Source organism: Choloepus didactylus, chromosome 19, assembly GCF_015220235.1.
Source record: "Choloepus didactylus isolate mChoDid1 chromosome 19, mChoDid1.pri, whole genome shotgun sequence".
Classification (NCBI taxonomy): domain Eukaryota; kingdom Metazoa; phylum Chordata; class Mammalia; order Pilosa; family Megalonychidae; genus Choloepus; species Choloepus didactylus.
Window position 1 is genome coordinate 26,738,679 of NC_051325.1, and position 144,179 is coordinate 26,882,857.

Consider the following 144,179-nt stretch of genomic DNA (forward strand, 5'->3'; position numbering starts at 1 on the left):
GAAGCCCTGTATTTACCCATTCATTTCATAAGCTCTTTTACACGTGATAGGTACATGACCCAAATGTGGAAGGAAAATGAGTGGGCAGCCTTTTCTGGGTACCAAGCAAGGAGCAAAGGCATATAGTATGTGGAAAGAAGCAACCTTAGGCAGAACTGAGCCAAGAGCGGTTTTATGAGGCTATGTCTCTAAGTCCTTAGTTTTTAAAATGCAGCCTCCATTCCAGATGTCGAATCCCCTCCTGCTGCTTCTCCAACCCCAACTTCTTGTGGCTTAGGTGTAGCTGTTCTTTGGCAAAAAGCCTATAAATGAAATTTCAAAGTCTAAGCATATAATGTTTGCTCTCTTTGATGTAACCAGTGGAGAAAAAAATCTGAACTTTGGAAAAAAATCTATTAATGATTGACAAATAACGGAGTTGTCAGAGTGTAGCAGGCAATACAGCAAGAAAAAAACTGCAGTTTCAATAACCTGCAAAAATGTTCACCCGTCTAGTTTGTGTCAATGATTATGAACAACATGCTAAATCAGTACTTCAAAAGCCTATATATGACTATTACAGGTCTGGGGCAAATGATCAGGAAACTTTGGCTGATAACATTGCAGCATTTTCCAGGTAAGATAATTTATTTTTTAAAAAAAATCATGTTTAAAAATTACACAAAGACATTGTACCAAAATTAATTCTCCTAGTTTAATTTTGATGGTATAGAATTATTTGTCTCGATATGTGCTTAGTTGAGAAGTGAAATTTTTGGGGCTGTGAGAAAAATTGGGCTCTTAAATTGTTTTAAAATCTTCCAAGCCTGGGAATCTTGAATAATTGGCTAAAAAATCGAACCGTAAGTTTCCTCATTTGGAAATAGGTGGATATGTAATTTACCTATATATAAAAATGGTGATGAATTCTGACTTTCTTTTTCTCTAAGTTTGACAGTGCAAGCTTATATCCATGGTATAGAAAACAGCATTAAACGCAAGATAGCCATCTTATCTGGTTGACCAGATGGAACTGTTGCCTCAGATATTCCCATCCTACTGCTTGGTTTTATTCATTTTGATTACTGTTATCTAAACTTCTACTTTAGATTTCAGTTGGTCTATGAAGCATTAATCTTTCAACTTTGCTGTTTCATCTCTCCTCCCAAGTGCTTCATCTCTTTTCCCAAATTAGCTTTTCCCTTTTCTTTATGTTTCAAAGCACAAGATGGTGGGTGTCATGGTTTATGTGTTCTGTTTGTCATAAAAGAAAACATAAGGAAAATAACTTTAAAGGGTTGTTTTACTTTCAGTAGCTACAAAAATGGTCTGTATGCTGGAATGGGGGAAGAGAGCCTTGAATACACTATACTCTTTCAGACTCATCCATCCTGCATTATAGCCCTTAGTAAAATCAGTGATTATATTGTATACTTGTTGATGGTGATAGATTAAGGAAAAAATGGCAGAAGAGATCCAGTGTAGAAAATTTGCCTGCCTTCCTGATTTCATCTTTAGCCTGGAGCAAAATCATTCAAAATCACTTTTCTACAAATAAATTAGGGGAAATGAAATAATTCTAACGAAGGCGTTCCCTAGCAAGCAGCGCTGATTCACCTGCAAATCAGACTAGGAGCCTGAGAATAGAGGTGGGGGAGGGTGAGGCCTTTCCCAAGACCCCTTTGATCCTTGGCTTTGTCTCAGAATTTCCTTGGAACTCAAATGAGCTCGATGAATGATAGCAGCACCATGGGAAGGGAAAAATTGGCTGAGTGACCTTTTCCTTTTTGCATGGCCTTTCGTGTGACCTCTTCCATTTTGCATGATCTTTTCCATCACTATTTAAAATTTTGGATTCTTTGAAAGATGTCCCTTCTGTGGCCCCTTCAACTATTTTCACCAGGTAACATGTGCTGCCTGTTAGTGGCCTCCTGAAAACAACCTTTAACCCAAATAGGACATTTTAACCAAGGAAATCTCAGGTCCTGGAATGGAGTTGGTGTCTCTTAGCATTCCCCAAGTGACAATATTCAGATAACCACCTACTCCGTTTATGTACAGTCTTTCTCACCCCTCCCCCCATGCCAGTTCATTAATTAACTCGCACTTATTAGCCATCTGCATGGGCCAGATTCTGTACTACATACTGAGGATAGAGTGGTCAACCAGAAAGAGGAAGTTTTGGTCCATAAGAACTTACATTTCAGTGGATGCGCTTTGACCTTTGGCAGCCATACACCGTTTTGTTGTATTGATGCAAAATAGATTCAAATGAAGACTGAAAACAACCAAACTTCGGCCTGTTTTCACCTATCAGGTCATTTCAAAGACATTTACTTCATTTATAAACCCCACCCCCCAGATACACCTACAAGTACAACAAAAGGTCACTCAGAGTGACAGCTTTGACCTCTCTGTACTCAGCTCTGACAACCATGTTTTGGAGTTCTGAGGACATGGACCACTCATGTAGCCCAGCAGGTGCTTTGGAGACATTTCTGGGTAAGGCTTGGGACTCATATTCTTGTGATAAAAAAGAGGATGTAAAGTCAAACAGGGGAACCAACCAGAAGAACACAGTTTCCTAACACAAACGTGACAAGGCCAGGCAATATCAGCTTGCTACATTTTGCATAGCTTTACCTGATTGGAAATAATTTGAAAAAGAACGGTACTTTGTTGCTCTTACATATTAGCTGGACATGTCCTCCTCAACCATGGTCTGCATATATTTTGTGGCTTTCTCAGAAATTCTCATTGACAAGCAAAAAAAAAATCTGTAAAGTTAGAAGCCCTCATGACTTCAGAAAAGGAAGTCACCTATTGACATAGATGGATAAAAGTGATATCACTTGTTCACTTTTATATTTGAGAAGCACTATGAACTCATCCATGGCATTTTCAGTAGTCTTCTCATAGGCTTAAATGTCACAGGATAATTCTTCTCGTTTCCACAACAGGTGAGTAAGCTGCTTTTTTGCTCCTGCATTATGAAAAGCAGCTGGTTTTCTCTTGTTTTTGAAGATTCCCATGGGAAAAGATTTCATATTCCAGCTCTGTTGCAGGGGATTACAATCTTTCTTCTTCTTCTTCCTTTTCCTTTTCTACTCCTCCTTCTCTACTTCCTTCTCTTCCTCCTCGAACTCTCTCTCCTTCTCTCTCTCTCTCTTTTTGAGAACTTCAAATCTGTGGCTTCTTTATCTAGACAAGAGTTGACACACCTACACACACACACATACACATACACACTTTTCATTTCAGGGTGCCCTGGGCCTTCTGAAACATGCCTGTATACTCTTTTCTAACAATGGGCCTTTAAAAAAATAGTTTTACAGTTTAAATATGCTTACTATGCTTTATTTTTTTCAGACGTAAATTCCGCCTTTATCCTTTACCAGGTGTCTCAGAGGTTGATAATCATCTAGTTAAAATGTTTAAAGCTCTTGCAGTACTAAAAAATGAACACTGAAAACGTAAGATTGCAAAATTTGTGGTGTGTTTTATGTTTTAAATGTTTAGAATTAAAAATTAATGTGAATAAATTGGAATGCAATATAAGTGTGTTCTAGGACTTACAAAACATTAATTCACTGTGATTGGGTAGTTTGATCCAGTAATAGCACACAGCATTAGAGCTGGGTGGTGAGTAGGTGTCTTCTTTTAATAGAGTAGCGATTTCTTGGGGAGGGTGGATATCACCTGATAAACAGTTAAATTTGAGTCTCTTTTTGAATGTAAAGTGTGAGCCCTCTTAAAGGATTGCCACCTTTACCCCACTTCTTTCACTTCCATCCTTTGAAAAATGTTTATTATTCAATTAATTCAATTGTTTTGTCCATCTCCATATTCTTTTACCAAAGTGGAAGCCCCATACTAGCAGAGTCTAAAGTTATAGTAAGCTGTTAGTTTATTTATGATTGTGGGAAAGTCACTTAAATTGTGGGGCCAGATGAGGCTTGGAAAGCTTTCAGTGCTACTTGTGAGTTTAATTGTAATTGCTCTTCGGAAAATACCAAAACAGGGAGAGCTATTTAGAGAACATAGATTTTCCTACTCCATTGATTTTATCTAATGTTGCCTAGGAATTGCACTGTGTGCATTGGTTGACGAATCTCTTTAATGTCATCCTCTAAACAGAAAATGTTTTATGAGGAAGCAAGAACACAGTTATAAAGTTACTGTGCCACCAAGTGGACAAACATCAAACTGCTGCCTTGCTATAGAAGGACTGAACTGAGGCCCTGTAAATGGGTTATTGGCATTTCCAAATGTCCCTTCTGCCTCTCAGACACACACACATGCACACACACACACACACACCAGATACCACTTTGTGTGTTCTTTTCATAAAAGCTTTCATTGTTTCTCCAGCCCTAAGTAAATATTAATGCCTTCCAAGGCTGGCATGCCAATGGGTGCTATTAAAATATTTTTCTCTCATTCTAATAATACACTTGGAGATGATTGGTAATAAAAACTCTCTTAAAGCCTTCTGCCTCTCCCCCTTCAAAATGGACATCAAAGAATCATGCTGTGAGGGCCATTCGAGAAGAAAAGACTTCCAGCAACAGAGCATGTGGTGTGACATAAAATAATCACAATTATGATGTTCCAAGGAATTGCAGAGACTTCGCACAGTAAAACTTCTTTATTATGCTTTTCAGGGCTGGATGTTTTTACTTTATTATGTGAGGAAGGGTTTAGATTACAGACCCTTAGCCATTCCACAAAGCAACATTAAGACAAAATTTCTTCTTCTGCTACAGGAAGTAGGCTTCAATTAAGGACTTTGGAGGTTCAATTTATTTTGGTCACACTGTTACTAAATCACACTTAACTATATTTACTAAAATCTTGATCTCTCTAGAAACAAGTTAAATTTAGGTAGTGGGAGATGACTTCTGGTTAGGGACATATGTGTGTGTATACACACAATTGCTGTACTAATGGCCATTAGAAAAAAACCTGTATTTTCTTCAGTTTTAATTGGTTACTAATGAGGAGAAAAATAAACCCAAACAAATTTTGCTGGGAGGAAAGAGAACTAGTACTGTAAATTTTACTAGTGCATTTTTTTGGTTGTTGGTTTATTGGTAATTTTCATTCCAACACAGAAGAATCACAGCAAAAGTCATTTAAAATAATGTTCATGAGTCAAAAATTCTTTCAGCTAAAAATTTTAGTCTCTGCCAAATAAGATTTTGGAGAAAAGGCTCAACTGTATTGAAAAAGTTATCTTTGCTTATATCACACTTCAATGGACATGGCATTCAGCTTAAAGATTTTGAAGAAATCAAATTAGAATTTTAAAAGTGATAGCCTGAAGCTACTATTATTTTAAAAAACAAAAAGCAGACATAGTCAATCTTCATGAACTTTCATTTATCTTCTGTCTTTGTATGTCATCTTCAAAAAAAGAAAAACAAAACTATACTCATGAAAAAAACCTGGAAGTTAATGTTTATAATGGCTTTATTTGTAATTGCCCCACACTGGAAACATTTTGATTGTCCCACAGCTGGGGGATGGATAAATAAACTGTGGTACCTCCTTACAATGGAATACTACTCATCAACCAAAAGGAATGAACTACTGATAACATGCAAAAACATGGATGAATCTCAAATGCATTATGCTAAGTGAAAGAAGCTAGACTCCAAGGGCTACATGTGTATGACACCATTCATATGACGTTCTTGAAAAGCAAAACTATAGAGACAATAACCAGATCAGTTGTCAGGGTTTGGGGTGGGGGGTTGGGGGGGATTTCCAAAAGGAAATGGGGAAACTTTGAGGGGGGAGGTGTGATTCAGCTAATTTATATCCTGATGGTGCTGATGGTTACATGTGTGTGTGCATTTGTCAAAACTTAAAAAGCTATACACACTAAATTGAGTGAATTCTATTCTATGTAAATTATGCCTTAATAAAAACAGGTTGGGGAATTTATTATCTTATTGCTCACTTTCCATCCTAACAAACACTAAAAATAGCCTCTTTTCCTTTAGCTTTGTAAAGAAATTTGCTTGATGAATAAATACTAGAATATTTTGTCTTTTTAATTAAAATATAATATCAAAACATAAATAAAATCAAAGCACTTGTTATACTTTTGAAATTCTGATTTTTAAAAAATGTTCTAGGTGGAAGCTGTATCCTCGGATGCTCCAGAATGTTGCTGAAATAGACCTGTCAACTACTATTTTAGGACAGAGGGTCAGCATGCCCATAGGCGTTGGGGCGACCGCCATGCAGTGCATGGCTCACGTGGATGGGGAGCTTGCAACTGTGCGAGGTAGGCAGAGGGACCTCACTCAAAGGGGTGGGAGGGGCCTAGCATTTAGTGACTTCCTTCTCTGTATACATCAGGCAAGCACTTCCTGGATGTTTCTACACTTGGATTAAATTAAACTCATTGGCTCTGCAACCAAAATGCCTGTTCTGACACATCCTACTCTTCTACTTTCTAATTGTGTGACTGATACCTGTGCCTCTTCTCCTCAGCCATAAAGTGGGGATAAAAATAGTGCTTATCTCATTAGTTTGCTGTGAGGTTTAAATGAGTTTCTGCCCACAAAGTGATTAAAACAGTGCCCAGCACAGAGAATTGGCTCAATGATTGTTTGTTATTATTGTGAGTATTAATAGCAACATCTCAGAAAACTGATCCTGAGAATTTGACCTGCCTAAGGTCACGTAGCCAGGTAGGGGCATTGGTGGGATTCAACCTTGAGGTAACCTTATTTATTGCTATCCCCAAACCAAATTGATCCTCACAGTGGGAGAGCAAACACAGGGACATAGTAGATTGGGTTTTCTGCCATAGTTTTGGCCGTGATTCTGTTTTATGATAGATTATATTCCCAATCAAGCATTTCCTGTCTGCTTCATGAGGAAATGATGGAAATTCAAATACGATGTAAAGCAACTCTTTATTAGGGTTCATTTATTAACTACCTAGTCTCCTAACAACTAAGAACATTTGAAAGACTACAAATAGTGATAAATCTCTCCAAATTCTTCTTCAAAAACTCATATAAATGTTGGTAAGCAGTTTTATTTGATGTCTTTTGATGTGAAACAGGGCAGGAAATGCAGTCCAAAAGAGCTGGAACTAAATACTATTCGGTAATATATTTGTTCTAAGAATAAAGGGTCTTGTGAGTTCACCTCCCTCTTCAAAATGTCTGCCACAGAATCCTGCCAGGATATCAAAATGATGAGTATCAGCCAGGTAGGCTTAGGGCAGAAGCTGGCAGCTTCTTTTATTCTAGAACCATACATAAGTAAGTGATCCTGGGCCCCAGACAGTTGTCTATGGTAATCCAGAAATAAGGGCAGGGAAAAGAAAAGAAAATTAAAAAAAAAAAAAAAAAGAGTTGATAAATATGTATATGTCTATTTAAAGTTAGGATAAGAAAATCCACACATGATGCTACAGTAAACAACCATTAAAATAAACACAAACAAATCAACATAAAAATTAAACCTCTGTGCCCTCAAATTTCTATAAAAATCAAAAGCAAATGGCAAACAAAAAAATTCAAGACTGCAAAGAGTTACCATCTTTTCATTATAAAGAACTCTTATATTTGAATAAGAAAATATATAAACCAATTTTAAGAAGTGGACAAGAGACATAAATATGATATTCACAAATAGGGATATGAAATGGGCAATAAACATATGAAAATATTCAATTTCAGTAATGAAGAAATGTAAATTATAACTGTATGTCTTTTTCCTACTTATGAAATCATGGTTATTTTGAAATGATAGAATGTGATGAGTTAGGGGAAATGTGCATTTTCAAATACTGATGGGAAGAGTGTAAAGTGGAACAAGCTTTCTAGAGAATAATTTTCACTGTCAAAGTTTTAAAAATGTGGATTCCATGTGATGCTATAAATTTTCTTCTGAGAATTCCAAGAAAATAATTGTGATATTGAGGAAAGACATTTCTGTCAAGTTGTTCATCCCTCTGTAATGTTTCATAGGAGAAAAATTAGAAAAACCCACATGTCCCATAAAAGAAAATTGGTTACAAAGCTAGGGTGCACAAAAAGTGGGACAGAACTTTAAAAATTACATCGATTTCCATTAATGGCATGGAAAGATGTTATGATATAGTAATTTGTAAAGGAAGTTTCAAACAATACTATATTCCTACAATATTTTTTTTAGGGACCAAGAATGCACACCGCATTTTAAGGATATTTAATTACAAGTAATGAGATTACTCCTGGCTTTATATTTTTCTTATTGTCCATACTCATAAAATTTTCTATGGATTATTTTATAAGGAGAAAACATAAAAATTAGATTTAAAAGAGAAGAGAATCGTGGAGAAGAGACTGAAGAGAATGGAAGGGAAAGGAAGGGAATGAGAGAAGGCAATGGTAAAATATCACTTGGTAAAACACCCTGGAGCCTGAAAATTATTTTTACATATGTTATTTTATTTGACATTTGGCAGGTGTCACCATTTTATGGGCAAAGAGCTATAGAGTCCCAGAGAGAGAAGGTTTTCATAGCTAGTAATTGATAGGGTTTCATTTTCAGCTCAATCCCAGTGGTTGCAAAGTCAGTGCTCTTTATTCTTGGTGGGGACGGGTTAGAGGGAAAAATGAGAAGAAACCTTAGAAAACTTTGACAGTCTAGTCAGGATTACTTTATCCAAACTTATTTCCCCAGGTACTGACCATGAGGAGTCATTGAATGCCTACTGTAATTTTATCCCTTTAGATTTATTTAGCAAACACTTGTAAAAAATATTGCCATGTTCTAGGCACTATTCTAAGTACATTACAAGTATTAAAGCATTGAGTCTTTGAGCACCGCAGAGAGGTAGATACTAAGTCCATATTATACATGACAAACCGAGGCACACGGCCAATGAGTTACTTGCTCAGGATCACATAATTCATGAATAAAAGAGATGGGATTCAGACCCAGTCTCCAGAGTCTGGACTCCTAATTGCTGTGCTGCCTTTATGTTCTAGAAAACCCCATAAAGTGTCATGAAGGGAAACACATTTATGTGTCAATTACAATCCCCTAGGAGTAATTAATTTATTGCTTACTTTAGGAGAGGGCAAGGCAAGAGAGTCAAATCCATGGAAGACATCTGGATAAGGTGGAACAGGCAGAACGAGGTGGGTGTGGTGACACTGAGGAACAGAATTGGAAATGGCAACGAAAGGTTATGCACAGCACACGGCCTTGAGAATTTGAGGTCCTGGATCACGCTCCTGTAGGGCAGCCACTTCACAGCTCATATTCCAGATTTGTAGTAGAGACGCTCCTTTAAAGGATTTCAACCTTCTTAAGGTGTTCTTCTATGTTCCGATTGACATTTATGGGTTGTTGATTTATTTAACATTGGTTTAATCCTGGAGGCTGGTGGTCATCAGCTTGTAATACAGCATATTCCTTGGCTGTTATGTTTTGCTCATGAAATGAATGGTTTACTTGGAAGGAAAGGGCTGTGTGGTAGGAGCAGAGGCTGTTGTCCTTGGTATGTTCCTTCGTTACTCACCGCTTCTGTCAGAACCTGCAACTTTTTGCCTGACATATTCTCTGGCAACAGGTGTCCACAGGTGAGTGTGGTAGAGGTAGGTGAGGGAGGGGATCCCTCAGTCAATAACTTACTGCAGTTGGTAGATAAATACCCCTGTTCTCTCACTCTTTGATCAGGGTAACTCCAAAGCATTTTCTAATACTGTGGCCCAGTTTTCCCCAGTGGGATTGATCCTCTGCTGCCCACAGGAGTTACCTGCACATGAATACACCCTTCATTGACTGCCTTCACATCCCTGTCTCACCTCCCCACTCTCTCATCTCTTTGGGGATCATGTCCAAATAAACTGCTTGCACTCACATATTTGTCTCATAGTTGGCTTCTGGAGGAATGCACACCAAGACAATGGCTATCTGAAGGTAATATACAGCCACAGGCAAGGTTAAGTTAGAGTTTTAGAACATCCATATTTGGTAAAAACTGCTTTCTTTTCTGAAAACTTAGAAAACTGACATGGAATGATGCAGCTGATATTTGATTTACTCTTATCATCCCCAGAGGGAAAATGAAAATCCTCTCAAGCAAGCATGATCCTTGGGGAAGATTGTGAAATCAATGGAAGTTGTGGACTTCTTTGTCATTCTCCTAGTTATCTGGACCCTATTTAATGTTCCAGTTTCCAGGGCTTTGGGCCCTAGTTAGAAAAAAGGGTTGGGGCCAAGTTCAGAATATAGGGGTTAGTTAGCAATCGTCTCTGGAGAGTGTCTCCATCACCACAGTCCACACTAATAAGTGAGGGCCATTTGAATCCAGAGGGGAAAATCTGGCCTGAATAAATTAGAATGGGCAGTCAGAAGCTTCTGAAAGCTGCCATGACAGCACAGTCCCAATTTCCCAGCTTACTCTCCAGACTTCACAGAGCCCTAGTTCAAGGGCCCTTCAAGAGCAAGCTTTCCTCCCACTTTCTGTGGACCACAACCCCAATGTGCACTGGGTCCAAGGACAGTGCTCTACAATTTTATACTGCTGTGGGTTTGTGGAGTGACCAATGGAGCTACTCCTTCTTCATTTTCAAAATGGCAATGAATATGGGTCTACCAGATAAAATAGAGGACATCCAGTTACATTTGAATTTCAGATAAGCAACAAATGATTTTTAATGATTTGGGTGTCCTATATGTTTATTTTCTAAATCTGGCAATCCTGAATGAACAAGAACTCTTACCTCCAGGGGTTCTTCTGAGGATTACATGAGATAAAGGGTAGAACAGCCTCCAGAAATGGGGCGTGCTTTTTATTTCTTCTCAGAACCTGCTGTCCTGAAAATCGTTCTCATCAGCACACAAAAAATCACTTCCAGGAAAGTACACTCCATTTATACTTCTGTGGAAATTAAAGTCACTCTTCTTCTTTTCTCAAGATATTAAGCTTCATGCAAACTCAAATGCCTTTAAGGGTTAGGCTGGTAACTATAAATGCCAGAAGAAGGATGAAGTTCAGAAAACAACAGTGCAAGTTCAGGGGTGGGGACTGGAGCAAACCTGAGATTGCACGTTCCATCAAAAAGGGACAGCCACAGTTTAGTTCTAGCTAGCTAACTGTTGTCCCAAGGGAGGGGTTGCCAAATCTTTAAAATTTTTAAGAGAAACCAGAAATCTTGACTTTTATGTGCAGTCTCCTGTTTTTTAAATGTTGGCAAATAAATAAAAATTCTCTAAAACACCGTTTGGGGCAACAATATGAAGGCCAAAGCAAATACTTTTGTGGGCTACGACTGTCCCCTGGGCTATCTGGCTGGGGCATCTGATTTATGTGGATATTCACAACTAACTAGTTTCATTTCTTGTGGCAGGTCATTTTCACTCTCTAGAGTTACATTTCCTCAAGATCAGTGGCTTGTGTACTGTGCTGGAGCTGTGTGTACTGGAGGCTGATTGATCCAAGGGGTCTTAGGGAACTTAGGTGGGTTCCTGAGTAGCAGCCACCCTGTTTATTAGTTTTGCATGTTGGGATTCAAAAGAATGGTTCCTTAAAGAATGAGTTCTGCTGCTAAAACAAAAACAAAGTAACATCTTCCAAAATGAGAGAACCCAAAAAACAAAACTAGAAAATTCCCAACTGCACAGGATGATCTTACAATTTCTTTTATTTATATAAAGTTATAAATTCCATTTTAAATTCCATCAAATAGGAAAACAGAGACAATTCAGAGTACATTGCTGCCTTTCCTTGTATTTCTAAAGCCCCACCTCTTTCCTTCACACATTTCTTCGGCACCTGGGTATACTTGATTTCCATTTCTCACAGCTGCATTACTGAGATATAGGATAGGGAGCAGAGTTGTATGTATCTCCAGATTTTCCTGAAAACACAAATAGGTGTTTAGTAAATGCTACATAAATTCAGAAAGTGATGCTTCAAGATCTTGTGAAAAATGATATCCAACATTTATTGAGCAATTCATGTGTACCAGGCAATTAATAGTTATTATCTCATCTACCTCTTGTCATAGTTTTTCTCCAACCCCTATGGATGGGTAAACTGAGGCTTGGAGAGATTAAATACCTTGCCCAAGGTTATTAATCACTTGAACAATGCTGTCCATAATACCCTGGTCAATTACTAATATTTCCAAAGCTTCCTGAACTACAGCAAGCTCTGGGGCAACTCTGTGCTATAGTCTTGGAATATTAATTAAATGTTCTGTATTTTTTTATAATCTTATCCTTTTAGCTTTGAGGTGATAGAATAAACAACAGAAAATGAAACTCATTAGAGATATAAGCTTTGTGCTAAATTCGAGGGCATAAAAGAAGGGGCTTGAATTTTAAACAAATGAAAATTAAAATTCTAAAACTTTTAAGGTGGAAGGAAAATAAGTAGAAAACAGTGAGAGTGGGGCAGTTTACCATATGGTATGTTATAAAAAAAAGTTATTGCAGGAGATAGTTTTATTAAATGTTTCAATAATTGACATTTGTTAAAATATTTAAGTACAGTCTCATAAATGCCTCTTCTTAAAATGACTTATCCAACTGAAACTATACTAGTTTAATTTATGGTTTTTGATTTTTAAGTTTTGTCTTTCATATAAGCTTCAGGAGAGAATACAGAATCATTTCTTCAAAAATTTAACATATTGAAGAAAACCATAATAATAAACAAATTCTAGCAGCATATAAAGTAGTTGGTCACACTGGATTGAATTTCCATCTTGCAAGATAAGTAGAGCATCTCTAGTTTCTCAAAGAACTGGTTAATAAAATGCTTACTGTATCACCTGAAGCTTTAGGAATATTATCATAGAACTCTTTCGGGTTTTATGCACAGAAACTCTAAGCATTTTTTTTTTTTTCATTTTCTAAGAAGCCACATTAGCTTTTTATTTTTTTCTTCTTTTAAACATGAGAAGTAGAAAAGAAAGAGGAAAAAAAGAGATTAAATATTTGTTTATTTATCCTTCTGCTTCTGGCTTGTTATGTGGAGAAGTACCACATGAGGGAGTACTGGGACCTCAAATAGAGAAAATCAAAACCCACCTAATGCATTCCAGGAATGCTCAGCATATTAGAAAATTCTTATTCAACTGTCAAAAAAAAAAAAAAAAGTTTTAAAGAAATTCCTGTTCCTGGATGCAATTAGAGGCTACCACACAGGATTTGATGGGCCATAAAACCATTAACTCTGAACACTTACTTTTTGAGCCTAAAAGGCCAGAACATTCCAAAGTGAAGTTTTGGGACTCAGCTATGGTTTGACCACCTATTAAGGTGCAGGTGGAACAGACTGCAGAGTAACACAAAGAGCCAAACAGACCCCAAAGAATTGAAGTAGGGGCTAGATGAGCTCTTTAGCTGTTGAATTTTCCGGATTTTCCAAGATTAAGTGAGCAACCTGAACACTGAGTGAACAGCTATTGAACAGGCAAAATTTTCTTTGCTCTAAACACAAGCAATGTATTTCTGAAAGATTTGTTGATTTATATATTTATGTATTGCACTAGGTGACCAAGTAGATATACATTTCAGCATATATATAAAAACATATCCTCATAATTCTCAATTTTACCTAATCCAGGCAAGCACTGGTTTTGCTTTAAATGAAATTTTTACTCTTCTGAAGTGATTGCCCTTTTATGCACCAGGTGCAGTACATCAATTTTATATCTCTGCCATCTACTCCTCACAACAGTCCTGCAAGGTAATTAATTATTCTCTTCATTTGACAGTGGAGGAGAAGGAAGCCCTTGGTCTAGGTGTAGATCATTGGTAGAGATGGGGTTTGAATTTTCATATGTTTCACTCTTAAGTCTTTAGTCTGACCTTTGGTTAGGGGGCCCAGTTATTTGTTTTTGTTTATTCATATTTACTGAGAAAAACAAAAATAGAGGGAAATAAAGGAAATATGACAGTTCACTAAAAGTTTATCCAAACTATATCAACTAAATCTTTATTGTACAAAAAAAATCTGTTCACACCTTTTCTTACCTTTATTTAAATCTATTTCAGTTCAGTTTTGTCCTCGTTCTCTATACTCACATACAGAGACACATACCTAGATACACATACATTATACATGCATACATATTTATAATATACCTATGCATATGTATGTATATAATACGTAAAAACCTCTTTCAAGTTTTTCATAAAAATGGTAGATTCAATGTTGAGATTATTTCACAATAAGTCAAACATCATTAATAGAAAATAGCTATGAAATTATTAGAATCTAGCTATGTTAAAGACTGTCATTAAATCGTATGATTTCCAGGATTTTGCACCAAAATTTAAGCTATTGGATACCTTTCTTGAGAGCATGAGACTACTTCCCTTCTGAATTATTACTGTGCCCGATGACATTCAAATGTGACAGTGTGAAGTCAGAGGCTCGCATGTGTATCCCACCCAACACTGAGATTGTTACAAATGGTGGGAGAGCGATTGAAATGGTTGCGTGCAAACTCATTTCTCCTTGAAACCATCATTAGATGGCATCTCACTGTGGTGTGGTCTCCGTGAGATCTGCCAATTATGCCAGTATCTGACAACTTAATTAAGCAGTGGAATAAAATCCTGGGAAGTATTACAGCAGGGCTAATGTTACTCTATGGCAGGGTTCTGCCCCAGAGCTAAGTGAAAGCAAGGAAGGGAGGTCTAAGATGACATTGTTTTTTGCAAATATTTCCAAATAGTGAAAAAACAGGTCTAGAATTGTAATGGCAGTATGATCACTCGAGATTATGCTGTTCCAAATTCAGACAATGGACCATCATGAAGGCAGTAGAGAGATTAAGTCTGGTTTCCTGGACTTTTTTGGCAGTGTTTAAATTGCTTAAGTTCCCCAAATCATAAATTAAGATTTATTTGACCACTTCTGAGTAATTCAACATGATTGTACTGGAAGTTTTGTTCTTCTCTTAGACCACTGACTTCAGAACATTATTTTCTGGATAATCTCAGTTGCAATTTTAGACATTCATACATAAAAGTTAATTCTGTCTTTAACAAACCTGTATAATGATACATCCATGGTGGAAAAATGCTGACAAATTCAATGGACGTTAAGGTGTGTAAATGCTCTCAGATGTCCAACCCTGAGTTTAGAACCACACAGCTACTTGGTACTTTGTCATTGCATATTTTCCCCATTACGTAATGACTTCCTCTGCAGATGACAAAGTGTGTTTTCTCCACAAAATTATTTTCAGTGCAGCTGTTTTGGTGACTAAGTTTTGCAGGAGCTTTTAAATCAAATGCACCTTTAAAAACTCCGAACACAACAACTTTAGGCCCTTTGAACATCTTACTCTTTTTCTCTTTTCTCCTTCCCTCTTCTCCTTTAAAAATAATCTGGAAACTTAACTCTCCTTTCCCATAAAGGAGAAATCAAAGAAATCATTTAGACCTAAAGTAGTACATTGTTTAACTGTTGTACTCTAATCTGGCTATATGAATTACACCACATAAATTAGTGTTCCAAATAATAGATCTTTAATTTATAACTAATATTTTATATTTTCCTCTGTTTGTCTTTGTGATGGTGACAGTAGTGGCAGTCGCTTAGCATGATAAACTTTACTTTTACCTGATGATTCAGCATCTTGTTTGTATAAGATTATTAGACTTGACATTAAACATTTGGAAGCTATTTTATAATAGCTAAACTGTGCCATCTCAACTCTGAGTAACCTTTCTCCCTTTTTCCTCATGTTCTGCTATTTTATTTATATTTTTGATTCTAATCTGAAATCTAGAGAGTTGGGTAAGTAAGCTTATAAAACACATCTGATGATGGTAGTTTGTAGCAGCATAGTTACTATAAAGCAGTTTAATTCTTTGATTTTAAAACCAGTAAGAGATGACTGCACGAGCTAATGCAGCCATATGTCTATGCCCATCTCCAAAAGGACAATAACAGAGAAGAAAGATAGATTCATCAACAGGACTCAGTTGGCAATTGGCTAGTCATATGCCAGCCACTACCCACCCTGCCACCTATAATTAGTTTCTCCCTCCCGTTTTCCATAAGGTCCCTATCTTTGCTCAGGCTATCAGATGCACCCCATTAACTTGGATGAGTGCTTGTGAAAGAAAATGTCTACCAAGTTGTTCTCAAAGTATGGTCTATGGAACAAAAGCATCAGCATCACTTGGGAACTAAGTTAAAAATGCAGAATTTCAGTTTCAACCCCAGATACATTGGGTCTGAGATCTGAATTTTATCAGATTCCTATGTACCTCAATGTTTGAGAAGCCTTGGAGAGTTCCTGCTCTGAAAGTTGCTGGGGGTTCCCAGCCAAGACATAGTTTAAGAATTCAAAAGATTGGAGGAGAACTGTGGGAAGATGGCAGGGTAGGAAGCTCCAGGAGTAATTTCCTCCACCAGAACAACCATTACATGGGCAGGAATTGTCTGGATCAACCATTTTGAAACTTTAGAGTCCAGTAGAACAGCATCCAGGGAAGGGTGGGAGGAAGAGACTGGTGAATTATGGTAAATACCAGTAAATTGCTCTCTCCATGCAGTGGTTACTGTTGTCTATCCCCCACTCTCACAGCCAGCAGCAGTAGGGTCTGGCCCCTGGTGCAACTTGCTGTTCCCATAGAGGGACATAAAAATCTAGTTCCCCTAGACCTGGCGGGGAGCCCAGTCTGATGACTGATCTCTGCTTTGGATTAGTTACTTGAGATCACTGGGGGCCCAGCTATGAGGGTGGCCGTTGTTCCATCCTGCCCTGGACAAATGCAGCAGAGGAGACCCAAAGATGGTATACTTCCTCCGAGCTGTGGAGGACACTTGAAGGACTACATTTGATGGGCAGGTGCCAAGTCAAGAAAGCACAGGTTTGGGGAGCCATGGAAGAAACTCCTGGTACCACTCCTGGCCCCTCCTTGTTTCCCTCCCAAGGGACATTTTGTAGCCAGCTGGTGCTCCCATTGTGGATACCTGGCATTGTTCCAGCTAGGAAATACTGAATTGGGAAACTCTTCTCTGGCACACTACTCCCTACCCCTGAATGTGCCCTCCAGGCAAAAAAAAATTTTTTTTTAAGAAAAAAATTGCAGTGGGTGGCCTGGGGCAAAGGCTGACCTGCTTTAAGTCCTATGGTGGAACCCTTCCTGGAAGGTAGAGAGGACAATCAAACTCCTGAAAACAGGGAAATTCTTAAGGACAATTGCAAGCACAAGCCCAGGACAAGACACAGGGAGGACGTGGAACTTTGCATTTGCTTGGGCTGACCTTCCTGATAAGAGGACTGAACTCATGGAGAGTACCAGCCACGGCAAAGCCAATTTAGAAAGATGGAGAGAGGTAATTTTTGCTTAGGTTTACTTGGTTTTGTTAGCTCGTGACACTCAGGAAAATCTGTGTCATGTCACCAGCTGGGTACAAACTCAAGAAATAGACTTCTCAGGGAATAAATCTGAGAGTTAACATTTTAAAATAATAAAATGTACAGTGCATAACAAAAGATTATAAGACAAGCAAAGAAATAGGAAATGGTGGTCCATCAAAGGGAAGAGGACAAAAATCCAGAAAATATCAATAAAGAATATTAGACTGTGGACATATAGAACAAGGACTTAAAAACATTTCTTCAGGGCAGAGGGGCAAGATGGCGGCATAGAGAGGAGTGGAAGCTAAGTAGACCCCCTGGAACAACTACAAAAAAACAGAAACAACTAGTAAATAATCCAGAATAACTGCGGGGGGACAAACAAGACCATCCACTCATCATACACCAACCCGAATTGGGAGGAATGCCCGAGAACACAGCATAAAATCTGTAAGTAAAACCTGCGGATCCAAGTCGTGAGACCCCCTCCCCCATAGCCCAAGCTGCAAAGCCTTGTGGTGCCAGAGAGAAGCTCTCTCCCAGCAAGCGAATATAGCTCAGCTCAGCTCCAACTGGGGTTTTAAGTAGCGAGTGTGAACTGCTCACTACAGGTACGCATCCCCAAAAAACAGACAGAGGCTATGGGTGACGACTGACCTGGGAGATCTGGAGGGTCGCCTTGGACTGGGTCTGAAGGGGACTATCTGTTTCTTTTTTGGCTCAGTGGAGAAAGCCCCAGTCATTTTCAGTTTCCAGGGCTGTGAAGCAGAGAAGGGTGGAGACAGCACAAGCAGAGAGAGAGACCATTGAAATGCTAATGAGCTCCACCTGAGGGGTCTGTCTTCTCTAGGAGGAAAGGGGTGGGACCCTTCCCATTCAGAACCAGACCCCAGAGCCTGGGGGAACACGGCCATACCTCCTCACACCAGTCAAGAATTATAGGCTAACAGGCGTCACCTGCTGGGCAGAAAAGCACAGTGACCCGAGGCATCAAAGGGTGGAGCAATTTTCTAAGACACACCCTCAGGGAAACCAGATACTGAATATTTCTTCCCTCTGGGATCTGAGCCTGTTCTGGTCTGGGAAAACCTGATTTGGATAACCAAGGAAACCATGCCTAGACAACAGAAAATTACAACCTACACTCAGAAAAACAAAGTTATGGCCCAGTCAAAGGAACAAACATACACTTCAACTGAGATACAGGAATTTAAACAACTAATGCTAAATCAATTCAAAAAGTTTAGAGAAGATATTGCAAAAGAGATAGAGGCTGTAAAGGAAGCACTGGACATGTATACGGCAGAAATCAAAAGTTCAAAAAAACAACTAGTAGAATCTATGGAAATGAAAGGCACAACACAAGAGATGAAAGACACAATGGAAACATACAACAGCAGATCTCAAGAGGCAGAAGAAAACACTCAGGAACTGGAGAACAAAACACCTGAAAGCCTACACGCAAAGGAGCAGATGGAGAAAAGAATGAAAAAATATGAGCAACATCTCCGGAAACTCAAGGATGAAACAAAGTACAATAATGTACGTATCATTGGTGTCCCAGAAGGAGAAGAGAAGGGAAAGGGGGCAGAAGCAATAATAGAGGAAATAATTAATGAAAATTTCCCATCTCTTATGAAAGACATAAAATTACAGATCCAAGAAGCGCAACGTACTCCAAACAGAAGAGATATGAATAGACCTATGCCAAGACACTTAATAATCAGATTATCAAATGTCAAAGACAAAGAGAGAATCCTGAAAGCAGCAAGAGAAAAGCGATCCATTACATACAAAGGAAGCTTAATAAGACTATGTGCGGATCTTTCAGCAGAAACAATGGAGGCAAGAAGGAAGTGGTGTGATATATTTAAGATACTGAAAGAGAAAAACCACCAACCAAGAATCTTATATCCAGCAAAGCTGTCCTTCAAATATGAGGGAGAGCTCAAAATATTTTCTGACAAACAGACAATGAGAGACTTTGTGAACAAGACACCTGTCCTACAGGAAATACTAAAGGGAGCACTACAGAGTGATAGAAGACAGGAGTGTGTGGTTTGGAACACAATTTGGGGAGATGGTAGCACAACAATGTAAGTACACTGAACAAAGGTAACTATGAATACGGTTGAGAGAGGAAGGTGGGGAGCATGTGAGACACCACAGGAAAGGAGGAAAGATAAAGACTGGGACTGTGTAACTTGGTGAAATCTAGAGTATCCATCAATTGTGATAAAATGTACAAGTATGTTGTTTTACGAGGGAGAGCAAGCAAATGTCAACCTTGCAAGGTGTTAAAAATGGGGAGGCATTGGGGGAGGGATGCAATCAGCATAAACTAGAGACTGTAACTAATAGAATCATTGTATTATGCTTCCTTCAATATAACAAAGGTGATATACCAAGGTGAATGCAGATAAGAGGGGGGGGATAGGGGAGGCATGTTAGACACTTGACATTGGTGGTATTGTCTGATTCTTTATTCTACTTTGATTTAAGGTTATTTTTCCTTTTGCTGCTTCCTAGCTGTCTTTTTTTTTTTTCCTCTTTCTTTTGCCTCTCTACCTTCTTTGACTCTCCCTCCTGCCTTGTGGAAGAAATGTAGATGCTCTTATATAGATAATGGTGAAGGTGGTGAACACATAAATGTATGACCATGCAGAAAACCATCAATTATTTACTTGGGATGGAATATATGGTGAGTGAACAAAACCATATTAAAAAAAATGGGTTGATGACAAAACCTCGAGAGCAATATACTGAGTGAAATAAGCCAGACACATTAGGACAATTATTTCAGGGTCTCACTGATAGGAACTAATTATAATATGTAAACTCACAGACATGAAATATAAGGTACCAAGATATAGGACGAGGCTTAAGAATGGGGAGTGGTTGCTTAGTATGAACAGAATGTTCAATTAGGATGAACTTAAATGTTTGGAAATGAACAGGGGTGTTGGTAGCAAGATGTGAGAATAACTAACAGCGCCAAATGGTGTGTGAATGAGGAGGAAAGGGGAAGCTCAGAGTCATATATGTCACCAGAAGGAAAGTTGGAGGTCAAAAGATGGGAATGTATAAAACTGAATTCTATGGTGGGCAATGTCCATGATCAACTGTACAAATACTAGAAATCACTTCCATGAACCAGAACAAATGTATGACAATACAATTAGAAGTTAATAATAGAGGGGCATATAGGGAAGAACTATATACCTATTACAAACTATATACTACAATTAGTAGCATTTCAACATTTTTTCATAAACAGTAACAAATGTACTATATCAATACTACAAGTCAACAATTGAGGGGGGTTGGTTAGGGATAGGGGAGGATTAGAGTTTCCTTTTCTTTTTTTCTTTTTTCATCGTTCACTTTATTTCTTGTCTGGAGTAATGAAAAGTTTCTAAAAATTGAACAAAAATTAAGTGTGATGGATGCACAGCTGTATGAGGGTACCCAGGGGCAAGTGATTGTATACTTTGGATCTTTGGATAATTGTATGGTATCTGAACAATCTCAATAAAAATGAAAAAAAAAAATGTCATGCTTGTGGTCAGAAAGAAAAGCAGACCCAGTGGAGGTATGCTATTCCCCAATTTCCAAAAAAACTGACAATCCTGTTGTGGGAAATCTCCCAATTCAAATGTTGGAAACCAATTTTAAAGTAATTATTTTTAAAAATCAGCTTTATTGGGATATAATTCTCATACCATACAAGTCACTCTTTTAAAGGGTACAATTCAGTGTTTTTTTAGTATATTTACAATGTTGTACAACCATCGCCACAATCTAATTTGAAAACATTTTTATTCATTAAAGATGTATATCTGCAGTTCAAATAAAATTGTTCCATGAATAAAACAAAAAACAAAACAAAACAAAACAAAAAAACCCTGTGGAAAGAAAAAAAAAAAAAAAAAAAAGAGCTTATCTGGCATAGCAACAATCCAGAGGTTTTAAGTTTCTGGAAAATAAACCTAATAAGTAAAACTTTTATAGAGTCTTAAAAAAAAAAAAAAATTTCTTCAACATTCCAAAGGAGATGAAGGAAAATACAGAGAAAGAACCAAAGGTTATCAGATCAACAGTCAATATGCTCAGGAGATGAGGGAAAATACAGAGAAAGAACTAAATGACATCAGCAAAACAATGAATGAACAATATGAGAATCTTGATAAAGAGATAGAAACTTTAAAAAGGAACCAAACAGAACTTCTGGAGTTGCAGACCACGATAACTGAAATGGAAAACTCCCAGGAGGGCTTCAACAGCAGATTGGAGCCAGTAGATGAAAGAACAAATGAACTCAAAGACAAGTCAACGGAAATGAGTTAGGCTGAGGAACAGAAAGAAAAAGAATAATAAAAAGTAAAAATAACCTCAGAGACCTCTTAGACACCATCAAACATACCAAGATAGGCATTATTGGAGTGTCAGAAGGAGAAGAGAGGAAGGGCAGAATGAATATTCAAAGAAATAATAACAGAAAGCTTCCAAAGTTTAGCAAAAGACATAATTGTGTACATCCAAGCAGCCTAGAGAATGCCAAACAGCAAAAACTTGAAGAGAAGTATGTCCCATTACATACTGATCAAACTGTTGAATGCAAAGGACAAGGAGAGAGTTCTGAAAGCTGCAAGAGAAAAGCAGTGTAATATGTACAAGGGAATACCAATTAGATTATTGCCAATTTCTGATCAGAAACCATGGAGACAAGAAAGCAGTGGGTTGAAGTGCTTGAAGTGCTGAAAGAAAACAATTGCCAACCAAGAATTTTATATCCAGTGAGACTTTCAAAAATGAGGGAGAGATTAAGACATTCCCAGATAAATGAAAGCCGAGGTAGTTCATCACCACTATACCTGCTATAAAAGCAATGATAAAGGGAGTTCTTCAGGCTGAAAAGACAAGATACTAGACAGTGGTTCATAGTGGCATAAAAAAATAAAAACCTGGTAAAGGTACCCATTTGGGTAATTATAAATGCCAGTAAAATTATATTTTTTGATATGTAACTCCACTTTTTACTCCCTACAGGTGCTAAAATGCAAATTCATAAAACATAATGATGAATCTGTCATTTTGGACATATAATGTATCTTTATATATACATATATATCTTTATATAGTTTGTAAAATGTCCAAAAGAGGTAGGGGTTGGAGGGGTATAGGAACACTGTACGTGTATGCTATTGAAGTCAAGTTGGTAGCAAATCAGTTATGATTGCTATAGATGTAGGATGTTAAAAGTTCAAATCATGGTAACCACAAGGAAAAAATATGGAAAATATATCCAAATAGAAATGAGAAGGTACTCAATAAAGTACAATACAAAAAAAAAATCAAATAAATATGAAAATAAGTATTAATGGAAGATTTGAGGTACAAAAGAGTTATAAGACTTAGAAAACTAAATAGCAAAATGGTAGAAAGTTCTGCATTGACTTTAAATGTAAATGGATTAAACTCTTCAGTCAAAAGGCAGAGATTTAGCCTCATTCCAGATGAGAATGGGCACAGTTGATCATGGTGTCCAGAATTGCTAATGTGGCTAAACTGAGACACAGGTTATGCTTCCATCACCGTAAATTTATTGCAATGGTGACAATGAGATTGTAACATATTTTTTCTAAGATCATGAGTAAAAATTGGATGTAACAAGATTTTTCAATATTAAAAACACATTAAAGTCTAGTATATTTTAGATCATGTGCCAAAATAAAAATGTACTCCTTCTAAACAAAAAAAGGCAAGCTTGGCAGAATACATTAAAAACATGACCCAGCTCTATGCTGTTTACAAAAGACTCACTTTAAATTCAAAGATGTAAGTAGGTTGGAAGAGAAAGGATGGAAAGAAAAATATACCATGCAAGTAGTAACCAAAAGAGAGCTTGGTTACTGTTACAAGGGACAAAGACAGTCATTATATACAGATAAAAGGATAAATTCAACAAGAAGACATAACAATTATAAATATATATATGAACCTAATAGCAGAGCCCCAAAATACATCAAGTGAATACTGACAGATTTGAAGGGAGAAATCGACAATTCTGCATTAATAGCAATAGACTTTAATATGCCACTTTCAATAATGGCTAGAACTATAGACAGAAGATAAATAAGGAAGTAGAAAAGGTGTATGATACCCTAAACCAACTAGACCTAACAGACATACATAGAACACCGTACCACCAACAACAGAATCTACATTCTTTTTGAGTGTTCATGGATCATTCTCCAGGATAGATCATATCTTAGGTCACAAAATAAGTCTCAAGAAATTCAAAAATTATTGAAATTATACAATGTATCTTCTCTGACCACAATGAAATGAGGTTAGAAATCAATAACAGAGGGATAAAAGGGAAATTCACAAATATTGGGAAATTAGACAATGTACACTTAAATAACCAATGGGTTAAAGAGGAAATCACAAGGGAATTTAAGAAGTATCTTGAGGCAAATGAAAAGGAAAATACGACATAACAAAACTTATGAAATACAGCAGAGACAGTTCTGAGAGGGAAATTTATAGCTGTAAATGCTTACATTAAAAAAGAAGAAAGATTTAAAATCAGAAACCTAATCTCAAAACTGGGAGAAGTAGAAAAAGAAGAGCAAACTGAACCCAAAGGAAGCAGAACAAAGATTGGAGTGGAGATAAATGAAATAGAGAATTAAAAAAAAAAAAAAAACCAATAGAATCAACAAAAACAAAATTGGTTCTTTGAAAAGCTCAATAAGGTCGACAAAGCCTTAGCTAGACTGACAAAGGAAAAAAAAAAGAGGTTACAAATAACTAAAATCTGAAATGTAAAGGGGGACATTACTACTGACCATGCTGAAATAGATATTATCAACAACTGTATGCCAATAAATTAGATAACATAGATGAAATGGACAAATTCCTAGAAACACACAAACCACCTACACTGACTCAAGAAGAAAGAAAGATCTCAATAAACCAATAACTTGTAAAGAGATTGAATCAGTAATCAAAAACCTCCACCAAAGAAAAGCTCAGGATAAGATGGCTTCACAAGGGAATTTACCAAACATTCCAAGAAGTATTGAAATCAATCTTGCTAAAAACCTCCAAAAAATTGAAAAGGAGGTAACACTTTCTAATTCACTCTATTAGGTTGACACTACTCTCATACCAAAGTCAGATCAAGATACCACAAGAAAAAAAAATTACAGACCAATATCTCTTATGAATATAGATGCAAAAATCCTCAACAAAATTTTAGCCCACCAAATTTGACAGCACATTAGTAGAATTATACACATTGATCAAGTGGGATTCATCCCAGGTATGTAAGGGTGAGTCAACATAAGAAACTCAATTAATATATTACACTACATTAACAGAATGAAGGAAACAGCCACATGATCATCTCATTTCAAACAGAAAAATCATTTGACCAAATCCAGCACCCTTTTTTTGATAATACTCAGAAAACTAGGAATAGAAGGAAACTTCCTCAACATGATAAAGAGCACATATGGGCGGCTTCCTGCTCTCTCGCCCGGCGCCGCCATGGAGGACGAGCCTCCTCCGGTTGAGGAGCGGCGGCGGCTCCAGCAGGAGTTGAGCGACTTCGTGGAGAGTTGCTGCCGGACACTGGAGGAGGTGACGGCGTCGCTGGGCTGGAGCCTGGACCGGTTGGACCCTGGGGACGAGGAGGAGGCGCCGGAGGATGAAGTTGTGATATGCCCTTATGATTCCAGTCATCACATGCCTAAATCATCTTTAGCAAAGCACATGGTATCGTGTAGATTGAGGAAACTGGGCTACACCAAAGAAGAAGAGGATGAGATGTATAATCCTGAATTTTTCTATGAGAATGTGAAGATACCTTCAGTTACTTTGAATAAGGACTCACAATTCCAGATAATTAAACAAGCTAGAACTGCAGTTGGAAAAGATGGTGATTGTTATAATCAAAGGATTTATTCTTCTTTACCTGGTGAAGTTCCTCTGAATCACAAACGGTTTGTTTGTGATCTAACCCAAGCTGATCGTCTTGCCATCTATGATTTTGTAATTGAGGAGACAAAGAAAAAGCGTTCCAGTTCTCAAATCATTGAAAATGACAGTGATCTCTTTGTAGACTTGGCTGCGAAAGTCAATCAAGATAATAGCCGGAAAAGTCCAAAATCTTACCTTGAAATCCTGGCAGAAGTGAGAGATTATAAAAGAAGACGCCAGTCCTACAGAGCTAAAAATGTTCATATAACCAAGAAATCATACACTGAGGTGATCCGGGATGTGATCAATGTACACATGGAAGAACTCAGTAGTCAGTGGCAGGAAGAGCAGGAAAAAGCCGAGGATGATGCTGAAAAGAAAGAAGAAAGGCGATCAGCTTCAGTAGATTCACGGCAGTCTGGTGGAAGCTATTTGGATGCTGAATGTTCATGACATAGAAGGGATCGAAGTAGGAGCCCACACAAACGAAAGAAAAGTAAAGATAAGGATAAAAACTGGGACTCAAGAAGAAAGAAAGAGAGGGATGGGGAAAGACACCATAGTCACAAAAGAAGAAAGCAGAAAATATAAATGCAGTGTTTGTGTATGTATTAATTATGCCATGAAAACCAGTATGCTGATATTTTCGTTGTAATTGCTTTGAGTAGGGGAATGTATTTTTCTGGTCTGTTTGGTGCTCAGATCATTCTTTTTCAATAAATACTTAGGTCCCAAACCATGCATATACTATTATGCCCTGTAACTTTGCTTTCCTTATTGTTACAGATGATTTGCTTCCTTTTAGTGATTTTGTTTCATTCTTTTTTGGTACTAATGCATCATAACATTCTTTAATTAAAAATTCAATGCTTAATTATATAACTAATACGTGACTACATTCTCATTGTGAAAAATTGGACCTTATAAATAAGGCTGAGGTACTCTTGGGACACCACCTGCAATCCCTCTGCCCACACCACAGGTAACTGCTGTTTCCTCTCCATTGGTGAATTCTAACAGGGAAACACAACCTCAGTATTTATCAGAAGGGGTGCAACCTGGCTAAATAAAATGTGGCTTAGTTATGGAATAGATTACTATGTTGGAGTTAAAAGAAATAAATGAAATCTATATTAACATGGGCAGATCTGAGAAACATAATGCTAAGTGAAAATAGCAAGTTGCAGAAAGATACATGCAGTTTATATCTCTGTAAAAAAACAATGCTGTACATTTTCAGTGGTTAAATATGTATATAAATATCTTTTAAGCATACCGAAGAATCTATACCAAACTGATAGCAGTGGTTATTTGGAGAAAGGGTGGAGGTGGGAGAGATTAGGGGTGGAGACAGACTGGGAGGGTGTCAGAGAGAATTCTAGCTTTCCACAATGCATTAATTTTTTAAAATAAGGTATCCATATTTCATTAATGAATTAAAAATTAATTAAAACTATACTGTCTTTGGTTTTTTTAAAATCTACTTTATTGAGGTATTATTTATATGCAATGAAATGCTCCCCCTTAAAGTGTACATTTTAATGAGTGTTTACAAATATATATATATTCCCTTGAGTAACCACCACAGCAATCAAGATATGGAACATTTCCATCACCCCAAAAGATCCTTTGTACCCCTTTCTCAGTCATTTCTCCCAACCACAGCCTCAGATAACCTACAGTTCCTCTTTTTGTTAATATGGATTCGATTTACCTTTTCTAGCATTCATGTCATGAATAATATTATAAGTAGTTCTGTCTGCCTTCTTCTACTCAGCTCATTTTTGAGACTCATCCATGTTGTGTGTGTTAGTAGTTCATTCCTTCTGTGCTGCTGAGGATATTGTATTGTATCATGGGTCATTCAGGTGAAACTTTGGCATTAAATGTTAAGCATCTCAAGGCCGAGTGGCAATGTGTCATGGACTTGAATCTTGGGAACCCAGGTTAAAGATTCCTTTGTGGTTTCCAAATAGATATGAAACCTGAATTACTTCATGTTATCTGACAATGACAGAGTGATTAGATTTAGATCACAGTGGGTGTTAGGCTTCAGGTCTGGGAAACAGCTCTCAGATTTCTAAGTTGGAAATCAATAGGTCGCCTGTCAAGATATAGTCCTCCTATAGCCATTGTATTGATTTCTAAAAATCACGATGGCATGGACTCGGGAATTACTATAATATTGAGCCAAATGAAATTGCTGCTTGAGTTATTGTCAGTTTCATACCAGAGAGAATTATTTCAGTGATTTTACTAGCTGGAAGAAACTAAAGAGTAAACTAAACTAAAGAGTAAAATTGATGGGCATACTTAGATTAATACTTAGAATATTTAGAGTAATACTAGATTTTTACTACAAGAGGGAAATAAGTGGAAAGGAAACAATTTAAAGTGTAACCAGAATTTTCTGAAGCCCAAATGTTTATGTATAGCGTCAACTACTGCAGACTATCCAATGAAATGAAAAACTGGATGGAAAGAGACATTGTCTGATCTTTGAAAGTGTTATTAATTTTCCATGCTTTTTTGTGTTTCAGACTCCTTTACTGAATTATGAACTCATTGAGAGCAGGGTTTATATCTTCATCAGTGTAACTGGCACTATTGTAATAGTTATTGATATGTCATTTTAGATTTTGACAAAAGCATTTGGGAGCCCCTGTCACCTGATGTCTACTTTTGGTTTATAAAATGCTGCTGCTAATAATTAATTTTGACTACTGTGTATCCTATTCATCCATCAAGTGACACCTCCTGCTACTTGCTATGAATAATATTCCTTCCTGAACTCTCCTTACAATGCTAATAACAGTTAACATTTATTGAGCATTTGCTATGTGATGACTGTTCAAAGCTCTATTAAACTTAACTCTTATAAAAAAAAAAAAAAAAAAAAAAAAAAATAAAGAGCACATATGAAAAACTCACAGCTAACATCATACTTAATAGTGAAAGAGTGAGAACTTTCCCTCTAAGATCAGGAACAAGGAAAGTGTGCCTGCTGTCACATTGTCAGCATTGTTATTCAACATTGCTCTAACCAGAGCAATTAAGTAAGAATTAGAAGTAAAAGGCATCTGTGCTGGTTTGGATCTATTATGTCCCCTAGAAAAGCTATGTTCTTTAATCCAATCTTGTGGGGGCAGACTTATTAATCTTTTTGATTAGGTTGTTTCCATGGAGATGTGACTCACCCAACTGTAGGTGAGACTTTTTGATTAGATTATTTCCATGGAGGTGTTACCCTGTCCATTCATGGTGGGTCTAAATTAGATCACTGAAATCCTTAAGAGAGCTAAGAGCCAACGCAACACAGATGTTAGACACTTGGCAGCCAACAGAGACACTTAGGAGGCGACAGAGATGCTTAGAGATGCTTGGAAATGTTGACAGAAGGACATTTGGAGATGCTAAGCTAAGAGGTGAAGCCCAGAGTTTGCCTCGGAGAAGCTAAGAGAGGACCCCCAGACCCTTAGAGAGAGATTTCCTGGGAGAAAGAAGCAAGGAAGCACAGGAGCTAAGAGAGAGGAGCTAAGACAGTTGCCCAGAGTCATTTTGGAGAAAGCCATTTTGAAACACAACCCGGCAACAAAGGACCAGCAGATGCCAGCCACGTGCCTTCCCAGCTAACAGAGGTTTTCCAGACACCATTGGCCATCCTCCAGTGAAGGTACCCGATTGCTGATGTGTTACCTTGGACACTTTATGGCCTTAAGACTGTAACTGTGTAACCAAATAAACCCCCTTTTATAAAAGCCAATCCATCTCTGGTGTTTTGCATTCCGGCAGCATTAGCAAACTAGGACATTCCCTATCATCCAAGTGGTCACTTCTGAGTGGGCACACCCTGCACCTATGGTATGTGGCAGCCTTAACAACTGGTCTCCATGTTTCTATGCCTTCTCAGAGCTGTTGGCATGATAGTTTCCCTTAAGCATGTGGCAAACTTGTTCCCTCGCCCATCATGTCCCTGAAAGAATGGGAGAATACAGTTAGCTCCACTTAATACCAGGCGAGGCTTTTGGGCATCTGGGTGTTCAAGAAAGATCATTGCCATGGGGGAGGGTTCAGACATGCTGGATTCTAGCCCTATTTTGCTGCCCATCTCTGTGCTATCTTAGTTAAGTTACATCATCTTCATGACATAATGTCATTGTAGTAAATTGATAGGGGACTCTGACCCAGGTAGTCAGTGTCCCTTGGAACTCCCTCCAAAAACCAGTGGATGAACTGGAGCTATTTTCCACATTGGTCCAGATGTTCATGCATGTAATTATCTAATAAGATGCAGTCTGTTGGACAATATTTTGCAATCTTGTATCCATATGAGAGAATTTCTAAAAGAAACACTTGAAAGATGACCTCCACCTCTAATCTTTATCTGTCCCGCATCCCTAGAGAATAGAGATTAAAAAACAAAACAAAACAAAACAAAAAACCAGCTTCAGAGGCATAGGAAAACCTATCAAAAACAAATCCATTTTATTTCCATTTGAAGCTAGTTTTCCTTTCAAATGATAATTCTATCATTTAAATGTCAAAGTGTGACCTGTGGAATGGCAGCATAATCATCACCTGGGGGCTGGTTTGAAAGGCAAGTTCTTGGATCCCACCCAGACCAACTGCCCCAGTATCTCTGGAAGTGGAACCCAAGCAACATGTATTTTCACAAGCCTTTTAGGGGACTTGGATCTTTGGTAAAGTTTGAGGAACATGGAAGCTTTTTAACCTCACAAAGTATCTTTATGAACAGCATCTTATTTAATTCTCATCATCACCCAATGACTGTCTCTAGACTAACTACATTTACTCCTATTTGATATATGTGGACACACAGAGACGTTGAATGACCTATGTTCGTATAGTTAGCTTTCTGTATTTATTTATCTGTTGGCATATAATGAATATGGCATAAAAATATTGCATTGAGTTTTTTCTCCAATAAAACTAACTCCAATTTTACTACCTATTTTTGGTCTAAGGCCTATAACCCATGTTTGTTCAAGTCTGTTAAGAAAATTGATTAGATGAGTCTAATTTTTCGTTTATCCACTTGTTTCTTGCTACCTTGCCCAGAAGGATTTGAAGTAACTGCTGTTTACTTGGGATATCTTGGGAGGCTTATATACACCTTTAATAAAATTTTAAAACATAAATAGCAAAATGTATATTTAATAAAACTTTAAAAGATAAAATTGAAAGTTCACAAAGCAAGAAAAAATTAAAATTACCCACAATTCTCCCACCCATCATTAGCATTTAGTTTGTTTAGGTTCATATTCCAATAATTACATTTTTACATATGTGGAATCATGCTATACATGTAGTTTCCTTGAACTTCTGATTCTTTCCTTTATATATCTTGAACATCTTTCCATGTCCATAAAAATTCTTTTATGATATTATCTTTAATGGGTGTGAAAATTTTATTTTATACTTGAAGTACAGTTTAACCAATCCCCTAGGGCTAAACATTCTGGTGGTTCCCAATTTTTTCACCCTTACATTCAACACATCTTTGGGTATTTGACACATTTTTTTTCCCTTCAGGGTCAATTCTTAGAGCATGGAATGGAAAGCATATTTCTAACTTTTTAAAGTTTTTACTTCCTATGGTCAAATCGCCCTTATCGACACCTTTAGAGCTTACTTACACTGTACAAAGGCTTGGGGAGGGAAATTCCAGGCCTGCCTGATGGTGCCTTTTCTTCTCCAGCCTGCGCGTCCCTGGGAACTGGCATGATGCTGAGTTCCTGGGCCACCTCCTCTATTGAAGAAGTGGCCGAGGCTGGTCCCGATGCGCTGCGCTGGCTGCAGCTCTACATTTACAAGGACCGGGAGGTCACCAAGCAGCTCGTGCAGCGGGCTGAAAGGACGGGCTACAAGGCCGTATTCGTGACAGTGGACACACCTTACTTGGGCAACCGCTTCGACGATGTGCGTAACAGATTCAAGCTGCCGCCACATCTCAGGTAGCGGTGGGGCTTTGGTCCCTTGGGCTCCTCAGCTGGCTTCCTAACCCTTTTGTCTCTTTCTAAAAGCTTTCTCCAGATTTCCAGGGGGTATCCCTGGGGAATGAGATCTTCATAAATGTGGGTTGCAAAGTGTGGTTCAAAGACATCTTCTAGAGGAATGATAAGATCTGGAGTCTAAAGATAGCTTTATTGCTAATCAATCATATTATCTTTAGCAATTCACAACCTTTTTTTATGGGTGACAGGTACCTCAGCTATAAAACAGAACAGGAATCGCCCCTATACTTGTAAGAGTCAAATAAATGTATGTGCCCAGAGTGCATTTACGGGCTTTGGGAGATATGATTTGCCCACAGATGGAGATAATTTAGCCCAGGCAACAGCTTGTTAATTTGATTCTGATACCATATTTTTTGTCTATTGAAATCAAAGAGCCACCTTTTGACTTTACTTTTAATTGTATTTATTATAACTGGGGCTGGGAAGGTTGAAGAAACAGATAAAAGAGTAAAGCCTAAAGAAACCACATGCCTACCTCATCTCCTACTTCTTTCAGCAACATTTCTCTTTCATTAAGTTTCATCCACAGATCAAGATTCATTCATTCATTCCCTCAATACGTCTTAGCAAAAACAGTGTAGCAAATGATCTAAAATTGAGCTATGGTGGTGATCAGGTCATCTAATCTGCCCATTAGCAGAGAATTATTGTTCCTTTCCTCTCCCTGTAGTATTTTAGGATTAGAATCATCTCTAGGCAAAGCTGGTAACTTAGCTAACTTTACTGAGAAAGATCCCAACTTCCTTAAACTATAGACCTCAATTCTCCATTGTTATTTTTGTTTGTTTTTTCTTTCCTTGTTTCTCACTAAAATGCTCGTTGATTTTTCATACTGATGTGCGACTTATAGCTTTCAGGGTTATGAATATTTTAACAGGAATAAAAATCGTAGCTTAAATGGAAGACATTTTGATGATGGAATTGCAAAGCATCTAAGATAAGGGATACCTGCTTGTAACCTAGACATTCCACATGGGCCATTGCTTACTCTGTCTATCCATAAAGTTAACCCTTCAAAAAGATTCAAAATCTAAAAGACTCAAAATCAAATCAGTGTTCCATATAAGGACAAGAAGACTATTGGAAGCCTTCATATACTTTATAGCCAGAGTTGGGCATATCTCAACCACCAGGTACATTCATATACAGTGTTGTATAAATGTCACATCATTGACATATAGCTCTGTTGTGTATGTATCTATGTGTTTTAAACCTCTGTGCATTAAATCTTGCTGTTGAAACATGTGTCAATTAGCCGTGAGATATTAAGTTCCTGATACTTTCAGGCAGGTTTAGGACACTTTTTCATATGTACTACCTATGGTGACGCAGTGATAGAAAAAGAAAGCATGTCCCCTGCCAGACCAGTCAATAAACCTACTCCACATGCCCCAGACACAGGGTCACCCAAACACCCTGCCTATAAGACAGGACAAAAACAAAATCAAAAGTCCCCGACATATTCCTGATTCCAAATTCATCAGAAAGTAGATGACTTCAAGCTTCTCTAAGTATGATATCTGTATTCACATTATTTGTCTATTTTGATGATTTTATTTATTAGGTGGTCCAAAATTATTAGTTTCCCACTATGTAGACTTCTGATCAGAAACATTCTTCAATATTTCCCCTTGGCCGTTTGAAAAGGAATTTTCTATTCCTTTTCCTCCCCCTCCCTGCTTAACACTGCTATTACTACTACTACTAAATAATGCAGGTATCTATTTAGATGGGGGAGATGACACAGTTGTTAATTCTGGCTGGTAACTCTTTCTCCTTTAGTGCCTGGGCCACTGGGTGAGAAGCGGGAGGGTTGATTTGCTTTTCCCCTTTTACTTCGCTTCTGGGCTCTTGCCCAGATGACGTGAAGGACCGTGAGACAAAGGCCCTTTTCAGCTGTCGGTGTGCACAGGAGTGGCCGCAGCTCCGCAGCTTGTCACATCTCCTGCCTGAAGATGACTGAATAATGAGCAACACATCCAGGTTATGGGGAACACAGGAAACACGCCACAGCCGGGTTCACCCCGGCGCCCCAGAGTGCACACTGGTGGTGTTTGTCCTAGTGGGCCTTGGGGCGGGCCAGCACCTTCTGGTCAGCTCCTCAGCGGCCAATATCCAGCTCTCGAGGGCAGAACACACTAGTGGGAGGCCCAGGCTTCCGCCTGAGGCCCCATCCACCCCAAAAGCTCATCTGTTACAGCCTGATATGAAATCAGGTTTCTTTCCACAACTGACCTGACTCAGAGAAGGTGAAGCCTGGCTTTTCAGAAGTGAGGTTTGGCAGGCAAGGGAGGCAGGAAATCCAGAGGAGAATGAGTCTGAAAGCAGTGGCTCCTTCCAGACCTTGTTACTTCCCCTGCCTGGGTGGGGGGTGTGCGTGTGTGTGTGTGTGTACACCAGCAAGAGTTCATGAGTTTGATAGTCTCTGGTTGGTCTATGTGCAAAATACATGTACATGTGTACATTATAAATAGCACAGAGTTTCCTGAGACTGAGGGGGATTAAAGGGGACTATCATCTGCCCTTGGAAGAAGCACGGAGTGAAGCCAGTTCAACAGGCTGAATCCCGAGGCTCTGAAGCAGTGGCCTTTTTCTTCATCCATCCCTGACGGAGTAGGTTCCTTTACCCGACGTTAAGATTTGATTCTTCAGTGGAGCGCCAGGGGAGATTAAAGCGAAGATAAGTATTTTTCAATTGCTGACTAAAATCAACATAAATCATGATACCTACCCTCTCTCTGATTTTCCCAGTGACATGTTTTCCTGAGCCCTGAAATGATTTATTAATTGCAGTGGCCAGAGTAGATTGTGTTAAAACAGTCAGATCAAACAGTCATTCGTTCACTCCGGATCGCCATTGGCTTTCCATGTCTCTCACTACAAAAGGGGCCCACAAGGCTTTACCTGAGCAGGCCCCCATTGCTTCTCTGACTTCATCACCTCGCACTCCCCTCTCACTCACTCTTCCCCAGCCACTCTGGCTTCCTGGCTCTTCTTTCAGCATGGTGGGCCCACTTGCACCTTCGAGTCTTGGCAAGGGCTGTTCCCTCTGCTTGTATCATTCTTTCTCCAAATCAAGCGTGGCTAACTTCCTCCCTGGCTTTAAGTCTTGGCATTCGGATTGGCTCTACATGTCTCTAAATTGGGAAACCAAACTAGAAATAGACAGTAGAGACCAGAATAGAGACAGATCCCCTGTGAGATGGGGTGGGGGTGGGAGTAGCAGAGGATAAGAGATGTCCATGAAGGAGGACTTGGTGCATGGCCTGTTAGTCTCTAAATATCTTTGATTAGGAAAACATTCACACTGATGATTGGGGCACAATAATGGCCTCTTAAAGATGCCCATGTTCTCAGCCCTTAACCTGTGACTGTTACCTTATTTGGCAAAATAGATTTTGCAGATGTGATAAAGTTAAGGATACTGATATGGGGAGATTATCCTGGATTATCTGGGTGGGCTGAATGCAGTCACAAGGATCTTTATAAGAGGGAGGCAGGAGAGTCAGAGTCAGAGGAGATAGACGAGGGAAGCACAGGTCAGAGTGATGGGGCTAGGAGCCAAGGGATGTGGCAGCCTCTAGAAGCAGGAACAGGTTCCCTGGCACCTCCAAAAGGAACACAGCTCTGTGGACACCTTGAGTTTAGTCCAGTGAGACCCATTTTGGACTCTGCCCTACAGAACAGTAAGAAAATAAGTCCACATTGTTTTAAGCCACTAAATTTGGTAATTTGTTACATATGGCAGCAATAGAAAACTCATACAATAACACTTTCTCAGCTATCTTCCTCCTCAAGGTAGCTTCTCCCTGAGACCAACACTGATTACTATAGTTATAATTTCAAATTACTTCTAATAGGCTCCATAATTTACTTATTGATTATTGTTATTATTTAATTTCTTTGCTCCCTTGCTATGTGGGTAGAGATTTTTTACTGTTTTATTCACTGGTAGATCTCCAAACCTAAAACAGTGGCACGTAGTTGGTCCTCAAAGAGTAATTGTTTAATCAAGAAATAATAATTTACTAGAACATATGAGCTTTATCCAATGCAATGTGCCTATTAAGAAGTAGAACAAGGATTTGAACACAAACTTAAAATCCATGCCCTGAACCTTTCTTTTTTTTTTTTTTTTTGTAGGTGTTTCACCAATATTTCTTTTTTTTATCTTCATTTTATTGAGATATATTCACATACCACGCAGTCATACAAAACAAATCGTACTTTCGATTGTTCACAGTACCATTACATAGTTGTACATTCATCACCTAAATCAATCCCTGACACCTTCATTAGCACACACACAAAAATAACAAGAATAATAATTAGAGTGAAAAAGAGCAATTGAAGTAAAAAAGAACACTGGGTACCTTTGTCTGTTTGTTTCCTTCCCCTATTTTTCTACTCATCCATCCATAAACTAGACAAAGTGGAGTGTGGTCCTTGTGGCTTTCCCAATCCCATTGTCACCCCTCATAAGCTACATTTTTATACAACTGTCTTTGAGATTCATGGGTTCTGGGTTGTAGTTTGATAGTTTCAGGTATCCACCACCAGCTACCCCAATTCTTTAGAACCTAAAAAGGGTTGTCTAAAGTGTGCGTAAGAGTGCCCACCAGAGTGACCTCTCGGCTCCTTTTGGAATCTCTCTGCCACTGAAGCTTATTTCATTTCCTTTCACATCCCCCTTTTGGTCAAGAAGATGTTCTCCGTCCCATGATGCCGGGTCTACATTCCTCCCCGGGAGTCATATTCCACGTTGCCAGGGAGATTCACTCCCCTGGGTGTCTGATCCCATGTAGGGGGGAGGGCAGTGATTTCACCTTTCAAGTTGGCTTAGCCAGAGAGAGAGGGCCACATCTAAGCAACAAAGAGGCATTCGGGAGGAGGCTCTTAGGCACAACCATAGGGAGGCCTAGCCTCTCCTTTGCAGCAACCATCTTCCCAAGGGTAAAACTTATGGTAGAGGGCTCAACCCATCAAACCACCAGTCCCCTATGTCTGTGGTCATGTTAGCAACCATGGAGGTGGGGTAGGCCAATACCCCTGCATTCTCCACAGGCTCCTCAAGGGGGCACTACATCTTTTTTTTTTCCTTGTTTTTCTTTTTTTTTTTTTAACTTTCCCTTCTTTTTTAAATCAACTGTATGAAAAAAAAGTTAAAAAGAAAACAAACATACAATAAAAGAACATTTCAAAGAGACCATAACAAGGGAGTAAGAAAAAGACAACTAACCTAAGATAACTGCTTAACTTCCAACATGTTCCTACTTTACCCCAAGAAAGTTACCTAATATAGCAACATTTCTGTGAACTTGTTCCTACTATATCCATCAGAAATTAACAGACCATAGTCATTCCTGGGCATCCCCAGAACGTTAAATAGCTTATCTGTTCTTCTTGGATTATTGTTCCCCCTTCCTTAATTGCTCTCTATTGCTAGTTCCCCTACATTCTACATTATAAACCATTTGTTTTACATTTTTCAAAGTTCACATTAGTGGTAGCATATAATATTTCTCTTTTTGTGCCTGGCTTATTTCGCTCAGCATTATGTCTTCAAGGTTTATCCATGTTGTCATATGTTTCACGAGATAGTTCCTTCTTACTGCCGCGTAGTATTCCATTGTATGTATATACCACATTTTATTTATCCACTCATCTGTTGAAGGACATTTGGGTTGTTTCCATCTCTTGGCAATTGTGAATAATGCTGCTATGAACATTGGCGTGCAGATATCTGTTCGTGTCACTGCTCTCCGACCTTCCGGGTATATACCGAGAAGTGCAATCGCTGGATCGAATGGTAACTCTATATCTAGTTTTCTAAGGAACTGCCAGACTGACTTCCAGAGTGGCTGAACCATTATACAGTCCCACCAACAATGAATAAGAGTTCCAATTTCTCCACATCCCCTCCAGCATTTGTAGTTTCCTGTTTGTTTAATGGCAGCCATTCTAACCGGTGTGAGATGGTATCTCATTGTGGTCTTAATTTGCATCTCTCTAATAGCTAGTGAAGCTGAACATTTTTTCATGTGTTTCTTGGCCATTTGTATTTCCTCTTCAGAGAACTGTCTTTTCATATCTTTTGCCCATTTTATAATTGGGCTGTCTGTACTATTGTCATTGAGTTGTAGGATTTCTTTATATATGCAAGATATCAGTCTTTTCCTGAACCTTTCTTTAAGCTGCCAGGCCCCATTGAGGAAGCAATTACCAGGGCTAGGTTATCAATATATGTGTTTTCTAACCAAAGGATCAAAGGCTGGTGGCCCGTGTGCCTATTCTCATATGTTTTACGAATCTCTGTTTCAACCTCTCTCATATTGTGTTGATATTCTGGGCTCTAGTGGTTACTTATTCTATTTTTTGATTTCCCATTATAGAGACTTGCAGCTTTATCTTTAATGCCATGTTATAAATAATTTTAATAAATAATATTACATATTACTCAATATCTAATACCCATTCTTCTTAGTTTTACTATTGGTTATTATTAATGTTTAATGTTTTTTAATAGTCATTACAATTTTTATAATGCTAACACTGAAAGCTAAAATAATTTCTATATTAGATTAAAATATATATTTGAGATCTGTTCAAGGTATGATGAGTACTTTACAAAGAAGAACTTCTCTCCCTTGCTTTTGGGTCATTAAACGGATCAGGATTCAGAGAAGTACGCCCTAGGTAATCGTGTGTTTTTTTTTTTTGATGTTGCCCTTTTCCTTCCTTACGAAATGGAATATTTTGGTTATCAGAAGCTGCTTTAAGTGTTTTTCATGTACATGTCATAATCCAAATAAAAATGGCATTCATGGAAGTGTCTTTCAGAGCCATTGGTAAAACACTCCATCGTGGGCCTCTGTCAAGATATCTGAAAACTTTTTCTTGGCTTCTGGCTTTGAACAAAGTTTTAGAGTAACAACAAGGCTTCATTGTGCACTAAAATTTCTGTAAGGCAACATTCATTCAAGTGTTGATCTGCATTTCACCGTCCAAGAATAACAACAGTTATTTATATAATTTTATTCATGTTTCTGTTTTTTCCTATCCGTTTCACCCTTTCACCCAGCCCTGCTGAAACACTGTAGCTTGTTTGGTATGGGGGCGGGGGTGCTTTGCAGTGTATATACACACACAGATGGTTTTCTTCTCTTTTTTTCCCCTGGTCTTGCTGTGGAACAGACTGGAAACTTTTCTTAACAATATTCTTTAAAAGTTAGAATTTCACATCATTTTGAAGTAATGGAATAGGTCTCCATTAAAAAAGCATGTTTTTGACCAGAATGCTAATTTAATTCAATTCAAATAGAGTGACCACAGAAGACCAAGATCTGTGATAAAATGCACAACCCTAAGTGGTTTGATAAAAAGAAGTGCCCAAGCATTTCAGCTAAAATCTCTATCAAAATCCAACAAATAGATGGATATCCACATGACTCTCAGAAGAACTGGAATTTTCTATGGTCTTTAATGGCTATTTGAATACATGAAACCATAAGGCTAACTGTTCAATGCCTTTTGAGAAAACTTTGCCAATGGCTGGAATGGCATTAGGTGGGATATGAATGTTCATGTCCTTGTGATAATACATGACAGCCAGCTATTTTAGCTGAAAGTCCACTAAAATGTAGAAAGCATTTAGCTTAGCTTTGCATTAAAGAAAGTCTTATAGTTTTTTTTTTTAAAAAAAAAAACCTCAAAATTTGTGTGCCTGTATCCACTTAAGTTTATGCAACATTTTGCTAGTCATGGTTCCAAGCTCTTTTCTATGTTTAGTGGCATAGCTAGTGGGAGGGGAAGAAAGAGCTAAGATTAAGCCCAGAAATGCATAATATAGCTATAGAGTTACTCAAAAAGGAGACTGACTAGCGGTAAATTAAAATGTTCAGAAGAGCCACTGTCATCATTTGAATACATTGCATCAGAGAAATGAAGCTTGCAACTAGAATTGCAGCTGTAGGCAGCTAAGTCACCCGTCTGCTGGCATTGTGCATCCAGAGGACCAGTTAGTGGTCAGAAGTGCACGTGGCAAAGATTAGCCCCTCTTTTGAAGAACTGCCCAGGTCTAGATATCATGGTATTGGAGCAAGAAAAAGATTTCAGGCACAGGATGAGCCAGTAATCGATTCTTAGAGGTAAGTCAGAGAATATTGGTCTATGCTGAGTTAACAAAATTAGACATTGGGAAGGCAGCAACTCAGAGGGGTTGTGTCTCAGTTTTGGTTCCTCTAGAAGCAGTGATTTAAGTGCAAATGGTTCGTTTGAGAAATCAAGGGAATACTGGTGGAGGAGTGAAGAAGTGGGCCAAGGGAGGAAAAGCAGTGACCAAAAGGTATTTTATCAAGATAGTGACAACTGTGGACAACTGAAGCTTAACCTTGGAAATTGTGGGAGCTCATGTAGAACACCTGAGAGTCTCCTAGAGGGTGAGAGAGCTGGGGTATTTACACACCAACATCCCTGACACTTCTAACCTGCTGCATGGGTGGCAAATCAGGTTCCAGCAGCAAAAGAAAGACACAGGCAAATAAATGAAGGTGCTGACAGTTGGAAAGTTCATGCCCTGGTCAGCATTGTCCAAAACATTAAGCGATTTTCAGGGAGTAGATCAAGAGCCTCAGAGAGAAAAACAAAATGAAGAAGGGAAGGCAGGAACTGAGAACTCCTTTGCTGGGAAACTGTCCTCCCCACTCAACCCCACCTCTCCCCATAATAAGCAGGCCAGGAACAAGTCTAGAGTATGGCAATGGTCATACTGCTGTTCCAAACTCTTCTAGAATTTTCCACAAGGGCAATAGAAGATGTCCTTGAGTAAGATGTAATAGCCAGTATGCAAGTGAGATCTGAACAAAGGGAAGGAGATCAGGAGTCAGGAATCCCAGGCTGGAGCCCCAGGGCCAACATTTGCTACTTTTATACTTGGGGGGCCTCTCTTTCTGCACTTCTGTTTTATTTTCTGTGTAAAAGTATCAATCTTACTTCCCGAAAGCTTATTAAAGAAAACATTGTGATAATATGGTATATGAAAGCCCTTTGCAAATTGTAAAGCACCATGCAAATGTTCATCATTATGATTAATTTCCACCTCCAGCTTAAAATAGCATCAAGTCTACTGTCTACAACCATAAACTGGCTTTAAAAGGAAGAGATATTTGAACCAGGCCACATATTTTTCCTTTAAACTGATTTGTTTGTATAAACAGAGACTAGGATGTAAAATAAACTTTAGTGACCAATTAAGTCCACTAGATTGTCACATTTCGCCTGGAGTCCTACATCAAAACATAGAAAATATTCATACAACCTACCTATAGATGGTAGAGGAATGAACAGCCAATTTATTTAAAAAGGGCAATTTTTCATTTTTCCTTGAATGAATGATTGTAAAGATAGATTTAACCTTGAGAAGTTTCTCATTTTATATATCTCTTTATTTCAGAATGAAAAATTTTGAGACCAATGATTTAGCATTTTCTCCTAAAGAAAATTTTGGAGACAACAGTGGACTTGCTGCATATGTGGCCAAAGCAATAGACCCCTCTATCAGCTGGGAGGATATTAAATGGCTGAGGGGACTGACAACTCTGCCGATTGTTGCAAAAGGCATTTTGAGAGGTTTGTTTATTTCTATACTTGAGTCCATACTGATTTTACGATCCTATGTAGATATGGTCATGATATTTTTAAGGGAAAAGAATTAATCAGGAAAAATTAACATGGAAATCAAGAGAGACATTCCGTCTCTCAATTCTTTCTTTCAATATTAGTCAGTGAGTATCTCCTCATTCTTGGGTAATATTCTGAAAAATAACTGTACTCTCATGAAGTAAGAAGTTACCATTTCAAAGTATTGGGATACTGGGATACTATTGTTCTGTTTTTTGGAGCTGTCACTGTATCATGGAGGTAGACAAGAACTTGGTAAAATGTCTTAAATTCATTGGTTTGGTTGAAAGCTGAAACAGTTGCTCTCAGACAAAAGAGAAGCCCTAAGGATGGAGTTATGATAGCTAGACCTGCTTTCAGAGCCCTTTCTTTTTTTCTCTTTTTTGCTCTTTGCTGCCTCCAAGAAGCAATGGCTAAGACTAATTTTTGAGTGTGGTGAATCCTATATCACCATACTCATGGCTGACTATGACACTAAAATCCTCACGTATCAAGTCTAGAGTATTTATTAGGGAGCTTGATGACTTCCCCAGCATCCACATGTATTCAAATCCCGCAGGGAGGAACCACTGACTAGGATAATTTTGGAGTGTAAATTTGTCCACCCAGAAAAATGTTTCTGGCCTTTGAACCTTTTTTTTTTTTGGAATGGTTATATGGCCAAAATCATATATTTTTTTTTTCAGTGAACAATTTAAGTGACTTTTGGAAGAGAAATTCTATTAACTTATCTTTGAGTCTCACAAGGACTTAGAATCAAAACATTTTCTTAGGTTTTACTTGAATGTGTGTGAGACACATGGCCCTGTTTATGACGTACTCAGCATGTTACCTACTTTATTTAAACATATGGTTGCAGAAATGAAGCTCATAGAAGTGAGATAATGGGTTCAATGCAGCTTTGAGTTGTGGAGATAAATTTGAATCCAGATATGTCATAATATGTGCTTTTTAAAAACATTGTTACATTATTTCCTTCTGATCATTTTCCTAGTTCACAAATTCTGTGGATTGTATTTCAATAAGTATATCCTGGTGTTAAACAACTATTTCGCTTACCTCACTTACATCCATATTATCATTGTGATTGTTAGTACTACTTACTAGAGCCAAACTCAACTCTAGGCACCAAAGAGCATTAACCTGAAAGTTCTGTCCCATTCATTCACCCATCCATTTACTCATTTGTTCAGTTATTCACTCACTCACTCATTCTTTCCATAAACATCTATCATGCTTACAATAGTTTGGCTTCTAGAGGTAAATTATGTAATTATCTCACCTAGGAACACCAACCCCACCAACATCACCACCACCACTACCACCACTACAGCCATGACCATGACCATCACCATCACCATCATACCACCACTATCACGACCATCTATGTTTTCTTTTCATCCAAATGGATCCTCTGACTTGTTTCTACACATCTTTATAATGTCTCACACACAGTAAGTAGCTCAAATATTTATAGAGTAAAATCCCTCAGTTAAAACTATATGGATCTATATAATTAGAGAGAGCTCAAGAGCAAGAACAAGAGAGTTGAGGCACTTGGCATTTGAAAGGAAATAGCTCATTTATTCATGTACAGTTTACATTGTCAGATTTCCTGTAACTATTTGTTTCCTTTATTTAACAAACAAGAATCATCTCTATAACAACAACTGCATTATGTTAACACACATGCTCAATCGGGTATGGGTGGGGGTGGTGGGGACACCCAGTTCTTAACATTTTACAGATCTCCATCCAGAGTCTCATGGATTGACTGAGAGTCTCCCATTATCTTTCTTTTTCTTTTTTACAAGAAATATGTGGGTTGTGTTTGCAGAAACAGGAAATCATAGGCAAGTGGTAAGATCTAGGTGGAACATTTTAATTAATGCAAATCGGAATGCAAGATGTAATCTCTTATTGTAGTTAAACTCTGCCCTTGACAACTTCAACCTAGACTCCAAACATATATGTGAGGCAGGATTTGGTCTTTGATAGAATTCACACTAACAAACAAAGCTATACTTATGAGGAAAGGCATAATTTTTTAGTCTAAGATGCCTCACTTCTATTGTGGATTTTGTTTCTGAGAAACTGTTCACTAAGTAGCTCTTTTTAACATTTAAGTTTACTTGAGACACTCTCAAAGAATATTCACTCATTGTTCCTAGATTTTGTTCTAAACTGCTGCCGTGTACCTAGGTTTAGTTACTTAGCTCTTGTAAGTCAGAACAGAGTCCTGGGTCAAAAGCTCCAATTGCTTGAGGGGTAAATCTGGAGCACTTACATTTCACTTTGGTATTTTAAATTAAATATGGAAATAATGTATTAATCACATAGCAAAAGTGCTATTGTATCTGTGAATTTACCACCATATTAACTGATAAATTAATATGGAATACCAACCAGTAAATTCTAAGGATTAATGAAAATATCATAGACTAATGAATATTTTGATGTCAGAACATGTTTGATCCCTCAAGGAAAATGTGCTTTTCTCACTGGGTTAAAATAAAATGGAAAACCATGAAGAAGATTTCCTAAGCAGCTAACGAAAGGGACTTATACTTGGTCAGAAAGTATTCTTATTTTCTTTGTTTCTTCAGATACTTACGATCCTATGCTCTGAGCAAATCATTCTGTCATTTTTCCCTACATTTCCATGAAAGAACATGGAAAACCACTAGAAATGGTGGAATATAAACTGTTACTTAAGAAGGATTTACTTCAAATGGGAGGCCCTCTATAATTCTAAGTTTGACTCTGATGAAACCTTATTGTTATAAACAGAGCTCAGATTTGCCAAAAGCATCCAACAAGCTAATCCAATTGTCTTCCTACACCCACTCATCTGTTAGTTTTTACTCCCCACACCATCAGATGGAAATGATAATAGTTAACATTTATCTGAGTGCTTACCATATGACAGACATTTTCTAAACACCCATTCAACTCATTTAATTCATAGACCAGTTTTCTATGGATTATCATCTCCATTTTATGATTTAGGAAACTGAAACACAGAGAAGTTAAGTTACTTGCCATTTACATAGCAAAGAAGTAGCAGGAGTGGGATTCAAATCTAAGTGGTCTGACTCCTGAGTCCAAGCAGTTAGTTACTTCTTTATACTGTACAGGATCCTTCACTGATAATATTGAAGTTCTCAAACCACAGGCAATGGTGGCAGGCATCTGACCACGTGAGGACTGAACACATCCTCAAACATGGGCTTAATAAATAAATAGTTCATATTTTGTTATTAATTTTGACTTGAAGTTTGGTATCATGTCCAGAACTAGGTAACCAGGAATAACCAAACCAATGCAGAATATAATATTTACAATGCTTTTAGGGTCATTATGGCAACATCCAGAAATCTAAAAATCTATCATAGTACATCTCTTTATTACAATAAGTAGGATCATGCAAATATTGAAGCAGAGCTGTTCAATATGGTGGCCACTATCCCCATGTGATTATTTAAGTTAAGTAAAATTAAACAAAAAAATTAAAAAAAAAATTCCAGTTCCTTAGTCACTTTGGCCATCTTTCAAGAAGCTAGTGGCTATTATATGGAATTCATACAGATCTAGAACCTTTCTCTCGTCACAGAAAGTTCTATTGGACAGCTGTGCATTTAAGGACTTATCTTTAAAGAAGAATTTCCAAATATGTTTTAAATGATAGTGTATGGAGCTTCTGGTTCAAAATGCTGGACTGAGTATATATGTTTGTTCCCTCTTAGCAAACCCAGGTCCTCACTGCAATGAAAGAACAGAAATCCAAAAATATGTAAGCTGATGGCAGCAAGGCAGGGGGAAATGAGTTGCACTAATAGCAGTGAAAATTTCAAGAAATTTCTGAAAGAAACAAAATGTAAGAGAACACATTGATAGAAGGAAAATGTGCAGAAAATCGTACCCCAAAATATGTTCTGAGGGAACTTTACAGGAGGCAGGAGCAAATTATAAAATAGAATCCCTGAGAGGTTCTAGGTGTAGAGCCTACAAGTGTGACAGTGGTAGGGAATGAAAAATGGAAACTGAAAACAAGGAGAATAATTGAAGATCTATGTGTGAAGCTATTGCAGCAGCCAGAATCCTAACTCCCTTCTTCACCTCATGTGCAACAATGGGCAGCCTGGCATTTGCCTTTCAGTAAGGAAGTAGACTGAGCCTCTTCAAAGAAATAAAGAGATGGTTGGGGAAACCAATAGCTGCTAGTTGGCATTTACCGTATGACATGATGCTGTCCTCATTTTGGCATTTGGGAAGCTCATAGTCCAGAGTTCTCTCAGTTGACATTCCCTGCCTTTTATCTCATGGAGCTCCAAGACAGAATTTCTTCTTGTGGCAAAAATTAATTGGGAATAGATGTCAATTTTCAAAATAGCCCCCCAAACCTGCATTGGCTCCTGAATCTTTCTCCTTGAATATAAAAGGAAAATTTAGCACCACAAGCCCTACCAGGAGCACCAAAATATAAAGGACCAAGACTGATCTACAGAAAAGCTGACCCCAGAAAAAACAGATAAAGCAAGCAAACAAAAAAGAACTTAAAAAATTCCAAATGAAAGACTCAGAGAAGTTGAAAATGTTATTCCTACATAAGAAAATATGCCATGAAAAGAAAATCAGATTCCATAAAAGAGCTCCCAAGGATTAAAAACATGATTTCTGAAATTAAAAATAAAATGGTCAAATGATTGAACAATAGAAGCAATGACATTTTACAAAATGTAAAAACAACAACAAAAATATGAAAAGAAAGAAAATATGATTAAATTGTACTTTAAAAGGTACAATATCTAACTGGTAGGAATTTCAGAAAGCAAAACCAAAGAAAGAGGCAGGAAGGAGATTTTTTAAAGGCAACCAATGTCCAAACACTGAAAACATACATATTAGATTGAGGAAACAAACCAAAAGTTATCACATCACTTGAAATTTCAGAATTGTATATAAAGACAGAAAACAAACAAAAATGGGTTACTTATAAAAGAAAAAGAATCAAACTGGCATCAGTTTTTTTATCAGTAACAGTGGGTACTAGAAGACAATGGAGTAATAGTTTTAAGATTCTGAGGAAGAATGATTTTTCAACCTATAACGTTGCACCCAATCCAACTATCATTCAAATCCAAGAACAGATATTCAAGTGATCTGTAAGTTTACCTCCCATGAATCCTTTTTTAGGAAGGAGAAAAGGAATGTGCTACAAACAAATTAGAACATAAACCAAAGAGGAGCATGAACCAGGCAACAGTGTATTCAACAAAGTGAAGGTAAAGAGAAATCTCAAGATGGAGATAGACAGTTGTCCTTGAGCATAACCACAGCTAGATAGAGAAGGGAAGTAGAGGGCCCCAGGAGCTTGTCTCCAGGGGTAAAATAAAGTGATTTACATAGGTTAGATAGAATAACTGAATGGTTGTAAAAACTTGTGGATATTCTAAAGTCTCATAATAAAAAGAAGAAAAAAACTTCAAAAGGCAGAATGTTCAGGAAAAGAAATCTGCATAATACAATGTGTATGGTCCAAATATGAAACAATACTAAAATGTATAATACTAAGCAATTAATTAAGGTAAAAGTGGGTGGGAGAAAGTTCAATCTTGAGGCTAGGGTCTTTCTTCTGAGTGCCTCAGAAGTTACCAGATGTAATGCATGCTTGGATTAAAACAGAGAGGCAAGACAATCTCATAGAGACATCACATTTTATATTTAATAAAAAATGCATACGGGGAGAAAAAAAGCCACAGGGAACAAGAAGCTGAACATCGACAGGATGCAGAAGAGAAGGGAGAATTTCCATCTCTACCTCAGCCAGCTTCTCCTGGGACTTAACTGGAGACCTTCATTGGAGTTCCCAGCTTGTGGCCTGCCTCACAGAATTCAGACTTGCCCATCCCCACCATTACATGAGCTAATTCCTATTTTAAAAATCTCATAATATTTGCATAATTTATACACAAATCTATGTCAGTTCTGGTTCCCTAGAGAACCATAATACAATTACTGTATAGACAATATGATTGTTTCAACAAAAGCAAACTTTCAATCTTAAGCCCCAGTTACTGCTATTTATCAGGCAACTTTTCTCTCATAAGTTCAGATTAGTAGATCATCAACATGGCAACATAAACAGCTACTGAAAACTTCTCTCCAGAGATTCAACAAAGAAAAGGGGAATTCTGAATTGTTTGAAATTCTGGAGGAGGATATAGACTGGAGAAGGATCCTGCAAATGCCAAATTGAAGAAAGAGAAGAAACATTAGGTAGGAATCTTCCATCCTGGACCAGCAAGCCTCTCCCCTCCCCCTCACTCAGTCTCAGTGTGGGAAAGGCACAGAATCAGCAGACAGGACCCCTGCCACCAGGGACACATCTGTAAATCTCTCATAACAGTGAAACATACCACCATGTTTGAAGTCCTGGGAGGACACAGGAGGACATTTCAAGGCCCAGGTCACTGAGGGACAAAGAGGCTGAGAAAACATGGACAGAGACTGTGTTTCCAGCCCTGGGTTTGAAAGCCCTTCCCCCACTCTTGAGGGAACCAGCAGCCAGCAGCCATTTCCTTGACTTGGGGATGGCTGGAATACTGGGTCAGTGGAAGGAGTACTTTGCCACAGGTGGAGCCCCACACCAGCCAGATTTTTGCCAGCAAAGTGAGGGCACTGGAATCCTGCAGTTTCAGCTCACCTGTGTAGATGCAGCCTGTGCTGGGAGGCAAAGCAACCTCTGAGGCTGTTACCGAACAATGTCATCTGCTGGACAGTCTCGAAGGTGTAAGTGAATTGAAAAACTTTTAAAAAGATGCTGCAGACCCTTTCTTAGGACCACAAGAGCTGGTCTACATGCCCTATTCAGAAACCCGGCCCTATTTTGACTAAGAAATATGGAAGACCCAACTGTTAAAGCAGGGCTCTAAAGCAAACCCAGACCTTGCTGACCAGTGGAAAACAGCACCACTGGAAGCCAGCAGATTTGTATTGCCACACACAGTGAACTTGCTGGGATTCCCAGTGCCTACCTCCCACCCCTGTGGCAGGCCATGGTGGGCACCTGAATTTTGGGGAGAGAATGGGGGGGCACAGTCAATCTGACAACTGGCCAGTGAGTGAAACAAAGAAAAGATAGAGATCAAATACAACCAACAAGAAAACCCTAGGCAAAAGAGAGAAAACAACCTCCAGAATAAACTAATTAAGAAAATCAGATGCCTAGACAGCAAAAAATCTTGAGCCATACCAGGAAACATGAAGATATGGCCCAGTTAAAGGAACAGACTAACACCTCAACTGAGATTCATGAGTTGAAACATCTAATTAAAGATTTTCAAACAAATCTTCTAAATCAAATCAATGAGTTGAAAGAAAATGTGGCAAAAGAGATGAAGGATATAGAGAAGACACTGGGTGACCATAAGGAAGAATTAGTAAGCTTAAAAAAAAAACAAAAACAAATGGCAGTACTTATGGGTATGAAATGCACAACGGAAGAGACGAAAAACACAATGGAGACATACAACAGCAGACTTGGAGAAGCAGAAGAAAGGATTAGTGAACTGGAGGACAGAATATCTGCAATCCTACACACAAAAGAACAAATAGGGAAAAGAATGGAATAATATGAGCAGGGTCTCAGGGAGCTGAATGACAACATGAAGTGCATGGATATATGTGTTACAGGTATCCCAGAAAGAGAAGAGAAGAAAAAGGGGGCAGAAAGAATAATAGAGGAAAAATTAATGAAAATTTCCCAACTCTTATGAAAGACATAAAATTACAGGTCCAAGAAGCCCAGCATACCTCAAATATAATTGATCCAAATAGACCTACTCCAAAACACTTACTAATCAGATTGTCAAATGTCAAAGACAGAGAGAGATTTCTGAAAACAGCAAGAGAAAAGCAATTCATTACATACTAGGGAAGCCCAATAAGACTCAGTGCAGATCTCTCCACAGAAACTATGGAGGTGAGAAGGCAGTGGCATGATATATTCAAGATCCTGAAAGAGAAAACCAGCCAACCATGAATCCTATATCAAGCAAAACTGTCCTTCAAAAATGGGGAGAGTTTAAAATATTTTCAGATAAACAGAAACTGAGAGAGTTCATGAACAGGAGACCTCATCTGTAAGAAATTCTAAAAGGAGTGCTACAGACAAATAGGAAAAGAGGAGAGAGTGGTTTGGAGAAGAGTGTAGAAGTCAAGATATCACAAGATAGAAAGAGGGTAGAGACTGGGCATTTGATGCCTGTTCTAGTTTGATGTGTTCACCTATAACACATATATCCATGCACTTCATGTTGTCATTCAGCTCCCTGAGACCCTGCTCATATTATTCCATTCTTTTCCATATTTGTTCTTTTGTGTGTAGGATTTCAGATATTCTGTCCTCCAGTTCACTAGCTAATGGAAAACACCAGAGATGGATTGGCTTTTATAAAAGGGGGTTTATTTGGTTACACAGTTACAGTCTTAAGGCCATAAAGTGTCCAAGGTAACACATCAGCAATCGAGTACCTTTACTGGAGGATGACCAATGGTGTCCGGAAAGCCTCTGTTAGCTGGGAAGGCATGTGGCTGGCATCTGCTCCAGAGTTCTGGTTTCAAAACGGCTTTCTCCTAGGACGATCCTCTCTAGGCCGCAGCTCCTCTTCAAAATGTCACTCTCAGTTGCTCTTGGGGTGTTTGTCCTCCCTTAGCTTCTCCAGAGCAAGAGTCTGCTTTCAATGGCCGTCTTCAAAATGTGTCTCTCATCTGCAGCTCCTCTCTCAGCTCTTGGGCATTCTTCAGAGTGTCCCTCTTGGCTGTGGCAGCTTGCTCCTTCTGTCTGATCTTATATAGTGCTCCAGGAATTTAATTCAGACCCACCCTAAATGGGTGGGTCAAGACCTCCATGGAAATTATCCAATCAGAGTCATCACCCACAGTTGGGTGGGGCACATCATGGAAACAATCAAAGAATTACAATCTAATTAACACTGATAGGTCTGCCTACACAAGATTACATCACGGTAATGGCGTTTGGGGGACATCATACATTCAAACTGGCACAATGCTGAAGGAGTAGAGAATGCTCAAGAGGATTAATTATATAGATACAGAAATGGATAGCAGGATACTGTGATGATAGCACAAAATTGTAAATACTCTGAACAAAGATGACTATGAGTGCAGTTGAAAGAGGAAGGTTAGGGGTATGTATGTTACCAGAAGGAAAGATAGAAGATAAAGGCTGGGACTATATAACATAATGAAACCTAGAGTGGTCAATGATTGTGACTAAATGTACAAATATAAGAATGTTTTTACATGAAAGAAAACAAATGAATGTCAACTTTGCAAGGTGTTGAAAATTGGATGGTATTGGCGAAACAATACAATCAATGCAAAGTAGAGTCCTTAGTTAACAGTAACATTGTAATATGTTTCCATTAATTGTAACAAAGGCAACATACCAAAACTAAATGAGGGATATAAGGGAGGGGGATGAGATTCTTGGCATTGGTGGTGGCGTCTGACTTTTCATTTTATTTTATTTTATTTTTCCTTTTGGTGGGGAAGTAGATGGTGTAGCCCATCTGGAGGGCAGTATAGTGGTTCCACAGGAAGCTAAGTATGGAGTTGCCATATGGTCCTGCAACCCTGTTACTGGGTATACACTTGGAAGAACTGAGAACAGGGACACAAATGGACATTTGCACAGTGGTACTTATGGTGACAGTATTCATGATTCACAATGGATGAAAGTGGCCTAAGGCTACATCGACTGGTGAATGGAATAGTGAACTGTGGTGTATACATAAAATGGAATGAGTGAGTACGAGAAGGAATGCAGTTGTGAGGTATGTAACTAGGTGAATGGACCTTGAGGACAGTATGTTGAGTAAAATAAACAAGAAATTAAAAGACAAACATTATAATGCCTCACTAATATGGACTAACTGTAATGTGCCAACTCTGAGAATTGAATCTGAGGGTATAGGTTATCAAGGGAAGGCTTATGGTAAAGGTTCCTGGATTGTAAACTCTTACAACAGTTACATCTATTCCTAAGTTGTAATGGCTATTTCTAAACTCTGAGATTCTGAGCTCTTGTGTGTAACCTGATTGGTCCCTGGAACTTCAGGTATCTGTGTGACACTTGAGACTCTGAGCCAGAGTTAGGCAGCTATGAATGTCAGCATTATCCCATACATCAAATGTTAAAGAGGCTCAAAAAGAGATCAGACTTCAATTAGAGATATGAACAAAATGGACTTGGTTAGGAGTAAGGTAAACCAGACTAAAGGGTAGAATGATATTGACGTTTTAAAACTTCAACTTCTTTGTGAGGTCAAAGGAAGAGATGTTTATTTTCTGTGCTACAGAAAATCTATGTATTTTTTGTAACATACTATATAATTTAACTTGTATGCTCAGTTTATTCAAACACCATAATTACATGGAACTTGGAATTGGGAGTGAGACCTAGTTTGTTTGTACAGGTTAGTGTGATGCCCCAATACAGCCCAGAGTAACTTGGGCAGAGAATAAAAATGTATTTGAAAAATCCCCTTGAGGGCCTGGGAAAAATGTGGAAATATTAAACTTTGCCACCTGGGGAATTACTGATATTCTCACAATCACCAGTTTAGAAGGCTGAGCCCTTGATCTTGGTGCTTGCTCTTATGAAGCTTGTTACTGCAAAGGAGAGGCTAAGCCTACTAAAATTGTGCCTAAGAGTCACCCCCGAAGAACCTCTTTTGTTGGTCATATGTGGCCTCTCTCTCTAAACCAACTCTGCAGGTAAACTCACTGCCCTCCCCCCTATGTGGGACATGACTCCCAGGGGTATAAATCTCCCTGGCAACATGGGATATGACTCACAGGGTTGAGCTTGGCCCTGACATCATGGGATTGAGAAAGCCTTCTTGACCAAACGGGAGAAGAGAAATGAAACAAAATAAAGTTTCAGTGGCTGAGAGATTTCAAATGAAGTTGACAGGACATTCTGGAGGTTATTCTTATGCATTATATAGCTACCCCTTTTTAGTGTTTAGTGTATTGGAATAGTAGAAGGAAATAACTGAAACAGTTGAACTGAACCCAGTAGCCTTGATTCTTGAAGATGACTGTATAACCATATAACTTAAACAATGTGACTGTGTCATTGTGAAAACCTTGTGACTCATACTCCCTTTATTCAGGGTATGGACAGAGGAGTAGAAAAATGGGGACAAAAAATAAATGGATAACAGGGAGGGATAGGGGGGTGGGATGTTTTGGGTGTTCTTTTTTACTTTAATTTTTATTTTATTCTTATTCTTTTCTTTTTTTGTGGTAATGCAAATGTTCAAAAATTAATTGTGGTGATGAATGCACAACTATGTAATGGTACTGTGAACAATTGTTTGTGTACTTTGGATGATTGTATGGCATGTGACTATGTCAATAAAATTGAATTAAAAGATTACACTAGTGGGAGCTACTAAATAGGGTTAAACTTGTCAAGAAATGCGTACAGAATACCAGTTATATATCATGTATATAGCAAACTATATAGCACAACAAAGGCTTGCAAGTAAATAGATGATGTACAAAGTAGTTGGTAAATGCTTCCCATAATTGATATCCAGATTGAATTAATATCAGATTTAATGCCAGGAAATTCACATATCAGATAACCTTTCATACGATTTCATTGCATTTTAGAGTTTGTAACATCATCCCTTAAAGGTGGATTTTAGTATAATTAAAATAAGTATATAGGTTTACACTTTCATAACCTAGTTTTAGAAGAAAATATTGCTACCATCATTTTAAGAAATAAGATATGTAAAAACTAGAATTTTATGAAACAATTTTAAAAATTGTTTTAGCATTAAATTTTAAAACAATCAGAATTACAGATTCTATTAGGTCTCTTCTTTATTATTTTTAGTCAGGTGTGCCCTCAATCTCTATTGCTGAATTTATAGGTATTAAAAACAATGTTCTGTATCTAGCTGCTTGAAGTTTTCAATATATGAATTTCACTACAACCTTGGACCAATGGGTTTTACTTGCTATTGCTCTTTGAATGTTAAACTTGAGAAGTAGTGTTGTTTTCATGATTCTGTTAGCAAATGGTTTGTTACTGGGAGCATGCTGAAAAAAAAATTTTAAATATGAATTATTAAACAAAACTGTTGGAAGTTGATTTAAGAGAACAAATATTTTTAAAATAGAATTGTTCATTGCCTGTTACATTTAAAATGCCTGCTGTTTATGTATTCTCTTATGCTATCCAAATCATAGAGGAGTAATTCTGCCTAATTGCTATGCTCTTCTTAAGAAAAAAAATATTCAGCAGGAGTATTTTCTTTGAGGATCCATAAATTTTAACTGCACTTGAATTTACTATCTGTTGGTAATTTTATTTCATAATTAAATTGTTGTAAGTGATGACATTTCTTTGGCTGAGAAAACTATCTATAATGTTTTAGATCTAACCCCTGGGTGTATCTCTGCTAAAGGTACCAAGCTAGCTGTATTTATGTGGGAGTTAACCTCGGATGTTGAAACTATAAACCCAAGCCTTGCATTGAGTAGTCATTTCCATAAAATATTATCTTGCTCTTTCCAGGTGATGACGCCAGGGAGGCAGTTAAACACGGTGTGGATGGGATCTTGGTGTCGAATCATGGGGCTCGACAACTTGATGGGGTGCTGGCCACTGTGAGTTTTAGCTAAAACTGGGATTTCTCTTTGGAGTTCTCATTTCTAATCACAGTTTTGACTATGTCTATGTCTGCCTTTTCTGTGTGTATGTATTTGAGTGATCAATAAAACTCAAATAAGTGTGAATATATGATAGCTCAGATTTTAAGCTTAATGGTACACAGCTACCTAAATTAATTAATTAGTCTGATACATTTATTATGTACAAAAGTTCCTGTTAAATAATAATGTATTTTTGGGCAGGGATTATTCTTGTATTTGTAAGTTCTCTAATAGGTATAATATAAATTGGAATATGAAAGAAAAGCCTAAGTCCTGAGTATCCAAAGAAGAGAAGCTCATGGACAATTTTGGGAATTACAGAAGGCTTTGATGAAGTTTTAGGTTATTGGTACAATTGTGACTGGAAGACAGAGCAAGGGAAAGAGTGTCATTTCCTGTGGAGATGGGGGTTAAAGAGCTTCAGGGAGACTGGATGGGTGGGGAAAGGAGATAGAGTTCCTGTGATCCAGGTAAGGGCAGGTAAACTGCAAATAGGTTACCCTGGTTGAGCTGAGAACAGCCTTGTCAGTACCATAGATCACCTGGGGAACTTTAAATACTCAAAAGCATCATAATCTCTGGGGGCAGGGGCACAAGCATCAGAAATATTTTTTTAAGGTCCCAAGGTGATTCCAATATGCAACCACGGTTTTTAAACACTGTAAACACTGTGCTAGGCAAACCAGAGGCCAGACTCGAGATATAAAAGTGTACTAGACTGGACTGAAAGTTTGTGGAACTCAGTGAGAACTGTAACTGAGAGCAATTAGCTCCAAGAGCTTCAAAAGACAGATCAACAGGGGCTCTAGGACAGAACTGAAGATCAAGGGTCAGGGGACTAGAAATGGATCCGAAGTCGTGGAGACAAACACATATCCTGGGATGGATTTCACAATCCAGAACCGGGCAGCTGAATGGGGTCTAGAAGCTGGGGACGAGGGTGTGGGGTATTAAAAAGTAGTTTCTGTACATGCTGTCCGCTCGTGGGGACTTGGTCAAGATGCTTTTAGACGAGGCAATGATGCAGTCGCTGCCTTTCTCCTCAGCTCTGTTCCTGTATGGACCTGTTTTCAGAGGTGAGTGAGACTAAACTCGGGGAAGAGTGAGGTGTATTTGAGGAATACCAAGTAATCCATTTTGTTTGCAGTGTCTCAGGGGCATTGGGGAGTCCTGGGAAATATGCCTACCTGGACTGAAGTGGGAAGATACATTCTTGAATATTTGTGTGTCATTGGATAACCAATAGAAAACTCTTAGGGTACCAGTAGCAATGAGTCTTATAAATTGGATTTTGACAAGATAGGAGGCAAGGAGACATTTAGGTGACCTGGATAATTTTAACAGCCAAGGGGAGGGAGAAGGAGGGCCAGAACTAAAGTGGGGGCAGATGGAATGAATTTCTGCTCCAAACGTTAGTTTCCTCATCTGTTGAAGTTTACAGAGCAATTAGATTATTCCTTTGGTGCCTTTAAATTTTAACATTTTATCATTTGATCTATCATAGGCAAAGTTAAGCTAGCATCCTATATCAAGACTTACTTTAAAAATTATATTTGCTAAATGTGGGTGGATTTTGCAGACCACTACCTCTCCCTGAAGGAATAATCACATGCGTTTGCCCCCTTTGATCAGTTCTTGTTCAGGCAGTTCTTAGATGGACGGCTTTAACTGACAGGAGAATCCTGCTGACCAGAAGCTTGGGGGAGAAAGGCATTTTTGTGTAACAGGTACAGAGTTTCTGTTTAGGGTGATGAAAATGTTTTTGATATAGATAGTGGTGATGATTATACAATGTTGTGAATGTACCTAATGCCACTGAACTGTAAACTGAAAAATAAAGTGGTAAATATTGTTATATACACTTTACCACAATTTAAAAAAATGTTTAAGAAAGCATACTTTGAAAAAAGTTATAGTTCCTAAATAATGTAGATAGATGGACTTTCTAAACCTCTACCTCTTGCTGAACTGGATAATCACGTACGTTTTCCACCTTTGATCGGAATTGGTCAGTCCAAGGTTCTTAGATGAATGGCTTTAATTGGATGACCAGTGAATTTATTCAAACAACTGGAAGTACAGTTGAATAAATAGCATTTCAGTCAAATAGTAGTGGATTATTGTTTCATTGAACAAGCAGGGTGATCTAGCCAAATCCATAAATCAGTTGTGTGGGTCTTATGTCAGAATAAACGACTACAGGGAACATTCATTGTAAATATTTGCACTCCCAGCTTTTTCTAAAGCATTAATGATAACAAATCAAGTCTTTTCACAGTGTAGAATTGTACAGTCAAGAATTTAAAATCTTAAAACATAAAAGATTTTAGCCTTTTCTAATTCAGTTTTACTTGTAGAGATGTGCTTTTTAAGGTCGATATTAAATAATGCCTGCAGGTAATTAGAGGTGGAGAGTGAAGCCCTGCTCCTGGCAGGGAGAAAAAGCTGGCCCCGGCTCAAAGCTTTTTCTCACATTTATACCTCACTTGTGTATGAAGACATAGACTTAGTGTGTAGGTCAAATTAAGTTTGTTTTCTAAAAATAAAATCTAAATCTATTGAAATCAAATCTAACTAGATTTTCAGGGAAACAAAATCTAAACAGTGTGGTTTATTTCCCTCTGGCTGTGGGGACATGGAAACTTATCTAAAAGGGCTTTTTGAGCTGTGGTCTCTGAGTCTGGTTTAAAAAAACAATAACCCTCTCCTTTTCATTCCATGTGCATAAGGGTAGAAGATGCTTGCTTGAGTTTTGCCTCATATTTTAGAGCAAATTTGGGACCCATGACGATGAGAGAAATGAGAGAAAGAATTAGGTTTATGGTGAAGGATGTTTCTCCCCTCAGTGTGTGGGTTTTGACACAAGCGGCAGAAAGCTTGAGGGAGCCTGTGTTGTTAAAACGTGTCAGTAGCTGCACGAAAGGACTCACTGTCTTGCAGATTCTATTGTGTCGTGAGTCAAAGTCACAGAGGCAGGATGATGGCATAGGAAGGCCCTGCAATGGGAGTCCAGAGTCTTGGGTTCGAGTCCTTGTCTTGCTTCTCTTTAGCCATGGGAGCTGTATGAACAAGTCACTCAGACTCTGCCAGCCTGAGCCACCTCCTGGTGTTGTGTTGGTTGCAAAAGAAAGCAGTGAGACTATGTAATTTCCACATTTCTATAAATGATTAAAGCACTTTGATCAACAGGCCCCCTTTGTATGAAGAAATAAATCTCACTAGGGTCACTGTAATAGAAGTTCAACTTCATTTTATCTTAATGCATTGCTACTGAGAACCACTGGCAGGCCTCTGTTACACCCAATAGGAATTAAACAATAAATCCATGTCAAGATCCTTCCCTGTAAGGTAATAATATAGCTCAGATTGACTTGAAGTAATCAGAGGACGATATAAGATGTAATCTAATCGATTTCCAAAATGCATGGTACTAGAGCTTCTCAAACTGGAGTCTAAGGACAGGCTGTGAACCCTAGGAGCATTTTTGTTTTTCAGTTTTGTGTTTTCATTTCAATGCTAATTGGACCTTAAGCTTATAAACATAAAATTCTTATCTGGTGAAAATTCTCATCTGTAAAACATTTTCATAGAATAAGTATTTGAATTGTCAAGCCAGGGTTTCTCAAATTAGGTCCTTGGACATGTTTTATGGGATTTAAAGTATTTTAATTTTTCCTTTTGGAGGGGTCCATGAAATTCTGCCATTGAGAAACACTTGATGTATCAGTCGGCTTTTACTCTGTAGCAAACCACCCTGAAACTTAGTGGCTTAAAAACAGTATTCATTTATTCATTTTGAAATTCCATGGGTGGGCAGTTTGGGCTGGGATATGGTGGGAGGTCTTCTGGTCTTGGTTGGGCTCACCCACGTGTCTGGCGTCAGCTGCTGGGCCTCTAGGACTGGCTGGCGTAGGATGCCCTCAGCAGATGACTCGACACTGTCTCACATTCTCCAGCAACTGAGCAGAGCTTGTTTGCATAATGTGGCAGGTTTCCTAGAGAACAAGTGGAAGCCTGCGAGCCCTTTTGAGATCTAGGCTCGGAAGTGGCAGGCTGTCACTCCTCTCACATTTTATGGGTGAAAGCAAGTAACAAGGCCTATTCAGATTCAAGGGGTGGGGAAATAAACACTCCGTTGCAGGTGATGGGAGGAGCTGAAATGTCACATTGCAAGGAAATGATGATAGCTAGGGAAATAATTGCAGCCATTCTGGCAAACAATCAGCCAAGCCTGAATGCAGGGATGAAAGTGTGGTGCCTCAGGGCTGCCTGGTGAAGTGTGATGGGTGGGGTGGGGTGGGGTGGAGTGGGGTAGAGAGGCAGGGGAGGATTTATGGTCTGTGGCCTGGACTCTGCTTCCTTTGCCTTTATCTAAAGCATCTTTGACTTTACCTGCTTTTATGTTTGACTGCTTTGGTTTGGACAAAGGATTGCATGCATAAAATGTTATCAATCAATAGTCTAACAGTGGATGTTATAAGAAGAGGGAAAGATGAGAACTCCCTGTGAGTTGAAGTTTTGGTGGGTAGGGGGACAGATCTCTGTGGGATCTTTTGGTACCCCTTGAATTGCCTGGCATACCATCTTGAAGATACCAGATCCTCAGTAAAGTTTCATAAGCCTATGAATGGATGGATAAATGAGCAACAGCATCATGGGATCTCACTATATTTTCCTATAGATTAACTCCACTGGAATTAAGCCCACAATTAGTTGTCTAAAGAGGCATTTAGGAAAAAAAACCCCAGAAATGAATGGTCTCAGAGATGTACAGAAAGCTGAAAAGAAGGAAACATAACAGGGCCATAAAGTAGTAAGTTTGTACAACTATATTTTTAAGTAATCTTTTTTTTAATATATATTAATTTCCTGGGTACACCTAGTAAAACTGCAGCTACAGAAAGAAAGAAAAAGAGGATAGAAATGCTCAGCAATGCAGAGAACATTGTTTTCTGGACTCTTGTTTTATAACCCAGGATTCTCATTTTAAATATCTTTATTAGTTCAGTTTTCAGCCAGGTTTGACATTGGAAACAACCTAAACAGACTTGATTTGCGTGACTTTGAAAATGTGTATTGAACCCAAGCTAGCTAATATTTTTCTTTGGTTCTGGTTTCAAATGGGGAAATATGCTTAATTATAGCTTGCATCATCACTTGGAAATTGTACCGTTTATATGTTGATATAATTTGCCTGAATGTAAAAGGGGGACTATGTATAGGTAAGGGGACATATGTAAATGGATCCAAAGTATGTTTGGCAAGGCAGAAAAGGCAAAAGGAAAAGGGGAAAATCACATTATCTGCCAACATTTAGGGGCCACATGCCAAATGCTGTCTTTGCTTCCTCCAAATCTGTAGGCATGTTTGGTCTTCCAGCCTCTTACATAAAACTCTCTTTAAGTTTAGTCTCTAAAATTTTAGGGAGAAAATGGGAAAGACTTTGAGTGACTTCAGCATAATTATTTCTCGGAAAACGGTATTTGAGTGTATGGTTCTTTCTTCAGCATGCATTTTAAGTGGCAATTGAACTTAATTTTAGATTTAAATATTTCAGGATAAATGTGGGTAAAATTTCTACAGATTTTGACCTACAGGTTAATTTAGGAATTGTTTCCATTCTCAAGTCAAAGATTCACATCAAAGTAGCCAACTGCATCAGGTAGCTATGGCCGCAATGATGCTGTAAAATGAAAGACCCCAAACTCAGTGACTTAATTAAGTTTCTCACAAAACTTTGGATCAACTGAGCATCTACTGATCTAGGCTTGGTATTATTTAGATGGCTGTGCTCCAAGTTTCGGGTCCTGCTGGGCTTAGATATGACAGCTCTGCTTCTGAATATTTATCCTGGGGCACAAGCCAAAGGGGAAGCAATGGTGCAAAAGAGCAAGTGGAAATGAATGAGGCTGCTCAAGCTATAGACCCAGAAATGGCACTTTGGCACTTCTGATCACTTGCTATTGGCCAAAGTAGGTCACATAGCCAAGGCCAAAGTCAAGACGTAGGGAAATATATTCTGTCCCTTTTTGTGGGAAGAAGTGCAAAGTTGCCTTGGAAAAGTCATGGATTCAGAGGGGGATGAAGGATCAGAAATAATAATGCATGGCGTGGTTCCTGTAATCTCTAGTGTTAACCTAAACCCATCATCGATTTCCATTCAAGGCTATGCCCATCAAGGTACATGTGGTCATATCCATTAAAGGTAATACAAATATTTTCATGGAGTACTCTCCAATATAAGGCTGGATGCAAAGTGCGTTGGGTGGGGAAGTCAGAGACTAAGTTTTTCATCATTAGCCATTTGCATTTTTAAACACCACTGCTGGCACTAATATCTTAGTATGAATTTTAACAACTGATTTGTGATGAGTAAATAATATTAAGGATAATTTATATAAAGTATTTCATTTACTTTTATGCCTTTTATAAGGATAGCTATAAAAGATGGCTAAGTATTCTTTATCTGTGTTTATGTATTATTTTGATCATGATCTTTGAATCTGAATATCAGGAACAGAAAAACAAATCTGGACCTTGAAAGAAAAATAAGTAACTCAAATCCAAATTTAGTTGTTTTCTAGATTTTGCCCCATCTTCAGAAGGAAATAATTTTACTCTTGACCCCAAACCTACTTAGCTTCTTTCATATGAAGACCTAGTCAATGGATCACCGAACTTTGGAGGCTGCGTTGCATGACAATTCAGCATTAATAATCATTTCCGTCTTCTTGCCACAGATTGATGCCTTGCCAGAAATCGTGGAGGCGGCAGAAGGGAAAGTGGAAGTCTTCCTGGATGGGGGTGTGCGGAAAGGCACTGATGTTCTAAAAGCTCTGGCTCTGGGGGCCAAGGCAGTGTTTGTGGGGAGACCAATCATCTGGGGCTTGGCTGTTCAGGTAATTAGACAAGCAAATAAATTCATAAAACAAAATGACTGGACAGTGAAATAAACACATGAAACAAATCAGACTGACTTACCAAACAGTTCTGCATCTTCTACTTGCTTAGGGGGAGAAAGGTGTCCAAGATATCCTTGAGATATTGAAGGAAGAATTCCGGCTGGCCATGGCTCTGAGTGGTGAGACCTGTCATCCTCATTTACTACTTTCTTTACTTCCAACAGTCTTTAAGCCAGACTCCTTGGAGCCTAGGTGGTCTATCACATCTCCTTTAGGCCACATAGAATTTGGGAGAAGGACTGGGGGAACTGTGCTCCGTCATGTCTGAACTGGCTTAAACTGGAGCAGCTTCACTTTTGCACATTTTACTTACTTTGGCTTTTGGGTATGATTTTGTACCAGAAATAATCATGATAAAAGGATAGTGATAGTAATAAGAGAACAAATTAACTGAAAACCACTGATTTATTCAAATTACATTTTTCAAATATATATTCTATATGCTTTGAGGGTTATAGTAAAAGCAGACAAAATCCTTTCCTTCCAAGAGATTATATTGTGGTCGAGCCATTGAATACCTACATATGTATTTGAGTGAGATTTGTATCAGTTTCCTAGTGGTGCCATAAAAATAAAATACCACAAACTGGGCATCTTACAACAGAAACCCCTTTTCTCCCAGTTCCGAAGACCGGAAGTCTAAAAGGAAAGTGTTGGCAGGGCCATGCTCCCTCTGAAGGCTTTAGGGGAGAATCTCTCCTTGCCTCTCCCAGTTTCTGGTGGTTCCAGGCTTTCCTTGGCTTGTGGCTGCATAACTCCAATCTCTGCCTCTGTCTTCACATGGCCTTCTTCTCTTCTTTCTGTGTGCCTCTTATAAGGACACTTGCCATTGGATGTGATGCCCACCTGAATAATCCAGTGTGATCTCGTCTCAAGACCCTTAATTTAATTACATCTGCAAAGACTCTTTTTCCAAATAAAATTACATTCACAGGTTCTAGGGTTAGGACATGGACATGTCTTTGGGGGGGCACTATTCAACCCACTCTAAGTACTCAGCATATATTTGTAGACTGCTTACTAAATGCAGGACCCTTTTCTAGGTGGTATAAGTGAGATGAAGACTATGGAAGAGTGTTCACCCTTAAGGTACTCATGCTCACCAAAATAGTCCTAGAAGATTGTCATAGATGGGTGCTAATTGACTGCTATAGACCATGCACAATGTAGAATTGGATCAAAGTGGGGAAAAAAGGATGCTTCCATGGAAGAACTGAGTATGGATATGTACCTTGAAATCTGTGTAGAGTTCAGATAATTTGAGAGAGAGGAAAAGTCCATTCCGGGTAAAGAAAATGTGATACGGCAATGTAGAAGTAGAGAAGCAGGACATGTTAATTGTGTTTGATGAGGGTTTCACATATTTGGAATAAAGTAATTAACTTTGTCCTATTCTATATAGATGAAAGGCACAAATATCTATCTATTGATACAGACTTAATTAAATGAATGAAAATTTTGATTTTCTTTGTAGAAAGACCAGTCTCTCTGGGATGTGGAAAATTGATAGGAGGGAAGGGGATGTAAGATTGGCATTAGGGAGACCCATTCCAGTAAGAGATACTGGCTTAACGCAGAGTAGAAATGGAGGTAGAAAGAAATATATACTGGTCACCAATGTAATAATGAACATAGGGTCCACAGGAGCTAGTGACAGTTTTGGAGATGTGGGGGAGGATGGAAGGGTTGCTGCTTAGGTTTATGGCCTTGTGAACTGAGAGAAAGGTAGAGCCTTCCACTGAGCTACAAACCTCTGGAGAGAAGTGAGTTTGCAGGGGAAGAGGATAGAATCATTTTGGGATGTATTAAATTTGACTTCCACACTTATGCCTCCAGTGCAGAGCACTCTCTGAATTCTAGACACAGATCCCCAGGTGGTTATTCAGCATGTCCACTGGGATGTCTAAGAGGCATTTCAAACTCTGTCTGTCCCAAACTAAACTGCTAGTTTTCTTCACCAAACCTGCTCCACCTGCATTCTCACCAATCTCAGTTCATGTTAATACTATCATTCCAATTGCTCAGGCTAAACTTCTTGTGTCATCCTTTATACCTCTTTTTTCTCAGAATTTGATATCCATGGGAGTTCTATCTTCAAAACATAACCAGAATCTGACCTTTTTCATCACCTCCACTGCCACTGCCCAGACTGGAACTATCATCCTCTGTTTTCATTTTAGATCCCTGTGTAGGCTCCCAGCTATTTTGCCTGTCTGTCCTTGAACCCATCTCCCCCCAAGTCAATTCTCAACACAGCCGCCAGAAGGATCTTTCTAAACATTAATTCACATCGTTACACTCCTCTGATAAAATACCCTCCAGTGGGTTCCAGTTTACTCAGAGAAAATGCCAAAGTCCTTAGCAAGGCTTATAAGACCTTATATGGTGTTCCAGTCTGCTAACGCGGTCATTATACAAAATACCAGAAATGGATTGGCTTTTATAAAGGGGGTTTATTTGGTTACAAAGTTATAGTCTGAAGGCCATGGAAGTGTCCAAATGATGCTATCAACACAAGTATACCTTCACCAAAGGGAGGCCAATGGCATCCGGAAAACTTCTGTTAGCTGGGAAGGCTCGTGGCTGGGGTCTGCTGATCCCAGGTAGTGTTCCAGCTCCACTGTCAGCTCCTGTGCGTTCTTCAAAGTGTCTCTCTTGGCTGCAGCACCGAGCTCCTTCTGTTTGTAAGCTCTTTTTTGACTCCAGTGATTAAATCAAGACCCATGCTGAAAGGGTGGGGCCACACCTCCGTGTAAATTACCTAATCAAAGGTGTTACCCACAGTTGGATGGGTCACATCTCCATGGAAACAACCTAATCCAAAGATTCCAACCTAATCAAGACTAAATACATCTGCCACTACAAGATTGTATCAAAGAACATGGCATTTTGGGGGACTTAATACATCCAAACCGGCGCACATGGTTTGACCTCGATTACCTCTGTAGGGTCAACTCCTGTCACCCTCACTTATTCCACCCCAGCCAAACTTGCCTCCCTGTTGTTCCTTGACTGTGCCAGGCATGTTTCAGCCTTAGGGATTTTGCATTGGCTGTTCCTCTGCCTGGAATATTCTTCTCCCAGATAACTGCATGGCTTACTCCCTAATGTCCTTCAAGTCTTCACTTAAATCTTACTCTCCCAAAGGAGCCCACCCTGACCACCTGTTTAAATTGTAATCCTTCCCCACCCATTCGCTCACAATTTCAGTTTTCGTTCTCTGTTCTTATTCATTCTCTTTCCATAGATCTTACCTTCTATACATCACCTAGTATATAATTTACTTTTTAAATGAGATGCTTTATGTATTATCTGTTTACCCTCATGAATGTAAGAACCCCGAGGCAGGGCTCTTTGTTTTCACTGCAGTATACCCTCTGCCTAGAGCAGTGCCTGACACACAAAAAACACTCAATGGATGAAAGAATGAATAAATTAAGTGCCATTCAAAACTGACCCAAATGGACCCCTAGAAGAAAAGACCATGAGTTGATTATAAACTGCCCCATTTTTGAAGGTAAGGAGGGTTTTCTTTTCTGCCATCTGTATGATCCAGATTGTCCGCATAGATAGAATTCCCGAGATAAACTGTCTACTTAGCACTGGGCTGGGTTCCTACAGAGAGAGGCTTAGTGAGAAGAATGCCATTCTGTGAATCCTCACCATGCATTTTAATTTGCTACAGACATATCCTAAAAGAGACCCTTCAGTCACTGAATCTCTATTAAATGTGGCAGAAAGAATACACTCTTTGTGTTAATAAAAATATGTGCCAGTCATTTTGTGTTAAGGACTATTTAGGTAATAAAAATGGTCTCATGCCACATAAGATTTGGCAAGCCTTCCTTGAATCATAAACCTTACATTTGTCAAGTTTTACATTCCTTGGGAAAACGATTACCTGCCTGATTATTATTGCATTCATTTTATATTAAATGTATGCATTATTTTTTTCAGGGTGCCAGAATGTGAAAGTCATCGACAAGACATTGGTGAGGAAAAATCCTTTGGCCGTTTCCAAGATCTGACAGTGCACAATATTTTTCCATCTGTATTATTTTTTTTTTCAGCGTGTATTACTTGACAAAGAGACACTGTGCAGAGGGTGACCACAGTCTGTAATTCCCCACTTCGATACAAAGGGTGTCGTTCTTCTCTGACCAAATAGCAATCTCTTTTAGTTCATTGCTTTTGACTTTTCAATGGGTGTCCTAGGAACCTTTTAGAAAGAAATGGACTTGCATCCTGGAAATATATTAACTGTTAAAAAGAAAACATTGAAAATGTGTTTAGACAACGTCATCCCCTGGCAGGCGAAAGTGCTGAGAAACAGAAGATATCCTTTGGTAAAATTGGAGGCAGCCAAAGTTAAGGTATAAAGATAATGGATGAGTAGAAAAATAGGGGAAGGAAACAAACAGACAAACAGACAAAGGCACTCAGTGTTCTTTTTTACTTTAATTGCTCTTTTTCACTTTAATTATTATTCTTCTTATTTGTGTGTGTGTGGTAATGAAGGTGTCAGGGATTGATTTTGGTGATGAATGTACAACTATGTAATGGTACTGTGAACAATTGAATGTATGATTTGTTTTCTATGACTGCATGGTATGTGAATATATCTCAATAAAATGAATATTAAAAAAAAAATAAAGATAATGACCTCACTGTTTATTAACCTGCATTGTGTTTAGATATCCTTACAAAAGTGGTTCTTAAATTGTAAGCTGGAGTCAAAATGTTGGAAATGCCTGAAGAAACAGGAGCTTTGAATTCACTACTGAGAAAGCAGCACTTGACAGCATTGGGATGAGTGGTTGTTATTTGTGATTTTGTAAATACCTTGTGATTTTTAATACCTGAGCCTATGCTATTTCTCTGAATGTAGATTTCCACTCACATCTTCAGTGTCGGAATATACCTGAATGTTTTATGATAGGATATTACTTCTTAATCAGAAATTAAGAACTAATTTCAAAAACAGATTATATTTGGTCCATTTGTAGCTATATGGACTTCAGCTGCTTTTATCTCTGCACCCTAATTATCTCCCTTTCTCCTCACAAACACCCCATTACTTCTCTAATTTCTCCTCTTCCCCTTTGCTTACTCTTTTGCTTCTTTCCCATTTATAGTCATGTGTAGGGCAGGCTACGTAATTTGTGGGGTCTAGACCAAAATGAAAATTTGAGGCTCCTTGTTCAAAAGACAAGAGAAAATCTTTTTCCTTCTGCAGTTTCTCTCTTGACCTGTCATGGTGTTATTATTTGCTATTTCATATCACATGCCCTCGGGCACAGGAGTAATCAGGTTGAGGGACTACACACAGGGCCAGGACAGACACTCCCAGGTCCCCGGAACCTTGCCCTGCAACTTGGTGCATAGAATGCATTTTCTCAACCCCGACCCTTTGTGGGCTCACACCCAGGCCCCTCCAGGGGTAAACGGTGCAGGGGCAGTGGGAGGGGAGCAAGCTGCAGAGAACCCATCCAGGGAAGGTGGGAACCACATATGAGCTGATGCTCCATGCCCCAAACACATCTTCCATTGTCCCATCGGACTTCGCTTACAAAAGAGATTCAAAGATAAAATTATTAAGAAATTCAAGATAGTGACAGCAGAGCATTAAATGTCAAGCCTGGGGCCCCCTTCTGCGTGTGGGGTCCTGTGAGGCTGCACAGATTGCATCCATGAAGCTTACAGGACTTCTAGATACATTCCCAATCAGGCAGTTGACAGAATGAAGGTGAACTTGTTAAGCAAAGTAATTTCTGAAGTAGATTTTTCACCATCTCTCTGTTGTTCAACTGCTTTGAGATATTGAATAAAACAAGTTAGACAATAACTCTCTTAAAATATGATGTTCATTGAACTCTCTTATTTTAGATGCTAGGACATTCCTAAATACAAACACAGATACCAACATAGATCTTTCTTTCTGAAATTTTATCTAAGTCTGATAAAGAAGAATCAATGTGATAAAAAGGAATAGTTACTCCATAATATTTTTCTCCCAATGCAAAGAGAGTACACTATTATCATATCATGTGTTGTTTTATGCCTTTTCAATCAATATTAATCAATTAATAGATATAAATGAATGCCTCCTTGATTCCCCAAAATGATTCATAAATGTCTTTGCTAATTGGCACAGAATGTTCATTTTGGCTGCATCAGGGTATGTGATTGAGTGGTGCCTTGGTATAACTTCCCCAGAAAATGGAGATCCACAAATCTGTTTTGTGTAGTAATTTTTTTTGCAATTTTTTGAAATTGGGGATGAGCAGTCTTAATTTGTGAATTTCTGAGCCATGCATACTTCCTTGAATGTAGACTTAATTTACTTTTTCAGAGTTGGAATATATCTGAATACTTTATGATATATATTACTTTCATAATCAGAGAGAAATAGTTATTTTTTAAAAATAAATTTTTGTAAGAGTGTCTCTGGTCCATTTGTAACAATACTAAAACCAAAACTATTTAATGGTTAAAACAGGGATGAGGTGTATGGGTTGCACATCTCTTTCTGGGCATTTTGTTACTTGAACTGGATAGGAGTTCTTTGAGAAAACCAACTGACTTTCCTGCTCCTGAAATTTTTTTAAAATATTGGGGGTGAAGTGGGGAATGGGTGGTTTAATACATGCCAAGTCTGCTTTTCTTGTGTGTTATTTAATGTCCATAGTGCTGGAGAGCAAGGATTATCAAACACAATGGTGCATCAGAATCTCTTGGAGGGCTTGTTGAAACACAGATTCCTGGGTGCCACCCCCATAGATTCCACCTCAAAGATAGAACGGAGAATATGCATTTCTAACATTCCCAGATAATGCTGGTCTGGGCACCACTCTTTGAGAACCACTGGTCTAGTCTAGAACAAGGAGTATCAAGTCATTTTTGCTAAGGAGATACTGGAATGAGGCATCAGTTGGGTATGGGTTATAGGTAGATGCCTTTCCCCACAAGGTCAGCTGCTCTTTCTCACCAACTGATTTTTTTAAATTAAATTCAGTTTTATTGAGATCTATTCACATACCACACAATCATCCATGGTGTACAATCAACTGTTCACAGTACCATCATACATTCATCACCCTAAACTATTTTTGAACATTTTCCTTACACCAGAAACAATCAGAATAAGAATAAAAAATAAAAGTAAAAAAGAACACCTAAATCATCCCCCCCTCCCAATCCCACCCTATTTTTCATTTAGTTTTTGTCCCCATTTTTCTACTCATCCAGCCATACACTGGATAAAGGGAGTGTGATCCACAAGGCTTTCACAATCACACTGTCACCCCTTGTAGGCTACATTGTTATACAATCGTCTTCAAGAGTCAAGGCTACTGGGTTGGAGTTTGATAGTTTCAGTTATTTACTTCTAGCTATTCCAATCATTAAAATCTAAAAAGTGTTATCTATATAGTGCGCAAGAATGTCCACCAGAGTGACCTCTCGACTCCATTTGTAATCTCTCAGCCACTGAAACTTTATTTCATTTTCACCAACTGATTTTTTTAAAAAATTATTTCTTATTGAGGAATAAAATGCACATAGCAAAGTATGAAAAGTGCTAAAATCTTAGGTGTACAGTTGGATAAATTTTACATATATGCCCATGTGACCACCTCCCAGATCAAGATCTAGAACATGTCCATCGTCCCCAAAAGAAATCCCTTCACCAGAAATAAACCAATTCTCACAACTAGCACCATGGATTAACTTTTATCCAACCTTGAATTTCATAAAAATGGAATCATACACTATGTACTTTTTTTTTTAATCATCATTTTATTGAGATATATTCACATACCACGCAGTCATACAAAACAAATTGTACTTTCGATTGTTTACAGTACCATTACATAGTTGTACATTCATCACCTAAATCAATCCCTGACACCTTCATTAGCACACACACAAAAATAACAAGAATAATAATTAGAGTGAAAAAGAGCAATTGAAGTAAAAAAGAACACTGGGTACCTTTGTCTGTTTGTTTCCTTCCCCTACTTTTCTACACGTCCATCCATAAACTAGACAAAGTGGAGTTTGGTCCTTATGGCTTTCCCAATCCCATTGTCACCCCTCATAAGCTACATTTTTATACAACTGTCTTCGAGATTCATGGGTTCTGGGTTGTAGTTTGATAGTTTCAGGTATCCACCACCAGCTACCCCAATTCTTTAGAACCTAAAAAGGGTTGTCTAAAGTGTGCGTAAGAGTGCCCACCAGAGTGATCTCTCGGCTCATTTAGGAATCTCTCTGCCACTGAAGCTTATTTCATTTCCTTTCACATCCCCCTTTTGGTCAAGAAGATGTTCTCCGTCCCACGATGCCGGGTCTACATTCCTTCCCGGGAGTCATATTCCACGTTGCCAGGGAGATTCACTCCCCTGGGTGTCTGATCCCACGTAGGGGGGAGGGCAGTGATTTCACCTTTCAAGTTGGCTTAGCCAGAGAGAGAGGGCCACATCTGAGCAACAAAGAGGCATTCAGGAGGAGACTCTTAGGCACAAATATAGGGAGGCCTAGCCTCTCCTTTGCAGCAACCGTCTTCCCAAGGGTAAAACTTATGGTAGAGGGCTCAACCCATTGAACCACCAGTCCCCTATGTCTGTGGTCATGTTAGCAACCATGGAGGTGGGGTAGGCAAATACCCCTGCATTCTCCACAGGCTCCTCAAGGGGGCACTACATCTTTTTTTTTTTTCCTTGTTTTTCTTTCTTTTTTTTTTTTTTAACTTTCCCTTCTTTTTTAAATCAACTGTATGAAAAAAAAAGTTAAAAAGAAAACAAACATACAATAAAAGAACATTTCAAAGAGACCATAACAAGGGGGTAAGAAAAAGACAACTAACCTATGATAACTGCTTAACTTCCAACATGTTCCTACTTTACCCCAAGAAAGTTACCTAATATAGCAACATTTCTGTGAACTTGTTCCTACTATATCCATCAGAAATTAACAGACCATAGTCATTTCTGGGCATCCCCAGAACGTTAGCTTATCTGTTCTTCTTGGATTATTGTTCCTCCTTCCTTAATTGCTCTCTATTGCTAGTTCCCCTACATTCTACATTATAAACCATTTGTTTTACATTTTTCAAAGTTCACATTAGTGGTAGCATATAATATTTCTCTTTTTGTGCCTGGCTTATTTCGCTCAGTATTATGTCTTCAAGGTTCATCCATGTTGTCATATGTTTCACGAGATCGTTCCTTCTTACTGCCGCGTAGTATTCCATCGTGTGTATATACCACATTTTATTTATCCACTCATCTGTTGAAGGACATTTGGGTTGTTTCCATCTCTTGGCAATTGTGAATAATGCTGCTATGAACATTGGCGTGCAGATATCTGTTCGTGTCACTGCTTTCCGATCTTCCGGGTATATACCGAGAAGTGCAATCGCTGGATCGAATGGTAGCTCTGTATCTAGTTTTCTAAGGAACTGCCAGACTGACTTCCAGAGTGGCTGAACCATTATACAGTCCCACCAACAATGAATAAGAGTTCCAATTTCTCCACATCCCCTCCAGCATTTGTAGTTTCCTGTTTGTTTAATGGCAGCCATTCTAACCGGTGTTAGATGGTATCTCATTGTGGTCTTAATTTGCATCTCTCTAATAGCTAGTGAAGCTGAACATTTTTTCATGTGTTTCTTGGCCATTTGTATTTCCTCTTCAGAGAACTGTCTTTTCATATCTTTTGCCCATTTTATAATTGGGCTGTCTGTACTATTGTCATTGAGTTGTAGGATTTCTTTATATATGCAAGATATCAGTCTTTTGTTAGATACATGGTTTCCAAAAATTTTTTCCCATTGAGTTGGCTGCCTCTTTACCTTTTTGAGAAATTCCTTTGAGGTGCAGAAACTTCTAAGCTTGAGGAGTTCCCATTTATCTATTTTCTCTTTTGTTGCTTGTGCTTTGGGTGTAAAGTCTAGGAAGTGGCCGCCTAATACAAGGTCTTGAAGATGTTTTCCTACATTATCTTCTAGGAGTTTTATGGTACTTTCTTTTATATTGAGATCTTTGGTCCATTTTGAGTTAATTTTTGTGTAGGGGGTGAGGTAGGGGTCCTCTTTCATTCTTTTGGATATGGATATCCAACTCTCCCAGCCCCATTTGTTGAAAAGACCTTTATGGCTCAGTTCAGTGACTTTGGGGGCCTTATCAAAGATCAGTCGGCCATAGATCTGAGGGTCTGTCTCCGAATTCTCAATTCGATTCCATTGATCTATATGTCTATCTTTGTGCCAGTACCATGCTGTTTTGGCAACTGTGGCTTTATAATAAGCTTCAAAGTCAGGGAGTGTAAGTCCTCCCACTTCGTTTTTCTTTTTTAGAGTGTCTTTAGCAATTCAAGGCATCTTCCCTTTCCAAATAAATTTGATAACTAGCTTTTCCAAGTCTGCAAAGTAGGTTGTTGGAATTTTGATTGGGATTGCATTGAATCTGTAGATGAGTTTGGGTAGAATTGACATCTTAATGACATTTAGCCTTCCTATCCATGAACATGGAATATTTTTCCATCTTTGAAGGTCCCCTTCTATTTCTTTTAGTAGAGTTATGTAGTTTTCTTTGTATAGGTCTTTTACATCTTTGGTTAAGTTTATTCCTAGGTACTTGATTTTTTTAGTTGCTATTGAAAATGGTATCTTTTTCTTGAGTGTCTCTTCAGTTTGTTCATTTCTAGCATATAGAAACATTACTGACTTATGTGCATTAATCTTGTATCCCGCTACTTTGCTAAATTTGTTTATTAGCTCTAGTAGGTGTATCGTCGATTTCTCAGGGTTTTCTAGATATAAGATCATATCATCTGCAAACAATGACAGTTTTACTTCTTCTTTTCCAATTTGGATGCCTTTTATTTCTTTGTCTTGCCGGATTGCCCTGGCTAGCACTTCCAGCACAATGTTGAATAACAGTGGTGACAGCGGGCATCCTTGTCTTGTTCCTGATCTTAGAGGGAAGGCTTTCAGCCTCTCACCATTGAGTACTATGCTGGCTGTGGGTTTTTCATATATGCTCTTTATCATGTTGAGGAAGTTTCCTTCAATTCCTACCTTTTGAAGTGTTTTTATCAAAAAGGGATGTTGGATTTTGTCAAATGCTTTTTCAGCATCTATTGAGATGATCAATTGATTTTTCCCTTTCGAGTTTTTAATGTGTTGTAATACATTGATTGTTTTTCTTATGTTGAACCATCCTTGCATGCCTGGAATGAACCCCACTTGGTCATGGTGTATGATTTTTTTAATGTGTCTTTGGATTCGATTTGCAAGTATTTTGTTGAGGATTTTTGCATCTATATTCATTAGGGAGATTGGCCGGTAGTTTTCCTTTTTTGTAGCATCTTTGCCTGGTTTTGGTATTAGATTGATGTTAGCTTCATAAAATGAGTTAGGTAGTGTTCCATTTTTTTCAATGTTTTGAAAGAGTTTGAGTAAGATTGGTGTCAGTTCTTTCTGGAAAGTTTGGTAGAATTCCCCTGTGAAGCCATCTGGCCCTGGGGATTTATTTGTGGGAAGATTTTTGATGACTGATTGGATTTCTTTGCTTGTGATGGGTTGGTTGAGGTCTTCTATTTCTTCTCTGGTCAGTCTAGGTTGTTCATATGTTTCCAGGAAATTGTCCATTTCTTCTACATTATCCAGTTTGTTGCCATACAGTTGTTCATAATATCCTCTTATAATTTTTTTAATTTCTTCAGGATCTGCAGTTATGTCACCTTTTTCATTCATTATTTTGTTTATATGGGTCTTCTCTCTTTTTGATTTTGTCAGTCTAGCTAGGGGCTTGTCAATCTTGTTGATCTTCTCAAAGAACCAACTTTTGGTGATATTTATCCTCTCTATTGTTTTTTTGTTCTCTATGTCATTTATTTCTGCTTTAATCCTTGTTATTTCTTTTCTTCTACTTGGTTTAGGATTGGTTTGCTGTTCATTTTCTGGCTTCTTCAGTTGATCCATTAGTTCTTTGATTTTGGCTCTTTCTTCCTTTTTAATATATGCGTTTAGTGCTATAAATTTCCCCCTTAGCACTGCTTTTGCTGCATCCCATAGGTTTTGGTATGTTGTGTTCTCATTTTCATTCGTCTCTATATATTTAGCAATTTCTCTTGCTATTTCTTCTTTAACCCACTGATTGTTTAGGAGTGTGTTGTTTAACCTCCAGGTATTTGTGAATTTTATAAGTCTCTGATGGTTATTGACTTCTAATTGTATTCCATTGTGGTCAGAGAATGTGCTTGGAATAATTTCAATCTTTTTAAATTTATTGAGGCTTGTTTTATGTCCCAGCATATGATCTATTCTGGAGAAAGTTCCGTGAGCACTAGAAAAGTATGTGTATCCTGGTGATTTGGGATGTAATGTCCTGTATATGTCTGTTAAATCTAATTCATTTATCAGATTGTTTAGGTTTTCAATTTCCTTATTGGTCTTCTGTCTGGTTGATCTATCTATAGGAGAGAGTGATGTGTTGAAGTCTCCCACAATTATTGTGGAAACATCAATTGCTTCCTTTAGTTTTTCCAGTGTTTCTCTCATGTATTTTGTGGCACCTTGATTGGGTGCATAGACATTTACGATTGTTATTTCTTCTTGCTGAATTGCCTCTTTTATTAGTATGTAGTGGCCGCCTTTGTCTCTCAAAACATCCCTGCATTTGAAGTCTATTTTATCTGAGATTAATATTGCTACACCTGCTTTCTTTTGGCTGTGGCTTGCATGAAATATTTTTTTCCATCCTTTCACTTTCAGTTTCTTTGTGTCCCTGTGTCTAAGATGAGTCTCTTGTATGCAACATATTGATGGTTCATTTTTTTTGATCCATTCTGCGAATCTATATCTTTTAATTGGGGAGTTTAATCCATTTACATTCAACGTTAAAACCGTGAAGGCATTTCTTGAATCGGCCATCTTATCCTTTGGTTTATGTTTGCCATGTTTTTCCCCTCTCTCTATTAATATCCTTTATTGTACCCATACCGAATCTCTTTAGTACTGAACCTTTCTCCAAGTCTCTCTGTCCTGTCTTTGTTTCTCTGTCTGTAGGGCTCCCTTTAGTATCTCCAGTAGGGCAGGTCTCTTGTTAGCAAATTCTCTCAGCATTTGTTTGTCTGTGAAAAATTTAAGCTCTCCCTCAAATTTGAAGGAGAGCTTTGCTGGATAAAGTATTCTTGGCTGGAAATTTTTCTCACTCAGAATTTTAAGTATATCGTGCCACTGCCTTCTTGCCTCCATGGTGGCTGCTGAGTAGTCACTACTTAGTCTTATGCTGTTTCCTTTGTATGTGGTGAATTGCTTTTCTCTTGCTGCTTTCAGAACTTGCTCCTTCTCTTCTGTGTTTGACAGTGTGATCAGTATATGTCTCGGAGTGGGTTTATTTGGATTTATTCTATTTGGAGTTCGCTGAGCATTTATGATTTGTGTATTTATGTTGTTTTGAAGATTTGGGAAGTTTTCCCCAACAATTTCTTTGAATACTCTTCCTAGACCTTTACCCTTTTCTTCCCCTTCTGGGACACCAATGAGTCTTATATTTGGACGTTTCATATTATCTATCATATCCCTGAGGTCCATTTCGATTTTTTCAATTTTTTTCCCCATTCTTTCTTTTATGCTTTCACTTTCCATTCTGTCATCTTCAAGGTCACTGATTCATTGTTCAACTTCCTCTAGTCTTGTACTATGAGTGTCCAGAATCTTTTTAATTTGGTCAACAGTTTCTTTAATTTCCATAAGATCATCCATTTTTTTATTTAGTCTTGCAATGTCTTCTTTATGCTCTTCTAGAGTCTTCTTGATTTCCTTCATATCCCGTACTATAGTCTCATTGTTCATCTTTAGTTCTTTGAGTAGCTGCTCTAGGTGCTGTGTCTCTTCTGGTCTTTTGATTTGGGTGCTTGGGCTTGGGTTATCCATATCGTCTGGTTTTTTCATATGCTTTATAATTTTCTGTTGTTTTTGGCCTCGTGGCATTTGCTGAACTTGATAGGGTTCTTTTAGGGTTTGTAGACCTATTGAAGTCCTTATCTCTAATTTGTCAGATCTACAGCTTCGTGGAGTACACTTTCTCTAACTAACCAGCAGGTGGCGTCCACGAGCCACCTGTTCTCCACAAGCCAGTTCTCCCCTGCTTAGCCTTTTTTTTGGTGAGTGGGGGAGTGAGTCTTGTGGGGCCCAATTGGTGTACCAAGCTTGTGTGTGTAGTTGGTGTTGCCTGCCCTGTATGTGGGGCGTGTTTCTGGGCAGTCGGGGAGGGGGGGTGGCCCTAACAATCAAATCTCCCTGATGATCCTAGAGTTTTAAAGCTGCTGCAATAGTCTAATCCTTCAGTTCAGTCCTGCCACAGTTTGTCTCTGCCACTGACCCACAAGTCTTTGGTATTGGCGTATGGCTCCTGAGACTTGCAAGTGGGCCCCTCTTCCAGGCCGTGCACCCCGGGTCCTCTGTTGAGGGATGACTGTGCTATGTCACAGATGAGTGCCGTCCCCCCAGGGCAGTTGTGGGCTGCTGGGCTGTGTAGGGAGGCTCCCAGTCTGCTCAAATGATGGCTGAATGGGGCTTTGTTAATTCACACTGCTCCACCTTCCCAGCTCTGGGACAATCAGCTGAGGTTTCAGGGAAGGCTAATGTCCACGCCCAGTTTTGTGGTGTGTGCCTGTTATTTGAAGCACTTCCGTCACACTGGGTTGTCTGGGGCAGCTCTGGGCTATGGGGCTGGCGATGGGCAGGAGTGTTTCCTGTCCACCAGGATGGTGGCTGTGAGCGGACACCCCCGTTTTCTTGGGAAGTTGTGGTGTTTAGTGAATTTTCTCAGCCACTGAATTATTGCCTTTTGTCTCAGAGCTGTCTTAGTTCTGCTCTTGACTTGACGTGCCCAAATTGCAATTCTTTGAAGCTTTCTGTATTGGGCTTCTTAGAGTAATTGTTTTAGAAAAAGAAAAAAGGATTAAAAACAAACAAACAAACAAAAAGACCCTCCTCAGAGATCTAATGGGTTATTGAAATGCTAAGAGAGAAAGCAACCAGGGCCATTAAGGAAAGGTCCACAGGGCAGAGAGATCAGCTTTGCTTCGGGATTTGCATATGCGCCTCAAGGCCTGAGCTCCGCCCTTCCCCTTTCTGTGTTCACCAGAACTCCAAAAATCCTCTGCTTTTATTTTGGAGTTTTTCGTGTTATTTTTTTTTTTCTATGCCTGTCTCCTCTCTGCTGGGCTGGCAGCTCTCAGATTCTCTGGTGTCTGGTCTCAGTCTATCTATGGTTGGAGTTTGAATCAGTAGAATGAGTTTCCGAGAAGGGCTGCCACTGCAGTTCTCCCTTCTCCTTCCCGGAGCTGGCAGCCCCTCCTCCCAGGGGACTGAGCCTGGCAGGGAGGGGCGTGGGTCCCCTGGCCGCAAAAACTTACAGATTTCGCTGATCTCAGCAGTTCGACATTTTCATGAGTGTTGTATGAAGTATGCCCAAAGACAGATTGCTCTGTGGTGTCCAGTCCACGCAGTTCCTGGCTTTTTACCTACTTTCCTGGAGGAGTAACTAAAACTTACAGCTCACCAGTCTGCCATCTTCAGAAGAGTCACTATGTACTTTTGTGTTTTACTTCTGCTGAACATATGTGATATTCCTTTATGTTCTTGTGGATACCAGTAGTTTGTTCTGTCCTTTCCTCTGTAGTAATCCACTGTAAGAATATGGCATAATTTATCTATCTGTCCTTCATTATTAGAGGTTTGAGTTCTTACCTGTTTTTCTGTTGGAAACTTATACCAACTGATTTTTGTAAAAATGCAAATTAACTGTTCCTATAAGAATTTTCAAGAAAAGCTAGAAATCTATATTTTCATGTAAAGATTTGAAATATTGACAAATATTTAACATTTTTGAACACTGAATAGGTCATGTTAAACATAGTATGGCCCATGTTTGGCCCGTGAGCCACCAGTTCTCAACCCTAGCAAGCTTCTTGTCCTCACTGGTATTTCCCCCGTGGCTAAAATCCCTCTTAGGCCAGCCCTACAGTGCTGGTGCCAGTCGACAGAAATTGCTAGAATCTCTTTTGTTTAAGTTTGATTATACTCCAATACCTGGAAGAATGTGGGCGTGAAATAACTTCCTTCCCTCCACCAGGTGTTGAGAGCCCAGGTTCCCAGACTTGTACGAATGAATTGAATGGTATTGGTGCTTCTTAGCATGCACTTTGCAAGCTACATTTGTGTCCTTGCCATGCTATTCACTTACTTGTTTATTTTCCCCAAACATTGGCATTTGTGAAACAGCTTTAGAAGGCTGTGGTGGATTAGAATCGCATGAGAGGAAGTTGTGGCTTGTTCTCAACAGGGAGAAAAGACTTTTCTCTTCATTGTAAAATTCATAATTTATTTACTGTCTGATGGACTGTGTTACATGTCAGTTGCATAGCAACAAAATAAAGTTTGTCTGTTTAAGAAAGTCTGAATGTTTCTCATGATGTAAAGACAGAGGAAGCTTTCTGGACTTACAGTTGCTGCAGTGTCACCTACCAATTACAGAACAACATCAGGATGAGAGTTTATTTTAGATAATATAAATGTTAACTCAAATGATAGAAGGTTATTATTGTGTGTTTAAGTGATGGGTAATCTTATCTGTGTTTTAAAAGATGCAATTTCCTGTCCTTATCCAAATCTAACTTGAGCAATGGATATCTTCTTTCTTCCTTAATATGGTTGCTTATAGTTAGTTGGGAGAAATAAGAAAAGCTAATTTTTATCTAGTTATCTGACAAATTTCTGAACTTAGATAATAAGCAGAGGTTTAACTGAAAACTTTCCAGGCTCTTCTAAAAACCAAGAATTGTGTTACCCTGAATGATGCCAAAACAAGGGCTGGAATTCACTTAGTAATAACTTTGATTTTGCTTGCTCGTTCAATTCAGCATCATTGGGGATAAGACTATGGCTTGGTTTCCTACCTGTAGTCTCTGGTTAAATCATCTCTCTTTAAAGCTGATTTGTTTTCCATTGCTGTAAGACACCTGGGTCTGTTTCTAACAGTGGAATCTTCTTATTGACAGAGTTGCTTATGGTAAGATTCTTTACTTTGTATATTAGTTAGAGCTTCATTAATAACGTCACTAAATGAGGGCTGAGGCCAACTCAACTGGAAGTGCTGTATTATGATCATGAAGATCTGAGTAACTAGCCTTTGGATCATTGCTTAACCTTGAGACCCTCAGATCCTGGGCTGTGAGATGAGGACAATGGCATCTGCTGCTCACTGTGCTGTGGGCATGACATGGGAAAAATATGTGAGAATTGTTCTGAATTGTAAATCAACACTACAATAGTCATCATTCAAAGGAAAATCTTGTTAACAATAATTATTATCAAAGGAAAGAATATAACAACTCCAATATATAATTTATTTTATAGTGTTTATTTAGCTAGAATAACATTTTTTTTTGTAAAAATGGTTAAAGAATTCAAACAATTCAACAAAGTAAAAAAATTACCACCCATTTCACCACCCAGGAATAATTATTATTTATATTAGGTAAATATCATTTCAGGAATTCCATATAATAAAGGACAAACTAGAGAGATAGAAATGGTTTTACTAAAGGATCATACAACAAATGCCACATTTAAATAAAATATTCAATTTAATTTTACCTGGCATTATTAGAAGATACAATGAAACCTGAAGGAATTCTTAAAATTAAGATAAATACTCCTTTTCAAAAAGAAGTATTATAGCCTAAAGTACTTGTTCAATTTATTTTAAAAATATTAAAAACTTTAAGAAGTTGGAGTAATCTTGGTTATATGGTACATACATATTTCAGCTTGAGATAGTATCGCTTGACTCACAGCAATTAAAAAAATGAAATTAGCATCTTATGCCTATTCTCCCTTTTTCTTCTTTTTTCTCCCAATTTTACTGCATGATCATTATATATCGTCAAGGTATTAAGCATTCCATTCTATAACAATAATTCCCCCAATTGTTTAATCTTAGTTTTCAGTTACATGGATCCAGTACTTACTATAAACTTCATAGTTCTCCTTCTCTGGTTCTTAACTTTGATTCACCTCTTAGTTCCCTAGATTTCAGTGGCAAATTGTATTTTCAAGGATAGCTGTATCCCTTGAGTTTGTGCACATTTAAGAAGCTGCTTGTTGCTTTTATATCTGAATGACACCTTGGAAAAGTATAATGTTTTTGGTTTATACTTTCTTTTCCTAAGTATGTTGTAGACATTTTGGATTGCTATCTGGCATTGAATTTGATGTTCAGAAATCCAAGACCAGCCTGTTTTCCCACCTCTTGATGTTGACTTCTCTCCTGCCCTCAACCTGATGTCTGAAAGATTATTTCTTTATCTTTGAATTTCAATAACTTTAGCTGAGGTAAGGCTAAATATTACATGACATAATGTTTGAAAACATAACTGTGCCTAGCACATTGTGTTTTACTTTTAATTTGAATATACAAGAATCAACCTAACTAGCATATGTATTGTATCTATTAGTAGCATATATTTTTACGTCGTTGTCCTCTATGTGGCTGTGCTAGCTTTACCAATAATGTAGATGATGGTTATTATAAATTGTTCTGGAGTTTTCCCACTGAAACACACCTCTCATATAATGATTCCTGTTACCCAGACCAGGCTGCTCCATGACAGCTCTGAGATGACAACAATGTTGTAGATCTGTGCTGCTCAAAATGGGGGCCATTAGCTACATGTGGCTGTTGAGCACTTGAAATGTGCATACTGTGACCAAGGAATGGATGTTTGCTTTATTTCAATTAATTTAAATAAATAATAGATTAATTTAAATCTAAGTAGTCACATGATGCTACTGGCTACCATATTGGATAGCACAGATCAAGATGTTCTGAACAACCTTAGATATTAAAGCAGCTGAATCTAGTAGGCTCAAGCCTAGTGTAAGTTGACCAACCATGCTACACGGTTATCCTGAGCAAGTCACATTAACTGCCTTTGATCTAGGTCTCCTATTTGAAAAATAAAATATATAGTAGCTCTTACCTCAATTTGTTCCTCACTATTGCACCTCAATTGCAATAATAAATGAAATAAAAAATTTAAGTTTTTCTGTAGAGTAGGCATATCAGTTGCAATGATAAATATGTGTGTGTGTACATATATATGTATATATATACACATATAATATTTTACAGTTATTTGGGATGCAAATACCATAGTGACATAAAGTAGAATTTTTTTCTTACTAATTCTTTCAGTTATGGTTTGTGGGGAACACCCAAAAATATTATCCAAGGTCTCTAGTTCATGGCCCAGTCCAGCCATTGAGTGGACACATTGTCTTGAGTGAATGATCTTGAATATTAGATTTTATCCTTTAAGTGGGATAGTAATATCACTAATCAATAGGATGAAACAATGAGCAGTGATGTGCTTTCAAATGGTAAGGAATGATGTATGAGCAAGCTAGTACAAAAATAATAGTGTTAAGAATATACAGCATGTAGTACCATAACTGGCATCTTGGAAATCTGAAAAAAATGGCAATGTTTATTAGAGTGACATTGTCAAATATGTCCAGTAGAGTGGATGAAACACTGTATCCTAAATAGCACCTGACAAAAAGAAGGAGGCTTTCTCTTAGGAACCTTGGCATCTCCTTTATCCAGAGCATAAGCTTTTTACCATATAAACAAGTAGCATTGCCCAAGTCACGAACACATTTTTGGTTCTGATTTTCTTTTATTTGTTGATGCCATGTTATCTGGTTTTAATATCAGTGAGCAAACAGATCAGATTTTTTTGACAACTTATGAATAATAGTAAACAAGAGCTTTGCCCTCCCTAGTCAAAAACTTGGTTCTGATTTTCCTTTGTTAGCTGATTTCATAACTGTGTTGTCTAGTTTTAATATTAATGAGCAATATCTTTCAGATTTTTGGAGAATTTCTGAATCATGGTAATTTAATAAGATATGTGTCATGATGTGAACATCTCTGTTTGAAGCAGTGATCTTTTTTTTCTTAAATGCACTTAAAATACTCAGGAAGAAGTTATTTTTAAAAATTCTTCAATCATCTAACTGATTGAAGTTAACATTCACTATTTTTAACACTCCCAAACACATGCATATCTATGACTGAAAAAAATGCATCTCAACAGAAAACATTTGAACAGGTATTAGTAAACTGTGAATCTATTAGAAATATTTAATTTATGAAACTATTAAATATTCATGATTATGGGCAGTGTAGTGCATATGAAAGCCAGAATCCAGAAATTTGAGAAGGGAACCATTGAATCCTCTAGTGCTTTTGTCTACACAACTGCACAAACAATTTGCCTACTTTCCACTGTGTTGACCAAATGTTTTGTTGTCACATAAACACAATCTAAATGAAATCCACAGATTTCTCCCAAACCTTATTTTAGCAAAACGTTTCTTGGCTACTCTTAGGCTGGGTCTGTTAACAATTTATCCAGAATCATTTGATTAGATTTCCACTCTTTTGCCATCTCTTGTCCATCCTTTATTGGGCAGGCAAATGATGGAGAAAATGATGCAAGTGCAGGCAAGTAAACATAGAAAGAAAGATCCCTGGAAAGCAAGATACTCGCCACAGTTGTTGGACCTTTCTTAGAAAGGGGGAGGACTAGAGAGTGTGGGGAGGGACCAGTGCCTCCAATGCCTCTTCACTGGAAATGCCTGTTCCATAGGTTCAGGCATGAGGATCTCTTCCCCCTCTACTAAATGATCTCTCTGCTAATGCTCCTACTTCCAAACTGGCAAACTCCTGACCTTTCTGACTTTTGACTCTTGGTCAAGAATACAGCATAAATCAGGTTTTGTCACTAGTCAAAGCTAATATGAGCCAATATCACTTCCCAGTCTAGATTCATTTATATTTTTGCTTCCATCAAACTAAGGGTTGGGAATAAAATCTGGAAGTAAAGGACTGTTCCTGTTTGCTAAAGCTGCTGAAATGCAATACACCAGAAATGGATTGACTTTTACAGTGCAGGTTTATGAGTTCATAAATTTACAATTGTAAGGCCATGAAAATGTCCCACTTAAGGCATCAACAGGATGATACCTTCTCTGAAGAAAGGCTGATGGCATCTGGGATTTCTCTGTCACATGGGGAGGCACAAGGCTGGAGTCTGCTGGTCCTCTCCTGGGTTTAGCTTCTGGTTTCTGTGGTTTTCTTCAGAATGTCTCTGGGCCTCTGTCTTTGGTTCTCTCTTTTATCTTCTCTCTTTTATGCTTCTCCCAGGGGCAAACTCTGGATTACAGATCTTAACTTCTCTCAGCTCTCTCCAGAATGTCTCTGTCTTTTATCCTCTCCTAAAGGACTCCAGTAAAGACAATTAAGACCCACCTTGAATGGGTGGGGTCACATCTCCATGGAAACAACCTAATCAAAAGGTCCCACCCAACAACAGGTCTGCCCCCACAAGATTGCATTAAAAGAACATGGCCTTTTATGGGGTATGTAACAGATTCAAACCAGGAAAAGGATCATGTTAGAAAATGTGCATAATTGGACCTTGGCCACACTGGTAAAACCAGTAAAATGAATAATTCTTCCTGTCACCAACTATCACATAATAGCATGTCAATTATGAAACAATATACTGTTTCTTTAAACTTTTAACCAGTTTCATGTGGAGGGTGATAAGAAGGAGTGGAGGTTGGAATTTTATGGACATGATCTCTAATTTCCTAGAGGATTCCTAGTTGCCATTAGGTATTTCTCTGAGTATCAAGTTTGTGCTGTGAGGAATACTAGAGTAAGATCTGTGATCCAAGTCCATGGGCACCTGACAGTGAGCTCTTTCTGCTACAGCACCCTGCTTCCTTCATGCTCTTTGGTGCCGTCAATATTTATCTTGCAGAAGGAAGATCTATTATCACTAACTGTTATGCTTATTAATCCTTTAGTGCATTAACACAGATGGAGTGCCAGAACAATAGGGAGAGTCCCCCTTAAAGGTCTTCTGTCTACATATGTGGCATTGCTTCCAGTTCTGGTCACACTGAGGGCCTTCAGGGGACAGCAAACAATATGGTAAAGATGCCTGGACACCAGGTGCTGCTTGTAGAATGTACTACAGTCTTGGAGTTGATGTCAGGTGATCTTCATTTTCTTAACATGCTGTTAACTAGACCTATGTGTGAACTTACTCAATGTTTTCCTAAGAACAAAATAAAATGCCAATAACTAGACATTATGAGGAGATGGTACTAGAAGCCAGATTTTCATATCCATGAATGCAGAGAATGTGTCTGGTTTGCTTTCTGCTTTATCACCATCTCCTTGCATGAAGAAACATAATTGTTTGATAAATATTTGTTATTTTAATTGCTGGATATTTGCCAGGGATATTATGGAGTTTTTAAGAACCAACTCTGACATTCTATGCATTGATTCAAATTTGGCAAATACTTAAAGCATTCCATTGGGAACGTTTAAATTCAGAATTTTTAGTATAAAATTCTGAGAACATTGACTTCATACATGAATGTTTTTTGTCATAAATTGCTATTGTGAAATTGTGCTTGACTTTCAAAACAGAAATATAAAAGGGGACATGTATGTTAATATTAAGGAGCATAGTTTTCTTGAGTATAGATTTCATCATATAAAATTTCTTTGATTATTTTTTACAGCAAGTCACTATCAAATTGAAACCGACAAGTCATTGAAATTTCACAAAGTTACAGAATTTTCGAGTTGCTTGGAACATTTCACGTAAATGTGGCCAGATGTTACTCACAGGTATTCTGTGAGCACATCCTGTGGTTCACTCTGAAAAATGGATTCTGTGGCTGTATAAATTAGGTGAAGGTATGTGTCACATCCCAATCATGCAACATTTCCTAAAAAGTTGTGAGTGATTAAAATTCCTGTAGTTATTCTGAGAAAATTATTTTTTATTTAAGCATCAAACTATGTCCAGCTAATATTTCATAATTCAAGGTATACATTGTTGGAACAAACAAAACACAACTCTGAGTTGCTCAAGCAAAAAATAATTTTTTGGATCTCACTAAGCACAGGAAATGTTGAACGACCACGCGTCAAGAGGAGCACAGATGCTCTTCGGGAAACTTGGGACGAGCCGAGAAATGCTGAAAATCCAGCCTCTTTATCTGTGGTTGAGGAAACTGACCCAGACAAATTGTGACTTACCTAAGGTCAGTCAACTAATAGTAGTAGAGCTGTAGATATTGATAAAATTTTAAGAATCAAATAAATGAAGTTTTAATAGTAAGAAATGTAAAAATGTGTCTATACAAATCCCTTTGAGAATTTTTAAAATCAGTTTAAACAGCGTCTGTAGTTTTAGGTAATTATTATTTCAAAACATTATCAACCATGAAGTGGTTTAATTTTATTTTCCACATTACAATGGTGAAGAACTTTATGAAGCAAGGGAGGTAGTGACTTTTCAAAATCACCAAAAAGGTCAGTAAGAGGAATTCAGCATGGAAGAGTTAGAAGTCAGCTGGCATCATGGAGTCTCAAGCCAAACCAAGATGTTGAAGCTGATATTCTATGAAGCTGCTATTCTCTAACATTTGTGGATACTGATCCCATAAAAGTAATCTGAGTCACCTTCTACCTTGTAAGTTATCTTGTACCTGCTATCAAGAGCTGGGCATACTTCCGTATAGAGAACCAACACTGGATACTCAGAATGCACTGAGTAGTCTCACACAAACAACAGAAATAAAGGATCTAATCTTCTATTGTTCTTGAGGTAGTACCAGCCCTACATAATACAGATAATACAACTGTTTATGTGGTATGCTTTGAAATCATCAAAGAGAAGACAGAAGGAATATTACATTATCCAGGACAACTCAGGAGGATACAGGCTGAGTAAGCTATATCAATGATAATTTGGTACAGCTATGATCAGCAGCCAAATAAAGTTGTATTAAAGCTTCTAACAGGAAAGCAATTTATTATCCAGAGAACAAAGGTGGATAGTGAAGATAAAAGTAGAGAGGGAGATCTGGAAGACCCCATGTGTAGGGTCATCAGATGCTCTAGTTTTCAAAAACAGTCCTAATTTACACTTGTTCTCCAGCATAATTATTAGCAATGCCAACAATGTCCCATTTACTCTCAAAGTCTCCTAATTTTAATGATAAATTTCATGGACCAGGTTGATGGAAAATTATGAACTAAATTTGGGATAGGCTTCAACTGATCTGGAGTTCCCTTGTACGTTAAAAATTTTAGTACTTGTGGGAACAGTGCAGTATTTTTGAAGAAGCCGGAGGGATGAAAGAAAGGTTGGAACACAGGAAGTGGTCTTTAATATGTACATAGTCTTTTATCAATAAAGAAAAAGAAGCAAATAAACACAAACCTTCTCTTGCTTGTGTCCAAGATCAAAACATAAAATCCACTTGGAAGCAAGACTTTCTGGGCCACTGTTGAAACTGGTTACTTTCTTCCCTGATAATGTAAGAGTATTGAATACCTAACTGGAATTCGTTGTGGCATTATGATCCGATGTGCTTTGAAATAGAGTCAGTCTAAGAGAAAGATTGACATCTAATTCTCCTCTCTGCTACTTTCAGGTCAGAATACTCAGTATTGAGAAAGGAAGATAAGGAGAGGAAATGCCTTCCTGCTTATTTTAACTCAGCTGGCCTCTCAAATGGCTCTGGCCATATGTGACAATTCTTCACTCTTGTGTCTACTGTTGAGCTTTTCCTGCAGAAGTTCATTGCCTTTGACTCCATCAAACAGCTCTTCTTGAGCCTTATTCTGATGAAGGCTAGTAACAGGGAGAATACACTTGAGCACTTATCACCGGCTGCCACTCTGGTCCTGGAAAGACTAGACTCCAAGATGGAAACAAGAGACTGGAATCCGACCATGAGTATCTGCTCCAGTCAGGTTTCTCTCGAGGGTGGGATCTGGGCCTTATTTGAACACCTGAGACCCTGCTCTTGATCTCTGTGTTTTAGTGGTTTAGGCAATTATTTTCATTGTCAGATATGGGTAAGATAGCAGAACCCAGAAAAATCCACAACAGTGGTTATATGAGATCTTGATCTCTAACTGTTATTTAAAATTCAGAAACTATAGAACATTCCTAACAAGTCTTCCAAGTATGCCCCTTAGAGTGACACTTCTTTAAAATGATCCACGTGTCCTAGAATTATCTAGTTAACTCATACATGTAGGTGACATTTCTACAGAGACAAAGACAGGCCAAATGTTGAGTTTTGGATGAAACACACTGATGAGCAAAGCCAGAAGGAGAATATTTCATATTGATGCATTTAACCTATAACTATAAAATTACATTTTACATATATTTATTAGGCACTGGGGTTGGATTCAGTGACTGTGCTGCGGGCTATATATCACCACACACTCTCCTTTCCATTTTCCTTCACCTTTTACTAGGGCTTTATTTGAGTGAGCGACCCTCAAAGATGAAAAGATTCCAGATTCAAAAGTGCTAGTTTGTGTGAAATATGGATTACAGAGAGACCAGCTCTCCCTGGGCCATATGTCAGGCACAATTCTCATAGTTTTATGGCTCAACATTGAGGATATATTTGAAGTAGTTTATTCAAAGTGTTTCCTAACAGCTCTCTCTAACACCTGCCCAGGTGGTTAACAAAGCTGTACAAACAGATCAAAGCTGTGGTTATCGCCCCTGTTCTTTATACAATAAATGTGTCAGGTATCTGTCTGGTATTTGATATAAAAAGGAAATCTGCAACAGTCACATCCAGCGATATATACTACCAACATTTGGGGCTGCTAACACTTTTGCCTGTTACGTCAAGGCATCTGAAAGTTTAAAGCTTGGCAAAGTAATGTTTTTCTTTTTCTTCTATAATCCCATGGTAAACATTAAGCAGACAGCATTTCTGCTTTGAGCATTAAAAAAAAAAAAAGTCTGAATTTGAAAGGCCTGCAAGTACACTTTGGGGATTTTGGAAAGTGTCGTTTGGCTGGGATCTGGGAAGAGAGGCTGCCATTCTGTCGATGGGCAAGGAGGGAAGCCGCGTGGCCTGATTCATAACTTTGCAACTCCTGCAAATACCAGCTGATGAATATTTATGTTATCCCTGGCTTAGAACTGAAAGACAAACAGGGGGAAAAAAAAAACGAAAGTTGGGAAAGGTCGTCTGAATTCTGGGGGATTTTTTTTACCAACACTTTCCATGCGTGAGCAGTAGCCCTGAATGAAGTCATTCTGTGCAGGGACCCTACCCAGGAAAACAGTCTGTTCATTAGAGCCCTGTACTTTGTTTGAACCTTGTACAGTCATGAGGTCCTGAAAGGGAAACCTTTTCCTTAAATCTAACACACAGGATATAGAGCTACCTTATTATTATTATTATTATTTTGGTAACTAATTGCAAATTGCTCCTCAACATATAGCAACTTCAATGGTTCAAAGAGAGAGCAAGTCAGTGAAGGAGAGCTTTTTAAAAACATTAAAAGAAGAAGAAGAAGAAAAAAAAGAACAGTTCCATACAAGGCTACTATTTTATTGGGTTACAGTTTCAGAAAAAAAAATTTAAGTATATATAAATAAATAATTACATAGTAATTATATTACTGTACTAAATATCATAGTAAAGCAAATTTTTTTTTAATGTACTGGAGATTGTAGTTTTATTTCAGGAAAAATACCACTTAAGTCTCACTGTAGAAGAAATAATCAAATCTTGATCACCTGGAGTTTATTATTTGAATTTCTTCTCCCTCCTTTAGCTATTTCTTTGCTCTTTAGTGCCACCTTCACCCTCTGCTGCCACCTCTGTCATCTTTACCAAATTGATCTGAGGCTATAGACAAAAAAACAAATAAATGAAACTCACAAGGACAAAAGAATATTTCCACCTGACGATACTTCTATTATCAGTTTGTTTCAGGTGAGGACGTACAAAAATTTGGCTAAAATTTTGCCTTGTGGATTTCAATAATAGAGACATCCTGTGATATTTCTAACCCTCATGGAGAGGCAGGTGTCTTCAGGGAGATGCCCTAAAGCATTTCACTGTGATGAGAATTGGGTGCAAGTGGTTTATGAAGGATGTTCTGGGGGAAACCAGATACAGAAGGAAAGATGCCAAGCATGGGAAATCCCAGACTCAACTTGATCCTGCAAGGAGCTCTGGAGCAAAATGGAACCCCAGAATTTCTCCCAAATTGAGACTAGAAAGCTGGGCTTTCATGCTCCTGCAACCATCAGACATTGGCTAAAGGCTGCCCACTAGTGGTAGTCGGGGAGCCCACAGAGTGATCCACCATCCAAGTTTTCTGAGACTGTCCTAGATTAAGCATTGGAAATCTCCCATCCTGGGAAACCCTTTAGCTCCAGGCAAATGGGGGTGGTAGGTCACCCTGGAAGGCCATAAATTCTCTGGCACTTCTGGCTATCTGTGCAGCAAAGTGGCTCCAGGAACCTAAGATCAGCCTTCAGAAGTCACATGTACTGAACATATGAAGCAAAGCCCACTGAAGCTGGTGGATGGGTGAACAGCTACGACAAAGGGGATTCAAGAACCTCTGGGTGGAGCTCAGCCAAGTCCCCTATAGTGGGCAATTCCTGTAACCCGTTTTCTGAGCAACAGTGTAATGTAGATAGGGACTCTTGTAGATGTGAGGCAGAGGCCAGGAATTACAGGTATTTTTTAGTCTTCTGCATAGAGTTCTTAGAGTGGGATTTAAGGTCTATGGCACATAGGTTCAGGAGTAGTCAAGAATCACAAGTATATTTGTGAAGAAAGTGTTAACAGTTGAATGAGACATTGGGTACCAACATATAACTTAGAAATTATAATAGATCTTGAACAAAATCTCTATAGATCCGATACAAATACAGGGTAAAAAGCAACTACCCTTTGTCAGTGTGTCTACCACAACCTGCTACTTCCCATGCTGCTGTGATGTCTAATTCCAAAGGGGTGTCTCACATATATGGTGAAGACTGTGGGTGATCATTCCCTAACACTGCTCAAGATTGGTGGAACCCCATATTTCTTTTGACTTAATGTCTATGAGTTAACAATGACAGTCCAAAGTAAACAGTGAATACTTTGCATAATTTACCTTTTCTCGTGGTCCTCCCTTGGCTTATAAAAGTAAGAGCAAGTGACACATTGGTAAATGTATTAGCTTGGGCAAGCATACTTGGTAAATGGGGTGAATGTATTTAATTTTCTGTGTCTGCAGTAATAAATGAATCATGTTTCACACTTGATTCTTTTGTTCTTTTATCAGTTCTATGATAATGTTCACTTTTTAAGGTTGCTTAGCTTTTCAAGACTCTTATGGAACAATCCCATCTAGATGACTTATTATATTGGGTGCTTCTGTTTGCCTGAAGTAATACATCAGACACATGAAAGTAGATCTCAGCTCACTATGCATCATTGCCCAGGAGAAGCAAGAACTAGAAGAAATGATTTCCAGTTAAATAGCTGTAAAAGTATTTGCAAAGAAGAAAAAAAATCATCCTACCATTGCTAAGTCCACTGAAAAAATTATCAGGGTGTTAACTCTTTGGTAACTGTAGTAAACTGAATTATGGACCCCCACACACATGTTCTTAATCTGCATTCCTGTGGGCGTGAACCCCTTGTAAATAGAATCTCTTGAAGATGTTATTTTTAGCTAAGGTGTGGCCCAACTGAATGAGGGAGGGTCTTAATCAGATTACTGCAGTCCTCTGTGAGCGGAAAAAATTCAGACACACTCTGAAAAAGTCAAGGGGAGGAGTCAGAAACCGGAAGTCATCGGAGCAGAAGCCGGAAGTGGACAGAACTAGAAAAGAAAGGAGAGGACTTTTCCATGTGACAAGAAAGCCCAGGAACCCGAGGACTGCCGGCCAGCCAGAAACTACCGACCTGGGAGGAGACAGGCCTTCTAGCCTCTGGAACCGTGAGCCAGTAAATCCTTGTTTTTAAGCCAGTCCATCATATGGTATTTGTCTTAGCAACCTGGAAACTAAGTAATCTTAAACTCATTCTAAATGTCAGCCGGGTTGCTGCTAGGTCATGACCTTAAACTATCAGGACACCCCCTCAAGAAACGTTACCGCAGCCCATTGCTCAAATCACCACTACTGTTAAACATCGGAGGCTCTTTGGATAATGGAGCAGCTGGGGGTGGGAGTGGGGGAGGAGGGAGGGAGAATGAAAAGTCAGAAAAGGAAGAGGAAAAAATAACAGAAAAGTGACATCTAGGAAACAAATAAATGGATGCAATTTCTAAATTATTTAGTACGAATGTATTATAAAGGCAAAGACTGAAGGCTGAGGATGGATGAATTCACTAAAATCCATAACCATGAAACTATGACAAGCTTGGAGCTATGGGGAGGTGAATTTATGGCATGCAAAAGAATAACGTTTATTGAAACCTTGTCTTTTAAAATGGCATAGATAAAAATTATGACTAGGTTTGTGATATTCTAGTTCTCATTTTGAGGTTTGAGGGAGAGCTTATCTAAGCATTTAAGCTACTAGTTATTTTATACAGACTTTATACAACTGAAGGGAATGATGAGTCAATGCATAACCCAAATGGGCATTACAGGTCAGGGCACCATGTGGACACTAGATAAGATTGTTGAAAGAAGGCCTGGTAGTTTTTCTATGAATGATAAACTTCTATGCAAAGAAATAACATGACTAAATATTATTCTGCTACAGGAAATTTTTTTTTTTAAAGTAAGAGATTACTATCTATTTCTAAAATGGCATTATCAGAGATCAGACTGGTCAGATTCTACCTCTAAATGCTTAGAATTTTGTGACTAGAAAGGATTGTGGAGACTACCTATTTATTGGATGTCTCTTTTTAATCACCTGATAACATTGTCAGAATTTAGTTGTCTAGCATAAGACACTCTAATGGCAATATATTTTCCTCAGTTAAAGATGGTTAAATGATATAATTTGGGGTAGAGTTTTCTCTAAAGATTTGCCTGTCTGTTTCCACTTGGTGCCTATTGGATTAAACAGATTTTAATTTTTAAAAATGTCTTTTGTTTTCTAAGCATATCTTTATCATGGGGTAAATCTCTAATTACAAGATTATATAAAGCTAAAGACCTCTAAGCCTTTAGGGCTTTGCTCATACTTTCTTCTTTTCCTGCCAGATATTCCCCAAGCAGCCTGGTTAATAAATGGCTAAAGGGAATCAAACAGTTTAGTGTCCATGCTCTCACATTTTTCTTACCTTAATAACTACACTCCCACCCCCTGGTTTGGAGCATTGCATTGATGCCTCAACCTTCCTTACGTGAGTTCCTGGAGCTCCCCATTTTTACCATCATTTCTGACTTTATGTGTCTGTACCCTCACTGAGATCATCAGCTGTTTTACAACAGGTCCTTTGTCTTTCTGTACATCAATAAATCCTGAGTTTGTGTCTAGCACAATACCTTACATAATAGACATACAAGAAATGATTGTTAAATAAATGAAATTTATTTAGCTCCAGAACCATATTAGTAAATGAGGGGTCTAAAGAGAAGTGATGATTAAAGCACGGATGTGATAAATGTTAGTGTGCAGGATGGCCTTGGGTGGTGTGATGTTGTGAGAGTGTTAGTAGTTTGTTTCCCCCTCTCCTTTTGGCTGACTCTTAGTCCTGGCATCATAAAACCAATTCAATCAGTGTTCTGCTTATAGACGGCAACGTTTACGCTCTTCTCCTTGGGGCTGAAATGTCACCTGGGTCGTAAGAACAAATGTATAGATAAGAGTGTAATATGGAGACTGAAAACAAAGAGAGCACGTTCAGAACCATGTGTTTACTAGTATTCTGTAATCTACCAGAAATAATTTCTGGAGGCTCATATGGATGACAATGAAGGTTAAAACTGTACTCAGAGGTTGCATTACTTGCAAGTCTAAACCACTATAATAGATTTTAATCATTAAAATATGGATAATGTAGTAGTTATTATACTAAGATCTTACCAATTCAGATACCATTATTTTTAAATGTAGGATAATATACAAGGAGCCAATATTTGTTTATATCTAGCAAATGCTTTCTTCTTAGAGCATATTGATTAGTACAAGTAAATGGAGTCTGAGGGTAGTGTTCTAGTTTTCTAATGCTGCCGGAATGCAAAACACCAGAAATGGATTGGCTTTTATAAAAGGGGGTTTATTTGGTTACACAGTTACAGTCTTAAGGCCATAAAGTGTCCAAGGTAACTCATCAACAATCGGGTACCTTCACTGGAGGATGGCCAATGGCATCGAGAAAACCTCTGTTAGCTGGGAAGGCACATGGCTGACGTCTGCTCCAGAGTTCTGCTTTCAAAATGGCTTTCTCCCAGAATGTTCCTCTCTAGGCTTCAGCTCCTCAAAAATGTCACTCTTAGTTGCTCTTGGGGCATTTGACCTCTCTTAGCTTCTCTGGAGCAAAAGTCTGCTTTCAATGGCCGTCTTCAAACTGTCTCTCATCTGCAGCTACTATCTCAGCTTCTGTGCATTCTTCAAAATGTCCCTCTTGGCTGTAGCAAGCTTGCTCCTTCTGTCTGAGCTTATATAGTGCTCCAGTAATTTAATTCAGACCCACCCTGAATGGGTGGGACAACACTTCCATGGAAATTATCCAACCAAAGGTCTTGTCCACAGTTGATTGAATCACATCTCCATGGAAACTCCCAAAGGATTCCAAATTCTAATGAACACTAATATGTCTGCCCACACTAGATTGCATCAAAGATAATGACATTTTGGGGGACATAATACATCGAACTGGCACAGGTAGAAAATAATTTTAATTCCATTCTGTTTTTCAAATATTCGTGAGTCATGTATCAGACTACAGTCTAATTACTTTTTGCATTTTTGTATAATACACATATAGTAAAATTCACCCTTTTTAGTGTACAGTTCTGAGTGTTTTGAAAAATACATAAATTGTACAATCACCACCTCAATCAAGATACAGAATAGTTCTATCACCCCCAAAATTCCCCCTTGCCCCCTTGTAGTAACCCCTCCCCCACTCCAGCCCTGGGAACCACTGATCTGTTTTCTGCCCCTATAGTTTTTGCTTTTCCAGAATGTAATAAAAATACATAATAATAATACAATATAAAGCCTTTCCAGAATGTCTTCTTTCACTTAACATAATGCATTTGAGAGTCATCCATGTTTGTTGGGTTAATCATCAGTTCATTCATTTTTATTGCTGAGTAGAATTCCATTGTATCAGAATTTGTTTATCCATTTACCTATTGAGGTACATTTGGATTGTTTCCAGTTATTGCTGATTACAAATAAGGCAACCATACAACTATAAATATTCACACCCTTTTTTTTTTAAAGGTAATTTTCATTTCACTTGCATAAATACCTAAGAATAGGATTTCTGGGTCATATGGTAAGTGTGTATTTAATTATGTTTTCCAAAACAGCTATGCCATTTTCCATTCCTACCAGCAATAGAAAAGATTTCCAGTTGCTTTTCATCCTTTGATATTATCAGTTATTTATTTGTTTGTTTCTTTATTTATAGACATCCTTGTAAATGTGTCGTGGTATCTCATTGTGGTTTTAATTTACATTTCTTTATAAATACTGATGTTGAGAATTTTATTGATTCAAATCTTTTGCCTATTTTAAAATTCAATTGTTTGCTTCCTTATTACTGAGTTTTGAAAGGTCAATATATATTCTGGATACAAACTCTTTATCAGATATGTCATTTGGAAATATTTTTTTTCCCTAGTCTGTGGCTTTTGTTTTCATTCTCATTTTTCAAGGAGAAGAAATTCTTAATTTTGATAAAGTCCAATTTATCATTTTTTTTTAATGATTGTGTTTTTGGTATTGTATGTAAGAAATCTTTGCCTAAGCCAAGGTCACAAAGATCTTTTCCTGTGTTTTCTTCTGGAAGTTTTATTTTTTATGGTTTTTATTTTGATTTATGATCCATTTTTAGTTAATTGTTGTACAAGCTATGGGGTATGGGTCGAGGTTGCATATATTTAGCATAATTGTTCCAGCACCATTTGTTAAAAAGACTACTTTCATTATTGAATTGCCTTTGTTTCTTTGTTGAAAAATAATAGAATCAATGTGTGGGCCTATTTTTGAACTTTCTATTCTGTTCCATTGATCTGTGTATCTATTTTTTCTTCAATACTACAGCAGGCTGATTGTTTTTAAACCTTAAAAATGCATAAGTGCTTTCACTTATAAATAGGAGAACTGAGTGTCATTTGCACCCTTGGAGAATTTAACTATGTTTTCTGAGCTTAGTGTCTTTATCTATGGAATATGGAATTGGATTAGTGGAAAGCTAATGTCTCTTTAAGGTTCACAATATTTTTATTTCATAGTTAACATTTAATGCCGACAGATATTTCATTTCCTTCCTTTCCCTCTCTTCCTTTTTCTTTTCTTTCCCTTCCCTTTTCTCCCATCGTTCCCTTCCCTCTCCTTCCCCTCAGCTCTCCTTTCCCTAACCTTCCCCTCTCCCCTAGTCTTGCCTTTTCTTTCTCTTTTCCTTTCCTTTCCTCTTCCCCTAGCCACATTCTTTCTCTATCTGGTCAGTAGATGGTGCTGTGCTGCAACACATATATTTGCTTGTTTTTTTAAAATGTTGAAATACATATTATGTCATATGTTAATTCTATGTCTTACGCCTATACTTTGAGAAATGATCATTAACTTTTTTTTTTTTTCATTTTTATTGAGATTGTTCAGATACCATACAATTATCCAAAGATCCAAAGTGTACAATCACTTGCCCCTGGGTACCCTCATACAGCTGTGCATCCATCACACTTAATTTTTGTTCAATTTTTAGAAACTTTTCATTACTCCAGACAAGAAATAAAGTGAACGATGAAAAAAGAAAAAAAGAAAAGGAAACTCTAAACCTCCCCTATCCCTAACCAACCCCCCTCAATTGTTGACTCCTAGTATTGATATAGTACGTTTGTTACTGTTTATGAAAAAATGTTGAAATACTACTAACTGTAGTATATAGTTTGCAATAGGTATATAGTTCTTCCCTATATGCCCCTGTATTATTAACTTCTAATTGTATTGTCATACATTTGTTCTGGTTCATGAAGTGATTTCTAGTATTTGTACAGTTGATCATGGACATTGCCCACCATAGGATTCAGTTTTATACATTTCCATCTTTTGACCTCCAAGTTTCCTTCTGGTGACATATATGACTCTGAGCTTCCCCTTTCCACCTCATTCACACACCATTCAGCGCTGTTAGTTATTCTCACATCTTGCTACCAACACCCCTGTTCATTTCCAAACATTTAAGTTCATCCTAATGGAACATTCTGCTCATACTAAGCAAGAGCATCTACATTTCTTCCACAAGGAGGGAGAGTCAAAGAAGGTAGAGAGGCAAAAGAAAGAGGAAACAAAAAAACTGACAGCTAGGAAGCAGCAAAAGGAAAAATAACCTTAAATCAAAGTAGAATAAAGAATCAGACAATACCACCAATGTCAAGTGTCTAACATGCCTCCCCTATCCCCCCCTCTTATCTGCATTCACCTTGGTATAAAAATAAAGGAAGCATAATACAATGATTCTATTAGTTACAGTCTCTAGTTTATGCTGATTGCATCCCTCCCCCAATGCCTCCCCATTTTTAACACCTTGCAAGGTTGACATTTGCTTGCTCTCCCTCGTAAAAGAACATATTTGTACATTTTATCACAATTGTTGAATACTCTAGATTTCACCAAGTTACACAGTCCCAGTCGTTATCTTTCCTCCTTTTGTGTGGTGTCTCACATGCTCCCCATCTTTCTCTCTCAACCGTATTCATAGTTACCTTTGTTCAGTGTACTTACATTGTTGTGCTACCATCTCCCAAAATTGTGTTCCAAACCACACACTCCTGTCTTCTATCACCCTGTAGTGCTCCCTTTAGTATTTCCTGTAGGGCAGGTGTCTTGTTCACAAAGTCTCTCATTGTCTGTTTGTCAGAAAATATTCTGAGCTCTCCCTCATATTTGAAGGACAGCTTTGCTGGATACAGGATTCTTGGTTGGTGGTTTTTCTCTTTCAGTATCTTAAATATATCACACCACTTCCTTCTTGACTCCATGGTTTCTGCTGAGAGATCTGCACATAGTCTTATTAAGCTTCCTTTGTATGTGGTGGATAGCTTTTCTCTTGCTGCTTTCAGGATTCTCTCTTTGTATTTGACATTTGATAATCTGATTACTAAGTGTCTTGGCGTAGGCCTATTCATATCTCTTCTGTTTGGAGTACTCTGCGCTTCTTGGATCTGTAATTTTATGTCTTTCATAAGAGATGGGAAATTTTCATTAATTATTTCCTCTATTATTGCTTCTGCCCCCTTTCCCTTCTGTTCTCCTTCTGGGACACCAATGATACGTACATTCTTGTACTTTGTTTCATCCTTGAGTTTCTGGAGACGTTGCTCATATTTTTTCATTCTTTTCTCCATCTGCTCCTTTGCGTGTAGGCTTTCAGGTGTTTTGTTCTCCAGTTCCTGAGTGTTTTCTTCTGCCTCTTGAGATCTGCTGTTGTATGTTTCCACTGTGTCTTTTATCTCTTGTGTTGTGCCTTTCATTTCCATAGACTCTACCAGTAGGTTTTTTGAACTTTTGATTTCTGCCGTATACATGTCCAGTGCTTCCTTTACAACCTCTATCTCTTTTGCAATATCTTCTCTAAACTTTTTGAATTGATTTAGCATTAGTTGTTTAAATTCCTGTATCTCAGTTGAAGTGTACGTTTGTTCCTTTGACTGGGCCATAACTTTGTTTTTCTGAGTGTAGGTTGTAATTTTCTGTTGTCTAGGCATGGTTTCCTTGGTTATCCAAATCAGGTTTTCCCAGACCAGAACAGGCTCAGATCCCAGAGGGAAGAAATATTCAGTATCTGGTTTCCCTGAGGGTGTGTCTTAGAAAATTGCTCCACCCTTTAATGCCTCAGGTCACTGTGCTTTTCTGCCCAGCAGGTGACGCCTGTTAGCCTATAATTCTTGACTGGTGTGAGGAGGTATGGCCGTGTTCCCCCAGGCTCTGGGGTCTGGTTCTGAATGGAAAGGGCCCCACCCCTTTCCTCCTAGAGAAGACAGACCCCTCAGGTGGAGGTCATTAGCATTTCAGTGGTCTCTCTCTCTGCTTGTGCTGTCTCCGCCCTTCCCCGAGTCACAGCCCTGGAAACTGAAAATGACTGGGGCTTTCTCCACTGAGCCGAAAAAGAAACAGATAGTCCCCTTCAGACCCAGTCCAAGTCAACCCTCTGGCTCTCCCAGGTCAGTCGTCACCCAAAGCCTCTGTCTGTTTTTTGGGGCTGCGTACCTGTAGTGAGCAGTTCACACTCGCTACTTAAAACCCTGGTTGGAGCTCAGCTGAGCTGTATTCGCTTGCTGGGAGAGAGCTTCTCTCTGACACCACGAGGCTTTGCAGCTTGGGCTATGGGGGAGGGGGTCTCACGACCTGGTTCCGCAGGTTATACTTACAGATTTTATGCTGTGTTCTTGGGCATTCCTCCCAATTCAGGTTGGTGTGTGATGAGTGGATGGTCTCGTTTGTCCCCCCGCAGTTATTCTGGATTATTTACTAGTTGTTTCTGGTTTTTTGTAGTTGTTCCAGGGGGACTACTTAGTTTCCACTCCTCTCTATGCCGCCATCTTGCCTGAGAGCATCATTAACTTTTTAATGGAAGAATGATATTCACACCCCTCTACCTTTGGGAAGAAGAACCCTAGGCATCTGTATAGCTGCTTAAAGTAGGTATACTTCTTTGTTGGAAAAGCTGTCAAGCGATAGACTTTTGATTAAGAAGGAACATTTATAAAAGCTGTGGTGGGTAGTGACCTTGAAAACCCACAAAATGGCTCAGCCTTACATGACATTTGAGATGGTGTTTGTTTACCCAAGAGCAAAAATATAGATGGCCGCAAAGAACATAGGATAGGAAGCCCCTTTGCTCAAAATAAAACCCCAGAGTTAATTTGTTTGTGAATCACAGAGCCAGCTGGCTGTCCTGGCCCAGAGATGACTTTTGTGGTGACAGCTGTTCCTACTGAGATGTGACTAGTGTGGGTGGGAGTGAGGGCAGAGCTGGTGGTTGGGAGATGGGATGGAAGTGGGAGATGGTTTGCAAGAATGGACTATGGTTTCTTTAAAAAGAAAACCCATGGATTTCGGATACTCTCAGTTAAACCCATATTTCCTCCAGCTGCACGTAATGCTTTTTCTTCCTGGGAAAAGTGTACATGGTTGGTTGTTACTTCAAGTACTCCTTAGTTTAATATTTAATGGTAGGTATTTAATTTTCCAAATGTTAAACTATGAAGGTTTCCACAAAGGGCAATATATATTTGCTTGCAAATAATCCAGTCTGTACTCACTTGCCCAAGAATGCCTGAGGGTGCTGAGGACTCTTACATGTTCCCAAGTTTTATGGAAACTTGGTCTTCCAGGGGCCAAATGAAAAGTCCTACTTGGGCTGATGGCATAATCCTGGGATTTCCATTTATAAACATTAATAATGTTCACTTTGCAGTGCTTTGTGTTTGTTCTAGTTTGCTAATGCTGCCAGAATGCAAAACACCAGAGACGGATTGGCTTTTATAAAGGGGGTTTATTTGGTTACACAGTTACAGTCTTAAGGTCATAAAGTTTCCAAGGTAACACATCAGCAATCGGGTACCTTCACTGGAGGATGGTCAGTGGTGTCTGGAAAACCTCTGTTAGCTGGGAAGGCACGTGGCTTGCGTCTGTTCCAAAGTTCTGGTTTCAAAATGGCTTTCTCCCAGGATGTTCCTCTCTAGGCTGCAGTTCCTCAAAAATGTCACTTTTAGTTGCACTTGGGGTATCTGTCCTCTCTTAGCTTCTCTGGAGCAAGAGTCTGCTTTAACGGCCATCTTCAAACTGTCTCTCATCTGCAGCGCCTGTGCTTTCTTCAAAGCATCCCTGTTGGCTATAGCTCCTCTTAAAAATATCACTCACAGCTGCACTGAGTTCCCTCTGCCCGTCAGCTCATTTATATGGCTCTACTGATCAAGGCCCACCCTGAATGGGTGGGGCCACGCCTCCATAGAAACATCTCATCAGAGTTATCACCTACAGTTGGGTGTGGCACATTTGCATGCAAATCTAATCAGCACCAAAACGTCTGCCCCACGAGACTGCATCAAAGAACATGGCTTTTTCTGGGGGACATAATACATTCAAACTGGCACAATGTTTTTACAAAATAATTTCACATAAATCAAGATTCAAATAAGGGCATTGGAGGTCAAAGCCAGAGAAAGTCAGTAAGGAAGAACTTCATAGGTTCATGATTACCTCTATCCTCATTTATATCTCCATTTGGGTGCTTCAATATAACAAATCCAAAGTGAGTTTCTGATATCCATCCCAAACCCTTTCTTTCCCAGTCTTCTTCATCTCAGCAAATAGCAATGCCTTCCTTTTACTTGCTCAGTCCAAAAATTTTGGAGTTGTCCTTGACTCCCCTCTTTCTGTCTTAACTCCATCTGATCTACCAGCAAACTTTAAACTACATTCGGAATCTGACTACTTCTCACCACTTCCCTGGTTATGCTCTGATCTGATCCATCTCTTGCCTGGATTAGGACAGCAGTTTTGTAACAGGTTTCCCTGCTTCCACCCTTGTCTCTGCTTCATTCTAACTTCAGTGTAGTCACCAGAGGGATGCTGTTCAAAGGCAAGTCACACCTGTCACTCCTTTCCCAGAACTCCTGTGGTTCTCTTCACTCTGAGGAGGAGCAAAGACCCTAAAATGGCCCACAAAGCCCTGCCTGCCGTGACCCCTTGCAACTTATGGGGCTCTGTTTCCTGCTGCTCACCTGTCATTCACTCCACTCCAGCATCCTGGCCTCCTTCCTGTTTCTTACATGGGGCACAAATACTCCTATTTTGGGATCTTTTCACTTGCTGTCTTCCTAGAACGCTCTTCCCCTTTTCTTCAGGGTTTTACTCAATGTCACCTTCTCACTGCAGTCTCTCCTGGGCTCCCTATTTAAAATTGGAAACTTCTTTCTTTCCTGTTCCTGGTTTAATTTTTGTCTTTGTCACTTTCCACTAACATGTTATAATTTGTTCTGAGAAAGTGGACACACTTCTATCTAGGCCCACCTTGATCAGGATCAAGAATGTTCCTTCATAAAATAACATATCACAAGTTTCCTAAGTTTCCTTATCCTTCATTCTAGGGAAAAGTGGGATGGTTTCTTTAAATGGTTCTGGAGTGTCTTACACTGATCAGATGAGAGGCTTTGCCAGCTAGTACTCTCCTAACTAGATGTTTGAAGTACAACATGCCCTGGTAATAAGTGGTCATCATTATTATTGTTATTATTATTTTGCTTTTTTTAAAATTCAGTTTTATTGAGATATATTCACATGCCATGTAGTCATACAAAGTGTGCAGTTGTTCATAGTACCATCACACAGTTGTGTGTTCATCCCCAAAATTAATTTTTGAACATTTTCATTGTAAGTGGTCATTATTGGATGTCTAGAAAAAGAAGAACTCTGTGTTAGTTCAACTTGGAAGCATCAGCTGGTAGCTGAAGCTCTTCTATTTATTAGTTTTCTTCCTTCTCTCCTTACAAAATCCCTGGAAATAGGTGAAAATGTTGCCATGCAAGTGTGCATCCAAATCTCTAATTATACCAGCAGCAATTTAGTTTGTTGATAAAGTAACTGTGTCTTTGCCCCTCCAAAGGCTTCCTCTTCAATCCACTGTGGAATCAGAAACAAAGGATATTTTTGGAATTACTGTGAGTTAGGCAGAGCATATATTTGACTACAAATAAATTTAGAGAAGCTTCGTATACTGTAGGTTACAGATAATCTCACAATCCAAGTCCTTAGAACTCTTTAGGGTTGTAAGGTAGGTTGATTGTAGCAATGACTCTAATTCTCCATTCCTTCCCTTGAATCTGAGCTGGCCTGGTGATTTGTTTGGCCAACAGAATGTAGTGAAAATGATGGTGGAGCCTTGCATGCTCCACTTTCTCTCAGAGCCCTGCTGCTGCAAGTACAAATGCCTGGGTAGCCTGCTGGAGGGGGAAAGATAATGTTGAGGAGAGTTGTCCCAGCTAAGGCCTTCCTAGATGAGTTAGCTCCCAACTGACCTGCCAGCTTCCTCCAGGTGCTTGAGAGAGAACAGTGGAGATCAGATAAGCCTGGCCCAGATCAGCAGAATGGCCCAGCTGACCTATAGCTATGGGGGGTTGTTTGTTACTCAGCAATAACTAACTGACTGAGGGTGTATCAATTATGCATGGTTTTAGTTGTAAGTAAGAAAGACCTTGACCACAGGTGCTTGGAAATTAGGAATTTATTTGTGTTATATAGCATGAAGGGTGGAATTAGATCCAGGGCTGGTATAGTGCCTCAAAATAACATGAGTTACCCAGACTCTTTCTGTCTTCCACACCTCCAGCCTTGGTGTGCTGACTTTCATTCTCACATTGGTAACTGCATGGTTGCAAGATAGTTACTTAATCTCCAAATCACATTGGTGTCCCTGGCAGTTCGAGGAAGAGCAGAAGGGCAAGAGGATGTGAGAGCTGTTCCCGTCTATCAGAGAATAAACACTTTTCTTGAATCCTCATTGCAACACATTTCTGCCTATGTGTCATTGGCCAGGATCATGTCATATGTTTGCTCCTTGCCTGAAAGGTGTTTAGGAAGAAGGAAGTCAGAAGTTCCGCTTGCTGCAAGGGGGAAACAGGTGACCAACTGCTGACAATCCTGGGGCATTGCTGGAGGAACATGCTTATGCTGAGGTGGGCACAGAAGGAGGAGGAGGGAAGGGGGGGGATTAGGGAGGCCCGGCTGTGCCTCCTGGGGTTTGCTTTTCAGGGAAGGCCTTGCAGAGGCAATAACTTTGAGCACGGCAAATGGCTTCTCAGGTAGACAAGGCGGGAAGGGCATTTTGCTAGAGGGAACTGCACATATCAAGGTGCCCAGGGATGAAGGAACACACCGATTTCAGAGATTCCAAACAAATCACTGAAGCCCATAAAAGGAAAGGTATTTGCAAAAGGCAATAAAGCCAGAGAGTGAGTGAGTAGGATTCAGAGGCACATCTTCTGATCTATAGTCCAGGATCTTAGCTCATTTTGCAAAAATGGAGGCAGTTCCTATGATCCCAGAGTTTCTTATATATATCTATATTATGGCCCTTATCACACTGAGATAAAACTATCTTTTTATTAAAGGTGTTGTGCACATTGTGTTGGTGTGTTTGTGCAGATTATTTAACCTTTTGGCCTCAGTTTCCCCCCAAATTCTGCTACCAGTATCACTTGGTTACCCAGAAAATTCACCTCTGATTCACCCTGTCTGAGGTTCTCCACATCTGATGAGTTGCAGAGGTCTATTTCTTCTTTCTCCTGTAGTCCCTCACATTTATCCTATTGGTATCAACCAGGTTAAGCCTACATTACTTTTCAAAGAGTTACTGCAATAACCTAAATATCTTCCTGCTTCCTCTAGGCTTTCACAAATCCATCCTACATTCAAATCCTGAATGGCTCTTTCTAAAGCGCTCAAATCGGACTGCAGCTCTGCCAGGCTCAAAACTCCATGTCTCCCAGTTGTGTCTCTAAGTACAAATGCTTCAGTGTGACTCCAGACACCTTTGGTGACTTACCCTTAGTGTGACCCCACATGCAGGTTTGCCTGGGATAGATCGTCCCAGTTTCAGCCTGTTTTTTTGCCCAGTCCAGTTTTGCATTCATCCTGCTACCTTTTACTCTCAAGAGTGACCTAGTTTGAGTAATAAATTACATGATCATTCTCTATACCTCTGTTCCTCTATTTTGTGGCCTTTATCATCCTGTGAAAGTACTCAGCTATTTCTTTGAAAGACTCATGCATAGTATTCTTTTCAATGCATGAGCTTCCCTCTTGAAAGATTTAAGTGAAAATGAAATATGCATGTTTGCACATGGGGAGAGGCATTGGGAGGTGTTAAATAGCAAGGAGGAAACATTTTAAACTTTCTCCCCACTGAGGGATGCTGGAGCACCAGCTTATTTCTTACTTAAACTTTGTGATTGCCCTGATGTTCTGACATGTTTACCCTTTATTATTGTTCCTCCTGTTGTCAAAAGGCAAGATAATTTAAGCGTGGAGAAGGGCTTTTCTTTCTTGGCCAAAGGAAGAATTTTTTCACTCCTTTTGGGAGTTGAAAACGGATACAATCTGATAGAAGAGGTGGGTATGGAGGATCAACCCCGGGGCTCTCTCGGGAGACAGGTGCAGGTTTGCTCAGCAAAGTCTCCTGGGAAGTTCATCCTGGCAGGAACCCTGAGTCATCCACAGTTTCTCAGATGCTGGAATAACATGTCTCAAGCCACGGAGCAAGAAGAGCATCTGAATGGCAGAGCCTCAGGGACTCGGAGGTGTTCAAACACCGGTTGACTGTCCCCCAGAGAGCAGTTATTACGTGCGGGAGTGTGGTCTTAGTATACGTCCCGCCAATTTCCTGAATTTCTTCAGCAATGTCATGGATCACGGGAAGCTAACTATGATTTATAATTATGCAAAATACAAAATGTGTTCCTCATTCCAAACAAATGGCTCACACTCTCACCTGTGTGGCGTCCATTCAGCCCTGGGTTGAGGGAACTCCGGGCACAGGTGGGGCAGGCCCCAAGGGCAGCCTGTCTTTGCTGTGGAGGTGAACCCTGAGCTGCACATAAGCTAGAGACATTTAAAAATTAGTATTGTGTGGAGTATTTGAAAAATGTCCATGAGGAATCAGAATCATACCTACTATCGAAAGTCACCCTACATTAGAGAATTAAGCTTGGATATCACTTTAGTTGTTTCCTCAGGAAAGAAAAGTATAATAAATACATTGGCTAGTTGTTATATGATGAGAAATTCCTGCTTTTTCTAATCCTGGCATCGTTTTTTCCTTCTTAGTTATCTTTTTTTTTTTTTTCCCTAAAATAGAAAGGTCTAGGACAGCCAGAAAATACATGTATAGGAGAGGGGATTTACCAAAGAGAACAGATGTTTTTCTAATTTTGAAAAGGTGTAAAGTTGAAACAGGCCTTTCAAAGCTAGAGATATGCACAGATTACCACCCTGTATGGGTTATGGGCACTTGGGGTTTCTTGTCAATTTAATATTTTTTGAAGTTTAATATCTCAGCTGTGAAAGGAAACAGAAGCGGCTAATTCTGAACCTAGAGGTTCTCTCCTGACCCCTTGGTACCTAGGCACAATAGGGCGAGTTCAGGACTGAATTAAGGCCTTAACTCCCTGTTTCCTGTCTTTTGTTAGTTTTAATCTGACACTTAACATACTTCAGTGTGGACTTGGGTATGGGAATGCCTTTGATTTTTTTTTTCTTTTTCATTCCCCAGGCATGCCAGCTAAGAGAGGGGAAAAAGAAAAAAGTGCAAATCATGTGTAATGTGTATTTTAAGAAGCTGTGTCCTTTTTATTATTATTATTTCTTTACCTTAGTGCTACTCTGGTTACCTTGCAAAGTCCTTCTCAGAGTTAGAGAGAATCTTCAGTCTTAGGAAGAGGGTCTACTCCGAGTCCTCTGAAGTGCACAGGTCTCCATGAGAAATTTACCCTGCTCAGGTAATGAGCCACACATGACTGGCTCCTGGAGCCACACGCTGTCTTTGTAGATGGAGGCTGAAGATGTGGTACGTGGGTTTGGGAAAGAGAGGGATTCCCATTCTAGGGAATGGTGTAGGCAGCCCCACTAAACACACACTTCTTGCTGAGGTCTCCTTGTTGAATGGCCCCGTATAAAGCTTTACTGGCTTAGTAAACTGTTCTCTTGAGCTAGTTGACCCAGGTATCTGGTGAGTCATTTCAGCAGGTCATCAGTGGACTATGACTAATGGGCCATTAGATTTGGAACTTTTTTGCTTAATGTGGTCTGCTCAGCTGCCTTTATGGGGAAAAGCTCCTATTTCCACTTGAAAGAGTGGAACCATGCCTTGGGGGTTTGTGTGTGTGTGTGTGTGTGTGTGTGTGTGTGTGTGTGTGTGTCTGTGATACATTTACTTTTGTGAGGGAAAATGGTGGAAAAGCAAATAACAGGCAATGGTAACAGTGATTAAAGGAGTTAAGCAACACAGTTAACACTGTGCCCTTATGACCACATATTTAATAAAGTGTGATACATACTTGTGATGCAGACACCTATAAACTCAGAATTACTGTATGGAAAATATATTGGCTACAATATTGCAGTTACATTTTAACACAGATATATGCGTGTATGTGTGTGTGTGTAATTGGCAACCATCTGCTTTAAAGGACTCTATTGTATTATTCTGTAGGTGTTTTCACTTAGTGTTATGATTTTAAATGACATATTCAGTTCACTTTCAGATTGCCTTACTACTATTATGTTAAGCAGTTTAATATAAAACATTTTCTATGTTCTATTAACACACACTCAACCTTTGCTATTTGGTAGTTTCTGTTCAGACATACTAAATAAAGGTGTTTTATTATAGTACTAAAGCACAATTTTCAAAAAGGTAAAATCATGACTTTCATGCAAATATAAAATGAATGTGTTTTATTTATTTATTTATTTTTTTAAATCTTCATTTTATTGAGATATATTCACATACCACGCAGTCATACAAAACAAATCGTACATTCGATTGTTCACAGTACCATTACATAGTTGTACATTCATCACCTAAATCAATCCCTGACACCTTCATTAGCACACACACAAAAATAACAAGAATAATAATTAAAGTGAAAAAGAGCAATTAAAGTAAAAAAAGAACACTGGGTACCTTTGTCTGTTTGTTTGTTTGTTTCCTTCCCCTATTTTTCTACTCATCCATCCATAAACTAGACAAAGGGGAGTGTGGTCCTTATGGCTTTCCCAATCCCATTGTCACCCCTCATAAGCTACATTTTTATACAATTGTCTTCGAGATTCATGGGTTCTGGGTTGTAGTTTGATAGTTTCAGTTATCTACCACCAGCTACCCCAATTCATTAGAACCTAAAAAGGGTTGTCTAAATTGTGTGTAAGAGTGCCCACCAGAGTGACCTCTCGGCTCCTTTTGGAATCTCTCTGCCACTGAAGCTTATTTCATTTCCTTTCACATCCCCCTTTTGGTCAAGATGTTCTCCATCCCACGATGCTGGGTCTACATTCCTCCCCGGGAGTCATATTCCACGTTGCCAGGGAGATTTACTCCCTTGGGTGTCTGATCCCATGAATGCATTTTAAAGAGTTTATTCAGCTCATTAATAAATTAGGGAACTAGTAAGATGTTAAAACACATCCAGAGGAAAATTGGACCTACAGGGATTTAAACAACTCATTTGCACTGTTAGGGGCAGGAATCATTCACACTTCCTACAATTTAACAGACACCCCTACAGAATTGTGAAATTGCCAAAAAGTAATTTTTATTTCTATCATTTCCAAGTCTTGGATAAATTTTCCTAACAATAAATTTTATTGCTTCATTCATTCAAATACTTTTGAGGGTCTATTATAAGCATGTATTAGACACTGGTATACACAGTTGAATAGAAGATGCCCATCCTCTAGGAGCTGTCTTTAGGTGGGGGAGAAGTGTGTACTCAAAAACTACAGCTCATGTGATAAATGCCAATAGAATCTTAAGGAATCGTTCTCTTATGGAGGGGCACGTATGGTTCTAGAGAAAAAATATTGTTTAAGCCAAGTCTAGATGGTTGAGAAGCCCAGCAGCAAGAGAGTAGGGTAATGGTTGGGAGTTGAAAGCCAGGCTTTCTGTTCTGCCTAGAGGGAACAGAATATGAAAAGGCACAGGGTGTGGAAAAGCAGTTTATGTTTATGGGAACTGCAAGAATCAACCAAAAACCAGGGCACTGGGGAGGAGTGTGGCCTGGAAGCGAAGCTCCTGTGGTAGGAAAGGTAGACTTAACTGAGACATCACTTTGTACATTCAGCAAGAACCTCCAAGCTAAAAGAGATGGAGGGCGAGTAGTGAATTTTAAAGCAGGCCTGCGCTAATAACCCTGCATTTAAAACCACACTTGAAGCAATGTGAATCGGTGGCAGAAAAATCAGTTAAAATGCGATTGCAATAGACCAGATGGGAGACAATCAGGACTTACCTTCCTCCAAGGATTCTCACACTTTGAGAGGCCAAATTATGTTTTGTTTGATATGGAGAAGGGGCTTTCCTTTCCTTTCTACCCCTTTTCTTTGCCTTTCTCTTCCCTCTCCCCTTGGTTCTTTTTTCCTTCCTTTGCTTCTCTGTCCTTCTGCCCCTACCTTTCCCCCTTCCTCCTTTCTCTCCCCCTCTCTCTCTCTGTGACACTGTTTCCCCCACTTTAGTGGCCTAGGAAACACCTGTTGCACGTCGAATGTGCTGTGATCCCTCATGGAGAATCAGTGTGATCCTGAGAGGCGCCCTGATTTTTGTGACAGTCCCGGATAAACACTGATGCATTCAAACTCTCTGATCCTCATTTTAAAATCAGTTGCTAAAGCACCATGACATCATCCTAAGCAAGGTAAAATACAACTGCACAGTTTACAGCTTTGCGATTATGACTTTCCGGTCAGATTTTGCTGAGCCCACGATAGACTGGAAACCCTTTGCTCCCATCCACGAGGCATTCACAGGTCACCTCCCAGGATGGGTTATTTCAGCAGGTGGCTAATTCGGTCCATTTTTCTTGACTCAGGCTAATTTACTTTCCAGGAAGTTAGATTTTTCTGACCATTTTATTATTTTTTTTAAGTAGTGGAGGAGGGAATGAGAAGAGTACTCTTACGTAACTTCCAATATTCTGTCAGCATTCCCAGCTCCCTCAGTGAGAGTCATTTTATCCAAGTATTTGCCTAAATTTAACCTGGTGAAGACAATTCACATTAGAGTGTGAAATGACCAGTAACCAACCTGTCTAAGCTTATTGTTCTTTTCACAGTTAGAGATGATCAATCCGAAAACATCTCAAACTGGGTAAATTTTGAGTGTTATGTAGAAGGAAAATCTTAAGGCATCTTAAAGAGGGAGATGTTTGAGTAAGTAATGTCTGCTACACCTAAAAATAAGGTTATTATTCCCCCTATGAGTAGGTAAGGCTAATTCTGAGCTGGTCCAAAACAACGGCTTCACAGATTTTGATAGATATAAGACAGTTGGCCAATTCATAACCACTTTGGGCTCAGTTTGCACATCCTGAAACAAGAGTCTCGGTTAGAGTAGGCAGGAGATGAACCATGAAAAATTAGAAAGCTGCCATCATATTATTCCTTTTCAAATATGACGTTAAAGAAAACTAATTGAAAACCTATGCATGTAACACATGTTCATGGGGGAGAAACACCCCAGTCCGAACTAAACCGAACAAGAACTAAAAGATATCTGGTTGTATAGAAGGTTATAAGGTAATAATGGAAGTTCTCCTTCACACCTCCAGGGTCCACAGTCCCATTCATTTCTCAGAGGTAATCAATGTTAATTTCTTGTATATCTTTCCAAAAATTTTCTTAGAGCATTGCATTAGTTAAGGTTATTTTGGTTGCAGGCCACAAAAATAAACTCTGGCTGACTTAAGCCACAAAAAAGAACTTACTGGAAGGATGCTGAGGTATTTTGTGGAATTGAAACAGGGTGAACACCCTAGTCTTTGGAAAGGGTAGACTAAAGGAAAGTTACAGAATATCCCAGCACCGTATGTCAGAGGATTGCCATTAATGTGACTTGGCCATATGGATTCCTAGTCTTTAGTCTTTGTTTCAAATTTCAAATATGATTGGCCAAGCTGAACCTGGTTGGGGGTGGTGGGGTTAGGAGATGGGAAAATCTCTTATGTAGAAAGCTGGGGAAGTTTTCTGGACAGGGTAAATGGTAATTTGCAGGACAACTACTCCATGAAGTGTCTGTTTCATATTAGTATGACTACCCTTACTCTGATACAAAACACATACCCACATACCGAATATATTTAATTTGAAGGCAAATATTTTTCACATTTTAATCTCTCTGAAATCAGGGATGAATTTCGTAATTGATATTATCTTAGCTTTCGCTCATGGTTTGAGAAAGACCATTTTATGTTTCTCTGTGTCATAAAATAAAATTCTGTAAAAATAATTGAATCTCTCCAGTTTGGCATCCCAGTAGCTTCTACACAGTTGGGGAAAATATTGTTTGTTTCCTAGTGAAGTGTAAGCATAACAGAACTGTATACTTGGGACATTGTCAGGAATCCCTGCACAAAAATCTGATGTCTGGAATTACCTTAATAGAAAAGCCTCTTAGCCATTCCAATTAAATTGAAATTTATATAAACATTATAGACCTATTCTAGGAGCAGAGTACAATGCAAGGTGCTGTAGGTTAGAATAAAACAAAGAAGACTCTGTTTTTGCTCTCAAGTAAATTACAAATATTAGGTAAGTGGTAGATCTGAATAATTATATCCCCTGCCCCCACAAAGTGCAATAAACATGAAATTAAGGGGAGGTTCCATAATATATGAAAGGCACAAAAATAAAATATCCTTTTATAGTAGGCTAATAATGACTTCTGTAGATAGGCCCACTATCTAATCCCTGGAAGCTGAGAATGTTACTTTATATGTAAAGTTTTTGCAGTTGTGATTAACTTATAGTTCTTGAGATGGGGAGATTATTCTGGATTATCTGAGTGGGCCCTAAATGCCATCACAAGAGTCCTTATAAGGGAGAGGCAGAGGGAGATTAGAAACAACACATACAGAGAAGAAGGCCATGTGACGATGGAGGCAGCAATTGGAGTGGCTGCTACAAGCTAAGGATGCCAAAGAGTGCTGGCTGTCACAAAGCTAGAAGAGGTAAGAAAGGACCTTCCCCCCAGAACCCCTGAAGGAGCACTGCCCTTTTGACACCTTGATTTCAGTTTATGGCCTCCACAGTTGTGAGAAAATAAATTTCTGTGTTCTAAGGCACCATTTGTGGTCATTTGTTACAGCAGCCACAGGAGACTAACACCCTGGGAGAAGTCGTATGCTGTCTTATAAAAGGACAGAGCATATGAGGTATACTGGATCTTGTTTAACATCTGTTTTGGTGGCAGAATGGACATTGCACGTCTGAAGCATGAACCTTTAATAATTAAATTAATCAAACACAGGCTGAGTTCCTGTTAAATCCACAGCTGGCAGGACTTTTGCTTCTAGCCAAGATGGAGTAAGAGGAACTGGATTTACTGCCCACTTGAAATAACCAAAAGAATCAGACAAGTTATATGAAAAAAACACTTTTAAGACATTGGACATCGGGCAACGAAGGACAGTGATCTCCAAGAGATGGGAAACAAATGCAGTGAGCTCTGCAGTCACCCCAGCGTGCTGCTTTGAGAGAGTTGCCAGTAATTCAGTGAGGGAGAACCAGGCAGAGCCAGCGAGCTCCCTGAGTGGAGGAGACAGAGCTGAAAGTCTGGGACGGCCAAGCTGGCTGGAGTGCAAAAGTAGATACTGGACACACTGCACAGAGAAAGAACTCTGGAGATCTGAAAAGGGTCCCCTTAGAGTATTCAGCAGGGTATTGAGTGTGAGGAAACCAGCAGAGGCTGTCCATGGAAACTTTGAGGATTAGAAGGTACATACGTCTGCATTTCTAACAAACTGCCAAGTGTTGCTGAAGCTGCTGGTCCGTGGACCATGCCTCCAGTAGCACTTCTTTGTGCCACTACACATTGGGCAGTTAAGATTTGATGTTGAAGTTCTGAAAAGATAGGTTGAGTGCCTACTATGTGCTGGCATTGTGATTTGGGAAGGGTCTAATTCCTTCTCACTTGTCTGTTGCTTATTGACCTCTGCAAATGAGCAAGGTTCCCTAATTACTTAAAGTGGGTGAAGAACAACCAAAACAAAAATAATAAAGTCATTAATTCAGGGCGCACTAATTTGGGATTTGTGATGCCCACAGAACTCTCTTTCTTTCTCTTTGGTGTTGGGTAGGAAATCATAGTTCTAAATCAATTATAGAGAAAATGTTTAGCAATTTTTGAAAGCAATATTCATTTCAATAACCAAAACTCTAATATCCTTTTAAATTATACACTACACATTTACAGATTTTATATACATTTATTACCAAAAACAATTAAAAATTGTTACCTCACACTTAAAAAAAGGTACAAATAATTTTAGTGATCATGTATCAACCATCTAACTTAAGAAATTGCCATGACAGTTGATGATTTGCCTTTCCCTGTTCAATCACGTGCCCTTTCCCATCATAGAAATGTGTATGCCTCTAAACTATAATTTTGTTTTACATGTTTTAGGAATGGAATCATACTCTAGTTCTAACACAACCGATTGTCTCTTAGGAATATGTGGTTGAGAATCATCCATGTTGATGCATGTAGCTTTAGAGCATTCATATTTATAGGATGCTGTAGAGCCTCCTTTAATGTACAGTTCTACACAAGTAGTTCACCAAAGCTTAGGACATCTAGCGGGAAACTCTTTGAGTGTGCTACAGGATTATTCAAGTTACTTCTACTTAGGAGCATAAGGCATTACTGAGATGGTCAAGAGCCACTTTTTGGTGCATGTTGAGCTGCTCATATCTCCCACATGCCAAAGAGAACCCTGGAGCCTTTGGTTCTATTATCTGAGGGGGGGGGGTTGACCAGTCCTCCTGGCATTTGTGATGAAGAACCAGAGTGTGACTGTGGAAGGACAGGACATGAGAGGTGAGAGGAGGAGAGAAGAGTAACCAAAAGGCAGTCAGTTGAGTTTCATAAAAATGATGACATAGTAGAGGGGAGGAAGTCAGAGTAAATATCTGGAGAGCAGGGAGGGGAGAGGGAAATACTCTTCTGCTATTTTGAATAAAATGGCTTGGGAGTGGCTTTCATGCTTAAGACAGTGGATGGGAGAGGAAAAAGGATATTTTTTTAAGTATCACTGGAGACTCTGTCCTCTTCAAGGAGGTAAAAAAATGCAAATAAAGAATTTAATTTTAATTTATTTTAATATTCCTTATTTTCGCATGACCTGTGTCCTTGTGACTACAATTCTCTGAGCCTAAACTCAAAGAAGTGTATAAAATATTATATATAACATTATAGGACTTTAGAAAACATTTAGTCCCTGCTGTTCAATTGGGACGACATAATATTGCCATATTATGGGACTTTAGAAAACATTTAACCCTGCTTCAGGTGACATATCTAACTAGAGACAGAATTATGATAAGAATTTGGATTCTCAGAGGATTCTCATCTATTGCTTTCTTCCTCTGTAAGTCACATTTCATCACATAGGTCTTTTCTCAAACCTTTGAATTAATGCAGTTTTCCTGCCATATCTTCCATTTCCTGCCAGACTCGGTAAGTTCTTTGCTCCGTGATTGATTGCTTCCACCTCCTTTTATGCCTAAACCAAAACTGTCAGACAAGGTCTGCAATGCTCAAAAACAAAGCCGTGAGGTTTTTAACTTGGTTGAGTTACCACAGAGTTAATTTGTCTGTAGGAAGTATAGCATTCAAGTGTTCATAATGGACAAGTGGAGGGAGACTGAGGGGCACATCTCAACTGAACCAATCGGAATGGGAGAAGAGGACTTGCTTGAGCTTGGTGGTTGTGTGTCTGCTTTTTTCTCCCATATGAAAATTTTGTTGTAAATATCAAAATATTTTATATATATAGTCGAGAGACTATTTTCCAAGGCCCCTTACACATACAGGTGGGGCAGTATTAACACATTATTTATATTAATAATTCAATGTTATCTCTCATAACTAATATGTTGCAAATATTGAGCTGGGGAACAGCTGTGTAGCTGCTCATATCTGAAATAAACAAAGAGCTAGTGTCCGTGAAAAGAAAGAGCTCAATTCATAACAAAATTGCATATATTTCTAGTATAGGAAATATAGCTACTTTGCAAAGTTCTCTCTAGGACATTGGGAGATGTTATTTTACACACTCAGCATTTCACCAGTTTTAACTTTCCAAACAGAACCTGTTTCAAATATTTTAGGGATTCTTTTTTTCTTTCTGTTTTGTTTTTACTCTCCTTAAATTGGATGGCCAAGGACTGCCTTCCGGAGGTCAAACACTTGACTGACAGCTCAGCTCTGGTCTGAGCAATCAGAAAGCATCAGGCAGTGGTGCAGACAGGAAGAAATAGAGGCACGTTGGGGAGAAAACAGGCCAGGGGCCCTGGGCCTGGGAGTCTTGCCACATGTCAGAAGGGGGTTTGAGGAGGTTGGGGATGAGATGGATGAGAGCCAGAGAAAGGCAAATGATGGTGGGAGGTTGTGAGGGAGACAAAGGAAGTTGAGAGACGGAATGCTGGAATTATATGGGGTGAGACAGAGATTTTCTGTTGGGGTCTGCATGCCGAAAATCTGCCCAGGCTCAGACCTAAACATTAGCAACCAGGCTGGTTGGGGGGAAAGCTATGAAGGAGGTAAGGTTTGTTTCTAACATTCTGCAATTACTTTTCGACACCCCTTAGGTCTTTTGGCAGAGTCTCTCCATCCAGGTGTTCAATTCCCCTCCTCCCCCAGAACTGCAGCTTACAGGGTCACCGTCATTGCAGTAATCTTTGAACAACCTTCATGCTCCAAACATTTCTTTCCCAGTTGTTTTACTTCCCCCAAAACTGGTTTCCCTTGATCCCTGCTAGAGCTAATTTAACAAATCATGGAGCCTGGGATGTCAATGACTGATAATGTCTCAGTGTTGTATCCCTCTCTGATCACATTTGTACTCTTCCTAGCGCAGTGAAGTGTGAATGCCAATGAATTGGGCAGGAAAGAGCCCTTTCCTTGGTTCCTTCAGATTGTACTTTTAAAGAATTACTACTTTGCCCAGGAGTAAGAGCCAGTTCTGAGAGTGTGAACTTAGCTGCTAGAGTAGTGTTTTAGGATAAATAGAGGGAAGACTAGAGATTACTAGGGGGAGAGTCTATCAGAAGCTTCATAGAAAATGAAGACCTGTAGGGTCAGGGGTGAGAGCTAGGTTAGAGAGGGTCTTTAGGCCAGTTTTGGGAGGATAAACACAAAACGTTCTAAGAATTTTGAGTGGCTGAAATAATTCTATAAACGCCCCCCCATCCCCAAACCACATCTTGCAGTACTGGATTTCTCTAGGATGGGTTCCCCTTTCTCCTACTCCATGAGTGTAGCTCAATTTTCCATTCCACTAATGTTCATTGGTTCTGTTACTGAGTCTGAGGATGGAAAAGGTTGCTTAGGTGTCAGCCAAGACGCTCCCTCTGCTTGGGGGAGAGGGAGCTGCCAGCCCGACTATCCCCTTCCTGCCAGCTTAAGGAGCTTATGACTCAGATTCAAGCAAAACACCGAGTTGAAGGAAGAAGAGAGAGAGGTAGCCTCAGCTCCTACGAAAGTGCCAATGCCAAAATGCATCACTGAAACATTCAACTCAAGGGTACCCATCACACCCAGAAGGCTTTGTGATTTTGTGTTCATTGAAAACACACACATACAACCATATTTCCCCCTGAGCTGGAATCCTGAGACTGTTGTACCCACCTGTAGGGAAAAGCTTCTCTTGGAAGCTGACAGGATTATTAAGCAGATCTTAGGTTCTGGGATAGCAGAAAAATTTCTCCCTCCCCACCAACCCCCATGTTATGATTCAGTTGGTGTGTCTGGTTGTTCTCTTTGCCATATGTTGCCCTAGTTTCCATTCCTCATGGAGGTTGGTGTTGGGGAAAGACTATAGACATGTCTTGGGAATAACACTGAAAACCAGACACATGTGTTTCAAAGTCCTCTGTGGTTCTGGTAGTTTCCTGGATAATGCCCTGGTGGCTGACCCGACTTACTGGTTATTTGGAAGCCAAACTCTGCCCCTGAGGAAAGGTACTAGACAAATTAGAGAGATCTCTATTCTTTATTTTCCTACCTCCTTTCCTGACTCACGGACAGCCCCCCCTCCCCCTAGTTGTCCCTTTGTGAGTAGACATTAGTCATTTCCCTCCAAGTGCCTCACCTCCTTGCATGGGAAAAGAATGTGTGCGCTCTTTGAAGTTTAAAGAATCAAACTGTACTTTCGTGTTAAATATGGATTACTGTATGACTCCTTCATGCATGATTGTATAGAGAATACACAATCTTCTAAAATTCAACTTTAATCTATGTTACCACCTTTTAAGGAAACCTAAAAACCCTCATGCTTAACTATATAGAACCATATGCCTTAATAATATACTTTGAAAATCTTTTTGATCTGGGTCCAACTTAAGTTTATAGTCTTTTCTCACCTGGTATCAGTTGACTTTAAATTTGTTGAATGGGTCTTTTCAGCCACCCCCCGCCAACCCAACCTAATCACTCCTGCCTGAAATTCCTTCTTCTAACACTTGTCTAGCCCCAACCATCCTTAAAACACAAGCCCATGTAATTCATTGTATCTATTGAGGGAAAAGGATGGAAGGGGAGGAGGATAAAGAGGAGGACAGAGAGAAAGAATAAGAGTGTTGAAGTCTGAGGAGGTGAGAAGCCCCCTGTTGTGATGTGTGGTGTTCCTTTGGGAAGGCTGGTGTAAGGTTCAGGAGTTCACTAAAAGTAGCCCCCTCCTTCCTTCCAACATTCTAAGATGCTCAGAAGGCTGATTGATCAGTGTACCAAAAGTGCCACTCCTAGTTGGAAAAGCATATAACCTTTATTCTGGAGTGGGTTCATATTTTCCATGCTCAACAGTGACAGATACATGGAAAGCCAAAAAAGAATGAGAAGGCAGTTTTGTGGTCATGGAGACAGTACAAGTGGAGTGAGTTGGAAGAACTAAATGCTGGTACTAATTTATCCTGAATGTTCTCTCTTTTATTCTCGTGGATCTGTTGCAAGGGATACTCATGGATCTAGTTTGTGCTAGAGATAGGTTTCCAAGTTTATCTCTCTGAACTTCTAAGGCTCATCAGTCCTGCTCCAGACAGGCACATTTCTTTCTCAAGGATGCTGTTTACTATCCAGGCTTAGATGGAAGGCTATTCTGGCTCTTTAAGATGACTTTGCACCTCTCTTCTCTGATCCATTATCTGTGGGTTTTATTGTTCAACTCTCACGTTGTTTATTCCTGGTTATAGAGAGGAGCATCACCCAACGGCCCCATAGCTGGTTCTAAATGAGGCTCTATCACTCACCACATTGGTGTAGTACTTTGTCTCTAGAAGCTTCTCAACAAATATTACTGGCTACTTATTAGTCTATGAGGTTTGTAGACTGTTGAATATTCCTGTTAGCCAACCAGGAGCTTAATAAACTTCAGAGTTAGTGGCTGAAGTTTTCCAAAAAGCTTCAGCATTTGGGTCAAGAATGAGATTGTTGGAGAGAGCAACACATTTTAATCTCTTTTTTTTTTTGCTTTTCAAATATAAATAGACTAATAATTTATATTTTTATTGATGAAAGGGACTTCAGAGATAATGTCTTCCACTCACTTCTTGTTTTATAGATGAACTAATTGAGTCTGAATTCAGTTGATTGTCTCAAAAGTCAAACAGTTGGTCAGTGAAGGGAATTGAATTCTTTATGTACACCAATTTAGACATAATCTTAGTCTGCATTCCTGTGGGTGTGAACCAATTACAAATAGGATCTCTTGAAGACGTTATTTTTAGTTGTGGTGTAGCTTAACTGAATAAGATTGGATCTTGCGCTGGATTACGGGAAGCCTTATGAAAGAAAGCCAGTGGAGCCGGAAGCTGGAAGTCAGTGGAACCCCATAGAGAAGGGAGAGGACATTGCCTTGTGATGCGGGGCAGGAATACAAGCCAAGGAACACCAAGGATTGTTAGCAGCCAGTGCCTGAATGCTACAGACTCTGGAGAGAAAGCATCACCTTGCTGACACCTTGATTTTAGACTTCTCCTAGCCTCAAAGCCATGAGCCAATAAATTCCCATTGTTTAAGTAAGTCCATTGTGGTATTTGTCACCGCAGGCTGGAAAACTAAGACAGTCAGTGACAAAGCAGGGACTGGAATCCACATCTTCTAGTGTGTAGGCAAATGGAAGTCACCATGTCATTGATTGAACCATAGTTTAATTATGGAGTCTAACTGAAGACATAGTTACCTGATCTTTAGATTGCACCATGGTCTCCCATGAGCCCACAGAACAATGATCACCAGATATTTATATCCCAAGTTCTTTGTGTTCATTATAAAAGTTAGTAATGAAATAAACATTGCTATAGTATCCATGGAGTTAAACTAAAATTTCAACATATTCTGCTTAAAGGGATTGATCTTGTCTCACTTCAGATGTAATTTCTGAGGTAAAGATTGTGGTAAGGATTTCTTATGAAGGAGTCAGCTTTTGTGAATATTGGGTTTCCAAGTTCAGTGGCATGTTATACATTTATTCATTCTGGGCTGGGAGGAGTTCAGAAAGATGGCTCATACCATGGCTTTTATTTTCTCCTCAGAGTTATACAGTATGTATGAAACTACTTTTGCAGCAAGTTTTATATAATTTTTTTCTTTGTAACCAAATGTGAATCAATTAAGTAAATGTTAATTGGAAACAAGATGGAGTGATGGTAACAGCATAACAAACACAAGAATGATCATGTTTATTTGATACTAGTCATATTCATTTGTGCCTTGTGTATGGTTAGAATAGTTTCGTGATAAAGGTGGAATTTTAAAAAGCTTATCAAAGAAATTGTAGAACAATGAAGTTAACTAACATAAATCCTATAGCTAATCAGAATATGTATTTGTTGTCCTCCCTGCCCCACCACAAAGGCATTAGGTTTCAAATAAGGGTATTTTTTATCCCTGTGTCCTGAAAATCTGAATAATGGATGGGCTAATAGGATTAAATAAAGAAACACAGCTCAGTGTACTCCCAGGTATCATATGACCACTGTACTACTAGGCATGAGTCATTTTGGAATTTTAAGTTTTCTGACCTGTGTGTTTTATGATAACAATTCTAGGAGAACATATATTTGTGCAATATTTAATCTGATTGGTAATAGATTTAATTATATTTTGTGAGATTTTTTTTTTTTCTGCTAAGATTGAAGAGAAAGGATTTGGGTTGGTATGGTTAATTGCAGAAGTGAGTATAGTGATGCTTGTTAGGAACAGATGAAATTTAATTATTGTATGATTTCTTTTCTGATCAGTCATTTCACAGAATGTTCTGTGATCTTGTAATATAAAGACATTCAGAGGACTTTTTCTATAACAAAACCAGACAAAAATGAAATTGTAAGAATAGTAGAATTCTCTGATAAATAAATAAAAGAATTTCTAAATTAAAAAAAGTAAAATTAAAAGTAAATTTTAAAAAGTAAAGGGAGAAAACTATTTTAGTCCTTCAGACAAGTGTGAGATCGAAGGGAGAGATGAAATGTGCTTTGTAGTCTTTATTCTCATTTTTCCATAAATACCTAGATTCTTGATACTCAAGGTGTGATCCATGGACTGGCAACATCAACATCACCTGGGACCTTATGAGAAATACAGAATCTCTGATCCCATGCCAGACTCATAATTTGCATTTTGGTAAGATCCCCATGTCATTCATATGTTTGTTAAATTTTGAGAATTGCTGATATATAGACTTCTTTTCTGCAAATGCCTGTGGAGCTAGACATATGAAGTTTCCTTGTTTGATGATGTGGAATAAAGTGAGACTTTCCTCCCCTTTTTATCGGAGGAGAGATGTGAGGGTCTGAAAGCATCTGGGTAGGACTCCCAGCTCCAGCCCAGATGGCTCAAATAGGAGCCGCTCTGCACTGCAGTGTTGGTTCTGATAACATCAGCCAGACCTTGAAGAGGTCAAATGTGCCTTGACACAATCATGCAGAGGCAATTTATTTATTTATTTCACAAGGAGTGGGGTCAACATCATGTTAACAGAAGGAGCATGTTTTCTCATGTTGAATTAGACTGTTATTTCTGGGAAAAATTAATGTTCCCTTTATAAATAGGTACGTTTGCTTCTTTGGTAATTAGTAAGAAAATGAATTGCAGCACCCTGCAGTCAAGGACCCAACAGGAATTCAAATGTTCTACTTTCTTCCCCAGTCTTGGAAATAGAGACGATTCCTTACCTTTGGGAGTCTGCAAGGGCCAGCTGCACCTTGAGTTCAAGGAGTTGACTTTAGACTCTGAACAATGCTCAGACATTCTCTAACTTCTAGGGTGGGGGATGAGAAATGAGGATCCAGAGTTTTAAAATAGAAGTTGTGGGAGCGGGATGGAGAGATTAAGGGAGAGAGGTCTCAAGAGGGAACATTTAGAAGGGGAGTCCTGCAGTTAGTTTTGCCAGTTTGAATGTATTATGTCCCCCAAAATGCCAGGTTCTTTAATGAAATCTTGTGGGCGCAGATGTATTTGTGTTGATTAGGTTGGAATCTTTGGATTAGATTGTTTCCATGGAGATGTGACGCACCCAACTGTGGGTAATAACTTTGATTAAACTGTTTCCATGGAGGTGTGGCCCCGCCCATTCAGCATAGGTCGTGATTAGTTTTATTGAGTACTTTAAAAAGAGCCGCACAGGCCCAGACGCTTGCTGGCCGACACTGATGCTTAAACGTGCTTGGAGTTGCGAATCCCTGATGTTGGCTACAGCCAAGAGAGACATTTTGAAGACAGCCATTGAAAGGAGACTTTTGCTACTCCAGAAAAACTTGTCCCAAATATCCTACCACCTGTGGGTAAACAAAATGAATTATGGTTATATGCACACGTGTGCACACACACCCACATGCACACATTTTTATAAACATAAGCTCATAAGGTATATACTGCTTTGTAAATGTTTTTCATTTTACAATAAAACACTAAAAATCATATTTTCATGGTATTAAGTATCTATAGTTATTTTACACAATACTGAAATGGATAATTATTTTATGATTATCAGGTTTTTTGTAGAGTTTGATATACATTCATGTATTTACTATTATTTTAAGTCTAATATGTTAATTGCAGAAGTTTGTCTAGTATTCAACAAATTGTGAGGCAATGGCAAAATGAGGAAAATAATAGTTGTAAAAAGTCTCATGAAGAATCTCTTTCTTTGAAACATGAGTCAGATGCACGTGGATGTTCCATTTAAATCTGTATCAACCTACTGAGAAGAAGAAAGGCTTTCCACAGAGAGCCAAAGAAGAGAAGACAATTGTGATGGTTAGGTTCATGTGTTAACTTGGCCAGGTGATGGTACCCAGGTGTCTGGTCAAGCAAGCACTGGTCCAACCATTACTGCAAGGACATTTGTGGCTGGTTAATAAACCAGAAGGCTGGTTTATTAAACCATCAGTCAGTTAACTGCATCTGTGGCTGATTACATCAATGAAGGATGTGTCTTCCACAATGAGAGAATGCAGTCAGCTGGATTTAATCCAATCAGCTGAAGACTTTTAAGAGAGATGGATAGAGGACCTTCACTTCTTCTTCGGCTGACAAGTGAAATGTTTCCTGAGGAGTTTGTTGAAGTTGCCTGTTCGTTTCCTGAGGAGTTGATTGAACAAGTTCATCGAAGTTGCCAGTTTGCTGCCTGCCCTACGGAATTTGGACTTGTGCATACCCACAGTTGCATGAGACACTTTTATAAATCTTATATTTATAGATATCTCTTGTTGATTCTGTTTTCCTAGAGAACCCTAAGTAATACAACAATTTTGCTGGGAAAATTGGGGGGAAAGCTTGAAATGCAAAGTCTCTGAAACTTGTGTTACTCCACCAAGCTGGTTGAGGTCTGTCTGAATGTCTGTTCCAATTCTGAAGATTAAAGGACACATTTCTTAATTTTATAGAAGGAAGAGTTAAACCTGATGTAAATAATATCAATTAAAATTCCCAATAAAAATGGGCCAGCTGTCTCTTTAAGCCAACTCTTCAAATAAACTTCCTACACTACCCCTACGTGGAAAATGACTCCCAGGGGTGTAGGTCTCCCTGGCAATGCAGGACATGACTCCCAGCATGAGCTTGGCCCTGGCATCGTGGGATTCAACATGCCTTCTGGACCAAAAGGGGGGCAAGAAATGGAACAAAATAAAATGGCTAAGAGATTTCAAATAGAGTTGAGAGGTCATTTTGGAGGTTACTCCTATGCAAGCTTTGGCCAGATATTGCAAACTATCACAGTACGCAAAGCTCCAACCAATAGTATTCCTGAAAACCCTAGGGACTGCACTGGGCTCTATCTAAGTCTCTATAAAGGTGTTTCTTAGTAGGTTAATTTTTTTTCAGAAACTTAAGGCCTCCAGATTGATCCTATGCCAGATAAGCCCTGAAACACAGAGGTACCAGTCTCTCTAAGACCATCAACCAGTTTCATGCCTTTACCCATAAGGTCAACACTCCTTTCCAACATGCAGAAGTTAAAATGGTCATTGCCCAGATATCCCTGAAGATTGAGAGAAAGATCAAATGAGAGGGAGGTGGTGTAACTGAGAAATTTGGATTTAACAAATGACTGCCAATACTGACTCATTATATAGATATTTCTTTTTAATGTCTGGTGTTTTAGAATAGCTAGAAGGAAATACCTGAAGTTGTTGAACTGTAATTTGGTGGCCTTGATCTTTGATAATGATTGTATAACTATATAGCAAAAAAAAAAAAAAAGTCACTTGCCCGTGTTTGTATGGATCTACTTCTGGATGTTTTGTTCTGCCCCACTGATCTATATTCCTATCTCTGACAATACTACATTGTCTTAGTTAACCTACCTCTATTTTAAGTCTTAAAATTGGGCAGAGTGCAATACTAGTGATCAAAAAGAGGGAGGGGGTAAGGAGTATGGGATGTTTGGGGTCTTCTTTTTTCTTTTTATTTCTTTTTCTGGAGTAATGCAAATGTTGTAAAAATGATCATGGTGATGAATCCACAAATACATGATGATCCTGTGAACCATTTACTGTATGCTTTGGATGGATTGTATGGTGTGTGACTATATCTCATTAAAAATATGTAAAAAAAAAAAAAAAATGGGCCAGGCATGGGACAGCTTCTAAAAAAGAAGTAAATTTCTTTGGGGGCTGAGGGCTGAGGAAAGACGTGTTAAAGCCTAAAATAAACAAGAAAAGCATTCTTTGGGATCCTCACAAATCCTAGATTTCTACAACTAGGATTTTCTTTTCATATTTGGAAGCGCTAATCATCTTGTTTCTTTGTGTGGCGAAATGTGGAATTTTATATCATTCTTATCTGGCAGTTGTAGGCATTCTGCTTATTCTGATGCTGTAGATAGAACAGGCACTGGGGCAAAGCTTATTGACACACTGATGGCCCAATAAAAGGAGTATTACCAATACTGATAAATGTATTATGTATGTTACCTACCTAGTTCTCCAAACTTTTTATGGGAGACAAAAATAAGCTAAAGCTACTGAAAAATCTTCTTCCAGAAATCAAAACCCTAAACTTCAGAGAAGCAGACAACTGTTGGTGCCCCACCCATATATCCTTGACACTTAATGAATTCCAAGCATGGTCGCTGACTTTCAGCTGCCAGCATTTGGACTCTTTGCCTGCGGGCTCTCTCTCATCACCAGCACCCTCTCTGCCTATGTGCAGGAGAGGCCAGAAGTAGAGAGAATTAGTATCTGCTGGGAGCAATCCTTAGACAATGTCAGATGGGAGTGGGTTGGAAAAATATGCCAATTTCCTTATCTTATGGGTAAGATAACTTTGAGGTGTGTATTCCATACTATTTTCCAAAGTTCCCCAGTGCGATTAAACTCCAGTGGCCCACAGTGATCGTTTGCTCGGGAACCCACTCTTCATTTCTTTTGCCTGTCTTACTTCCTCATTTCCCTTCTGGTATTTCCTGGGTTCACCTCCTGTTTTGGGTTGGATTGAGTTCTCCAGAGAGATATATTGAAGTTCTAACCTCCAGTACCTCGAAATATGACCTTCTTTGGAAATAGGGTTGTTGCAGATGTAGTTCAGTTAAGAGAAGGTCATATTGGAGTAGTACTGGTGTCCTTCCAAGAAGAGAAGAGACACAGAAACACAGACACACAGGAGAGGCCATGTGAAAGCGGAAACAGAAATTGGAGTCATGCATCTACAAGCCGAGGAGTGCCAAGGGTTATGGGAAAACACCAGAAGCCAGAAAGAGGCAAAAAAAAAAAAAAAGAAAAGATTCTCCTCCTCAGATTTCAGAGGAAGGATGGGCCTGTTGACTGGCACCTTGCATTCGGACTTCTAGCTGGCAGAACTGAGACAATAAATTTCTGTTGTTTTAAGCCACCTAGTTTGTGGAAGTTTCTTACAGCAGCTCTAGGGAACTAATACACCTCCCAAATAAACTGCTTGCATTTGAACACTGCTTCTGGGAATATCCGACTTAAAACATTTGATTTTGAAAGACTGTTTGGCATAAGAATAGGAATAAATGTGGTGTTTCTTGGAAATACATTAACAAGTGACACAGAAGAACTGAATTCCTGTTGTGTAATGAAAAGTGTTTTCTAACTCTGAGGAGTAGACTGCATAATATAAGGAGAGTAATTGTTTGAGTGGGTTTGAGACTGCAGGCCTAGCTTAATCAAATCTCCTTCTGTCATTCAACATATCTCTATGTGGTGGATATATTCTGTCATGAGCACTTTAGGCACTGCAGATACAATAGTGAACAGGTAGACATAAGGTAGAGTACTCCTGAGCGGTGGGTAGAAAGTGAGCTTTAAAGAAACAAGATAACTCCAGAGAGTGCTAAGTTTTATGAAGAAAATAAAACAAGATAATGGAAGAAATCATGTATCTTTTCATTCATTTATTAATTAGTTAATTCATTCATACACTCAATAAAGATTTACAGGTGTAAGGTATTTACAATCTGATTTTTAAGAAACATCAGAGAACAATATTTCTGATGGAAGGCTGGAATGTGGAAAATTATGTTTTGACTTTCAAAAATGGTGATAAAGACTGTTCATGGGAATTGTAGCCTTTTTTTTTTAGCTGGATACATTATCCTAGAATGGATTACCATGTATTTAGTTAACAAACATTTGGAAGATAATATAGCTAATCTCTAGGAACTAACGTACATTCACTGAAGACAAACCATGTTAAGTTCATATGATTTATTTTTTTGTTAGGAGCTCAAGAGGTCAGAAAATTCCATAGATAAAATCTACTATAATTATTTCAATTACATTGAAGCATTAGACAATATCTTTTGCAAGAAGAATGTGGTTAGGTAGTAGATTTAATGATAAAGCTGTTAATATTTAGTGCCTTCAACATATGTCTGCTGTGTGTTGGTAAGTGGCTCTTTTGTTTTCTTATGGCATTTGACTAGACTATATCCTTTTCCCTGTTGGCTCGATATTTCTATTGATAATTCTGATGGAGCTTTAGACTAGAGGCTCAAAAATCAACTGGGGTGCATAGCTAAAACTATAGGTGACAAACCCAAGAATAAAAGTGAAATCAACTGTCAGAGACACAATGGGCCAAAACCAATGAAATGGCATTAAGCAAGAATAAGTTCTAAGTTCTATTTAGGTGCAGAAAATTAACTGCATGGGAATGAGCTGCTTGTGCACAGTATAAGTGGCAAGCTTCCGAGATGGTGTGATGTGGCTGTTAAAAATATATAGTAGCATAATCTTAGGTTGAATTCATGAAATATTGTGTCTAGCACGATAGAGGTAGTACTATTCTAGTGGGATGACTTATGGAACAAAGTGTGAAACTCCTTGCATTTCATTTCATTTTATTTATTTATTTATTTATTTGAGATTGTTCACATACCATACAATTATCCAAAGATCCAAAGTGTACAATCAGTTGCCCCCAGTACCAACATACAGCCATGCATCCATCACCACAATTAATTTTTTTTCAATGTTTGGAACATTTTCATTATCCAGAAAAGAAATAAAGATGAAAAAAGGAAATTTAAATCCTCCCATACCCCAACCAACCCCATAGCATTGGTATAGTACATCTGCCACTGTTGATGGAAAAATGTTAAACTACTACTAACTGTAGTATATAGTTTGCAATAGGTATATATTTTTTCCTATATACCTCTCTATTATTAACTTCTAGTTATAGCATCACACATTTGTTCTAGTTCATGAGAGAGATTTCTAATATTTGTACAGTTAATCATGGACATTGTCCACCACAAGATTCACTGTTTTACACATTCCCATCTTTTAACCTCCAACTTTCCTTCTGGTGACATATATGACTCTGAGCTTAACCTTTCCACCACCTTCACACACCATTCAGCACTGTTAGTTATTCTCACAACATGCTACCATCACCTCTGTCCATTTCCAAACACTTAAGTTCACCCTAGTTGAACATCCTGTTCATAATAAGCAACCGCTTCCCATTCTTTAGCCTTGTTCTATATCCTGGTAACTTACATTTCATGTCTACGAGTTTACATACTATAATTAGCTCATATCAGTGAGACCCTGCAATATTTGTCCTTATGTGTCTGTGTTATTTCAGTCAATATAGTGCCCTCAAGTTTTCTTCATCAACCCATTTTTTAAAGATGGTTTTGTTCACATACCATTTATTTCGTCCTAAGTAAGCAATCGTTGGTTCCCTGTATAGTCATGTATTTATGTATTCAGCACCATCGCCACTATCTATATAAGGACATCTCCATTTCTTCTGCAGAGGAGGAGGAAGAATCAAAGAAGGTAGAGGGACAAAAGAAAAAGAAAAAAGAAAGAGAGAAAATCATGACAGCTAGAAGGCAACAAAAGGAAAGATAGCATTAAACTAAAGTAGAATAAAGAGTCAGATAACATCACCAATGCCAGGAGTCCCATACCCTTCCCCTATGCCCCCCCCCCCAATATGCATTTAGCTTTGGTATATAGCCTTTGTTATATTAAAGGAAGCATAATACAATGTTTCTATTAATTATAGTCTCTAGTTTACATTGATTGTATTTTCCCCCCAATCCCACCCTATTTTTAACCCCTTGCAATGTTGACATTCATTTGTTCTACCTCATGTAAAAACATATTTGTACCTTTTATTACAATCATTGAGCACCTTAGGTTTACTGAGTTATATAGTCCCAGTCTTTATCTTTCCTCTTTCGTTCTGGTGTCCCACATGGTCCCAACCTTCCTCTTTCAACCATGCTCACAGTCATCTTTGTTCAGTGTACTTACATTGCTGTGCTACTATCTCCCAAAATTGTTTACCAGACCTCTCATTCCTGTCTTTCTCTCTGCAGTTCTTCCTTTAGTGTTTCCTGTAGAGCAGGTATCTTGTTCACAAACTCTGTCTGCGGTCGGGGTTACTGCTTCTAGGGGGAGTGGCGGCCGGTAGCCGAGCCCTCAGCTCTCGGGGCTGCTTAAAGGGTACCGGCGGCGGGGGCTCTTTCCCGGAGGCGAGGGCGAGGCGGAGGACGTGGCCAAGGTCCTCGGCGAGAGGCGTGCAAGGTGTGGAGGGCGGCGATAAGGACAAAAAACACTCTTCATCCAGTAGGAGTATGCGCCAAAGAGATTTATTCAGGGGTGATTACAGGTTATATAGGCTGGTAAGAGGGGCAGGGCTGGAAAGGAGGTGAAGCAGCCTTAAATGGCAATACTGAAGGAAGAGGGGCTAGGATTGGTTCTGAGAGGACGCAGGAGCCGTTGCAGCGGGCGGGGGTTGTTCTGGCCACGGTGCATGCGCACTGGCGGTGGCAGGAGTGGCCTTGGCACAAGGGAGTATGTGGGTAAGATAAGGAAGTGGGGAAAGGGCAGTTGGGAGAAAGGCGGTTTCCTCCGGCAAGCCTCCCCTGCCCGTGACATTTTGGGTGAGGAAAAGGGAGCTGCCTTGACCTCGCTCCCCAGGCTCGGGGGGGCTGCAGAGGGCACTCACGCCCGTACCTACTACCCTCCCCAGGGGGTGATATCAAGTCCCCTGGCCCAGGCCTGGTAAGTCGAGGCACAAGCTCAGTCACCCGCAATTCCCCTTTCTTTTCTAATTAGAGGAAGAGGCTTTACCGGAGAGGCCCGCTAAGGGTGAGGGAAGGGGGAGGTCAGGGAAGGGAAAAAGGGGTTGACGGTGGCTCAGCGAGGCTGGAGCTCAGTGTTGGTGTGGTGCCCGGGCGCTCGACAAGGGCTTCGCTGCAGCGGGTTGGGCGAAGGTGAGGGGTTTAAAGTTCAGGGGTTCAGAGAAGCTGGAACTCGAGGCGAGAGCGATGTTCAGGTGATTGAGAAGGGCCTCGCGGTCGGCGGGTTGACCGGTGGCGTTGAGGTCGCGGAGGGTTGGCTGTCATCTTGGAGTGGGGGGCGTCAGAGGTGGCGAGTCGCTGATACTGGATTTGCACGAACGAGGAAAAAATGGCATCCGTTTGTTTTCTTACAAGCTGGACAATTTTGCGGATGAGGCAGGGTCCTAAGGTGAGAGCTAGAATAATCATTAGTAGAGGGCCGAGGAGAGGGAGGAGGTATGGGAGGAGGGGGGTAAAGATGTGGGACCAATAGCTGGTGGCTTCACGGTCTCTTTTGCGTTGTTTCAGTCCCTCTCGGACCCTTTTCAGACTGTCCTCGACGAGACCTGTGGAATTGGCATATACACAGCACTCTTCTCCTAGGGCGGCGCAGAGGCCTCCTTCTTTGAGGAGGAGAAGGTCAAGACCTCGGCGGTTTTGGAGCACTACCTCAGAGAGGGAATTGACAGAATTTTTTAGATGATAAATAGCGTTTTGTAAGTGATGAATGTCTTCGTCAACAGCCGCCCTGAGGTGAGTTAGGGCGGAGCCTTGACTGGCTAGTGCAGCGATTCCGGTGCCAGCGCCGGCAAGACCTAGGAGGGAGGCAATTGTGAGGACGGTGATGGGCTCTCGCTTTTGCAGAAGGGCAGGAGCTGCAGTTTTTTCCAGACGGAGGAAGAAGTCTTCTTCGCTATGATATAAGACCCTAGGGATAAGGACAATTAGGAGGCAAGTTTCTTTATATTCACTGATGATATTCGTGCTGAGACAGGGGGTAAGTCCTGTAGAGGAGCAGAGCCATTGGGAGGAGTTATGAGGAATGAGAAATTTTGCCGAGCTGCTGGGAGATGAGTAGCTAGCACAGGCAGTGAGGTCGGGAGAGTTACTGGAGCGAGGGCGGACGCACTTTCCCGTATAGGAGACTGAATGAAAGGTCAGGGGGATGGCAGAGGTATTCCAATTGCATTCCGAGGGGCTGTCTTCTGTGCTTTCTGAAAAGGAGAGGTTGGAGGCAACGGGCTCGTACAGTGAGGAAGAGGTGGAGAGGCAGAGCCAGCAGGAGGAGGTAAAATTGGGGTTGGAGGAGTTCACTGAGGCAAAGGCGGCTTGGATGAGGCTGAGGAGGGGAGAGGAATAACGAGAAGGGGGCAGAAAAGGTTGGGGTGGTGGGGTTGGCGATGCGTTGTTTGCAGCTGAGGTGCGGTTTTCGGATGCGCTGCTTGTACTTGAGGTGCGGCTGGAGGGCTGTGGAAAAAGGGGGTTAATGACTTGGTTGGGACCTATGCCAGAGGGTGTTTTTAATGCAGTATTTTGGCCTGGTTGGTTTATAGCCTCCTTTTTTATGAGAATAAGTGATTCTCGGTCGCCTCCTTTCTCATAGATTCTGAAGCCTCAAGTTTGACCGAGTAACCAGGAGGGATTAGTGGGGAGCTGCACTGTAAGATTAAGATGTGTGCAGGATTTCTCACTTTCTTGGCCGAGCCAGTTAACAGTAGGGAGTTTGTACCCTGTAGGGGTCCACTTTAGGGTAAGGTAATGATCAGGAACAGGAGGCTTCCAATTAGTGGCTAATGTTTCACACCCCCAGTATGCACAGTAGTACTCGTTGAGGGAATTACAGTACGATTTTCCAGGATTTGAGGATGGGCACATGTAATATTGGGCCTGGGGATTACTTACCTTTCGAGCGCAGGTTTCTTCGACTCTGGAGACAAAGGTGGCGAAAAGCTTACTCGGCTCCTGGAAGAGCTTGGTGAATTTATTAGGCCGACAGGCAGAGCAATTGGCAAACGCGCGTAAGGCGATGCCCCAAAGGATAGGCCAAAAGGTGGCAGGTGCATTAATATAAGCAGACGCATTTAGAAACGCTCTAGTGCCCAAATAGGCTTCGGGGGGATGATAGACTCCAATGGCTGCATCTTGCTCACTTTGCTTAGCTGCTTCTGCCTGGAAGTGAGCACGCCAGTCAACAAACTGACCGGGGTTAAAAATTGAACGGGCAAGCGAGGCCCAGTCTTGGGGGAGGCAATAGTTCATGGCGAGATCCTGTAGTATTTGGGAAGCATATGGGCTACCTAACCCGTCCTCCTTGACGGCTTTGCGAAGCTGCTTGATAGCATCTAAGTCAATGGGATACCAGTCATGCGGCCTCTGTGGGGTGGGGGCAAGGTTAAGAGGAAAGCAGCGAAAAGCACGAGAGAAAGGAGGACGCGCTTGCAGAGGGCTTGGCGCGGGAGTGGGGGTAGGGGGAGCGTTGCCCCAAGGGTTGCCTTGAGGTGTAGAAGGCAGCCAGGGGTTGTTAGTCGGCAGGGTGGGAGGAACGGCGGCAGCTGCCGGTAGCGGCTCCGAAGGGGAGCTCGCCGGAGGGAGAGGCGGGAGTGGGAGGCCCCAAGCGTCGCAAGATGGCGGCGCGGTGGGCGTGGCTAAGACACAAGATGGTGGATCAGTCCCGCCCTGTGAAAGGGCGGGGCCCAAGGCATAAGATGGCGGACTAGCTCCGCCCTGTGGAAGGGCGGGGTAAAGCATATGCGGTTTCCGGCCCAGCTTAGGGCTGATGTCATCGCCAGAGCATTTCTTCTCCTCGATGGAAGAAGAAGGAGGAAGTTCGCCATCTTGGCGTGGCGCAGTGTTATTTTGCTTTTTGGGAGTCACCTCGAGCGCGTTGTTAATCTGCTCGACTAAGGACTCCGTGTCCGAGTCATGATTTGAATTAGTATCGCTATCTGAATCTGTTGGTTGGGTTGATAGTGCCTCCTTGGATTTAACGGGGCCTCTATCAGGGGGGAGGGAGCCTTGAAGGCAGGAGCGGATGGTTATCAGAGTGGGGAGCAAGCCGGGAGGGAAGCGCTTGCTCTCATGTTCCATGGCGTTAGTGACTCGATCAATAAGGCGATCATAAGTAACAGGGTCCCAAAGATGGCAAGTGGTGAGCCATGGGTTAAAGGGCAGCAGGAGATCCCAGTATATCTGCAGCTGCCGGACAGACACTTTACAGCGATGCGTGTCTAGGAGACCCGCTAGAGCACGAACTTGAGGTGCCTGACATGTAGATATACGATTACCCATAGCTGAGGGGAGAGGAGGGGGAGTTGTTCCCGAGCCGGGCCGGCCCGGCTGGCGGGGAGGAGGAGGAGGAGTTGTTTACCGAGCAGAGAGAATGAGATAAACTGTGGCTGCAAGGCCGAAGGAGACGGCGAGAGCAGAAAGCAGTGCCCTTTGGCAACGGGAGCAGTCAGGGGGGGGCGGTTGCAAAGAGGCACACGGTGCCAAATGAGGAAAGAAAGATACAAAGAACTACAGCAAAGTAATGGAGGGGAAGAGGGAGAGTGTTAGGAGGAACGGGGGTCATAGAAGTGCGCATACAAGAGGACGAAGAGAGCGTGGGGGAAGGGAGGAGTTCCTACTGGATGAAGAGAGCGTGGGGGAAGGGAGGAGCGGCTTCGGAGCAAGGAACCTCACACGGCTCCGGAAGCGGCGAGGGAGAGGCGGCCCTTACCTTGCAGGCGAGGAAACGGGAAGCTGGAGAGGCGTCCGGGCGAGCGGGTGACCTGCCAAACTGTTGTGTGGAGATGTTCCTCACACGGGGCACCAGTTGCGGTCGGGGTTACTGCTTCTAGGGGGAGTGGCGGCCGGTAGCCGAGCCCTCAGCTCTCGGGGCTGCTTAAAGGGTACCGGCGGCGGGGGCTCTTTCCCGGAGGCGAGGGCGAGGCGGAGGACGTGGCCAAGGTCCTCGGCGAGAGGCGTGCAAGGTGTGGAGGGCGGCGATAAGGACAAAAAACACTCTTCATCCAGTAGGAGTATGCGCCAAAGAGATTTATTCAGGGGTGATTACAGGTTATATAGGCTGGTAAGAGGGGCAGGGCTGGAAAGGAGGTGAAGCAGCCTTAAATGGCAATACTGAAGGAAGAGGGGCTAGGATTGGTTCTGAGAGGACGCAGGAGCCGTTGCAGCGGGCGGGGGTTGTTCTGGCCACGGTGCATGCGCACTGGCGGTGGCAGGAGTGGCCTTGGCACAAGGGAGTATGTGGGTAAGATAAGGAAGTGGGGAAAGGGCAGTTGGGAGAAAGGCGGTTTCCTCCGGCAAGCCTCCCCTGCCCGTGACATTTTGGGTGAGGAAAAGGGAGCTGCCTTGACCTCGCTCCCCAGGCTCGGGGGGGCTGCAGAGGGCACTCACGCCCGTACCTACTACCCTCCCCAGGGGGTGATATCAAGTCCCCTGGCCCAGGCCTGGTAAGTCGAGGCACAAGCTCAGTCACCCGCATCTGTCATTGTCTGTTTCTCAGAGAATATTTTAAGCTCTCCCTCATATTTGAAGGACAGTTTTGCTGGATATAGGATTCTTGGTTGCTGGTTTTTCTCTTTTAGTTTCTTACATATATCACCCCACTTCTTTCTTGCCTCCGTGGTTCCTATTGAGAAATCCACACATAGTCTTATCAAGCTTCCTTTGCATGTGATGAATCACTTTTCTCTTGCTGCTTTCAGGATTCTCTCTTTATCTTTGATGTTTGATAATCTGATTATTAAGTGTCTTGGCATAGGCCTATTCAGATCTATTCTGTTTGGGGTACACTGTGCTTCTTGGATCCGTAATTTTATGTCTTTCGTAAGAGATGGGAAATTTTCATTGATTATTTCCTCGATTATTGCTTCTGCCCCTTTTCCCTTCTCTTCTCCTTCTGGGACACCAATGACATGTACATTCATGTATTTTGTTTTGTCCTTAAATTCCTGGAGATGTTGCTCATATTTTTCCATTCTTTTCTCAATCTGTTCTATTGTATGTAGGCTTTCCGGTGCCTTGTTCTCTAGTTCCTGATGTTTTCTTCTGCCTCTTGAGATCTGCTGTTGTATGTTTCCATTGAGTCTTTCATCTCTTGTGTTGTGCCTTTCATTTCCATGGATTCTGCCAGTTGCTTTTTCGAACTTTCAATTTCTACTTTATGTATGCCCAGTGTTTTCATTATATGCTTCATCTCTTTTGCAATATCTTCTCTGAACTTTTTGAGTCAATTTAGTATTAGTGTTTAAATTCCTGTGTCTCAGTTGAAGTGTAAGATTGTTCCTTTGATTGGGCAATAACTTCGTTATTCTTAGTGTAGGTTGTAGTTTTCTGTTGTCTAGGCATCTGGTTTCCTTGGTTACCCCAATCAGGTTTTCCCAGACCAAAATGGGCTAAGGTCTTGGAAGGAGGGATAGTATCCAGTTTCCCTGAGGGTGTTTTAGGAGATTGGTACACTCTGTGAGGCCTCAAGTTTCTGTGCTTTTCCACCCAGCACTTGGTGCCTGTCAGCCTGTAGCTCCAGACTGGTGTAAGGAGGTGTGGCCTGTGGCTGTTTTCCCTGAGGCTCTGGGGTGTGGTTTTGAATGGAAGGTGGGTAGTAGAGCTGGGCCCCACCTCTTTCCTCTTAAAGAAGATAGACCCCCTAGGGAGAGGTCATTAGCATTTGAATGGTCTTTCTGCCTGTGCTATCTCTACCCTTCTCTGGGTCAGAGCTCTGGGAACTGAAAATGGCTGTGGCTTTCTCCACTGAGCCAAAAAAGGGACAGAAAGCCCCCTTCAGGGCCAGTCTGCGGCCACCCTCTGGCTCTCCAAGGTCAGTCATCACCAAAAGCCTCTGCCTCCTTGTTGGGGATTCATGTCTTGTATAGAGCAGTCCACGTTTGCTAATTAAAACCCCAGGTGGAGCTCAGCTGAGCTATATTTGCTTGCTGGGAGAGTGCTGCTCTCTAGTACAGTGAGGCTTTGCAGTTTGAACCATGTGGGGAGGGGGCTTCTGGCTTGGATCTGCAGTTTTTACTTACAGATTTTATGCTGCAATTTGGGCATTCCTCCCAATTCAGGTTGGTGTATGATGAGTGAACAGTCACGTTTGTCCCCCTGCAGTTTATTCCAGATTATTTACTAGTTGTTCCTGGTTGTTTATTAGTTGTTCCAGGGGGACAAACTAGCTTCCATTCCTCTCTATGCTGCTATCTTCGTCTTGCATTTTATTTTAAGACAGACTTCTCTAGTTGGGGTATGTTCAGAGGAAGGCACACAGAATATTGAAAATCCTATCCTTCAAGAAAATTTGAAAGAACTGGGTTTTGTTTTCCTTCTGGATAAAAGACCAAAGAGATATTTACAGGGTGCCTTTGTGGTGAGGTGCTATGTGGTGAGGTTTCATGCTGAGGAAGCCAGAGAATGTTTTGTGCTGAACTTAGAATGTTAATCTAGAAGATTGGTTTAAAGTCAAAGAGATGAAGATTTTGCTCTGACGTGAGGAACAAGATAGAATTATCCAAAACATGGATCTGGCTAAGATGTAAAGGAGGATTCCCTTTATTAAGGACATTTAATCCAAAAGATTCATCCCAGAGTGGAGATTTTGATCACATGGCACACCAATTATCTATTGCTACATAACAAATTACCCCAAAATTTGAACAGTTAAAGAAATGATTTTATTTCACCCACATTCTGTGGGCCAGGAACCCAGAGCCTGGGCAGCTTTCATGTGAAGTTTCTCATGAGGTTGCATTTAGGTACAGATGGAGCTTCAACCATCTGAAGGCTTTATGAATTGGATGTCCAGGATGACTCACTCACCTGGCTGGCGGCTGATGCTAGCTATCAGCTGAGCTCAGCTGGGGCTGTCAACTGGATCAAGTACAGGTAGCCTCTCTATATGTCCTCAGCTTCCTCACAGCCTATTCCTCATGGGGATATAAAAGTGAGTGTCTGAGTTGTATAAAAATGTAGCTTATGAGGGGTGACAGTGGGATTGGGAATGCCATAAGGACCAAACTCCACTTTGTCTAGTTTATGGATCGATGTGTAGAAAAGTAGGGGAAGCAAACAAACAGACAAAGGTACCTAAGTGTTCTTTTTTACTTCAATTGCTCTTTTTCACTCTAATTATTATTCTTGTTATTTTTGTGTGTGGGCTAATGAAGGTGTCAGGGATTGATTTAGGTGATGAATGTACAACTATGTAATGGTACTGTAAACAATCGAAAGTACAATTTGTTTTGTATGACTGCGTGGTATGTGAATGTATCTCAATAAAATGATGATTAAAAAAAAAAAAAAAAAAAAACCTTATGAAAAAAAAAAAAAAAAAAAAAAGTGAGTGTCTGAGTGCACAAGGCAGGAACTACATTGCCTTTTATGGTGTAGCCTCAGAAGTCATACAAAGTGATTTTGGTGCATTCTTTTATTTTTAAGTGTCAGAAGCCATGAAGGGATTATAGATTCTACTTTTAATGGAAGGAGTGCCCCAAATTTGTGACATTTTAAAAAACCAATGCAGATGAACTCAATTAGCGTCCAATTTGAAGTCTCTGATTTTATGAAACGTATTGGCTGGAAATATAAATAGATTTTTAAGGAAAAAAGAGAATGTTGGTATCTTTTTCTAAAAATTTGTGGTTGATATCTAGGCTCTCTTGAAATCATTCATTCATGCTGTCACATAAAGGATGTTTGGTTTTCATATACATGCACGTGCATATTGGATATATATATGTGTGTATACGTATATGTGTGTGTATTCACATACACACACACAGGATATTATGAAAAGTAGACAATTAGCCAAATTTTTGAGTTTTCCCAAGTAATTTATTGGAAATTATAAATGTTAATGCACACAAAGGGTTCTAAAACAATTTGATAAGGGAGTTCAACTGATTTAGGCCAGTAGTGAGGTCATGGAAGGGTTATGTAAGTGATGAACTCAGAAAATTTGGGGCTACCACACTTGTCTTATTGGGTAGAAATAACTATTGAAAATAATTTGAAGTTAACCGCTGTGTTTTGTGGCAGATAAACTTGGAGTGTTCTGCTTTACAGTATATGGAGTTATGCTCATCGGGGTGGACACCTAACCCTTAGCAGAATCTCCATTCCAATAACTACTGATGATAGTGGACGTGTCCTGGTTCCTTTAACTCATGTTCTTGTTAAGTCCTAAGGGCTTGACTGCTGACCTAATACTTTCATTTGCCTACTAGAGTTTGGTGTGCCCTTTGGGTTCTACTGATAGCTAGCCCTAGATGTACACTAACTCTATTTCTGCTACAATAACTAGACTTTAGCATTCTGTCTACTTCTTAATGGCATCTGACCCCTGACTTCAACTTAGATTTGTCTTGGTGTCCATATGTAGGTGTTGGCAATCTAACTACCCTCATCACCCTGCTGAGACTTCCCCATTATAAATCTCCCTTCTAAGATTTTAGTAGAGACCTTGCTTCTCATGTTTTTTTTTCCTTACTCAAGGAAGAAAATCTATGTTTTCATAGGGTAGCCTCTAATCAACTATAAATATTTGAGTAGTGTGCCATTTTGAATGTATTATGTCCCCCAAAATGCCATTATCTTTGATGTAATCTTGTGTGGGCAGATGTATCAGTGTTGATTAGATTGTAATTCTTTGAGTGTTTCCATGGAGATGTGCCCCACCCAACTGTGGGTGATGACTCTAATTGGATAATTTCCATGGAGGTGTGGCCCTGCCCATTCAGCACTATATAAGCTCAGACAGAAGGAGCAAGCATGCTACAGCCAAGAGGGACACTTTGAAGAATGCACAAGAGCAGAGAGAGGAACTGCAGTTTACAGAGACATTTTGGAGATGGCCGTTGAAAGCAGACTCTTGCTCCAGAGAAGCTGAGAGAGGACAAACACCCGAAGAGCAACTAAGAGTGACATTTTTGAGGAACTGCAGCCTAGAGAGGAATGTCCTGGGAGAAATCCATTTTGAAACCAGAACTTTAGAGCAGATGCCAGCCACATGCCTTCCCAGCTAATAGAGATTTTCCGGACGCCATTGGCCATCCTCCAGTGAAGGTACCCTCTGTTGATGGACACTTTACGGACTTAAGACTGTAAGTTTGTAATCAAATAAACCCCCTTTTATAAAAGCCAATCCATTTCTGGTGTTTTGCATTAGCAAACTAGAACAAGTAGCTAATCAATAATCATTCTTTAATCTTTTCTTGACCCCCTCATTTTTTGTTTTAACATTTTCCTTTTGTGTGATTAAAGCAATTAGAAGTAAATAGAAATATAAATGAAAGGCTTGTCTTTTCCACTATTTATTTTCCCCACTGACTCAAATTTTCATCTTCTTTCACATTGATTAGTGCTTCTTTGGAAATATCTACAGATTATGAATCAGAATACTTAGCAGTTGGTTTTACTGCTGTAAGAGTAGTAAGGACCTATCTTGTACCTCCAAAAGAAGATTCAAATAGTGTTTTCAAAGAAGATCTCATTTGAAAAGTACAAACTGCCAGTCTGCCTACTAAATACTCTTCATAGTTTGACCTTAACTTTAGTTTCAAATCCAGTTTCCATTCAGTAGACCAAAACGCAAGACATCCATGTGAAAAGAGCAGCAGCTATAGCTTCCCATTAAAATAAACAAATTCTTCTTTATCACGAATTACCAGCTTGATCACAAATGCCTCCTGGTACCCACAGTGCTGTGAAAAGTCAGGAGAGCCAAAATGACAGACCTTGAACGTGGCAGGGATGGGAATTCATAAATGATAATTTAGATAAACAAAATGCTAGATTTTCTGGGATTGCAATAAGAGTCTTATCTCATTCCTTAGCTTTTGTTTTTCCATAAAGAACAAAAACTCATTTGCAGCAAAGCTACAAAACAATCCATGAAAGAAGTGCAAAGCTGCTCCTTTACCACCGCACTTCCCAGTGGAGAGGTCCACTCCAGGCTTATTTTGAACTTTTTCAGGCCTTTCTTGTAAGGTCCAGTTTTTTGTACCCAGTTGTGACAGATGTATCAACCCAGCCAGGTAAGCTCAGAGTTCAGGCCAACATTTGGCCAATATCTGCGATGTCTGGTCAAATAGATTATTTAGTTTTTTGGAAGATGAAGCAGAGTTGAAATATTGTTTGAGCTTCTGTGCCAAAAGTTTTCTTGAAAAATCAGAGAATTTATTGCTGTAAAATGTCCAATGATGGGGCAAGAAAGTAAAGTAAGACAAACTGTTTTCCATATATAGGCGTTTATTATGACATATTATTCTTGGCCTAGTAGCAGTAACGGTGACCCTCTCTATCAAATGCCAAAAGTATGTCAAAAAAGAGGATGCAGAGCAGATTGTCATGAAGTTATTATTACCCAATAAATTGGGGGTGCTTTTCTGGACTCCAGAATGGCTACCTGAAGAATATTTGGTTACTTTGGTCAAGGTAATTGCTTGTCATTCGCTGCCCCAGGATGGCAGGTTATGGACCAGGAACCTGAGTTAGGGGACTGCTCATGGCAAGAGGTGATTGAAAAGATGAGAAAAAATGTTAAATCTCTACTAGAGTCAGTCTGTGAATCAGTGGTAACGTAAGCATAGCTTTGAGGTTGTTTTGGTTTGCTGAAACTGATGAAATGCAATGTACCAGAAATGGGTTGGCTTTTACAATGGAATTTATTAACTTACAAGTTTACAGTTCTGAGGCTGTGAAAAATGTCCAAATCAAGGCATCAGCAGGACAGCACCTTCTTCTTGAAGAAAGGCTGCTGGAAATCCAGTACTCCTCTGTCACCTGGGAAGGCACATGGTGATGTCTGCTGGTCCTTCTCTCCCGGGTTTCACAGCTTTCAGCTTCTGGCTTCCATGGCTTCCTCTCTTGGCTTCTCTGGCCTTTTTCTGTCTTTTATCCTCTTATAAAGGACTCCAGTAAGAGGATTAAGCCCACCTAAAGCAGCCTTAACTGCAATAATCTAATCAAATGGTCTAACCCACAATAGGTCTACACCCACAGGATTGGATTAAAAGAACATGATCATTTCTGGGTTACATACAGCTTCAAACTGTCAAGAGAATGTTCAGATGAACTGAAACAACTACAACAACAAAAGTATGTTAATGATTTTTACACACTTTACGAGGGGTTAACAGGAAGTCTAGTCCTAATTACCAATGAAAAAATGAGAAGGAAAAAATATATATATGTATATATTTTTCAGCACAGGTGAATGAGAGCCTGGTCAGTTTAAAAATATTCTGCAGACAAAGAAGTACATATTCTTTGCAGAAAATTAGCACATGAATAAAGTACACAGAGTAAAAAGGAAAAGAACAACAATAAAAAGTAAAACAAAAATGACCCTAGATTAAATAACTACTGATGATATATATGTACATATATTCACTTCTAAGTTTTATGTACATGTACTAAATATGTTATCCTTTAAAAATAGGCGGATATCATATTTTTTAATATGTCTAATACAGTTTTTCACTTAATATCTTTTGTATGTAATATTTTTCTAAACACATCATCTGTATTGGTTATACAGTATTTCATTGTAAGTTGTTGCACGTCTTTAGAACAAGAGCCCAATCTTGAATATTTAGGTTGTGTCCACATTAATTTTTTTTTTTTTTTAACCATCAGTACTGTAGTAAACAACCTCCTAAATTAAGCTTTATGTAACTGCATGATTTTTCTCCTTTGGAAAAATTGCTAAAAGTGAAAAGCCTTCAATGATCCCCCAGTGCTTATAGGATAGAGACAGATTTTCTTACTCTGGTTCATCTTTCCCTTACTCCTGCAGTTCCAGCCACCCTAGATGTCTGATTATTCTATTCATGAAGCATTTCTAGCTTTTTGCCAATTGGTCACCTGGTAGGATTGCATTTCCTTGCCTTGCCTTGTGTTGAGGTCATGTGACTAGTTTGGGTCTTTTATTCTTTTCCCTCTACCCTGGTGGCTGGTAACATATCAGATAGAGGCTGCTTCATCAGCCTGTGTTTCAGAGTGAGAGGAATAAGGAGCAGAGCTGATCAGAGCAAAGCCAACTCACAATGGCTCTGAAATGTGAAGAAATAAGTCTTTGTTGTTTTAAGCCACTGAGACTTTAGGGGTGTTTGTTACTGCAACACAGTCTAACCTGCCCTGATTGATAAACTGGCCTTTCTTCACCCCTTATATCCTACATTCCCTTTCCCTCCATGTGCTATTTATCCATGCTCTTACCTTGGCCTGGCCCTCCCTTCCTTAACTGGTAAATGTTTACTTACTCAACTTTTTTGTAGCTCAGTGCTCTTGAGGAAATTTTGTCAGAATTCTAGGATTGTATAACTCATACTTATTACAAGCAGTCCTAACTCCATATATATCATGTTCAGTGCTTGTCACAGTTGAGTACATTATTAAATACATAATATGCTTTTGTTTCTAGTAATGTGTGTTTTGTCTTGCAGCTCCTAAGTACCGGGAGAGACAGATTTTTAAAAATTTATTTTTTTATTAGAGAGGTTGTACAGAAAAACTATGCAGAAAATATAGAGTTCCCATATACACCCCCCCCATACATACAATTTTCCCTATTATTAATACTTTGCATTAGTGTGGTACCTCTGTTGCAACTGATAAAAAAGTATTATATATAGTATCAACTGTAGTCCATAGTTTACCATACAGTTCACTGTTTGTGTTGTACGGTCCTATGTATTTATTTTAATTTTTATTCCAGTAACATATATACAACCTAAATTTCCCCTTTTAACTACATTCAAATATATAATTTGGTGGTGTTAATTACATTCGTATTATTGAGCTATGATCACTACTATCCATTACTGGAACTTTTCCATTGCCCAAACAAAATTCTGTACCAGTAAATCATTAACTCCCCATTCCCTACCACCACCCTAGGCCCCGGTAAACTATTCCAGTTTATGGTGCTGTGAATTTACTTATTCTAGTTATTTTATGTCAGTGAGCCCATGCACTATTTGTCCTTCTGTGTCTGCCTTATTTCACTAAATATGGTATCTTTGAGGTTCATCAGTATTGTTGCATGTATCAGAACTTCATGCCTTTTTATGGCTGAATAATATTTCAAGGTAGTTATATACCACAATTTGTTTATTCATTTATCTGTTGATAGATACTTGGGTTGCTTCCACCATTTGGCAATTGTGAATAATGCCTCTGTAAAGAGTTCAAGTCCCTGCTTTAAGTTCTTTTGAGTATATACATACAAGTGGGATTACCAGGTCCTATGGTAATTCTGTACTTTCTGAGGAACTACCAAACTGTTTCCACAGCAGCTGCACCATTTTACATTCCCACCGACAATGAACAAGCTATAAATTTCCCTCTCAGTATTGCCCTTGTTGAATTCCATAAATTTTGCTGTGTTGTGATTTCATATTCATTTGCCTCAAGCTAAATCCTAATTTCACTTGTGATTTCATTGTTGACCCATTGATTGTTCAGTTTCCATATATATGTGAATTTTCCAGTTCTCCCTCCATTATTGATTTCTAGCTTCATTCCACTGTGGTTGTAGAAGACACGCTGTATGATTTCAATATATTTAAATTTATTGGGACTTGTTTTCTGACCTAATGTATGGAGAAGGGCCCATGGGAACTAGAGAAGAATGTGTTGGGTGAAATGTTCTCTTTATGTCTGTTAGGTCTACTTAGTTTTTAGTATTGTTCAAATCTTCTATATCTTTGAAGATCTTCTGTTTAGATGTTCTTTCCACTATTGAAAATGGTATATTGAAGTCTTCTACTATTAATGTAGAATTGACTGTTTTTCCCTTCAAGTCTGTCAATATTTGCTTCATATATTTTGTGAGCCCTGCTATTAGGTGCATATATATTTACAGTTGTCACATCTTTTTTCTTTTTTTAAAAATTGATCCATTTATTAATATATAATGACTGTCTTTGTCCCATGTGCCAGTTTGAAACTGTTGTGCACCCCAGGAAAGGCCATATTCTTTAATCCAGTCTTGTGGATGCGGACTTATTGTGGTTGGGACATTTTGGTTAGGTTCTTTCAAGTGAGATTCGACCCACCCAACTGTGGGTGAGACCTTTTGATTAAATTATTTCTATAGAGGTGTGACCCTGCCCATTCAAGGCAGGTCTTGATTAGTTTACTGAAATTCTTAAGAGAGTTCAGGGGCCGATACAGACCCAGACACTTGGATATGCAGACATAAAGACATTTGGAGATGCTAAGCTAAGAGATGAAGCCCACAGTTTGCCTGGAGAACCTAAGAGAGGACCCCCAAATGCTTAGAGAGAAACGCCTTGGGAGAACAAGCAAGGTTGCACAGGATTTGAGAGAGAGAAGCTAAGAGAGACAGAGTCCAGAGACATTTTGGAGAAAGTCATTTTGAAACGCAGCCCAGGAGCAAAGAACCAGCAGATGCCAGCCACGTGGCTTCTCAGCTGACAGAGGTGTTCTGCATACCATTGACCTTTCTTCATTGAAGGTATCCTCTTCTTGCTGCCTTAGTTTGGACACTTTTATGACCTTAGAACTGTAAATTTGTAACCTAATAAATCCCCTTTATAAAAGTCAATCCATTTCTGGTATTTTGCATAACGGCAGCTTTAGCAAACTGGAACATTGCTCAAAACAGTTTTCAACTTAAAGTCTATTTTATCTGATAATAGTTTAGCTATCCTGGCTCTCTTGTGCTTACTATTTGCATGGTATATATTTTTTCCATCTTTTCACTTTCAACCTACTTATATCTGAATTTAAGATGGGTCTCTTATAAAAGGAAAGAGTTGAGTCATACATTTTGTCCATTCTGCCAATCTCTGCCTTTTGACTGGAGCTTAGAGAGTTTAATCCATTTACATTTAAATTAACTTCTGATAATGCAGGATTACTTCTTTGGTCTTTGTAATTCTTAGATCTTCTTGTCCCACAATTCTTGTGTTAATGACACTTTTATATTTATTTGATTTTTTGTAGTGTACCATTTTAAGTCTCTTCTCATTGTTTTCTGTATAAGTTTTTCAGAAATTTTCTTTGTGGTTACCATGGAGCTTAAATTTAACATAATTATAATTATCACATTTGTTTTGATAGCAACTTAACTTCAATAGCATACACAGACACTGTTCCTAAACCCCTTCATTCTACCAGCTTTCTGTTGTATTTTTTACAAGTCTATATTTATACATTTTATGTCTAAAAACAATGAATTAAAACTACTTTCTATGTATTTGCAGTTTAGAACCTGCAGGAAGTAAAAAGTGGGCTTACATACCGTAAAATACAATACAGTAGTACTGGCATTTATAATTACCCATATGTTTACCGCTACTCAAGTTCTTTCTTTATGCTGCTTCGATCCACTGTCTAGTGTCCTTTCCTTTAAACTATTAAGTACACCCTTTGGCATTGCTTGTATGGCAGGTCTAGTGGTGATGAACTCCCTCAGCTTTTGTTTTTCTGGGAATGTCTTAATCTCTCCCTCATTTTTGAAAGACATTCATGATAGACATAAGTCTTGGCTGTCAGTTATTTTCTTTCAGCACTTTAAACATTTGGCACCACTGCCGTCTTGCCTCCATGGTTTCTGATGAGAATTCAGTACTTAAAATAACATGTTGCTTTTCTCTTAACAGTTTTCAGAACTCTCTTCTTGTCCTTGGCGTTTGACAGTTTGACTCCTATGTGTCTGAACATGGTTTTCTTCAAGGTTATCCTATTTGGGATTCATTGGGATTCTTGAATGTGTGTATTCATGTCTTTCAATAAATTTGGGAAGTTTCCTGTCTTTATTTCTTTGAATATTCCTTTTGTCCCTTTCTTTCTTTCTTTCCCTCTAGGATTCCAATAAAGCACATATTGGTATGCTTGATGGTGTCCCACAGGTCTTTTAGGCTTTGTTCACTTTTTTTTTTCATTGTTTTTTCTTTTTCCTCCTTAGCTTGAATCATTTCAATTGTCTTATCTTCTAGATCACTGATTCTTCTGCCTGCTCCAATCTGCTGTTGAAACCCTCTAGGGAATTTTTCACTTCAGTTATTGTGGCCTATTATTTCTGTTTGGTTCCTTTAAAAATTTCTAGCTCTTCATTGAGATTCTTACATTGTTCATTCATCGTTTTCCTGATGTACTTTCATTCCTTCTCCCTTTTTTCCTTATCTCTTTGAGCATACTGAAGATCTTTGTCTGGTGTGTTCCATGTCTGGTTTTCTTCATTAGCAGTTTCTGAATCTTTATCTTGTTCCTTTGAATAAGTCATAATTTCTTGTTTCTTTGTCGGTCTTGTAATTTTCTCCTGCACACTGTATATTTGAATATTTTAATTTGTTAACTCTGGGATTTAGTTCCTGAACTGTCTGTTCCTTAAATTTTTATCCAAATTAAGATATGACAGAGGTCTCCTTGAGAGCCAGGAGCTAACAAAACAATTGCACCAAAGGAGAAAAAAAACATTTTTCACTGTCTTTGCACATTGTCTCTGCTTTAGCTGGTGCTTTCCTTCCAAGTTAGCCCTTCTGTCAAGATGATCAGCCTGAGGTGAAAATGAAGTGCAGCCTCCTCTCTTTCTTTTCTGTGTCTGCCTCTTGTCCTGGGCCTGTGCTTGATCATGGCCTTAAGAATTTCCCGGTTAACAGGAATCCAAGTTCCTTCCCACTCCCTTTGAGCTACATTATTTCCCCCTCCAGGGTACTTATTTGTGTATCTTAAAGCCAGTAATCCTTTGTCCCTGACTACTTGGATTTAATTGTTTCTTAATCTGTTTGGCCTGGCTGCAAGTTGCTTCTGCCTGCAGGGCAAGTTCTGGGAGGGAGAGCCAGAGAGGAGTTTCCTCCTTCAGTCTTTCAGGCTGTCACCTGATGGAATAGCATGGACATACAGCTCCCCAGTACACACATAGGTGTTACTCTGCTCCCTCCTGAACAGGGCCTGGGACCCACAGTAGGAGCACAGGCTGGCTCCATACCATGCCAGGTAGGGTGTGGGAAGGGGTAGCAAAGCCATGAGTTCTCTTACCAGTGTTAAAGTTGTGTTTTCTTGATTTGACACTTGTCCAGTTACTGCAACCCTTTAACTGTTTTCTGGAGTTTCAGGAAGATGGCTCTGACAGATTTTGCTCATTGTTCAAGGGTTCCTGGGGGGAATGGCACCTTGGAGCATCTTACCCCACCATGTCGTCAACTGGAGGTCAAGAGACGGTATTTTTCAAAGTGCATGGTACATAATGGGCACTCAATAAATATTTTGTTTATTGTGTGAATAAATTCCAAGACACATTTCTGAGTTCTATCATTTTCTAGCCAAATTGATCTCTGTAGCTATCTCATACCATGTTGCATGAAAGCAACCATTCCCCTAACATTTATCAATACTTTGCCCATTTTAGAGCAAAAAAAAAAAGCCCTCATGGTTTAAATTAGAATTTCTTTTAGGAGGATAAAATATTTTAATTGATTCATTGG

General features: G+C 39.3%; 1 protein-coding gene, 1 long non-coding RNA gene, 1 other non-coding gene and 1 pseudogene across 3 annotated transcripts; all 4 read left to right on the forward strand.

Moving 5' to 3' along the window:
- The first annotated feature begins 449 nt into the window (after positions 1–449).
- On the forward strand, positions 450–65,274 carry HAO1 (hydroxyacid oxidase 1). Its single transcript, XM_037810877.1, has 8 exons — positions 450–616; positions 6,123–6,274; positions 31,048–31,303; positions 40,818–40,993; positions 53,667–53,758; positions 60,544–60,702; positions 60,815–60,884; positions 64,723–65,274. The coding sequence occupies exons 1-8, from the start codon at positions 480–482 to the stop codon at positions 64,791–64,793; spliced, it is 1,113 nt and encodes a 370-aa protein (XP_037666805.1). The 5' UTR covers positions 450–479; the 3' UTR covers positions 64,794–65,274.
- Positions 22,843–22,975, forward strand: LOC119516239. The gene has a single exon (XR_005213247.1). It is a non-coding gene; the product is annotated as a small nucleolar RNA SNORA1 (small nucleolar RNA).
- LOC119515123 lies at positions 24,432–26,129 on the forward strand (annotated as a pseudogene).
- An 18,213-nt stretch (positions 65,275–83,487) lies between the features above and the next one.
- LOC119515832 lies at positions 83,488–87,308 on the forward strand. Its single transcript, XR_005213156.1, has 3 exons — positions 83,488–83,627; positions 83,835–83,977; positions 85,376–87,308. It is a non-coding gene; the product is annotated as an uncharacterized LOC119515832 (long non-coding RNA).
- The last annotated feature ends 56,871 nt before the right edge of the window (positions 87,309–144,179 follow it).

What these genes read in the sequence shown, in the direction of transcription:
- HAO1 (XM_037810877.1), top strand. Translation starts at nt 480, where the DNA reads ATGTTCACCCGTCTAGTTTGTGTCAATGATTATGAACAACATGCTAAA. An exon ending in TGCAAAAGGCATTTTGAGAG is followed by an intron (nt 40,994 to 53,666) that starts GTTTGTTTATTT and finishes TGCTCTTTCCAG; the next exon opens with GTGATGACGCCAGGGAGGCA. An exon ending in TTGATGGGGTGCTGGCCACT is followed by an intron (nt 53,759 to 60,543) that starts GTGAGTTTTAGC and finishes TTCTTGCCACAG; the next exon opens with ATTGATGCCTTGCCAGAAAT.